Source organism: Lonchura striata, chromosome 7 (genome assembly GCF_050655825.1).
Source record: "Lonchura striata isolate lonStrDom1 chromosome 7, ASM5065582v1, whole genome shotgun sequence".
NCBI lineage: Eukaryota > Metazoa > Chordata > Aves > Passeriformes > Estrildidae > Lonchura > Lonchura striata.
Genome location: NC_140709.1, coordinates 37,985,284 through 38,129,462, shown reverse-complemented (window position 1 = coordinate 38,129,462; position 144,179 = coordinate 37,985,284). Strand labels below are relative to the sequence as shown.

Sequence of the window (144,179 nt, the reverse complement as noted above, 5' to 3'; positions counted from 1 at the left end):
CAGCGTCAGCAGCCTCAGGGAAGCCCCAGGCCTGCTCTCTGTCCAGCTCTGTCCTGTCCAGTCTGGAACAGACACACGATGAGGAAGAGAGCAGGGAGAAGCAGCCTCCCACTGCAGGGCAGGAAAGATTCTCATGCTACAGGCAGCTCCAGAAAACCAGAATCCTCCTCTGCACAAGGATGGAGTGAGCCAGAGGTGCTCTGAGATGAGGAAGCTGCTCAGGGGGTAGGACAGCCAGCGCTAGAGAAACTGTGGCAGAAAAAAAGCTGACCTCATAAAAGTGGAGAAAAAAGGAAGAGAAGTACATGGAGAGGCTGCCAGGGCAATCACAGCCCATCCTAGGGCAAGGCTCCTGCTTCCCCTAGCCTAGCCTAAATCACTAAACCAAGCAATAAAAGAGAAATCACAACTCAGGACTTCCCTTCCTCCTCCACAGCACCCACCTGTTAGTTCAGAGGTTGATGAGATATATTTTTATTGTAAAAAAACACTCAGGCATTGGTTTCCATTTCTGCTGCAGCTCCAAAGCTGCATTTTCAGCTTCAGCACCACAGGAGTAAGGACCAAATTGAAGAGGAAGGTTTTCCAGCATAAAGTTAAACTTCTTGGGCTGTCACAGGCCTCCAGCATCTGCGGTTTGAGGCAGCACACACTGAAAGCTTAGTGAAAAGCTGCCCAGAGGGATCTGTTTTCCAGGCCCTGTCCAGCACAGGGACACTGCCATCAGCTCTCGCCTCCTGACAAGTGATGGTGAGCAGCTCTGATTCAGAGAGACAACTCAAAGCACACAGTGCTTCACATGGCCTTCTTCAGCTGGGCCACCCAGGCTTTTAACCATTCTCAGTCTTTGTCCACCCAAAGACAGAATCACGGAGTCATTTAGGATGGAAAATGCTTCTGAGATCATCGAGTCCAACCTGTGACCGATCCCCACCTTGTCACCCAGAGCACTGAGTGCAACATCCAAGCATTCCTTGGACAGTCCCAGGGATGAAGGAGAGAGACACAACAGGAGAAAGGTTTAAGGTCCCATCCACCTGCATGGCAGGGTATTTTCTGTCAATCCCAGCAAGCTTTCCCAAAGCCAAGCAATAATACGGCAACAGCTCCAGCAGGATCTAGAGGAAAAGGCTGGCAGAACAATCAATTTGCTATTTTCAATGCAATGAGAGGTTTCAGGAGAAATCAATTGGAGGTGGAATTAGGAATATGACCTGTGTAGCCAGTAATTATAGAAGATAAGTCTCCCCTTCACAGTTCATTTCCATCTTACCCTTTCCACTAAATAAAGGTGTTACCCATGGATGTTATTTGCTGCTTCTTAATCTGCTGTCAGAGACATTACTGCCATTTATTTGACAGTGTGCCAGAATGTGACCATGAGGAGGATAACGTCAAACTCTGAGCCAGAAATCCTGCCTGGAGCAGCTAAGCAGGCAGCAGAGAAGATTTCTTCAGAGACACTGATTTTTACATAAACATTATTCCAAAACTTCTCCTGTCCTCACAGTGCACTCTCAAATTAGCAGTGAGACGTGAACATGGCAAGGGTAGGTTTTGACAGGAGCCATGCTATGGAAATCTGCACCAGCAGCAAGTGGCAGGCTGGGGACAGAGAGAGGAAAGCAAGGAGATAGAATTAGGATGATGGGATCCCCTCCCACCTTTGTTTGCTTCCATGGGAAAGAGCCCTGCTGGGTGTAAAACAACTAAATGTTACAGGCCGGTAAGAAATAAAAAATTCATTAAATCATAAATCTTTTGGAAAGGGGATCTACTGGGGAGATTATATTCACTTCTCATGGACATATTAATTCAACGGTGGCATATCATATTGTTCTCTGCAGGGGAAAAAAAAGACATATTGTTTTAAAGTCTGATATTTAGAGCAGTCCTTGAGGAAGGAAAGCAAATATAATCTTGGCAAGGAAAACCGAGTGCATGAGCACCGAGGAAGGGACATTAAACGCAGGGCCCAGGTCCCAGCTGCTGAAAGTCAGCGTGGTTTGACTGCAGTTCTTGGAGCTGAGCCCGTGCATGGGAGCTGAGAGTGAAGGTCACCTCCATTTAGCCACAACTCCTTGAAAATGTTAAGTGAACACAAAGGGCAGTTTTTTACTGTGAACAGTCACTGTTTGCCCACCATCAAACAGGTGAGAAGACAAAGACATTACAGCTGCTTTCATTTGATGTTTGGTTGTAGGGAACTGTCTGGTCAACTCCTTCTGGATTCCTTCTGGCTCAGCAGGTGAAATTGCCAAGCTCTCCTGGCTCTCAGTCCAGCCAGACACTCAGGATTTGAGGAGAACTCAGTAGCCACCTGCAGAACATGGGCTCTCCAAAGACCTGCTCCAGCTTCTTCCCACCCTAGGCTTCCTAGGTGCCTGGTCTCCATTCTCCAGGAGGCTCCAGTGGCACGTGCCAGATGCTCCTGCTGCAGATCCAGCCCCATCTCCTGCCTAAATTGCATCATATGGAGGCAAATAAAGCTCTGCCTCCCTGGAGACACCTTTCCTGGCAGACACCTTGCACACAGCAAGGTCTCCTCATGGAGGCAGCTTCCACAGTGTGGGACTGGCCACAGGCACCCTTCCACAGGTATGGTCACACTCCACATTTGGCTTCCCACCAGTCTCCTGATCACACAAATTTTGTGTTCCTTTGAAAGACGAACATCCCTGCTCTCTTTTTTCCTCCCTGCCTGTCTCCTGGAGTATATCTTTCCTCAGGAGAAACCTGTGGATTGTAAAAAAAACCTCAGGGAATAGCTACAGGAAGATCTTCAGCAGGCACACAACTCAGTGTACAGTAACTGCTTGTGCCCATGGCCTTCCCCTATGCTAACTCACCATCCAAAGGAGTTTGTTCCAGGAGAACAAGGGGAGAGCACAGCTTAAGCTTCCCACACAAGATAACAGGGACCGCTGAGCGGCTGTTGCGCCATAAAACAATCGGTGCCTGTTTTACGCATCACACTCTCAGCCAGCTCAGGCACAGATAACCCAACCTGAGCCATCAGAAAAGATGGGATTTGCTTATCACTCAGACTGCATAGACCACTCTGCCCAGGAGAGCTCACACATACAAGCTCCTGCTGGACTTCCAGCTCTCCTCCTTCCCTTTGCCTGGCTCTCTCACAGACAGCTTTCCCAGCATCCACGCCAACGAGGTGTGAAATTTGAAGCATCACCAAAGTGCACACGGTGCTGTTCCTAGGTAATTACATGAGCAGATAAAGTAAAAAAAGACTAATGAAACATTAACCATGAGCAGGCAGAACAACAAAGGCAGCGCACCTGAACCACAAAGACTCTTAATGCAGCATTAAGTCAGCTGGACCTTAGTTGTGTATTTCCCATGTGGATTCAATACCTCCTTGAGATGCAAAACAGGAATAAGGCCCCATTTTTTTCCACGCCTGGGCCAGGCTCCTAGTTGAAACAGGCAGCTCATACCAGTCAAACACTTGGACATTTAACTTCTGTTGCTGAGGTCCTGAGCAATGGCTTTAGGTTCAAGGCATGCTGGCAGCAGCTCATAGCCCAAAACCATAGGAAGCCAGAGAGTTTTTAACTACTCAAATTATCCAATGTGAGCATGAGAAGGAGGTAATGTGGACTTTAGCTTCTGTCCAGGGCCCCTGGAAACTTAATCCTAGCTGATTACACCATTGCTTTTCTTTTTTTTTTTTTTTCCACAGAAGAAATAAACAGTCTTTTGTACCAAACATAAGGCTGCCTTATTTTGAAGGAAGATTTATCACCCAGCCTAAATCCATGAGTTCATTCTGGTTTTGTCCCAAATCTTCAAAGCAGTGTTTTACACTTCATGACACAGTATCAACTGGTTCTGCCTCTGTGCCAGGCAGTCCCAAAAGACATGCCTTTTTCATTATTAAAAATAATAAGAGAATGCAGACCATCTCATCAGTTGCTTAAAGCCTGCACAGCAAATTCCACAGAGGCATGTTAGAGCCATACAAACACATCCGTAAGGACTGGCTTCCCTGCAGACCACAAACACCAGCAGTGTGTTGGGGCTTGGAGCAACCTGGTCTAGTCAAAGATGTCACTGCTTATGGCAGGGGGGTGGAACAAGATGAGCTTTAAGGTCCCTTCCAGTCCAAATCATCCTGGGGTTCCATGGTGACACTGCTCAGTGAAGGGAGGTGACCGATGGGTGACAAAATCTGCTGAAATAAGGATTGCTCAGTGCCTTCCCTGCACCAACAGGGGCTCTGTTGTACTGAGCTGAAACCTTGAACTCATTACAATGTCACTCTGTCTCTGGATCCCATATCCTGTGGGGGAATCTTCTGGGAATGTATTTTGGTTCAAACTTGGGTCAAGGAGAGTTGACTTGACCTGAAAATAAATCCAGGCGATCTCAAGCTGAAGAGCCATTGACTACTGTTTGCAATACAATAAAGTGAGCAGATCAAACTCGGCTGAAAGCCAGGCTTAACATAAATCCAGGCAAAAAGGGGAACAAGAAGATTCATTCACCACCACGACAAAGGGGACTTTTTTTACATTGGCACAGTTCAGAGCAGTGACTGAAAAGCACTTCCCAGGCAGCATTTTTAGTGTCCCATATGGTGTGTGCTGTTTAGCTGTGCTGGTATCTCCAACAGACTGGCAGCGAGATAAGAGTTACACCACTTGGATGTGTGTGAAAAAGGGGTTGTTGGATTTTTTTTTTATTTTTTTATTTTTTTACCATTTTTAACGTCACTAGCAGGAGTTCCTCTGCTTGCACACAGGGCAGCTTTTGTGAGAGGTATTTTATATGGATCCCCAAGGAAGGTTCTCAGTGGCCAGGCTCTGAGCTCTATTGTGTGCACGTGTGTGTAATAACTCTCTGCAGCTTTTGGTTCGCAGTCCAGGTTGTACTCACTGCAGCTCCAAAATGAAATATTCTCCTGGCTCGCTGTACCACTGCCTTCACTGAAGTTGGCCTCTCTCCTCTTCCAGAAGCTGTCAAAATGTTTGTTGGACAAAGCAAGTTTGATCCAGCTGATAATTCCCAGATCCCTACCCACACTGCAATATATCCTCAGAAAAAGTGGACAGCCCCCAGCTCTCCTCCTTCCCAGGGCTCAGCTCCAGAAGCAGCAGCTCGATCCACCAGCTCTTTGCCCACAGCACAAACCCCACTCAGCAAATTTTCCAGCTCCTCAGCGAGGCTGGTTGTCCAGGAATCACTGAGGAGGATCCTCTGCCCAGCCAACAGCCCAAGCACAGTAATTTGGCCATTCTCCCAAAGTTCTAACTTTACCAGCAAAGCTCTCCCAAAAGGATCTAATGAATACATCATCCAGAACAAGCTGTGGGTGATGACAACATCTAGTGATGCTTGGACATCACATTTTTCTGTCCCTGCTAAGCCTCCTCAGAGCTCTCCGACCCCAAGCTTTTACACATTTCCAACCTAGAGCAGCTGGTTCATCTCTGGATAAATATCAAATGGAGTTTAGTCCTTCTGCTGGCATTCATTATCCACTCCATTTTACAATAAGGAGCTGGTCAAATCCCTGCAGCCTCCCAGACAAAACCAGCCAGGGTAGCTGCTTTCAGGAGATGAAGGCAACCTCTGTGGGAAGACATGGGTGCTGCATTCCTCATCTGAGTGAAACCATTTCTAAACACAGCTCAGGGAAAGCTGCCTATTTATTTTTTTTATTGCATTAAAACCCATTTTATTAACTAACTGGTGCTTTAATGTGGATGATGCCTTTGTTTATAAAATAAATTATGCTGTTTCCTTGCATCTCCCACTGTGATTGTGTGATTCCTGGTCGGATTGTATAATGTTTGATCTAAGAATGTATAAACTCCACTAAACAAAGCTGCAATAGAAAGCTGAATAATATTTTTTTCCCCGAGAGACTCCAACCTCTCTCAGGGAAAAAAAAAAAAAGGTGAGTTTGACAAAGTAACATGCTGAGAGAGCCTGGGAATCTTTCTGATGGAATAAAGTATTTTAAGAGGGGCTGAATATTCCAACTCAGCATTTCCCATCTGCATCTTCTAAAAGCGACAGAAACTTCACCCCTGACTCAAGCAAAATCTTCACAAATTGGGATTTCTTTTACAACTGTGTGAAAATTAACACTTTCACTTGCAATTAGCAGCATCACAGCCCTGCTCACACTTTTGCTGCAGAAACAAGCTGCACATGAATATTCACAGCCAAGCAATGCCATCTCGAAGAAACCAGTGATGGGAAGGACTTTTCTCTCCTTCAGACAGAGGAAAGGCACAGATCAGTCTCTCCACAGGGGCTTTGCAGGTAGTTGCCACTGCTCATCTTGGAGAGCTCTGGGACAATCGTGGAATGGTTGGAAGGGACGTTAAAGCCCATCCAGTGCCACCCCTGCCATTCCAGGGACACCTCCCACTATCCCAGGGTGCTTCAAACCCCATCCAACCTGGCCCTGGACACTTCCAGGGATCCAGGGGCAGCCACAGCTGCTCTGGGCACCCTGTGCCAGGGCCTGCCCACCCTCACAGGGAACAATTCCATCCCAGTATCCCATTTAACCCTGCCCTCTGGCAGTAGGAAGCTGTTCCTCCTGTCCTTGTAAAATCACTTCTCACCTGAGAAGAATTTGCTCTGCTGAGGCAGGTCTAGGCATTATGCATGTGGAAACTCAAGTATTTTTTAATGGACACATCTTTCCTTCACAAAAAATACCCATCACACAGTAGCTGAACTTCTCAACATCTCTGTGTTTGTTTGCAGGACTATCTTAACACTCCTTTTTATAAGTCAGTTCCACTTAGAACAGCAAAAACATGAGCAAAAAACAGCCCTGGAGATTTCCCAGCCATCAGGAGAGGTCCCAGCAAAGAGAAGACCTGCCCAGTCTTTATCCACCACCTACCCCTTCTCTGCTCAGGTGCCAAGTGCATTGCAGTCACAGTATGAGAGTCCTTTCTGCACAGCTCACACCACTAAAACCAGTTGGAAAAGAGGGAGAATTATTGATTTTAATATCATAAGCTTGACATAAAGGGAGTTAAGCAGCTCTATTTAATGTATCAGTTTTCAAAGTAAAGCTGTGGCTATTTCAACTCCATCTTTCCTGGCCAGTACAATAAAGCCTGAAGAAGCACAAGAAATGCAGGAAAGGGAAGGCCCTAAAGAGAAGGAGGTGGGAAAAACTCCAGTACTGCCTCATGGATAGTCCCTTTCTAAGCTTACTCCTTGTGGCCAAGCAGTGAAAGCCAAAAATATGAACTCAGTTACCAACAAGACCTGGAGCAAAAGTTCTGCCTAGAACTTTAAAAATCCAAGTGAAATGTCATTCCTTGGTGGTGTTCCATCCTCAAGCCAGTCTGAAGTCACCCCCAGGATCTGGTGGTTGGCGTTCCATGATGTCCTGAAGAGCCAGAGGCCACCCTGCTCCACCCTTTCCAGGAAGGATGGGCCCATCCTCCTCTTTCTGCAGGACCTTCCCTTTCCAGGGCCTGCTCCAGCACCTTTCAGCTGCACCAAGGCACATAAGATAAAGAAAGTGCCCATTTTCCACTGTCAGAGAGAAAAGGGAGATTCCCTGAGGCTCCTTTCCACTCTCTAAACAGCCAAAAACTTCTCCACCCGAAAAGAAACCTGGAACTGATCTGCAGCCCATCAGTGGAAACTGGTGGAGCCCTTGCTGTCCTCAAGGAAGCCAGGAGAGCGGAAAGCGGAGAACCACACACCTCAGAGCTTAAAATATTTACTTAAAACTGGATGCCAGGAAGGTGAACCAAAATAATGCGTGAAAAGACAGAGTGGCTATTTAAGGGATGGAAAGACAGATTGTAATTGCAGGGTCATGGGATAAATTTAACATGGCTCATCTGAAACAAATTGAGAACCGATTAGGCACCCAAAATGAAACAAACACCTCCAAGTCCTTTATTAACTCTTGCTTGGAGTAGCAGAGGAAATTCAGTTTTAAAAGCAAATGCCTTCTCACTTTGCAGAGAATTTTATAGGGATGAATCAGGTACTAAAGTTCTTGCCAGCAGTTGTTTTGCTTGGCTGCCTTAAAAGTAAACAAATAAACAAATCAAAAACCCCCAAACAACTCCTTGATTGAAACTTCAGGCTAGTCCTGGAAAACTCCCAGCCCACCAGTAGAGCAGGTGGGGAGTGTTCCAACAGGCAGACTTTGGGCAGAATAAAGGTTTTCTGCCAAAGAAAAAGTGGAGTTTCATGGAAATATCATCATGGAAATATTTTCAGTTTTCCAGCAGGATAAAAATTGAAGGAACAACATCTTAATTTTCAAGGTTAAGTCATCATTTGGTCTAGATCAGCTGCTGCTCCCCACCCTTTGTGGGTGAAACTTTTTGCTGGAGTTCCCTTAACATGATTCATCCAGCCCTCTCCCAGGAGAGACATTGCTTCCTTGGCATCCCTCCTGTATCCTGAGAAACAGTCCAGCCAGAGGAGAATGGAGGCAGCTGCTCCAGGCTCTTGCACAGAAACAGGAGGACTTAATCATGCTCTTGACACGAAAAAGAAAAGGATCCATTTGGTTTTGAAGCCAAGCTCAATGATGAGTCAAGCACTGCGCTGTAATCAGCACACACCCACCGCAGGCTCCAGAAGCGAGGGAGGGTAATTTATGGGTTATTACAGGGAACCAGGGGACAGCAGGATTGCCACCAGGCCAGCTGCCACTTCTGCCAGTCCCTCTAAATTCTCTGGATCCCCCAACAAACAATGAATGGCCAGATGGATGAAGGAGAGGGCAAAAGGCACTTCCAACCATTCTGGAAGACCTTCACTGAGCAGCCTGCAGTTGAGCAAGAGGCCCACACATGATGACTGGTCTCGCAAAACAGACATTACACACACTCTCGGGGCTTTCCCAGGCTATCAAGACATTTTGGCTCATCCTTCAGGATCTGGCATGAAGTACTTACCAGCAGACAGGTGTCTGGGTAGCAGGGATGGCCAGCCATGGCAGGGCAAACACCTGGTGCCCATGACCAGTCTCTCCAGAACAGCTCCTCATGCTTTGGACATGCTGGGAAACCAGAGAAAAACCAAGATGGATTTAGGGCAGTCCCTGGGACTTGGCATTGGTCTCACAGTGTGTTTGCACAGAGGAAAAAGTGCTGCTCACTGTGTTTGGGCTGTAACCATCAGTAACTCTCGGGACTGCCCAGGAGTTCAGGGTAGGTCAACACGCCATGAACAATTCCTGTGCTCCAGAGATCAACATTCAGCAGTGACTGGTATTTACTTCATACCCTGAGTCACAGGCCACTGTTAGTTCTGCATCAGCTAATTTAAGCAGACAGGGGTATGCTGATGGCATCTCAACCCCTCAAGACTTGTTTTGTCAAAGGACCCCCACGCCCTGCCTTACCTTTAAGGATTTGCTGGCATTCAGCCTGGAGAAGCAGTGAGCTAGAAATCCCAAAGTGGAGCCAGATATAAATATTCCTCTCTGTTTACTCACTGAACTGCAGTCTATTGGCCTTCCCACTCAAGAAAAACTTATCTTTGTAAGATTTCAACCAGCATTTACATCCCCATAACAAATCCACACAGAACTTGAATGAACCAGATTAAATGGCTACAAGTGTTTTTCAGGTCACTGAAGTCACCAGAGCAAATTTCCTCAAATAATGTAAAACAAAGCCATTTATTTACTCTCAAAAGGTATCTGGGATGACATAAGCCTGCTTTCACCAGCAAGAGGCAAGTGGGGCTTGTAATCCCTTGCATACATTTGGTCATTGTGGTCTTCTCTGAGTTACAAGTGGAACTTCACACTCTGGGACAGCTGCTTTTGGAATCCTTTAGGACATGATGCTGCTACCAGCTCAGCATCAGCCTATCAAGTACTTAAACTAAAACAACACTGCTGAGAATGAAGAGGATTCAAGAAACAAAACTACCACGTGTAAAACCTTTTCAGGAATTTCAAACTCACCACATAGGTTCAGGAAATTCTGAAGCTCATTCCTACCTTCTTTTTTTCCTTCCTGCAAGTGATATGGGGGTTTTCATGTGAGTCTGATACATGTCAGTGCCATCTGTAAGGACCCTCATTCCTGGATATTCACCAATGTTTTATTGCACAGCTGAAAAATGTGAGAAGGAATAAATTATGAAGCATCTTGAGCAATCACACATTCCTATGAGGCACTTCAGATACTTTTAGGAAAAGTGTACAACTACATTACAAAGCCCCTTGTTCTTCAATGTGATGCTGATGCTGCAGAAAATGATAAATCATTACTGCAGAGGGCTTTCAAAACTGCTTGTTCCTTAGGGTTTATGAGGGGCTATGATGTCCAAGTAAAACGTAGGGGTTGCATGCCTCCAAACCTATGTTCTTGCCTTCTGTGGGCTTTAGGCTGTCAAATCAAATGCAGAAATAGCTTCAAAAAGGGTTCAGAAGATGTAGGCGCACCCCAAGAAGCTGAGACATTGTGCCTGCTCTTACAGACACAAAGCCATCTGAAGTACTGAGGGGCAGCAAAGCTTTGACACACGGAGAGTCACAAGCTGCTGGTGACACGGAGCTATTGGCAGCTGCCCAGCTCATTATGCCCAGCCATCCTTTGAAGGCTATCGTTCTGTGGAACAGAAATCAATACCCCACACACTGCTGAGCCCGGGGGCTGGGACATTGGATCACCGGGAAAGCAAGGAAGGGGAACGCTGGGGGCAGGATAACACACAGGGAGCAAGCACAGCCTTGCCTCATCCTGAAATATGGAGTGAAAAAGGGGAGCCAGGAATATAAAACTTCCAGGTTGCTGCTGCAAGGAGCCTGGCTTGTGGTCCCTCCACACAAAGGCAGGTGCTGCTGATGGGTCCTTGCCATCACCCTGTGTGGCCAGGCTGATGTCATCAGCCCTGTGTCAGACTGAGGGTTCTTACAAACACTGCCTCCGCTCCAAAGCAACCACCACCTCATACAAAAGCACTCCTTTATCTTCACAACATCGTCCCAAATTGCACAGGAAACACACCTTCCAGGGAAGCATTTTAATATTGATCACCCCCGGGGATCTGTGTCAGCAATGGATGAAGAAAGGCTTTAAGCACATCCGACAGGATCACTGTTGTCCAAGGCTTTGGATCTCTTTGTTGCCCTATCAAGACACTGCTCCGACCCGCTGGGCTCATACCCCTCAATGCCAGGGGCTGGCTCCAGCTGCTTTTCATCGCTGTCTAAGAAATTATCACAGGAGACTTCATGCAATTAGGCCTCAAAAATGGGGATGTCAGTCCTCCAGGGGAACTGAGCCTGCTTCATGAAAGCCACTTCAGCCTTTGCTTTCGCTGCACAAGGTGTTTTTTTTACCCTGAGGATTTCTATCAAAGCGAGACACTAGTCAAGACACAGCAAGCCACTGTAGTTTTTACCTCTTTGTAGCTTATCAAGGTGAATGTCAGTGATGGGAAAAAAAAAATCTCAGAGGTGACCAGGCACAGAGATGGCCATCTAAAGTTACATACTTTGGTACAAGAAAAATAAAAACCCACCCCTCTGTTTTTAGTAAAAGCAAACCTGGTCTGTCGCAGCGCCAGGACTCCGTTCAGAAATCGGTGACAGGAGTGTAATGAGCTGCACAAAGGCAGCCCTGTCACACCTCGCTGCTCCTCCCTGCAGACTGAAACCTCTCTCAGGATCCTCAGCCTGGCTGAAGGCACCTTCCAGCCCCCACTCCCAGTGTCCTGGTGCCTGGCCTGGGGAAGGATGTGTTTCAAGGCCATGCTTCTCAGGGTAGCTGCAGCATCTTGCAGGATTCAAGGCATGGGCTGCAAGCTGCTGATCCTGCACACAAGGAATAGCAGGGGGAGGATGAATAAGGATGATATTTGTTCTGAATGTATGTGCTGCAAGAGCCTGCTTCAAACACAGCTGTGCAAACAGGGAAAGCAAGGAGAGGTATCTCTGGTGAAGGCCAGCTCTGTATGGCAGGTGGATGAGGGAAATTCAAGGCTCTGGAAAGCACATTCCTTTTTCCACCTTCATCCATTCCCAACCCTCCCTGACCTCTGCAGCCTCTCAGCTTGAAGACAAACATGGGGCGTCCCCAGAATTAAAAGCTTGCCGTGTTATGGCTGCTTTGACTAATCCCTGCTGAAGCCAGGCTGCTACATAGATGTAGCCTGTTCCACCCACCTGGACTGGAGCTCCAAATCAAGGTGATGCTCCCATCTCAGCAGCCCGTGTTGAAATCCCAAGGCTGACAGGATTAAGCAGAGGAGACAGGAGTTGTCACTTCACCACTTCCCTCAGCATCTTCCTCTGAAGAGCTTAAGGCTTCTTACATGGTCGAAACGTCTCCTGCATTTTCTCTGGTTGTGAAAAGCAACAACAAATTGAGACAAGACGAAGAACTAAAGCTTTCAAAAGTTGCAGCTGACATTCTCACTGGAGAGATCCAAGCTATTCCCAAAAGGGAAACAGTTCCATTTTGAGGAAAAAATGGAACATCTTGCATTTTGGCTGGACTGGACTCCTACAACATTTATTTTCACAGGCAATTTTTGCCTATGCACCACCTGCTCACCCAGACCATCCATCACTCTCCTGCTACCCAGGCATTCCAGAAAATAAATTGGATAAATGTGGTCCAATCCTTCCTTTTTTTTCCTCCTGGATATGACACTTAATTCTACACTGAAAACAAAGAAAAGCTGAATATCTTTCAGTGTGAATGACTGCAGGATTTCACTGCAGATGTTTCATCCAAAATATTTCTTAAACATCTTCACTCAGGAAACAAGGACTGAGCTTGTAACTTCTTATTGTGTTTTACATTTTTATTGTGTCTCTGAAATGAAGACATCATGAAACAAGTTACTCTCAATCCCTTTTTTTCCCTAACTCTGTGTTCAGGGGAAGCAACAGAAATAAACTAAAATTTATAAACAAATTTACATATAAAATTCATATTTAGCTCTATGGAGGGATAAAGCTCTTAATTGCTGGGCATTTTGACAGAGATATTTCCTTATGGTGGCTATGGTGGCTGATCCAATCTGCAAAATTTTCTTTCATTTTCAGTCTGGGTATCAAATGCCAATGATCCAGGGGACAGAAATATTTGTAAAATGTCCTTTTTTTTTTTCTGGCCCTCACCAACACACTGGAATTGTCAGAAAACAAGATAGAAGATGAATAATTGATTCTTGGCTGAGCTACAATTAAGTTGTAGCTTTCCTTTCACTTCCAGAGCTTTATTGGGTAGATTTTATTTGATGAAATCAATTATACGGCACGCTGGAGATAAGTTAGGGAATTAGCTTTGCTTATGCTAATGCCTATCACTCCGGGGTGGTTTTGCCTGGGAAGAAGGTGTGGAATTTAATGTGATTTATTTAGGAACAGGCCTCATTATTCCAAGATGGCTGAAGAGAGGAAAGGTGAGGGCAGAGCTCCTCAGGAGCATCACCTGTGGCATCTGCTCCTTTCCTACCATATTGTTCCCCCAACACACAGAAGTCTTGTGGACATTTTGAACACTGGGATGGGCAGGGAGATGTCAAGGCCTTCTGGAGCTTTTTGCTGGGGTGGTTTCACCCCTTGCTGGACTAACCCTTGTCTTCCTTATTTCCAGTTCTATTAATATAATACCAGCACTAGAATACTGCAAAAGGGCCTGACAGAGCCTGTGCCAGTGGGGAGAAATTGCTTTCCTCTCTTCTAAAAATGGGGCACCCACCTTAATCCAGCACCAAGTGCTAAGGACACAGATTTTCTCTGTTGCTGTTAACCTATCTCATCTTGAGATCCTTTGGAATTAAGCACCTCTGGAGAGGAGGGAAAGCCTTTCAGTACCCATTTGGCATTGGACAAAATCAAAGGCAAGTCCAAAGGCTTCACCTGATTCCAGAAGGGGACAATTATCTGCTAATGATGGTGCCTGCAAGGCACCTGATGACACTGAGCTGGATACAAAGCTTAGGAAGCACAGCTGGTGTCAGTGCCACCTCTCCTTCCAACTGCATCACTCAGACTGGTAATAAACTGGAGACACTGGTGGTAGGAGGACCCTTCCTCAGCTGGCTGGATTTGACACAGAAATCTCTCAAAAACTGCTCAATCCTCTTGCAAACCAAGTTTTCAGAGGCTTCCAGCACTTCTTGATAAAACAACACATTTCCAGAAAAGGCAAAACCAAACGAGCAAAGTCAAATGTGAGGCTTTGTTTGCTTTACAGCACAGGAACCAGCTCCCAGAAATGAAACCTTATCTGGTGCCTCTAACAGGCTGGATCCCTGTCTTTGCCTTGCTCCCAGATTTTCTTCCACACAGGCTGGCTTCTGAAGAGTCCTCCTGTGGCCACATGAAAGGCTTTTCACACCCCTGCATGGCACCAGCCTTTAATGCAGCCCAAAAGTCAGACCTACTTTTAGATCCCTTCTTGCTGGATCAGAGCTCAGGCTGCTCAGCCTGGAGTCTCCAACATGGAGCCTAAATGTACCATGAAAAAATCTGGAAGTAGAGGCACTTAGGCTTTTAATAAATGGAGATTTACTTAGTTTGAAGCTCAACAACAGATTTCTGCTGTACTTAAAGTAAATACCATCCATTAATGAAGAAAACATGGGTTGTGTTTTTTTTACAAAAATAAACCCACAAGAAATTTAAAAGTTACAGCTTGTAGCTTTCTAAGGATTGCTTTTAATAAACTGTACATGTACCCCCTTTCAAGCATGGAAATGCATTTGACTGGGGAAAAAAGTCTGTTCCAGAGCTTTTTGTCCAATTTGATAGAAATGCTGCCAAGTTCAGACTGCCCAAAGTGAGACACATCAGGGATATCCCTACAGCTTGGCACTGCGTGGGTCCCTGCTGGGGACACATGGAACCACACGGACTAAGCAGAGAGTGGGGAGCAAAGCTGAGAAGGTGTGGAAATCTTTAAAAAAGGGAAGGAAAAAACACCAACCAAAGCTTCCTGATGGCTTTCCCAGCTGATAACAAATACCAGCACCAGCTGGTTGCTGGTGGATAGACTCCACACCAAAGTGAGGGGTCTGGTTTCTGTCAGCCACAACAACAGGGAATGGGCTGAGCCCCACAAAAGGGCTGCAGCAGTTTTTGGGGAAAGCATTCCCAAGGAAAGCAGACTCTCCTTCCCACATGCCAGGGACACCTGTTTATCACCAGCACTTCTGTGGTGACCAAGTATGGCATGTGAAGACACACAGTGCCAGGGGCTGGTGACCACAGAAGGGGAGCAGGCACTCCCGTGTCTCCAGCAGCAGAAAGTAACACAAATCCCCATGGACTGAACCCATTTACAAGTGTTTTAACCTCATTTCCACCACTGCATTCCCCTTCCCAGGCTTCTCCACCAAGCACAACAGCAATTCTCCCAGCTCCCATCTCCGTGACCTTTCTGTTGTCCTGCTCCCCCACCTCTACACATGAACGTCACCTGTAAAATCCAGTCCCAGTCAGCTCTCCCTGACCTCTGTACCACACAAAAATTCCTCCTGCTAACATCAGACATGCTTGAATTAGCAAGGAAATGAAAACAAGCCACAGGAAAGGAGCGGGCTGGGGGAAAGGTGGGGATGGAATGCTAAGCAATCATGTCAAGTCACGGCTGGCCACATCCCGTTAGCCATGTCTGAGGGGTCCTTGTGTCAAAACAGCCCAGGAGCAATCCTGCACAGCCAATCCTGCAGCACCTTGGGCTCTTTTTTGGGACAAGGGCTCCTTCGAGGCATTGGCACCCAGTGGCTGTACAGCCCAGAGCTCCCCTGCTTTACACCAGGAGAACCCAGAAACCACCCAAGGCTCAGCCCTACAAAATCACCACCACTTTAGGAGATGCTTTGCAAAATTACTGTGCAGCTGGGGGAGAGGAGCTTGGAGAGGAATTAGTGAATTTTACTTAGTATTATTAATTTGCAAAGTTCTGATTAAAGTCATGAAAATTGAAAAAAAACCCCAACAACAGAAAAATAGTATTGTTATTTCCAAAACAAGCTTGTTTTCCCTATTGCTTATTCTAACACAAACACCAGAGATTCCAGCAAAGGAAAAAATCCAGCACTGGCACAAGAAACTCTTTAATCCACCTCATAAAAAATGCCTGAAAGTGAGAAAATAAATTAATTTTCTTTTCAGCCAATATCTCCTCAGCCTCCTTTTTGCTTGAGCATCCCAGGAAACAGAGCAGAGATAGACAACCCTTTCAAGGTTGACCAAATTGAGGCATTGAACAGTTTCTTTAATTTACCCAAGCAGAACCATAATCCAAACATATTTGCATATGAAAAACTGTCTCCCAAATTAATCTAGCTATGATTGTGTGTGGGGTAAGGGGAGACTGTCATATTGATATATCTTTATTTTTTCTAGTTTAAGGAGGTATAAAACTATTTCCAACGCTCATTATGCCTTTTTCATTAGTGTATTTTAAATGCTGTGATGTATTTTTCTCATTGATAATGCTCTTAGAAGCCCGTTTCCTCCAAGCATCTCTTTAGAAGAACATGAGCTGCAGAAGCAACAACCACAGCCAGAACTGGAATCCTGAACACTCAGGTTGGGCTGCAATAGCAAATAAAAAGAGAAAACCAGCAATGTCTGGCTCTTGGTAGGTTGATTAAGTGAGAAATGAGGAGGATTTGCTTCCCAGGACAGACTATTTGCTCCCCACCACATAAACTAAAAAAGTCTTTATAGAGGGGAATATTTATCAGCTCTTTCTGAGCTCTCCAGATCTGATCACATTGCAATACTCCAGTCTTCAATGTGATATGGACAGAAATAAAGTTATATGGAAAGAAATTAAGTGACCACCTTTAAAACAGCTCCACAGGTTATAACCCTGGGAGAAGACAGTCCAGGAACATTAAAGATCTGACCTAAATCCAACAACTCTAATGAAATTGTGTAGCTGCAGATGTGACTCCCTCCTTAACAGACTGGACCAAATTCAACTCTGCTCCAACGCACCCAGCCCAGCCATGGCTCCCATCTCCAGCCTTAATGAAAGCTTGTCCATGGTTTGAACCCAGCAACAATTAACCTTGACAGGGGGAGATAAGATTCAAGTTTCAAAGCACAGAGGGTTTGCTGGGGTTTTGTGCGCTTTCATGAGGCTCTGATTATTATTTTAATGCAGTTGTTTGTGGTTTAGTTTCCTTTCCTTTCCTCTTTTTTTTTCAACTCCCCTTAATGGTAACACTGAAAAGATAAAAGTTTATGCACTCATGGCAGAAGCCAAAGGATGGCCCAAGTCCAACCTACCTCCACCCCACCACACTCCTCGGATACACTTCCAGACAAGGGGAATCAGACAAAGAGGTGCTGTGGAGACTTTCGTACTGACTGGCCTCAGACTTTTTGGAAAAGGGAGAAGAACTCATTAGGTTAAAGGGAAAGCCAAAAGAGTTGGGAGAGCGCTTTTTTAGGGGCCTGAAGTAAGAAGCCAACAGACCTCCACATACTTCCCCAGCAGGAAGCCTACAGTCATCCCCAGCACTGCTGATAGCCCCCTGTGCTTGGCAAGGTTCCACCCAACCATCTGGAGCTCATCCACCAAGGTGCAGCTCTGGGGGAGGAGACAGAGAGCCTGGCAGAGGTGTTCAGAGAGGAGGGGGTCAGGAGGGGAACAAGGGCTTTGGCTCCTGAGCCTCAGTGGGGTTTCACTTGGCAGCAACTGAGGTTCCACTTCTTCTGCAGATGGTGCAGCTGCCACCATCTGGGCATGGGCAGCCCTAGGAGAACTTTAGAATAACCAGCAGTCAGTGCTGGCAGCAGCTGGAAACCCTCCCAAGAGCTGGGCCTGCTGCACTTTTATCGGTGCCATCGCCACTCACACCTGGCGTGTCCAGGAGCCACGGCAGCTCCAGAACCTGCATCCCTTCTGTTCTCCCCAGATCCTGCTGGTGCCTTCAGCAGAACTCCATCCCACTGGGGGCCAGGAGCTGGCTCGGCACCTCGGCGCCGCCTTTGAAGGCAGCAGCGATGCTCACCCTCCCCGAGGGCTGCTAATGAGAGCTTGTTCTCTGCTGAGGTGGAAGTACAGCTCTGAAGCCTCCACCAGAGCTCTCCAGACAATGCAGCCACGGGAGGTCTTTCAGCAAGAGGAGAGAATCAAAGCTGGGGAGCGACCTGGTCAAAGCAGCTGGGGAAGGAGATGCAGGGGGGAGGTGGGAGAGAGCAGGCACACTGCAAGTGTTGCAGTTTTCTTCCCGTGGCCATTGGGCAGCAAAGAGCAGTGGCAGGAGAGTTCCCAGGGCCTCTCAATACGGGCAGACACCACCTGGAAGGGTTGGCCACCTGTGGGGCTAGCAAATGTGCCATCAGCATAAGAGAAAAGCAAACTAGAGTGAAATATATGGTATTTATTTCTGGTGTTTCCAGACACACCTATGCACACTTGTGTCCCCCCCCTGCTCTGCATTCATGCTGCCTGCACTGAAACCACTCATTAGGTTGAATACATGGACTTTCCTTCTCTCACCCTAAACCTGACCTAGAGGACACCTTGCTGCAGGTGAGGGGAGCGGGGAAAAGGAAAACAAAAGCAGAGGAAAGAGAAAAGGATAGGCCTTTTGCCATGAGACCACCAGTAGATCACATAACCACCACCCACTGCAGCAATGAAAATACAGCCCAGGCTGAACTTTTCCTTCCCAACACACACCTCCATGTTAAAGTGAAGCTGCCACATCCTCCCCATGGAAGCTTTTAAAGATGCAACTCACTCACCTTTCTCCCAGAGCAACTCCTCAAGCCTCATCCCAGTATTCCCAGATATTTTGTTCTTTTTTGGCATGCTGTAAGCAAACCAATTTGTCTCCTTAAAACTCCTGCAGCTCTCTGACCTTGTGCTTGGAGTGACCACTTACTATCTGATGACCACCCCTTGAGCCAGAAACCTGGGAAGCTCTTTTTCCAAGGGCTGTTTGGAGCCCAGGAATGGCTTTTAAAGCATGTTGCTCCCACTGAAACCCAAAGTTAAGGCACAGCTTTTTTTCTAAAGAGCAATCCCACAAGGTTCTGTCACGAGGAGAGAAGAGATTGCAAGGCAAGGGGCTGAGAAGGGCAAGAGCCAGGGATGCTCCTGGACAAGCTCTGCAGAAAAGATGCACCTGCAGGTAGAAGTCAGGCTCCTCCCAGAGCCCAAACCAGCACCAAACCCACAGCCGAATCGTGTGTTTTCTTTCAGATTTTCAGCCTCTAGATCAAAGGACAAAACCACAAGGGCACAGTCATCTGTCTGACCTGTCCCAGAGTTTTTGAATTACCCTAGAAAGCTACTTTAGGCCAAAAAAAAAAAAAAAAATCTCCTGATAACACAAGCCACGTTTTAATATTGTGTGCATCATGGTGTGGCTCACAGTAGGGCACCAGCCTTGCACAAAACCTAGTTCAGGGGGGAAAGTCTTTCTAGTAGCCCAGGAGACTCTAAAAAGGGGGGAAATGGGGCATCACACATCCAGAAAAACAAGACACACTGACAAACTGACTGCTCACAGCTTCCAAGCAATAAACGAGCCATGAGCAGCCTTGATTTTTAACAAGACATCACTGATGTCTTTCCAAACGTAAAGAACAGCTCCTGGAGCCAAACCACCAAACCAGGGCTGCTTAAAAATCCCACAGCTTGTGAGACCTTGCAGAGCAGTGCTCCGAGGTGCTGCTGAGCACGGGATGATTCAGCCTTTGCCACATCCTTCCCTGCACGGCTTTCAAGTGCCAGGCGAGCACAGCGTTTTTCCTGCTGCTGGGTGATTTCAGATCCTTGACCTGCTAATGGTATCACATCTGCTAACTATTATCAGAGGGGGAGAAAGGCTCTCCCTTCCTCACTTCCCTGCTCCTACCCCGCGCAGCACCTTGTTGTGTCTGCGAGAGCTGAAAGCAGCCGAGCTGTAATTCAAACAAATCAGATCTAATCACCCTTATCAGAAAGGTGATAAAATCAGCGAAGCTGAGAGGCTGCAAAAACACGAGGCTAAGAGGTATTTCTTGATGGGCACGGAAAGCCAACACCTCTGAAGAGCTGTTTTCCCCGCAGAGACATCGGATCACAGCGGGGCATTGCTGAAGAGAAGTGTCTGTGCCGGTTCCCTGCCATCTTTTGCAGACCTAAAAAAATGTTATTTCTCAAACTCTGCTGCTGAGGAGGGCTCTGAGACACAGAGGGCTGCACTCCACAGTTCCCCATAGCTCCTAAAATTTGGACAAAGCAGCCACAATCCCTATAGATGGGCTGACACCGTGCCAGCCAGATGCTAAAGAGGTGCAGTGATGGTCCAAACAAAACTTAGAGACAGATCCAGGTGCTGTGGACGTGACCACAAGCTTTACTTTGTTACCACAGCTGCCCAGCCCAGAGCTGAAGATGAGGGCTTCCTGCGTGTCAGACCCCCTTTTGGAGGACAGCACAGCCCTGGATGCTCAGAGAAGCACAGTGGGGCTCTAAGGGTCAACATGCACACAGCAGGTTCTCTGCCTGGTCAGCGAGCCACTGCCACTCCTAATCCCAAAGTGACCATCTCAGTGGCCCTGTACCACAGCAACAACAGTCCTTGGCAGGTTTCCTGCCTCAGGCTGCCCAGACTTTGTGAACAGGGGTTGTGATGAGATTCTTCTGGTTAAGCTCAGCTCCAGAGGAACCACCTGGAGCTCTTGGCCAGCACCAGGAGAGCCTCTGCCTTGCTCTGACTCACCTTCCCATGGCAGAGGAGCTTGAGAAGCATCCAGGAGAAGAGCCCTGAGCAGGATGAGGTGTGCATGGGTGTGCAGACACAGGGAACTTCCTGACACACAGCCCTGACCTCACTCCAGCCAGTGTGACACAAAACAAAGCTCCATTTACCCACTAGCAGGGGATGTCACGCAGGAATGGAAAAATGAGGGCTGGAAGAGACCTCAGGAGGTCACCTAGTCCAGCCCTGTGCCACACTGGAAGAGTATTATCTGTATTATCCCCATCAGGCACACATCTAACCTATTCTGAAAAGCCTCTGGTAACAAAAGCAACATATTCCAGGCTTTTGCTATTTATATCCTGATTTCGAGCACTGCTTGAAGAATGGAGGGCACAGAGGGGAATTGCTGCATAATAGCTGGGAATAGCTGCATAATAGCTGAACACTGCATTACTGAAATGTTGCAGGACCCTGGGGGAAGCTGCTGAATAGGTAGGTACATCTCAGTACAAAATATAAGGGCAGGGCCACCAGCAAGGTGACAAGTGCACATTGCACTGCCCCAATCAGCCTGGCCAGGCCACCTGGCGGGGTTGTGACATCTGGCAGAGCTACCCAGGGTGGTCATGGAGTCTCATTCTCTGGAGACATCCAAACACACCTGGATGCGTTCCTGTGTCACCTGCTCCGGGTGAGCCAGGGGGTTGGACTGGAGGATCTCCAGAGGTCCCATCCAACTCCGGTTATCCTGACCCTCCTTCAAAGTGCAAGGTGATCTCAAAGCTGCCTGGGTCCTGCAACCTTTGCCTCCCACAGAAGCTGTCCTGACATCCTTCCCAGGGATTAAAAAAATGGTCAAATAAAGAAATAAAGAGGTGTTTTCAGCTGCATGGAAGAGGGTGTCTCTGGAAGATGGGGGTCTGGGTTATATTGACACAAACACACAGACTTTTGAAAAGAAGAGTGGAAACGCTTAGCACAAAATCCCATTAGCAAATAACGGGATTTCTGGGAGCACCATCTGTGCACCACATTGAACACCCGCCCCAGAGCACGGAGACTGAGGCACGTTGCATGTGGAAAGCCAGACAAAAGAATATACAATCATACACAAAGGCAAGGAAAACACATATAGCACAGGGAAGAAGCCAGAAGAGACTTTTTCCTCCCCATCCTCACAATACTCAAAATCCCATTCCCTTCACAGCCTTCCCACCGTGGCTTGAGGCACCTCACGTCCCTTTTTGCCCACTGTGAGGCCCCCGATGCTGCCACAGGAGGGGAGAAAGAGCTTTGACGTGAATGAGAATCAGCTGACAAACCAAAGCTGTTGAGTGTGAGGTGACACAGAGGTTTAGCCTTAGAGATGGTTTTTTTTTCCCCCTCAGGTGTTCTCCAGGGAAGTCTCCCAGATTTCTAAGGGAAGAGATTACCTGGAAAAGGCTCTGTCTCATCCGTGAGCCTCTTCAGCTCCACTGCAGCAGAAAAGTCCAGAAGTAGCCATGCTGGGGTAACTCTGAAACAAAGCAAGAGAGGATTTGGTGTGAGTAGGTTTTAGAGAGCAAAACAAACCCCACTTTACAAGTTGGCAACTTGAAGGAGCCTCTCGAGTGACACTTAAGCACCCTTTCTCCTCTGCACTTCCAAACGTCTCCGTCTCCATCTTTGTCCTCTCTCCCAAGGGCTCTTCAACAGCCTCCTCCAAAACAGCTATTACAGCAATTACTGCAATTAATTGATTTGCATATCCCCAAAGCCCCATCATTAGTGCAACACAGCCAAGCGTGTTAGTGTTTAATAATATCAATCAACAATTATTCATAACATCCCGCCCCGGCAGACCTAAATATAGAGACAAGCATTCATGCGAAAACAAAAAGGAGTGAAGAAAAGCCCCCAGCAGCTAAACAAAAGAATTAATTTAGAGCAGAATTAGGATCACAGAAACAAGACAGACAAGAGACAAGGTCAGATGTCTCGCTCCCAGCTGATGTGAGACTCTCCCAACCTGCCTGCTCTCAGTTACTGAGTGAGCAGCAAGTAAATGAAGTGATTTTCTCCTTGTAGTGAACAGCCAGAGAGCTGAGATGAGCACCAACACAGTGGGGTAGAGGCAACAAGAGGTGACTTCCACAGTCTGCTGGCCCTGCTCAGAACAGCACTTCAGCTAAAGCTCAAGAGGGTCCCCATTCAACACAACACTTTTAAGCACATGCTGAAATTTAGGTACGTGCTTAAATCCTGCTCCTCCCCGGGCCAGGCACAAGTTAAAGGGAAAGGCTGCTCTTCAGTCTTCCAGGCTTTTTTAGCAATGCAAACTGCATCTCTTAGGGACTGTATGCCCTTTGCCAGCCTCTGGATTTGGAACCACATGGGGATATAAGGCCAGTGTGAGACCAGCACCACCAGGATATCAGATAGCTGACACATCTTTACCATCTACGGTGTTTTCCAGGGCTTGGATGCCCAGATTCTCCCAGCCACCCTCTGATCCCACATGTGCTGCTCTGCTGCTCTCTTCAGGGAGGGTTTCCACCACCTTCAGCAGCAGGAGGATGATTTTGCAAAAGCCCAGGTCAGATTACCTTAATGTAATTAACAGATATGTTGATCAAGCAAGAAGAGCAGATATTGCCCTGAAACAGTGCCAAGAAAACTCAGGCACTCAGCTCCTCCAATGGCGTTGGAACCAAAAACAACAAGTTTTTTATACTGCTGGAGGAACTGGCAAGACCATGGTGGTACAAAGCCACGGCCTTGCTGCAAGCCCTAGCTTTTCACCAAGCCGGTGGAGTCCTGCTCGGGCAGTATCCTATTTATTGAAGGAATTAGGCCAGGAGAGACTCAGGAGGTGCTTCCCACTCTCACGGACGCAGCCAGAGCTGGGCAGAAATGTCCTTAACCCTCATCACTCAGGACATCCCAACCATGCAGCAATGTCAAAGCCATCCTAAGCTTCCTTCATCCCCACCAGTGCATCCCAAGGTTCCTCAGACAGCTCTGCCAGCATGTGGCAAACAGTCCAGATATCACAGAGGGTGGCAGGAAGAATGGACCCAGCCATGAGGAGAAATGTGGCTGCAGGGAAGGAGCTATCCTTGCTTCCCACCCTTTGGCACTGAGACAAGCTCTCCAGAACACTTTTCCTTCTGCTTTGGCTCTGTCAATCCCATAGTCAGATCCCAACCCTGTAAATCACATCAGCCTTAGCAGAGGACACCCAACTTCCCAGCTCTGGGCCCAGAGCTCCTGCAGACTACTGACTGCAGACTAAACAAAGCTCTTTTTTTACCCTGCCCACAGTCTGGACTCCTAACTGGAGACTCATCCAGCATGAAATCTATTCCCATTCCTTCCCTACCCCTTCCTGCCTCCATCAGTGCTGATGCCGGGGGAGGCATTGTGCCTCGATGGTAGGAAGGAATAAAATGCAATGTCTCGCGCGCAGCACTCTAAATAGAAAAAGAAATAAGATTTTTAGAGCCCCCTTGCCTTTTGTTGGCCTTCCAACTTCCCCCAGCGCCTGTAGCCACACACAACGAGCTGGGAGGTGTGCCCAAAGCAGGAGCAGGAAGCAAAGCAAACTACAATTGCAGTAAACCACTTCAAAAAGGCTTCGGTTTCGCTCAGAGTTGCTTGAAAGGAAACTCGACGCCTCATTCTTCATCTTTCACACGTTTGAAAAGAAACATTAGTCTGATTGTCTGGGTTTTTCTTGGGAAAAAATGCATTTCTGGAAGTCAGAGTTTAAAAGCAAAACATAAATAGGAAATATAAATGCTTCCTTAAACCCATATTCGGGTTGTTTGTGAAAATCTCCAGCAGCTTTCACTGCCTCTCAACAGCAACTGAGAGATTTTAGAGGAAAAGCAAGACATTAGAGGCCACACTGCTCTTTTCCAGGAGAACGTGGAAGGGGAAATCCAAAACAACTCAGAGCACAATGCTGAGGACCTTAGAGAGAAGTTTGCCTGGGGCAAACATCTCCTAACTGCCGTAATTACTGTGAAAGGTCATCAAGGACACCTCCCTGTGCATGCTACAAAAATTAATGTGAGCATTTTGTGTGGTCAGTGCAGCTTTTCCAGTGAATGGGAGCAGAGCTCTGACACTGAGCCTCAAGAGATGACATCAGCAAACAGGCATTCCCTTTGGAAAGAGCTGAGGACATGGAGCACCTTCCAGCTCCTTCCTCTCTTGATTTTAAACACAGCCATTAACAAATCTGAAGCAACCAAAATATGGGGATAAGAAGCGAAGGCTGCACACGCATTGGCAGCAGTGAGGACAAAAGAGCTCAGTCTGCAAATATAATTGGATTTAAGAGCCAAATTTCTCCCGGGAGCTGGCTGCTGGGAGGTTCTCCTGTGCCACCACCAGTTCCCCATGTGTCCCATGATCCAGCAGGAGCTGGCTCGTGCCCACGGTGCCTATGGGGTGGCAGCCAGGTCCCGGCACGCGGCAGCTCCGCAGCTCCCCTCGCACGCCGACATCCACGCGCGGCTCTAGGGGAGCCTTAATGAAAGGCAGATGCAGAGGGAGGCTTGCAGGATGTTTATCTGGAGGTGATTCCCTCCCCGGGTCCCCACTGAGAAGGGAGAGCCAGAGGATGGGCTGCTGAGGAGAGAGGTCCCTCCACAGCTTCATCCCGCAGCCAGAGTGGTGTCTCCTCTCTAGGACACCCCAGGGACACTCCGAGCGAGGAATCCTTCAAACCCTGTCCTCCTGTCTGCACATCTGGGACTGGCCACATCTGGCTACCTGGTTTCACCTGTCTCAGGCAGAATGATCATTTTAGGGCTGGACCGCTTCCTTCAGAGCCCCACATCTCACTTTCAGAGGTGGAGGAGAAAGCCTTTGACGTGCTGTGGGCCTTTGTGAGGACTTGCTGTTGGCATCTGCTTCTCTTGGCAGGGTGAGTGTACAGTCATTTAGGCTGGAAGGGATCCTCACAGCCCCATCTGCTCCAAATCTCTGCTCAAAGCAGCGGGAAACAAACCCAGCACGTCCCTTCTGCTGCTGCAGCCAAAGGCACAGGTGGGGGACACGTGAGGAGCAGGGAAGGATGCAAGAGATCTCAACGCAAGAAAAATCCTGCTCTGAGCACTGTGGAGAACAAATCTCCTGGGCAAGAAGAGGCTGCTGAAACACAAACAGTCCTGGCTGAACACCTCAACTCTAACCTCTCGCACCAGACACAAAAAACCCTCCCAAAAAGCAGGTTTTAGCCCTCAAGTCCCATCCAAAGAAACACTCTGGCAAAGAACTGATCTTTATCTGCAAAAACAAGTATCCCTGATGCTTTTTTCCCTAAACTTTACCCTTTCATCCCGGACCTGGTGGCCCTGCTGTGCACCTCAAAAAGCAGACCTATCCCAGCAAGGGCCCACCTGCTTCATTTACCCCACATAACAAACTGGGAATAGCTGGAACTGCTACCTCAAAGGTGTCCCACCACCACACACAGGTTTTAAATAAATATTGTTTGACTGAGCAAATTCACCTGTTTTGTACTCTGTGATACAGGAAGCAGCAAAACCCCTTCTCCAACTCAGACCAAACCTTTCCCTGTACTCATTCCCAGTGACAACACTGCAGCACTTATGAGTTGTTCCTTCTCTGGCCTTTTTATTTCATTCCATAACACCAAAAGCAGAGCCAGGCCTGGAAATTAAACTGCACCCACTAGTTTCATTCATAAATTTGGCTGCACAACCACCAAGTCAGCTACTGTTGTTATTTCTCACAGTTTACCGCCTCCAAGCCAAGAAGCATTGTTTTTATTGCTATTGTGAGAACAAGAGCAGGGGGAAAAAATAATCCTAGGCTTCCCTTCCCCTCCCAATCAAATATAATAGAGAAAAAAACCACAAAAAACTCAACAGGGCGGATGTTGTATCCTCAAGGATTTTTATTTTTTTTTTGAGCTATCTACAGGAGCTCAGCCTGGTGCTGCAGGTTTCTAAGTCTGAATTTTTATCAATGGGCTGCACTGGGTCCATTTGAAAAGCCAGCAGGTGTTCGAACAATGAAGCAGAGCTGCCTCTACATCTGGGCCACAAAAGTCATCACCGTGTTTACAAGAAACAGGATAAGCAAGAAAACATCCTGCCACAGGCACCTAAAAAGCTGCAGCCCCTTGTTATTCTTTTTTTTTTTTTTCTCACACTGGGCTGTTTATTTATAGCACGAGAAGTTGAACCAGGAGGAGGAAAAAAGAAGTGAGAGGTTTCTCACTCACTTCCACGCAGGAGTGACGCACGTGCGACGTGGCAGGCACTGGGCTTAGATTGTCCCTTCAGCTCTGGGATCTCATTAACCCCTCAGCTCTGGCTGCAATTAATTAATGATCAGGGCACAACCTGCTGGGTTTGCTTCATTGATGCAACACTGTCAGTTAAACCTGACTCATTCTGGGACACCCTGGAGGGAAACTGAGTCACCACATACTGGAAATAATGTCCCCAAAGCCTAAACTTACAGACATTATGGGGGAGGGATGAGGGAAATTCCTCATCCTCAGCACTTAAGGTGGGATCCTGAGGGCCAACAGAGCAAGGGGCTCTTCCACAACTCAGAGAGGACACAGAGGGGCCCCTCTGGAGGAATGTCTTCCCTTGGACAGTGGACCAAGCACATCTGCAGAACCAAGGGCTGTCACCAAATTTCAGCTGCTGATGGCTTGTGGCCCCCTACTGAATCACTGCATTCTGTGAGCTCTTTCTCATGACATTTTGCTCTGTTTGCTTTCAACCTTTAAGTTTCAAACAAAGCAGGACACTTCCAATTTAGTAACAACATCAGGTTTTTAAAATAAAATTCATTCAAATTCATTGAAGATGCACCAAAATTAAACCTCTGAAATGTTTCTCACCATCCTTAAGAACAACTCATGAAGTTCCAAGGTATCTCTACATTCCAGACTAACATTTTGTGACTCAAGTCATTCTTATGTCCAGCAAAATTAAATATTCCCTCACCTCATGTCCTCCCTTTAATAGTTTCACTTCTGGAAGCTTTCAAAACACACTCGTTAGAGGCCCCCCCTCAGAAACCTGGGGAAATGAGAGCTGAGCTGCTCAGCCTCTCATGGAGTTTGACTTCCTTGCTTTTGAGCTGAGTCAAAGAGGATTAACTCAACAGGTGTTTTAGTGAAGAGTGGGAGGGAAAACAAAACAAAACACAATGAAACAACTGCCTACGTGCACGAACAGCAGATGAAATCCTCCTCCTTTTCTGAGGAATGAACTGCTAAAGCAGATGGTAAACATCCCCTTCTCCAGCACCGAGTCACTCTTAGTTCTGGCTTTAAACACTTCAAGTCCCAGAGCTCAAATTCTTCCCCCTCAGTCAGGTCTGGAAAGGGATCTTCCTGATGCAGACTTTACCTCTGAAGGGTTGAGCTGCTTCCACTGTCCCTGACTCGTGGTCTTCTGCACCCTGCTCATGCTCAGAGACACCAGCTGGAGTACAAAGGACTTTCCAGCAGCCTCTGTGCCCTGTGCATGGAGTAGGATGTCTGAAGCCCAGACTACTGCTCTGTAAATTCATGGTAGCACCTCACAGCTCTTTTTTCGTGAGCAGGAAGATCATCAAACGGCACAGGAATAAACAGGGACCAGCATCTTCCTCCACTTTGGGCCACGGAAAGCAAATTACAAGTTGCTGTTCTGATTTCTCACCAACCCGGGGCTCTCCAGCTGGTCCCACCAAACCTCCTGTTGGCCACAGCATGAGACATGGGGGCTTGGGTCAGCTGAAATCCCACTGCAGCTGGAGGGAGCAGACAGCGGCTGAGGCTGTGTAGTGTTTGCATGAGAATTTCTCAAAGCTTTCAGCGATTAATGTGCACACAAACCAGTGTTAACAGCCAAACTTTGTCATTTTTCCATCAAAATCATGAGAAAAGCACATAAAGCACTTCAGATTGCTAATGGTGAGCCTGTAAAGTGAGGAAGTGGTCAGAGGATCTGTGTATCTTAGCAGAACTGAAAAGGATCTGTCTAAAAGTATCATTCTACATGCCATACTGAATATATCTTCACAAGAAATGCTACTTATTTCCAATACTTGGGTTACAGGATGATATAGAAGTGAACTTTGCCCCTATAAGTGACTAAAGCTTGACAGAGGGTCCTGAGCTGAAGCCAAACATTCAAGCCAACCAATGTCCTAAAACGTCTGCTTACAAATTAGTTGGATAATTGCCAGAAGCCCGAGTCTGATCCCTTTTGCTGTTTCTTTCTCACCCAAAAAACATCTGGTGTGTGTTGCCAGTCTGTATTGACTGCTCTCTTGATGCTGTAGGCATCTTTAGGAACAGCATCCTATATAATTAAATAGCTGAGTGCTGACGAACTGTTGTCAAGACAGAATAAAATCAATCCACTCCCTGTTGGGTCATAATGATACAGAGCTGGTACTATTTGAACCAGCTTCTTTGGAAAGCTTTAATTTTATCAAACAACACTCTTTCAGGAAAGATGATTTGGGGTTTTACTTTTTAACAAAGAGAGAAGTGGAGTGCAGCACACAGCACTTAATATCTGGCTGAGATTTAAAACGCATGCTCCTTATGAAGTGTGACATTTTATCCCTGAAGCCACAGGAACATTTCCCACATTTAAGTCATAGAGGGAAAATTCTTCAAATTAGATTTGAACTTTATACCTTCTAATTCTGCTGCAATCCTCCTCCTCCATGTACCACGCTTGGACCTGATGAACACACTGTTATATCAAAGTCTAACAGACCTGAGTGCTGACAAATCCCCTTCACTTAGCCTGGAAGTAAGCAGCAAACCCCCTGGAGATCCAGGAGTCAATGTTAACTGGAAAAAATAGCCAAATCACAAGGCTAAATGAAGTGGTCAGTGCAGCCCAGCTGGCAGAGCCACACTTTCTGGGTGCTACCGTGAGCTGGAAGCCAGCACCTGAGGCCACAAAGCTGACCCCAGTCCCCAGGGTTTGCGAGGGGCCACCCAGAGCTCCTTCAAACATTTCCACCCATTTAAAGGAAAGCAAAACACCCACCTGCAAAGGAAGGCGTGGTCAGAGGGAGGGAGCACTCCTCTTACAAAGATGGGCTGTGAGAGCTGGGGGTGTTTACCTGAAAAAGCTCCAGGGAGACCTCAGAGCCCTAAAGAAGCTCCAAGCGATCTAAATATGGACATTGGAGAAGGGCCTGAAGTGCCAGGACACAAGGGAATGGTTTTAAACTGAAAGAGGGCAGGATTAGGTGGGATAAGAGGAAGGAATTGTTCCTGTGAGGGTGGGCAGGCCCTGGCACAGGGTGCCCAGAGAAGCTGTGGCTGCCCCTGGATCCCTGGAAGTGTCCAAGGCCAGACTGGATGGGGCTTGGAGCACCCTGGGCTAGTGCAAGGTGTCCCTGCAATAGCAGGGGGTGGGATGGGATGATGTTTGAGCTCCCTTCCAACCCAAACCATTCTGGGATTCTGTGAAGCCCTGAGCAGCAACTCCCCAGGCTTGCCCATCACAAGGTCCTACTTCTCATTTTCCAGACTCGGAGGTTTTCTGTGCAACTCAGCTGCAACCAGGTCCCCATTTGGGGACAGCTGTCCAGCTGTAACTGCTGTCCTTCAGGATGAGAAGAACCTACAAGGATTGTCAGGTCCAACTCCTGGCCCTTGACACCTCAAAAATCCTACCCTGTGCCCAAGAGCCCCTTCAGAGAAAGCTGCAGACCTCGGTGGGGTCTGACCTCTGTCTCCTCTAGGCTGAACAAGCCAAGTGCCCTCAGCTACTCCTTGTACAGCCCCTCCAGACCCTTCACCATCATCTGTCCCTCCTTTGGACACTCTGCCAGCTTTAGACCTTTCTTATCTAAAACTGCCCCCAGCACTGGAGGTGAGGCTGCCCCAGCCCAGAGCAGAGCAGGACAATCCCCTCCCTGGCCTGGCTGGCACTGCTGGGGTGATCCCCCAGGACAGGGATGTCCCTCCTGCTCCAGGGACTGCTGACTCAGATCCAACTGGCCATCGACCAGGACTTGCAGATCCCTGCTGCTCTGCAGGCTCTCATTCCCCTGTGTGCCTGTGCATCCAGGGCTGCCCTATTCCAGGTGCAGAATCCAGCACTTTGTTAAGTTTCACACAGTTGGTGACTGCCCAGCCTCAAGGAGCACATGCCACACTGCACCCCAGGCTGTCACACCTGTCCCTGTGGCCACACAGCAAACAGAATGCTGGACTCCCAGGTGGTGGCACAAAGCCCCAGCTCACCACGGATGGAGGAGGAAGCCCTGACCCACAGCTTCTCCCTTTGCATCTCTCTGGGCCAGCAACACTCAGGAAAAACCCACTCCACCTCCCACCCTGTGCCTCGAGGGACAGTCCAGACCTCTGGAAGTGCTTTGAAATACAAGTTGCAAAGGCAGAACATTATTCCCTTATTATGTTCTTGCTTTCCCTAAGCCCTACTCAATAACAGACAGGTGCACTAAGCTCTTTGCCAGGGACACACGTTGAGAGGAACAAGACCCTCCAGTTTTATGTTTTACACCCTTTGTAAGCTCACAATCACCTCTTAAGCTTGTAATAAAAGATTTTTTTTAAAAAAAATGATGGCACCTAGTTTCCAAGGCAGCAGGACTTTTAAGCCCATGTTTGCAAGAGCCTGAGGAATTAGGGATGCCAAAAGGCACAGGCTGTATAAAACCCATCCCCTGTTCCTGCTGGACAGATCAAATAACACACTTGGAGTTTTTAATGCAACACGAGCTGGATGAGGAAGTGTCCAGTGATGCTGTACAAAAATGTACAATGAGTGGGATAACAACTACAAATCCCTTTAATCTCTGGTCTTACCTCGACATCTCAGACTGTTTGGAGCCTACAGGGATTATTGGAGATGCATGATTCCAGAATGGAAAGAGGGAAATGCTTTGTGGTGTTCACTGACCATGAGTGGTCTGCTGGACCTCAGCTGCAGTTCAGCCTGCAGTGATCACAGAATCACAGGATCATTTTGGTTGTTAAAGACCTCCAAGATCATCAAGTCCAGCCTGTGACCAATCCCCACCTTGTCACCCAACCCTGAGCACTGAGTGCCATGTCCAGGAGATCCTTGGACACCTCCAGGGATGGGGACCCACCAACACCTGGGCAGCCCCTTCCAAGGCCTGACCACCCTTTCCATGGAGAAATTCCTGCTGATGTCCAACCTAAACCTCCCTTGGCACAGCTTGAGCCCACTTCCCTCCATCCTGTCCCTGCTCCCTGGAGCAGAACACGACCCCCCCAGCTGTCCCCTCCTGTCAGGAGCTGTGCAGAGCCACAAGGTCCCCCTGAGCCTCCTTTTCTCCAGGCTGAGCTGCGGGGACATCACAGCCCAGGCAGACCTGTGGACTCTCACTTCAAATTACTGAAAAGCTCAAGGACTCAACTGGAAACCTGTTGGAAACCAGAACGTCTCCCACTTCCCGCTTTCCCCGTTCATAAATGTCTATTTTCTTAGGCTAAACAATTACTTACTCTCAGTCATACACAGCTCCCATTTCAGCTCAAAAACAGGCTCCTTTCCCATGGAAAAAAAAAGATAAAATTCAACCCCTACTCATTTTGTAATTAATTTTCTGCATGACTTTTCCCAGCAACACAACTCATTTTTTTCCCAAGTTCTCTATGAACTGATGAAAATAAAAATCCCCTCAGCCTCCCTGCATGCTCTCATGTACATCACTTCTTTGTAGCTTAATTTCCCATTTTTAAAAGGAAGACGTTTGCTTTCCTCCAACTTTTTTTTGGGGGGGAAGGGTGGAGAAGGAAGGTGGGGAAGTAAGCAATGAGTACTATTTCATCATTAATACAGCTTCCAGCACAATAAAGACAATCTTGTGCACTGTGACACTGAGGTGCTAACACAGGGCAATAAATTCAGATTAATAATTAAGACCCACATCATATCAAGCCATCTTGGTGCTCTCCTTTCAATTGCTTCAGAAATCTTCTTACTTTTTTATTGCAAACACATGCAATAGGTCGATCAGTCCTTAAAACCACACACGCTGATGGAGACAGCACTGCTGGGACTCTGCAGGTAAAACTTCTGGCTGAAAAGACACAGTTTGGCATCAAAAGTGGTGTACAGATGCCAGCATCAATGGAAATAAAAATGCAAGGTTCCTATTTGGGTTGCAGAGACTGAAATATTTTATTTAAAAAGGAACAAAAATAGAAGTTGCTTACTGCTTTTGAGACCATTCTGACCTGCACATGGATGAGGATCAGGCACTGGAAGGAAGCAGACAAATTTCCCATGTTAAATTTCAGCGTGAAGAACCACTTTGATATTAACATTGAAAATTACAAGCTGATTTTACTGCATTTTCCAACCTCATCATGAAGAAAATGCAACAAGTTCTCCTAAACCCCCCCCCACTGATCCAATACACTTAAAGAAATGATGCAGTGGGCACAGTCATCATATGGTTTGAAAAATAATATCCTTAGAAGCTTTTATTATGGTCTTCAAGATTCATGTTTTCAAGCTTTTCCTCCAAAACCGGGGGGGGCTAGAAACTTTATTTCAAAAACTTGATAGCCAAGAGTCTCACCTAATTATGTGAGCTGGGGCTTCAATGGGGAAAAAAGGGGAAAAAAAAGAATGGAAAAACAAAGGAAAGAAATGCAGGCATACAGAAATTAGTGCCAAAAAAGTACAATCACTGGCAAAACAGTCATTGTCCCAAACTTCTTGGTTTTTTCCTTCTCGCTGGCTCTGTGGATTATGCATTTTCCCCTCAAAATCTATGCTGAAATCATGTTCTCTAAACTGGTTTTTTAAGTGTTAAGGGAATGGAAGACCACTAGAAAGTTGCCTCAATATGTGCCTGAGGAAAGAAATAAGGAGAAGAAATTTAAAAAAAAAAAAAAATAGGAAAAATGTGAATGCAACAGGGACAAACCCTTGGTGGGGGAAGGAAATAACAGGGAGGAGAGAAAGTAAAAAAAATGATGAAAGAAAAAAATACAGGAAAGAGGAAGAAAATAGGGGAAAGTGTAGGAAAGGGATAGGAACATATAGGAAAGGGGAGCAAAGGGGGAAAAGGGAAATATAGGAAAGGGGAGAGAACAAAAAATACATGAAGGGGGGGAAGGAAAATAAAGGAAAAGGTGAGAAGGGGGGGAAGGAAGATGTAAGAAAGGAAGAAAAAAGGAAAATAAAGAGAGGCAAAGAAAGGGGGGGGAAGGAAACTAATGTGGGGAGTGAAAATAATAGGGGCTGGGAAGGAAACTTGGGGCAAAAAAACAAAACTAAAGGGGTGGGCGGTGAGATAGCAACATGGGACTGTTTTAAAGTGAAAAAGGAGATATTTAGATCAGATACACAGAAAATAATCCTTGCCTGTGAGGTTGGGCAGGCTTTGGCACAGAGCAGCCGTGATCCCTGGCAGTGCCCAAGGCCAGCCTGGGACAGCGGAAGGTGTCCCTGCCACGGCAGGGCGACACTGGACGGGCTCTGAGTCCCCATGCAGCACAAACCACCCGTGATGCTGCGGGCAGAAAAGAAGGCGGAAAGCGCTGCCCTCGCTCGGAGGAGAAGCCGCGGGCAGGGCTCGGCCCCCGGGCCGTGTCCACGGCAACGCTCGGGCCGGGCCCGCGGCCCTGTCGGCCCGGCGGGGCTCCAGGGACGTACCCGTGTTGGTGTCGATGTCGGTGCCGGTGTCGGGCTCGGTGCCGGAGCGGCTCCCGGTGCCCAGCATGTCCCAGGCGTGAGTAGCCCGGGGAGCGGCGCCCCTCAGAGGGGGAGACCCAGCGCGGGGCGCGGCGGGCGGGTGCACCCCCACAAAGCCACCGCGTCCTCTCAGGAGAACCGTGCAAATATTATTATTATTATTGTTATTATTATTATTATTATTATTATTATTATTATTATTATTATTCCCTCAGACCCTCTGCGCAAAAGGCTCCTCTCTCTTAGAGCCCAGGCTCCGCGAAAATCCCCTCAGACCGGGCAGGCGCAGCCCGGGGGGAGGCGGGCGCACCCCGCAAAGCGACCACGTCGCCTCAGGAAAACCAGGCAAATATTAATGTTATTCACTCAGACGCTTTATGCGAAAGGTTCCTTGCTCTTACAGCCCACGTAGTGTCGTGTTTCCCCCCAGTAATTTTAGCACAGTGCAAAACTTTACAAGTTCTTTTGCAAAAAACAGACAGCAATGACAGCATTGAATCAAAGCGCCTGCAAGGAGCTGTGCTCACTCCCCCAGAAACATGACTCCAAGCCCAGCTATTATTATTATTATTATTATTATTATTATTATTATTACTATTATTACTATTATTACTATTATTATTATTGCTGCTGTTACAGTGCTGGGAGCTAAATTGTGAGCATCTTCCATAATATTATCCCTCAGTGCTGCTTGCTGCTTCCAGCTCCAGCAGCCCAGCCCAGTTTGTGGAGGCTCTTTTTCCCCAGTTCCAAGCTGGGCATGGCTTATTCAAGTTCAATAAATAATAGCGCATTAGAAAAAAAAATTGAGAAAACACCTCGGGGTGGTTTTGCTGCCTCCTTCTGATCCTTTCCTTCACGCTCAAACCTGACCATATCCAAACTGCTGTCCCAGCAGGTTGTGAGCAAAGCCTTTCCTGGCACCTGTGCTGGAAATAATTTCATCTTCCCCATGGTCTCCCTCCTCTTGCATCAGTGGTACTCAAAGCCCACTGCTTCTTTTGCCCATTTCCAAACTCACAGTTTTTTGCCAGATAAAACTCCCTCAGATTCTAAAACATCCTTCCAAATTCAGAACCAGAGCAGCCCTTCTTGTCACCAACACCTTGGGTATCATAGAGCTATTAAGGTTGGACAAAACCTGCAAAATCACCTAGTCTAACCTTCAGCTGAAATATCATTAAATGCCCTATCTGCTTCCAGGGATGGTGACTCCACTGTTCCCTTCAGCAGCCTGTTCCAATGCTTAATTACTCTTTTCAGTGAAAAATGTTTTCCTAATAACCAATCTAAGCCATCTTGGCTTAACTTGAGGCCGTTTCCTCTTATCCTAGTGTTTGTTGCCTTTGAAAAGAGGCTGAGCCCCAGCTGACCACAACCCCCTTTGAGGCAGCTGCAGAGAGCAATAAGGTTTCCCCTGAGATTGTTTTCTCTAGCCTTCTTTTCTCCTCTCCTGCCTCCACACATGGGCGGCCCCAGCCAGATACCAGTGAAAACTCTACTCCTTACCAGCCAGGCAGCTCCTTGGTTCAGGAGAGGAAGGTGAGAGGAATGAAGAACAACATCCCCAAGGGCAGGGCAGAGACTGTCTGGGGTCTGTGGCCAAGGACAGACCCAGCTCAGCCTCCAAGCTCAGCTTGGTTAGATAGATCCATGGTGGATCCAAGGCAGGGCTTATATAAATCATGCCTAACACTCTTCATGGAATCAGTTCAGTGAAGTTCACAAGGTAGTGGAGAGTTATCTGAATTGTGCTCTTTAAAAGAAAAAAAAAAAAAAAAAGAGAGAGATAAAGGAAGAAAGAAAAAACCCCACAAAGTAGTATTTGACCTCTTCAGAGTTATCTCAGAATCTGTCATTTCTACCCAATCTCTGAATCATGGCTGCAGTTATTTGAGCCAGATTAACACCAAAGGAGTTAAGATGAGCATAGCTGGGAAAATATTTGTGCTCCAATTGGTTTGGCTCAGTTTACTTTTAACAGAGACAGGGCTTTTTAGCATTTCCTTTGGCATTGCCAGCACTGAACAACAAATCCATATAAACACATGCCTACACCACATGACAAAAACACACATCCACACATCCACTCCTGTTTCTGAGCAAGGTGCTGCTGAGGGACTCTCAATTTGGTGTTGAAGCTCCTTGGCTCAGGTTGCTGTAATGACATTGTAGCTATGCACAGGACAGGATTTACAGCTCTTCCTAAACACAAGCCAGACTTGGGTTCAAAGGCTGCTGGTAATGTGGTTGGTGGTAGTGAGTTATGCTGGCTGTGTACCATAAATCAGAGTTGTTTAGGTTGGAAAAGCCTCTGAGATCATCAAGTCCAACCCTTTACCCAACTCTGCCAAGGCCACCACTAACCAAAGTCCCCAGGTGTCACATCCAAATGGCTTTTAAATCCGTTCAGGAATGGGCACTCTACCACCTTCTTCTTTCCATGGAGAAATTTTTGCTAATATCCATCGTGTGTCCTCCCAGTAGCTAAACAGGGTTGACAAGAAGGCCAGAGAGGGACATTTCACACAGGGATGAAGTAATAGAACAAAGGGGAATGGCCTTTAGCAGGAGGGCAGGTAAAGATTGGAGATGTTGAGGAGAAATTCTGCCCTGGGAGGGTGGCAAGGCCCTGGCACAGGTTGCCCAGAGCAGCTGTGGCTGCCCCTGGATCCCTGGAAGTGTCCAAGGCCAGGTTGGACAGGGCTTGGAGCAGCCTGGGCTAGTGGAAGGTGTCCCTGCCCATGGCAGGGGGTGGGATGTTCTTTAAGCTCCCTTCCAACCCAAACCATTCCATGATTCTGTTACTTTATAAACCTTCCCTGGTGCAACTTGAGGCCGTATCCAAGGTATTTTAAATGCCATGTGACAAAAATGACTTATAACAACCTGCCTTACCTGAAGGCAGTGAGGCAAAGAGACAATAATGAAAGAGGGTTATGAGAAAGAACTTTGGCTCCTCAGAAATAGAAATGTTACACCGCTTTCCTGGAGCTAACCCTTGGGTTCTGAGGCATGTTCACCATCCTCCAGGTCCTGTGATTCTAGGAGGTGTGGGCTAAAGCAGAAGATTTAATTCCACTGCCTCAGAGGAAGCTCTGTGGCAGGGCAGAGAGGATGCTCAGAGCGCAGCAATGTTCTCTCTTAGGGTCACTAAGTCCAGCAGCCAGCCAAGGGAGAAGTCAGCATGTCCAGACATGCCTGGTATTTTCTAGGGACAGTCTCAGCCCTCGGGAGGGAACAGAGCCATTAAGTGTAGGGTGATTAAAAAGTGCTGGGGTATCTCACTTCCCAAAGCACTCAGCCCCAGCATTTGCATGCAGATGTACCTTCTGTTCCAGACACTGGAGATTCATAGAGATGCTGCTGTATTTATGTTTTCCTGCTGTTTCCTCCTCTTTTATGGATTTGTTTACCCTCTCCTTGACCCGGGGGATCCTGACCAGTGATTTCTTACCTTGCCTCTGGCAGCCCTAGTCCAGACACGTTCAAAGCCAAGTCTTGGCACTGCTACCACTCCTGCCAGGTTTTAATCAGCTACAAGACATTTGCCACTGCCACCAAGGAGCTTTAAACAATCAAAGCGCTTTAAAATTTAATCTCGTGTCACAAATAGAATTTATATTAATTCACTGGTCAAATATTGATCTAAGACAAGATCCTGAGCATTTCCCTTCCTGCTTCCAACAGAAACAACCAAAGCAGAGCTCTCTGTTTTATATCACATCCCAAAGGCTCAGCTGAAGAAAATTAAGGTTGCAACACCCAAATGTGAAAAAATGTCAGTGCAACTTCTAATCCCCTCCCCTCTCCCTCCTCATGTTCTGTGGCTGCATTACGATGCAGTTTCTGATGCTGCGATCACATCCTATTCTCTTCCCACGGGGCCCCAGCCTCATTCAGCCATTGGCCCGTTGTTGAATATTTCTTTTTATCCCCTCATTCAGCGTCTGGCCCCAGGCCATATTCTTCAAATTCCAACCAAACGCCACAATTATTAGCTTCCTCCTGGGCATTCTTTGCATGTTCTCTCTCATACATCTCCCAAGCAGTCACAGATTCATCTTTGCCCCTCTTTCCACCCCTGGTGAGCATTAGCACATCATCTTGCTTATGTTAAAGCAGGAAATCAGAGACAGGATCAAATTGATCACAGCTAAGACTCAAAGCTGCAGCTCCCTCCTGTGCCTCCCTTCATCCTTAATGAGCAGGTAGGGAAAGATCTTGTGTATTACTCGTTCAGTGTCTCCTCTGGGGAAAAGCATTGTCAGTGGAAATATCCCAGCAGCACTTGTGCTGGAAAATAAAGAAAAGGCCCCAGTCTTCAAGAAACTGAGTAGGTGGTGTCAGCTTTGAGCCTAAAGCCTCCTGCTCCTAGCTTGGGTAGAGCAGCGCCCAGACACAGCCCTTTATGCATGGAATTGTAGGCAGCTTGATGGGTAATTGCCCTTTCCTGTCCTAAGGAAGAGAGGGGTAAAAAGAAAAATATGGCATAGGATGGTTAAAGCTGAAATAAACTTTGTTTTCAGAAGCAGTGAAGTGTGTTATAGGCAAATACTGCTTGCAAGGAAAAAGTCTGCTTGCAAAGGAGAGAGGAGGCTGCTGTTCATATAACACAGAATAATTTGGGTGGGGAAGGGACCTTAAAGCTCATCTTCCATGGGCAGGGACACCTCCCACTGTCCCAGGCTGCTCCAAGCCCTGTCCAACCTGGCCTTGGACACTTCCAGGGATCCAGGGGCAGACACAGCTTCTCTGGGCACCCTGTGTCAGGGCCTCATCATCACATAGGGAATAACTCCTTCCCAATATTCCATCCATCCCTACCCTCTGGCAGTGGGAAGACATTCCCCCTTGTCCTGGCACTCCAGGACCTTGTCAGTAATCTTTTCTCAATTCATCTTGCAGGTTCCTTTCAGGTACTGGAAAGCCACAGTTAGGTCACCCCAAAGCTTCTCTTCTCCAGCATTCCCAATTCTTCCAGCCTTTCACCAAGATGATCAGAGGGATGGAGCTGCCCCATCCCTCTGCTCATCCTGGTGCCTCCTCTGGACTCTCCAGCAGCTCCAGGTCCTTGCTGTGCTGTGCCCCAGGGCTGGGGCCGCTCTGCAGGTGGGAGTCTCATCTGAGCAGGACAGAGGGGAAGAATTCCCCCTTTCCTGCTGCCCACATTGTGGGATCAGCCCAGGGCACGGCCCAGGCAGGAGCTGCAGCCTGAGGGACAGGAGGGCAACCTCCGGAGCATTTGACAGCTCAAAATAGCTTTTCCCACACCTTAATTGCTTTGCCTTTTAGGAAAATGGGGTTTTATCAGAAAACTAGAAGAAAACACTTCTTTTTCCTGCCAGCCTTGTGAGTTTGGCTGGAGCAGGTGCTTGAGACCTGCTGCGGTGTGTTGCTGCTGCTGCTGCTCCATGAAGCTGCTTCCTCACCTTCCCTGTGGTTTCCCATTACATTTCTGCCATACAAATCTTTTATTCCCCCCTTCACTTTCTGTCATAGTACCCAGGACTGAAATTGGAGATGACAGAAGCACAGAGCTGTTCACATTAACAATGCCAGCAGGCTGTGTGTTTTCTTCTCTTGTCACAACCAAACCCTACTGAGGTTTATCCTTTATTTTCCCCCAAATGCTTCCAACTCTGCAGAACATCGTGGCTGGAGCAAGCCTGCTTAAAAAGTCATCTGGCAGAGTCACATTCACCACCAGCTGACAAGTTTGGCATAATTGTGAGACTAATCTTATTTTAGAAGCAGGGCAGGCTTAAACAGGCTCATGAGCCTGAACTGCTCCAGACTGCAGGCTAAAGGCTTTGAAATCAGCAATTAATTCTGACAACGTTTCAGTCAATTCAGTTCAGAGAATCAGTGCTGAGTTGGAAGGAACCCACCAGGGTCATCGATCCAACTGCTGGCCCTGCATAGGACATCCCAAGAACCCCACCCTGTGTCTGAAAGCATTGTCTAAACACTTGTTGAATTCAGACAGGTTGTGTAGTAAGGGCTCTCCAACACAAAAAATGTTTGCATGTAATAGGATAAAAGAGAAAAGGGGGGGCTACTCCTGTAATGTAATCACCACACAACACCTATGAGGGAACAGGTAACTGCTGACCTGAATCAGCCAGCAGTCATCCTAAACCTGGTGATTTTTAGAAAGAGGGAAAAAAAAAAAAAAAGCAAAAGCAGCATTAAAAACCCTTTTTTCCTCTCAGGGCCTCACTTTCCCCTCCCAACCTTTGTCTCTTGTTTCTTTATTTTCCAGAGGCTGCAGGGCAGGGTTTCCCTCCCCCGTGTTTGCCCAGGGCTTAGCATAATGCCTGACCTGTCAGGCTCCCAGTGTGGCTAGGGGACCCCGAGCAGTGGCCCCTGCGTGCACTTCTTGTCACCAGCCCTGCATCTCGGTCCCCTCTGCTCCGTCACAGCTGCCTGTGTGTCCTGTGCCAGGCTCCTTGAGCCCTGCTCCACATCCCCTTGGTGTCTCAAACCCTGGGGCACTTTCTCCAGCCTCCAGCACAACCCGGCCTCATTTCTGAGAAAGAAACACAAGGCGGGTTTGCAGTGGCAGCAGAGGTTCCTTCAACAGGGTTTTAACACACACGATTTAGCACTGGTTTAATCACACAGGAGTTTCCAAATGAGGTGAGGAAAGCTGGAGTCAGACTCAAATGTTTTCCCTTCCACCTCCTTCCATCCATCAGGATAAACCAGGAAGACCCAGGCAGCACTGCACTACTGCAGCTTTAACATGGGAAAGCAGGAGATATTCCTGAGGGCAGCCCAGAAAAACCAGGCATCAAAGAAGCCAGGGTTCAGCCCATGCACAAATCCAGAGACAAACTGTGCCATGTCCTGGAATAATAGGAATAATGTTCCCTTTGGCAGTGAGTAAAACACAGAGACGCTCTGGGGGGAAGAAGAAAAGCCACACAAAGGTGACCCCACTGATGCCAGATTCTTCTCCTGGCTCAGGAGTGGCCTGAGGGACAGTTTGCATGCTCAGCACAAACCCTTCCAAGAAGGGCATGCTTCAGCCTTAAAACCAGTCCAACACCAGTAAGCAGGCTCACCTCAGCTGGACCCAAAACCAACAAGCTTTTCCCAGTGTTAGCAGAGATGGGTCAAGCAAACATGCAGAGTTGGAGGGCCCTACAATACTAAAACAAGGCATGAACAATTTGGCAGGATTTTAAACATCTCTTTATAACCTCAGCAGGAAAAAACCCTATGTTGTTAAGCTTCACTCTAAGTAAGGAGAGCAGGCTTTATTTTGAGCAATAAAAGTGAGATTTGAACTGGCAATCAGGCTATGGGCAAAACAAATTCTTAAGCCCATAGTCTCTGTTTCTACTTTGTGGGAGTGAAGAGAAAGGATGTCAGCGAGGAGTTAAAGCTCTGACCTTCCCTCCAAGCTGTGAGCTGCCAGAAATCACTCTGGGGACTCTGGAGTTCAGTCACTTGATGTGCTTCTTCCTCATCCCATTACAGCATTGCTTATTTTCCCCATAACACCCCTATTTGGGAGTTGCTATGACAATTTGTAGCATTACTTACAGTGCTATATGCACAGAGAGATCAAGAGACAGCTTTCTTTCCCAGGATTTGATTTTATTAAGCCTTGAATAAGAAAGTTAGGCTCATTACCTGCACTAATAGGTGAGTTAGATGCTCTAATCCAGCCTAAATCTGGTGGAATATCTTTGGGCACAGATACAGCCCAGAGCAGAACAGAGCCTACAAGGTGGACTAGTAACAGTAAATACAAACCCAGTGCATTCAAGGCTACACTGTCCTCCCCCTGCAGCGTGTGGAAGCAATTTTGAGGGAGTTCACAACTTAATGCAAAAGGACACTGAGCAAATAGGCAAAAATTCCAATAGGGACTTAGAGATCACACGGTGTCTGATTCACAGGCAGTGCTCTCCTTTGCTTTTAAAGCCTAACCTTGAAGTTACTCCTCCTGACTACCCCTGAGCACGTTTGTCTCTAAAGCTGAAGGGCTCTTCTACTTCACAGCAGCTCTGCCAAGTCCCCAAAAAGGAGCTCTAAACACCAGGCACAGCTCATCCTTCAAACTAGTCCAGAAGGTCTCTCATTTGGGCACCAGTAAAACCTGGAGTAACCATTTTAATCCCATTTTGGGGATGTGTACCCTCTAGTTTTTAATCAGGGTGAAGCAGTGCAACACTCAAATCAGATTTCTGCTTGCCCTGTCCTGTTACCCAGTGTCTGATGTCCCCATCCCATACCTAAGAAACTTGGGGGGTCAGGTCCCCAAGGTGTCAGTGACCCTGAACACAGCAGGTACTAGGGCTGTCAGCTACAAATTTATCACATTCACCTTCTCCTTCAGCACTTCCGTTTTCCAGTGTCCTTTCTCTTGCCCTCATGTACCCGGAACGCTGCTGTTGCAAAAGCCACAATCATCCCATAATATCCATAGTCTTAACATCTGACCTGCAGCAACTGTGCCTGCAATCATCCCAGTGCTTATCTGATAAACTAATGCTTTATGGAAGCAATTATGTCCTATCTGCAGTGCCTCATGGTAACGTCCTCCGAAGGGCTGCAGCGCTCCAGCCCCCTCCTCTCCTCCCTCCACGAGCCGTTCCCAATATAAAAAGAAACTGGATATTAGCTGGCTCAGCAGGAGGAACCACTTGACATTCCTCAGTCAGAGGAGGCAGAGAGGGAGATTATTGTACATCGGTCGCTTCTCAGCGCGGCGTCTCCGTGCAGTAACCTGCACTGGAAAGGCCCCAGCCCCAGCAACCCCACGGCTCATAAATCAGCAGGATGGCTGTGGGGACACCCCACAGGGCTGGGCTTCCTCAAAGGTTGACAACCTCTCCACTTTCCGTGAGAAATCACACGAAGTACGCACGGCACCGCGCCGTTTCCTCCTGCGCTGGAAAACCCATGTGCCTCACATCCTTCCGTGTCCTGGCTCCAGCTCGTGCTGGCCTTGCTTGTCCCCATCTTCTCCCCTCTGCCGGGTTTATTCTGTTTATTCTCCTGCACCTGGGTTAATTGCTGCAATTGACTGATACGGGTGGTGCAATGGGATGTAAATGAAGTAGGAAAAAAAGAGAAGGGGAAAGACCTGGGTGGGCTGCAGAAGCATGAGGAAAAGCAAGGCCAGCTGCATCCTGCAGAAAGCCAGGTCAGCTGAAGAGTATAATACGCCCTTTAAAACGTTAATGGTGCAAATTCAATAGCAGGGTTTGGGTTTGTTGCTGTTTGTGCTGACTGCTGGGGGGAATCTCTCAGCCCTATCACCACCCAGGGCATGCAGGGCACCCCACGTTCGGGGCACTCAAGGGCTGGAGTTTGTCCTGTCCCATCCCACACGTCCCTCTCGCAGCACAAGCCTTGGGTCACTCTGACCTCCAGGACTGGGAATGATAAGATCAGCTCACAGAGCTCCAACATTTATTGTCATGCACAAACAATGCTAACATCTGTCCAGCTTTCTGGTCAGGATAAATAAACCAACACTCCCTCAATACAAGGTCTGCTCTCAAAGCTCATCTAACAAAGGCAGGGCCTTTTGCTGTTCTCATCCCTCTTTGAGGAGCTCTAGGAACAGCAACTTGGTTCAGCAAGGATGGGTCTAGATTGCACCATTGAGGCTTTCATTCCTAGGATTAAGGAGCAAGTCAGCTGTCCCTGTTTCCATAGCCACTGTTTTCCCCTCAGCAGGACAATGTGAATGAACTGGTTTTCTCCCAACACAACCAAGTCTCAGTGCAGAAGGAATTTCCTTGTTCTGTTCCTAGAGAGGCATTTTCAAAGATGTAGAATTTTTTAACACTTATAACTGCCAAGAGTCTCCATCTGGCAAAGAAGAACAGGACCTAAAAATGTCTTCACTGCCACAGGTGTTATTAATGCCTTTCCATGACAAACCTGCTGTTTGAGCCTTTCTCTGAATAAAAACCTCATGGCTCGTTTCTTCCTCCTTTAGGCTCATCCCCCAGGACATTCTGATCTGCTTTTCCCATGAAAAGCCACTGACAGCCAGTCCATGCTCATATCAAAACTCCACTTATTCCTACCAAAACTACCAAGTGAGCAGCATTATTGCTCATGGAAATAGAGATGGCCTGAGGTGACAGCACCCATGCCACATAATCCCACAGCCACCAGACCAGATGTTTAGCAATTCCTTGGAGTGCAACAATTACTACCACGGAAATAAATCAAATTATTTTCCTCGCCTCACATTTGAATTAGGCCTACAGTTTCACTCCAGCATTGGCACCAACCCCACCCTTACCCTGCAGTTAACTCCAAGCAACCACTTCAGAAAGGCAGAACAGCTTTGGAAACATTAATTGGTCCTCATCCCAAAAATGCAGAGCCTCAAATAGTTCTTCCCCTATTAAAAGGCATTGGAGGGAGATACCTTTTCAATTAAACCATCTTCTCAATTAGCACAGCTGAATAAAACTCCTGCCACTGTTGGGGTTTGTAACTTCAAGCGCTTGAGGGATGCTTCAAGCCTTTTAGAATAAAGCTGAAAAGCTTTAAACTTTTAAGCTTGTTTTAATAAAACTAACCCAGAAACTCCTGCTAATGGTTTCCAAAATAGTTTGTAGTTAAAAACCTCCTTAGAAATGTAATGGCTGACACTTCCAGGCTTGCTTTGTGAGTAATCCACACCCACAGAGCCCTGGCGTTGCCGTGTGCTCACTCCTGCCTTCATGTCAGGTTGACACGAAATTCTCCTCTTTCCAACCAGCACTTACATCAAGATGTGGGCAGACACCCAGAGAGAGCTGGACACCATGCTCCAGAGAGAGAGAGAGGAGTTACTCCAGCCACAGGAGGACCGTGGGAAAGTGATGAAGATGTTGGCCACTGCCTACATCCAATACCTGGAAATCTTCCGGAAGCTGGAGGAGGCCCACGACCACCTCATCCACCAGCAGAAGCGGGCGGCGGTTCGGCAGGTGCTGGACGGGGTCATGGGCCGCATCCTGGAGATCAAGAAAGAGATGGTGGCCCTGGAGAACTCCGAGTGTCACTCCATGGATGGCATCCTGATGGAGCTACAGCGTGTCCCGGTAGAGCTACCTCCATTATGAGCTGATTCGTGGGAAAGATGGGTTTTGTCTGTAGCTGTTTTATTTGTAACCCAGTCTGTAGGTGTTTTATTTGCTGCCTCTCTGGGGTCACCAGGAAATTTCCAAATGTTTCACACCCAATGGACATGATCTTGCATGCAGAGAGCAGGGAAAGGGTAACACACAGTCTGAGGGTGATCACAAATGATTTCAGGGTTCTGGGACATTTAGTAAGGGATCTGGGGCACGAATTATTTTCTCCTGATACTTCCAGTTGAAACCAGCGATATTGAAAGGAACAGATGGCTCCCCAGCTGGTGTCACCACCATAATTTTGAGGGGTTTGACAGTGGAATGGCTTGTGCAGTGCCAGGAGTGCTGGCATCAGATGGCACTCACCTTTCTGAGCAAGGGAGGGGTGTCTTTGCCTGGGAGCAGGGAGGTGGGACCAGATGACCATTTGTGGTTTCTTTCAACTTGACCTATTCCATGATTCCATATTAACAACATGAATTTGTACTCACAGAATCCCAGAATGGCTTGGGGTAGAAAGGACCTCAAAGCCCATCCAGTCACACCCCCTGCCATGGGCAGGGACACCTTCCACTAGCCCAGGTTGCTCCAAGCCCCATCCATCCTGGCCTTTGACACTTCCAGGGATCCAGGGGCAGCCACAGCTGCTCTGGGCTGTGCCAGGGCCTGCCACCTTCACAGGGAGGAATTCCTTCCCAATATCCCATCTAGACCTACTTTCTGTCAGTAATAACTTCACAGCTTTGCTGTTAAGTGTCAGGAGCTTGACTTGGCCAGATTTTAATGTGGGGTGAGATAGAAAATGGGCCACTGATAAGTAAAGTGGAGTCCACTGCAGCCTGCCCTTCATGGCACGGTGAAATCAGCACCGTGAATATGACAATGAGGCCAAGTGTGGAAGCTGTGCTTTAAAAGGCGCAGGAAAAAATGAGCTGGCAAAGAGGGTTACTTCTCTCGCAGACAGCTCCATCTATTGTCACATTCCGGTACCGCTGCTTTGCTAAAACCACATGAAATTCCTGCTTTTTGTAGCATGGCAGCTCCGAGATAAATCGCCCGGTATCATTCTAGCATCACTCCGAGATCTGCATCGTGTTTCTGTTTGCACATCTGCAAATTTAGGAGAGGATTTGCCAGGAATTTCCACCAGCCCTTTATTGTCAACATTAATCACTATTTTAAGCCATTTTAAACTGAGAGTGTAAGTACATCTCCAGGGAAAACAATCCTTCAAATCATATTTTGAAATCCTTAGCACTGCTGTTTTCATGACTCAGCAGTAAATCCATCTGCAGCAAAAAGTTGGCAAGTCTGAGGAGTCATGCCTGACATCTCTTCAAAAACAAGCATAAATTCAAATTCCTGCACCACACCTTAATTTTAAGAAGGCATAACATACCTACCTACCACAAAAGAAATCAATCACTGAGGAGATTTTAGGTTTTTTCAAAGAAAACATTTTCCATACTAGATAAGAATAAAGATTTATGGAGTGTTCTTTTTAACAAAATATTAAAATATTCTTAGTAACAGAACAAAATTACTGGACAAATAACTCCTGTTTCTCAAAGGATCTGCCCAGAAAGGATATCTCCAGTCATTCCTTTCCCTTTATTATCAGTGCTAAAATCCTGCAGGATTGAAGGCAGAGGACACAACACTTTATATCTAATGTGATGATATTGCCTATTTTGTACTGTGTCACTGCAAGGCCAAACTTTACTATTTCTCCAGTTCTGTACTTTGTGTTTTTGTGCAGTTGCCTTCCAGCATCCAGTCGCTCCATTTCCTGGGGTAATTGTGAAGGTATTTGGATCCATAAATCCCATGTGGAGCTGGGAGTGGCTAAAAAGCCACAAATTTGACTCAAGGTTAAACATCCCAATCCTGACTTTTCAGTGCAGGGCCCAAAAAAAGAGATTATGAAGAGAAGCAGGCTCCCCACCCCTTCCAGCACTGGCACTGGGGTTTTGATCTCCTTTTTCCAGTCAGTAAAAGTCATAATCCAGAATCACTTGGAATTAAAGGCCAGGTGAGACATTGGAGATTCTCCTACACTGACTCTGCTCCCTGGCAGTCTGAAAATCCTCTCATCCTACAGGAGGGTGTCCATACAAACCCTTGATTTCTTATACCTCCAGATTTTAATCCACCTAGAGTGATTTGCACTCAGAATACAGCATATGATCTTTTCCATCAACCACCAAGGGTTGTTGGAAGGTGCAAACAGGGAGCTTAGCAAGACAAATATTTAGAAACTTTATCAGACCAGACCTCTGCACTGATAAAATCATCAGGGATAAGCACAGCCCAACTCAGAAGCTTTCTTGTGGTGTCATGGTAGGGATGTCTCTGCAGCTGAGGGAATGGGGAATGAAATTGGGAGAAATGTAAATCAGTTACATCTTTTTAATTACAGAAATTAGTAAAGACAGGCACTTCTGGTCATGTCTAATTTTAAGAAGTGTCTGATACACTACAGTCACAGGCAGACAGTTTGTCTACAGCTCAAAATACCTATAAAAACTTTAGAATTATGCTTTGGTTCCTCATAATGGTAAAAAAAAATGGCAAGAGAACAGATCTATTTTTCATGTTGATTAAAACAAGAAGTGGGATGATCACACAACCAAAGGTATTCAGCTCGGTGAAAATAATGTTTAAATTTCTAGCAACCCAGCCAAATATTTTAGCAATTTGATAATATAATTGAGCCATTATAAGAAGAAAGATTTCTGGGCTCACATGGTTCACAAACTGGATTGATTTATTTGTTTTTATTGAATTAGGCCTAAAGTAATTGAAAAATAACAGCAGCTGTTACAAAGGTCAAATTCCCCAATACTCAAAAAAAATTCAACAACCTCTGTCCTTATTTTATTGCATTGTAGAGGTGTTCAATTAATCAGTAATGTGATTTAAATACAGTCCTAAAAAGCATCTTGTGACTTTCTTCCTCCAGGAAGACATAGAAATTCCCATCCCAAAGTATTTCATTAAAGAAAACCTGGGAATCCTGCAGGACAGGGAGAAATACCTGTATGAGACTTTGCTGAATGCTGGTTTGCTGGAACAGGTAAATGGAACCCATACCTATATATCGTGTTTGATTTGTTTAGTTCACAGCCACATGTGTCTGAATGTGAGAATGCTTCTACAGCAGTGAGGAAGTAAAATTGTGTTTACAGATAAGGCACAAGCAGAAAGAAACCCTAGATTTCCCTGTCAAACAATATCCAGTCACATCTCAAGGCTTGGTAAGACTGAAATGATTCTACTCTGCTTTCTGTGTGTGAGTGTCAGAGAGAGCAGCACTATGGCCAAGTCAGTGCTTTATTTGTCTAACTAACCCTCATCATGTAATTAGTCCTCCTAATGCCTTGAGAAGGCTGACCTAGAACAGAGACTAGATGGAGTTAAATATTAATAGAATGAATAAAGTAGGGACTTATTAGAAGGCCTCAGTGGATCCACCTTGGGCAGCACAAGAGCCCAGCCAGGGCCACTCCCAAAATGAACCAAAATGGTCACAAAATGGACAACTGGTCATGGGGTCTCTCACTTTTATAAGTTCTGCTCCATTTGCACATTGGAGTTCATTGTCCAATTCCAGCTTTAGGTTATGAAGTCCCATCCTTCTTGTTTTTCTCTCTTCAGTCCACGTTGTTTGTGCTCTTGGCCTGAGATTTGGATCATTTGTCCTTGGTCCCTAGCCAGAGAAGAAATTGTTTTGTCTCCCTACTCTGTGAAGAGAGCTCACCATCTCCAAATAGGAAACTCAGAAGTGCACACTAAAGCAGCACAGAATCTGAAAAATAGAAAAGCTAAAACCTGAGACATCACTACTGAAACCAAGTTGTCCTGGCCCAGGATTCCTCACTGGAGCAGGCAGAACTTGGGTCAGCACAACTGTTGGCATTCACTTGTTTATGACCTTGGAACAGTGAGTGCAGCTTCCCCTGTGCAGCTACAGAGCTGCAGCTGCTGGGAGGAGCAGACAACTGAGTTTTGGTAGAGCAAAAGTGATTACAGACAAGTACACAAGTGCTGCAGTGAAGACTGCTCTGGATTTGATACACTTTTGACCTTTCGGGAAAGGCATGTTGACCCCTGAAGTAAACAACTGTGCCTACATGCCTGGATAACTTGGATTTATGGATGTTGTAGCCATAAGAGACAGTGCTGATGGCCCACTCAGTCACACTGCTGCCCTGAATTCTCCAGCAGTGATTGTGCCTGTTGATCCCACAAAATACCAGAGGGAAAGTCCCCAGGTATGGGAACAGCCCCAGGCAGACTGCAGAGACAGAGCACAGGCTTCCCCACTGGAGGCTTTCCTGGGCAGCTGCAGAGCTCCCCTGTTTGAGTTCTCTGCTCTTCTGCTCATCTGACCTTGCTCTGGGGAGATCCTGTTTCAGCACAGTTTATCCTGAAGCCTTTTTGCTTCCCAGAGTTCTGCTCTTGCCCCTTTCCAGCGTGGCATCCATCAGGGATGAGGTTGTCTAGTGAGCAGCCAGCTCAGCCAGAGCACCAGGCTCTGGCAGGGTCCAGCTGTCCCTTGCCAGGCTGCTACAGGGAGCCAGGGGATTCAATAAACAGCAATAAAATCACCTCACCCAGTGTAAATCCAGTGTCCTGTGCTGCACTTCTAGCTCACTCACCACTGGGATTGCTGCAGGGCTGTCAGCACTTCTGCACCTCATCCTCTCAGGAAATCCTGGCTGCTGTGTAACCAGCTAGAGCTCTCCAGTGTCTGTGGCACTGCTGTTAGGAGCACTCCAAGATAAATCAAAACCAGTGGAGCTCATCTCAGGAATCTGCTCTGCACATGGTTTATGTGATTCTGTTCAGGAAATCTATTCTGTATAAATGTGTCCTAGAAAGCCCTGCTGAAAGTAAGTGCCAGGCAATATAACTATAATAATTAAATATGAGCTGCCTCCAGTTGGGAGATAAACATCAAGAAAGAACACCAATTCAGCTTTTCCATGGGTTCTCAGGAGTGGGAAGGGGGAGTCCCTTCTGTTCTGATCCATTTTTCCCCTCTGACTCAGAACAGCCCTCCTTCCATTTTCATTGAAAGAACTGTGATCCCAGCAGCACCTCCAGAACCCTTCCCTTCAGAAAGGAAAGGAAAACATTCCACAGCCTAAGAAATTCTCCTTTTAGAAGGACAAAGCCCCATGGCTGTGTCTTTCTGCTCAGTTGGATCAAGTTCAGCAGGACTGCATGAGCCACTGTGACTTCCCAGCAAAACAGGTTTTCCACATATATCAACAGGAGTCTCTGCTCTTTGTTTCCTAAGATACCATTTTCTAACTGAGGCAGGCAATTTAAAAAACATAACTTTCCTTTGTTGATTCCTTTTTTTGGCTGTGCTGTTGAAGGAACCTGTCACGGCCATGACACTTGAGGAAGCCATTAAAGTGATCCAGGTGGCAGAACGGGCTCGCCAGGGCCGCGCTCGAGCAGCGTTCATGAAGAGAATTTACCTTGAAGAGAAAAGACAAAGTAAAAAAGAGGAGAAAGAGACAGGTAAAAGTCCAGATGATGCTGCCACTTGCATTCAAAAGGTGAGTTTCTTGTGTAGCAACAATTCTTGCAAAGCCAAATGACAGTGTCTTGGTCAGGAGAGCAGCTGTAGACAGAAACACAGCTCACACAATGGGAAACTTTCTGAAATTATCCTTTTTAGGGTATCCAGCAAGGTGAAATGCATAATTTAAACCACTTTAAAAAATGAGACAGGACCCTAGACGTAAGATCAATGGAACCAGTCCTGCACTGGCAATGCAGGATGACTTTAACTTACACGTTGTTTTTCCATTCTGATTTTTATAACCTCAGTTGCTCTTTCTGGCCTCCCCTTGGAATTCAGTGCATCTCTGAATTCATGCCTTTTTCTGTGATCTCCAGGGGAAGAGTTCATTCCATATCTAGAAAAAAGGACAGAGGAAGGTCAGTGCTAAATTCCACAAAGAGTTCTTGCATGTGAATAATTCAGACAATTCAGTCTGATGAAGCAGTAGCTCAGCCTAAATCTTATGTCTGAACTTCATGAAGCAGTGACAGTTTTTAGAAGCCTCCCAGAGCAGCATGAGGGGATAAACTTCAGAATTTGTTAAAAAAAAAAAAAAAAAAAAAGAATACCAGATGGCAACCTGTTAAAAAGCAATAGTTTCAACTCTATATTGTGCCTTTCCTTCCTCTATTTGTTTTTTCCTGTGTCTGCCTCAGAAAAGGAAGCTGTACCAAGGCCCATTTATCTCATCAGGGTTTTGTTTACAATCCAGGTCTGGCGTGGGCACAGCCAGCGCAAGAAAACAGAGAAGCTGAGAGAGGAGGAAATGATATTTCTGGGCATGGTAAGTGGGGCTGTGCCTCCAGAACAGAAAATGCCACACTCTGTTTGTTCTTCAGGCTTTTATAATTCAGCCCAAGAGGAGAAATTAATTTCTATGATTCCTCCTATTTTAAAAGGAGTCTCCAAGGAATACAGAACTCAACTGAAATGATAAATGGCACAGGAGTAGCACAATTTGTCTTCTGCTGAACGGGTTTGTGCTGTCCATACATTCTCCAATGTGTGTGGCAGATGTGGAAACTGCCTGTGGAATATTTGCCCTGGGTTCCAGGGAATTTGACCCAGGCATGATCAGCAAGGAAATTTTATTAATCAACTTTTCAGTCATGATTTCAAGACTGGTGAGTGCCTTATGTCTGGAGTAGAATTCATGAAGGCTGGAAAAACCCTCTAAAATCAACAAGTCCAAGCATTAACCCAGCTCTTCCAAGCCTACCCCTAACCTAGGTCCCCAAGTGCCATATCCACAAAATTTTTGAGCACTTGCAGGGACGGTGACTCTACCACTTAAGTGGGCAGCCTGTTCCAATGCTTGACAGCCCTTACAGTGAGCTAAAATAATTTTTTCCTAATAATTAAAGGAGCAAAATCCTCTTCTCCCACCCCTTTGCAAGCCACTGCCTGTGTATGTCAAGAGCAGGGAAGGGAAACCTAAGAACTGGCATGTTAATCCATCCATATTTCTCTAAGTCCATATAAAAATAATCAAAATATTCCTCACATCACACTGCAGGGGCAGAGGGAAGTGAACAGCTGCCCATGGTCAGTTAAATTGCACAGGGGTGAAAGAAAAAAAGTAAAGCACCCTTTCCACAAGGAATCTGTTCCTCTCACCTCCTTCCTTGCAACAAACACCCAAAAAATAAATTTTTTACTGTTGACCTTTTTTTTTGTCCTCCTCCAAGTTTCTGGAGGCACTAACAGGTGTCAAGCCTCATGCAAGTCCAGCTGCAGTAGCCCTGTTGGATTAAGTTTTTAGTTTTTTTTTTTTTATTTAGAGATGGGGTAACTGAGAGCTGTTTTAAAAACTTTTTTTTTTTTTTTAGTTTTATGTGAAGGGTGAGATAATGCAGATGTTATAATTTATTTTATAACTATTAGAAGCTAATTATTTCTTAATTATAATGCATTATAATTGTATTCTATCAAATTTTAAACATTTTCTACAAATCCATTTTTCACATAGCACAGCCCTGGTACCAAGCTCTAGTAAAGTTCTAGTAAAGCAGCAGCACATTACAGAAACATTCAGCACTACTCTTCATTTGTTAAGTTTATTTACGTTTCCATGTTCTACAGTTCTTAAGTGATTAATTTATAAACTAATAATTTAGTTTTGATTTAAAGCTTTCTGCTTTTCCCAGGCAGCCTGGGGGATTTTCTTGCCCAGCAGTGGAATTGCCCTTAGCTGCTTTATAAGGTTCTGAAAACTGACTGTGCCTAGAGATCACATCTCACAATAGTTAAAAATAACATTAATACCTTACCTTTAGGAAGAAAAATGTACATTTACCTAAGCTTTCCCATGTTAAATACAGGTAACACCTTAGGGATTACTGCCTTTAGGATCTGCTGGTCTAACAGCTAAAACAGAACCTTGAGTGCCAATTCTGCCCCTGTTTAAGACAAAATTCCCAGAGATTTTAACTAGTGCAGCCCTAAATACTCGGGATGTACTGAAGATGAGTTAGAAATGGCACCTTTTGCAGAACAAGGGATTGTTTCCTGTCAAATCCCATGACATTTCTGTCAAGTCCTTAGGAAGGAAATCTAAATCTGGCATCAGTTATCTGAGGGTTCACAGCCAAGCCCTCATTTCATGGTGGCCAGTGTGGGAGGAACTGGAAACTAGGATGGGAACAGCCTGGTTTATGGGGAGCATAATGTAATCTATATTATCAGAGGGATGAAGGGAATTAAAACCAAACACATTGAGTGCATTCAGTTCCTGACCTCCATTTAAAAGCAAGAGAATTGATGTTTGCTCCTCTGCACTCTGACTCATTGCTCTTTATCAAGTTTATAATCAAAGCATGTGGGGGGAAAGAATTGATAACTCTAAATAAAATTTTTAAAAATCTGTTCTTCTTTCCAGGGTTTTTATATTCCCTTTTCCTTTCCATTCTGCATTCCCTTCCCTGGTCTCCAAAGGAAGCAGACATTGGTTCCCACTGATAGATAGGCAGGGAGCTCCAAAGGTCAAGTCCCTTTGATGTATGATCACGTCAGCCCTCTAAAAAATGACCACAGATCTTCATGTGTAAATATGTTGAATTTGCTTTTCTAATGCTGCACGACTTAGATAAATTAGAAGACTCAACCATCCATTACTCCAAGTCCATCCCAAAGGAGACTCGACTTTTGTTGCAATAAATATAAATTCTCTTATAATTAGGGCTTTTTTAAAAAAATGTCTGTGTTACTTTCAGACAAAGACTGCTTTGCACAAAGAGCTGATCTATCTGAAGTCCTGTGTAAAAGATTCCTGGGAAAATTCAATTCTGTTGGCCTAAAAAATAGGAAAATAAGTGTCAAACCCACAAATTGTCCAGTCTTTTGCTTAACTCAGTGTTATTTTCCTTACTCTCTACTTGCTTCACAAAAAATTTATGTATCTTTTCTGGAATTTGATTCTATTTCATCTTTTGCTTGATGATGGAGAACAAGCCTATGGTAGAGAGATTTTTCTTGGCTCAAAAGTAAAGCCTCAATATTATTATTATTATTTATTAAAGCCTAATTGCAGAAACAGCATGATCCCCTCAGCACACATTCTCCAAAGCCCCGATAAATCACAATTTGCAGTCCCAGTTTAATTTGTGAAGAGAAGCAAGCCTCCTAAAAGCACATATATCTTGATAACTGTATCCTGAGCTGCTTCCTGATCTTCCTCACATTACTGCCACAGGGCTGTTTACTGCCAGCTCTGACACAACCACCAGAACCACTGCTCCAGGCACAGGGTTGTGTTTAAACCACACTGATGTGGCAAGAAAACACATTGAGCTGTCTGAAAACACAGACATGCTGTCTGAGCAAACCTGCCTTTCCTTGCTCTGTTTTACCATCCCAGCTCAATTTCACTCACCAAGTTTTTAAACTGCTCTGTTCTTCTGGCATTTATAGATTCCCTGTCACTAAAAGCCCTGTTCAGAGGTTATGATTGTTGAATTTTGCTGCAGAGCTCAGTGCAGCTGGCTGTGTGACCTGGCTTTTGGCAGCTGCTGTGTCTCAGGGTAGTGCAGAACAGCCCGAGCCTGGTCCTGGATCCCCTCTCAGCACTCTCCTGCAGGAAGTTACACTTTTAATCTCAGAGCACAGGCTACTGGAAAGAGGAAAGGCTGGGTTTAACCTAAAACATTAGGATAAACAGTTTGCCATCAGACTGATTTATGAGAGGGTAGGAGGGTGTTGGGGACTGGAGTAAGAGCTGGCTTAAAGCAATTAAGTGGGAAAAATGCAAAACCAGCATGAGCCCAGGTGGCCAAGGGCACCTGAGCTAATGTGACCAGCAAGAGCAGGGAGGGGAAGCCTCGCTGTGCTGGGCACTGGTGAGGCTGCAACAAGTGCTGTGTCCAGTTCTACCGTCTTCTTCTCCAAATATTCTGGAAGCCAGACCAAAAAATTCCAGTCAACACTTTGGTAAGTCCCCTGCTGATCTAGATGAGTTAAAGTTTGCCACGTACCTTACTTTGTCAGGATGTTCCAACATTGGCAAGTAAAAGTTGTTATTAGACCTCCTGAGAATTTTGTTGTTTCTGCACTACCCAGAGTAAATGAAACTACCTTCCCTAAACCTGCTGAGCAGGAATTATAGGAGTCCAGGAAAAAGCAATACAGCAAGACAAGTCCCTCTCTCCACCTGCAGTGCTCTGATACATTTCCCCCAGGCCTCTTCTCCGTGGGCTGGGCTGACTCAGAACAGCCCCTCCTTCCATTTTCACCAGAAGAACTGTAATCCCAGCAGCACATCCAGAAAGCCATCCCTTCAGAAAAGGTTAAGGAATTCTCATTTTTGTGGGACAAAGCTTCATGGTTCTTTCGGTCTTTTTTTCTCATAGATACAGTTCAGCAGGATGCATGAGTCGTGTGGAGCCACTATGGTTCCCACCAGAGCATCAGTTTTCCTCACCACACCAGATCCAGCTTCTCTTAAAGGTCCACAGAAAAACACATCTCCCAGAATATCAGACTTCCAAGACATTGCAGGACAAGGCAAACCCCAGTTCAGGGTCTCACAGCTGTGAATTTACGCTTACACAGCTCTATCCTGAAATTCCAGCCCTTCCCAAAGAGTTAGTTGTGCAACACCTGCTGCTCTGTGATTCTCTTACATGGTATTTCCAATATCTTTCTCTCACAGCTGTGAATTTACACTCACACAGCTCTAACCTGAAATTGCAGCCCTTCCTAAAGAGTTAGTACTGCAACACCTGCTGCTCTGTTATTCTCTTACATGGTATTTCCAGCATCCTTCCTTCCTCCATATCCAAGGCCAGTCTGGATGGGGCTTGGAGCACCCTGGGCTAGTGGAAGGTGTCCCTGCTCTGGCAGGGGATGAAACAAGATGAGCTTTAAGATCCCTTTCAACCCAAACCATTCCATGATCCTTTTCACATGAAAGGAGCTGTGTGGTGTTAAATAAAATGCTGTTCTCTCCTTCTTACCTCTTTTAAACATACCCAAATTTAGGCATGTCGTCTTGGTTGATGCTTTATTTTTATCTGAGAAAACAGTCTGCCAAACATTCCTCCTTTTCTGAATTCCTGATAAATATAATTCATTTCATCCAGTCAGAAAAAAAAAAATCAGCATTTCCCAGAATAGCTTTCTGTGTAAACATTATAGACTATGGCTAAATAAATATCACACAGGATTTAACAAACTACAAACTCCATCAAATGAAATTTAAAATACTTCATCAGCTCTTGAGATTGGGCAGCTACAGCAGTGGTGTAAATCAGGCCTAGTTTTGCCAAGTTTAAGATTAAAATGACTTTTGCTTGCCTGGGTGTTAGCACAAAGTCCTCTGTTATTTCACATCTCAGCAACGATAACTAATCCGTCCTGTTTTCAATAGAAATTTTAAGCCTGCTCAGTTTTGAAACAGAAAGACTCTGGGAAGAAAGAATGCTAAATACTTTGGCTTTCATTGGCTGCAGTCATACTAACAATGAAATCACTGCCTTTCAGAGCCCAAAACATGCTTGCCTTGTTTAGTCAAGTTTTAACAGCGTGCCCAGGTATAATATCAGAAATAAACAAAACCAAGATTATGTAAGCTCATCTGGCTCTGCATGTAAACCTTTTGTCCACTTCAAATGTTCTTTATCTTCCTAAAAGGTGTTACATATAAATATATTTCTAAATATGTATGATATGAATTTCTAAACCAACCATTTTCAGTATCTTTTTAGCAAGGCCTCCTACTACAAATGCTTTGTTTGAACGCATATGACAATTACTTTAATTGGCAAAGCCATTGGAGTGAGTCATAGAGTAGGGAAGCTTTAATGAATGCAATATATTTTGCTTACTTGTCCCTTTTTTTTTGTGCCTAATTTAGGAATTCAGCCATATAATTGATGTGGCTATCACCATTTGTGTACCGTGGAACCTCTATTAATGCAATTTTCATTTGCGGGGTTGGAACTGGATGGGCTTTAAGGTGCTTCCAACCCAAACCATTCCATGATTTTATGATTCACAAGATAAGAGACCTCTTTAAAAATCTATTATTCCCTCTGCCAGAAAAATTATATTGAGGAAATAAAGCAAAGACATAGCTCAATCATATAGCAGACTTTTAAGTGCAGTTTGGATCACAGTTCAAAATGCAGCAGAATCATATCACAGATTCACAGAATTATTTGGGCTGGAAGAGACCTTAAAGATTATCTCATTCCACCCCTTGCCATGTGCAGGGGCACTTTCCACCTGAAGAATAATAGCTGTAAATAAAGAACAAGACCTCAGCTGCTCTGATAGTAAATTATTTTAGTCTACATTCCTGTGAAATCCAAATGTATAAAAAAAAGAATTTCACTTTTCACTATTGGTTAAAATAAGTGACTGTTACAACTACTTATTTTAAAAATATTTGGAAATAAAGCTTCTCCCCCAGAGAAGCAAACTGTAAATGTACTGAAAAAAAAATGCTACACAACTGGTCCATCTTTTAAAATCTTACCATTAGGGGCAATGCTGGCTGTGGCAGAACATTTCCTGAAGCCCCATAAAACCACAGAGCATGTGCTTCAGCTCTGCTGTTCCAGGCCTACGACAAGAAGCTGTCCTAAATTAAGTACCCAGTAATAAAAGCTGCAGTAAATCTACCTCTCAGGCATAATAGGGACGTTGGCCTTCCAATGTGGAGTGAAATGAAATGTATTTATTTCACTGCCACCGAGCCTCTTGCCCTCCTAATGGAACAACTGAGGAGCAGTTAGTTCCACAGCAGGGCCTTGTCCTCCTCCTCCTCTGTGAGGAAGGGCAGCCCCAAGTATGCTCAGCCAGCCTGCACACCTCCAAGTGCTTGACAGGGAACAGGAAAGGATCTGCTGAGGAACTGACTCCAGCCAGGAAAGGGATCTGAGCAAGCAAAGCCCCGAGGTGGGACAGGAAGGGAAGACAGACACAGTTCTGGTTGAAATGGACCTTCAAGCCCATCCAGTGCCACCCCTGCCATGGGCAGGGACACCTTCAACTAGCCCAGGGTGCTCCAAGCCCTGTCCAGCCTGGTGTTTCAGGATCCAGGAGTGGCCACAGCTTCTCTGGGCACCCTGTGCCAGAGCCTGCCCACTCTCACAGGGAGGAATTTCTTCCCAATATCCCATTTAAACCCCCTCTATGTCAGTTTCAACACATTCCCCCTTGTCCTGTCACTCCTTGTTCCTTCAGATACAGGAAGGTGCTCTGAGCTTTCCACACAACCTTCTCTTCTCCAGGCTGAACATCCCCAATTCCCTTCACCCCGTCTCCAAATGGGAGGTTCTCCAGTCCCCTTATCACCCACTTGGTCCTTTGTCCCACTGACTCACCTGGGAGCTGTAAGAAATATCTTCTCCCTTCTACTGGTGCATCATCCCCTTCCCTAAAATCTAAATTCTTTTGGGGAACGAGTAAAGAGCAGAACAGAAGAATCATAGCAGCACACTCGTGACTGATGAGTTGGAATAAAATTCTCTTTTAGACAAATGTCCATTTTGCCTTATTAATTTAAACAGGGATTTTAAAGACAAAGCCCATCAAACATTAGATAAGCCTTTTAAGTTAATGGACCATGTAGTCCTATTTTCCCACAAACTCAGGAATCTTCATAATATGTCCTATTTTTACAGCAACATCAATTATTAATATGTATACTTTTGCTGACAGAGGACCACACTAAAAATGTGAGTTTCGTTATCCAGTTCTGGGTCATTAACTGTGAAAAGCTTGTAAATATAATGGTTTATTCACATGGGAAGCCTTCATTAAGATGCATTATTCTACAACTGATGTGGCAGCATTGCATTATCAAGTTCACTGTCTCCATCTAATATTTCTAATTTGTTTCTAAATGAGTTGCTGTTTGTACGGCAAGTTAACAAATTTGAATTTCACATGGCCAGAGAAATTTCTTAAAGATGGGAAAATGCTTCTTCCCCCAAGGAAAAGCTATTTATTAGCATCTTCCTGGAGAATGCCTCCCTTTGATTCAGAAGCAGGAACATTAGAGGCGCTGAGAGAGGGATGTTAGAAATAAATTGGCTTTGTCTTCCTTCCATGCACATTAGAGGGCTGTGGAAGCACACTCAGGATAACTTCAGAGCTCCACAAGAGCCATGTGGAAACATGGAAAGCTCTTCCATGATGCTGCAAGGCACAGATCACAGGCTGGCCAGCAGGGATTCCAGCATTCCTGCTAGAGCTGTTGGAATTCATCTCTTGGCACTCTCCAGCCATTTCACTTCCTATTCCCTCTTGCATCTTCAGATGACCAAAGCTTTTTCAGACTTGTTTTCTTCTGAGTTCTACTCATTGGCAAGAGAACAGAACCTCTAGCAGGGCTGTTGAGAGATTCTGTCTCCTTCTGAAGGCCCAAGAGCACCTGAAGATGAACACAAGGCCCCAGGTTGTGCAGCTGGCTCCTCATTCCTGAGACAGGGTTAGGAATGTGTTAAACTCTGAAGCTGGTGAGGCTTAGCATGACACATACTTCTGTGATTAGGTCAAGAACACTGTGGACAAAATAAAACAAGTTTAACAGAGCAGCTTTCTTCAGCTGCAAAGCTGGAAGGCATCACCTATGCTATTCATAGCTTATTTTCTTTTTTTCAAGGGTTTTAATATTCCAAAACATTTTATATCATCATTTATTTGACAGAAGAACAGCATTTTCTATGAAAATTCTTTACAGATGGTAGAGAACTGACCATTCCATCCTCTGGACATCTTGCTACATCTTTTCAGCAGCTCCTGCTGCCCCAGTGTCTATATTAGGTTATGTTGCTAAATTCCCTTCCACATTTAGTTTTGTCTAGTTCCTCTTCTTATTGCCTCCCTCCTTTATCAAATAGTTCACTTCCTTGAGCATCCACATGCTTGGACCAGTTCTTATAGTCCAAAGAAGCTGTTTTTAGGGTAGTCCCCATTTCACTTAGCTCACGTACACATAAATTCTTCTGATGTCTCCTCATCCTTGTTTTCTTCAAGTCCATTCGTTTTTTGTTTACATGACTCCATTGATTTCAAAGTGACAGAACAGAAAGCCAAGCCAGCTGTACATTCACCTGTGCTGTTTTATTTAAAAATCACATGCCTATGGCATGATGTCCTCACTGCCAGTCAGTGCTTTCCTCCTCGTTCTCCTCTCCCAGAGCAGGAGCCAGCCTTACGTTCCTGACACGTGCTGGCCTCCTGCTCTTCTCTCGTGGACAGGGCACACTGTGTGAGTTCCACATCAGCCAGCCCTGAGTCCTTCAGGCCTCATTGCTCACAGCCAGCTGTGCTCTTCATGGCCTGCTCCCATCACAGCTGGAGCCAAACAAGAAATCAGGAGGATTGAGGGAAAAGAGGAGAATACAGCCTTATCAATTTGCCGTGTTCTCTTTCATGCCTTTCTTTAGGGAAATACTGAAGGTGAATGGCTGGGGAGGCTTGTTCTAGAAGTAATTCTTATTTCTTCTGTTTTCTTGTATTAAAACAGAAAAAAATAAAACTTTTCATAAGCTGTCCTGCAGGTTTGTCTGTACTTCAGCCGTGGTGCTGAGTACAGCTGATAAACTCCTGTTGGCAGATGTACTGATAACTGACTGGTGCTCAGACAGGGAGCTGCACAAATATTTACCCAGGGCTCGGCTGGCTTTTGCCAACCAGAACATATCCCATGGCCTTGTTATCAGCATCTGAGCCAGCTGGTTCAGAGCTACCTGGGCTGTGTCCACAGCAGCTTCATGACTCTGGGCTCAAGTGTAGATATGGGCTGTAGCAATGAGATAAGAATTTCCTCCTGCTGATCTCACATTGGCACCTCCAGTTTGCCACTTCAAACAGCTCTTGCCTCGTCTGGCTGTGGGACAGCTGAAAGGGAGGCTGAATGAATTCACAGTGGGACAAGCTGCTCACGCAAGGCTCCCTCAAGATGCAGTGAAGAGCAGCTCAGAGGAGCTGCAAAGGTTCTAGGATGGCAGGGAGGAGCTCTGCTGCCTGTGCTGCTGCTCCCCATGTTGGTCTGGTCCCACTGACCACCACTTCCCTTGCTGTGGCACTGTCCTTCATCTGCTCCTTGGCTAGCTGGTCCACCTTGTTATAGTGGGAAATGAGTAACTTGAGGAGGTGGGAGGAGAGGAAAAGACAAAAGGGATTATTTTCTACTTTTTAGGGAGCTGAGCTGGTTCACTGCAGGGTCAGGTGAGTGCAAGAGCCTGAGCAGGAGAAGGGAGGGATCATGCACCCAGCAGTTCAGGTGGTGCATGATCTGACCCTTCCCTGCTCACCTGGTGGCATTTCACCTTTAAATGTTCAGGCTGTGCTGGAGAGGAGCCTGTCTCTCTCCATCAGCCACAGATGAGCCTCCCTAAAGCTGCAGGCACCCTCATGCCCATCTGCTGGGAATTTCTAAGGAATCCCCTGAGGATTGCTGTAGGGAGACAAATAGAGGAGTTGGTTTTGGATCTCAGTCTGGAAAACATGCCTTGTGGGGGCGCCTCTGGTTTCCAAAGGAGCCCCTGAGAGAGCAGCATCGCATCTGGCTGTCCTGGGCTTTGTTTAACATCAGCAAGGCAGACAGTGGTGAAATACAAATAAACACTGTCAATAGTAGCTGTATAATACTCATAAATAGGTGCTGGGGAAGATTGGAAACACTTGACTTCCCTGAAGACTGGGAATTGAGCAAAGGTAACATCTCAGGGTAAAAGGCAGCACTTGGGGTCACATATTCAAGGAGGGAACATGTGCAGCCACCTTTCAGAAGCACACTGCTGTTCTTATTTCCTCCTGAATATTTTCTCCCTGGTGGCCTTGCCCCATTCCCGGAGCACAGTGCGAGTCACACATCCCAGATGCAGTAAATTGCTTTCCTGAATGAGGCCTGTGTGTTTGCTTTGGACACTGTGGGATCCCTCTGGGTGCTCGCTGAAACCAAAGTTGCTTGGCACTTATTAGTGATTTTTGGAATCTGGTGGAAGCATGGAAAACCAGGGAATAACAGATCTTAAATATGAGGTGGCCAAAGCTTGGCACTTATTAGTGATTTTTGGAATCTGGTGGAAGCATGGAAAACCAGGGAATAACAGATCTTAAATATGAGGTGGCCAAAGCTTTGACAGAGCTTTTTGTCTTCACGGGAGGCCTCAGGAATCGGGACTTGGAGCACACCAGAAAATACATCACCAAAGCAAGAAGAATTCATTACTGAATCAATCTGAGATGTGCCAGTTAAGGACAAATTCTATATGCTCTGAAGTTAAAAGGCCAGAGCAAAATTATATTGTTTTTTTTCATCCAAACCAAGCTTTTGTTCACATATGCTGCCACCTATGTCAGTCACTAACTTTGAAAAGAAATAAAATTGTACTACAAAACCAGATTGTCATATTTTCTCCTCTTTTCCCTTCTTAAATTTGCCACACACATAGGACAATATGATTTATCATTCCCAAGTATACAAAAAACCCATTTTGTTCCAGAATTAAGAAAATCTAAAACCACAAAGCCAGTTCACAAGTTAATTTTTAAAATAGATTTTTTTTCTCTACACTTAAAAAGTAGCAATAGCTCATAAGACATTGGGAACATCTTAATTTTCTCAATGATTGCAAGCTGAAATACGCAGTTTCAGCCCACCCACACAGATGTGTTTTTTCATGCTTCTGTATTTGAATACCAGAAAGACTTTCATTTTTCTCCTTCACACTACATGTGTAAAATCAATCACAGAGCAGAAATTATTGTAAGACTTGAAACTGGCTGAGAAGCCCTTCTTTCCAAGGTTATCAAATCATGGGAAACTTGGGGACCTGTGATTTTTGTTGTAGTGTTTCAGGAGGGTTGTTTATTCCTTTTTGTTGTTGTTTTTCCTCAGGGGAAGTTGATTTCCTAAAGGAGTCTGACCAGCTGCAACAAAATACCAGGAAATCACTGACCAAGCAGTGTGCATATAAAAATTACAGTGCACAAATTAAAAACAATACTGGCTAATTAAAAAGCACCAGTAGGAAGTCCAGACATTTGAAAATTCAATTAAAAAATTCTCTGGCACCCTTCTGACATGGATAAAGCTGGCATTTGCAGAACAGTAGCTTTCTCACCTGTCTCATTGAGATCCAAGATCCCACGCTGCAAAGGTTGTTTTTGTGCATTGCAATGTTATTAATTAATGCTGAAATATTAACAATAGACCATTGTGTGCATCCAGGCACTCTTTATGAGCACAGAGTTGTTTTTGGTTTGGTTTTTTTTTTTCCTGACTTTCTGCAAGTAAAGTAAGGCTTAAGCTCAGATTCACTGTCAACCTGGCATTCCGGTAAAAATTATTAAGTTTCTTTTCATTCATACCTTTTATTTTCTCCTCTCGTTTTCAGAGTCTGCCTCCTGACTTGGAGGCAATGAGCATTTTGCAGAAAGAAAATGTCCTGCAAGGTGAAGCCCAGGAAAGAGAAGACTTCTCCTTCAGGCATGAGCTGAAGATAACAGAGGGGCCCCACATCAAGGAAACCCTCCAGGACCAGATCACCCAGTGCTTCCTTGAGTGCAGGTGAGCAGAAACACTTACCCCTTAATCAGTCCCTTTGCCCCAAAAAGCCTGATTTTGAGTTTCTACAAACTGCAAAATCCATCTTTAAGGCAGTGGTGCCAGTGCCAGATGAGGAGTTAGTTCTGCACCAGCTGCAAAGCCCAAATCCTGAGCTGGAGGATTCCTGACTGGGGAGACCAGAGTTCCTGGCAGGGGTCAGAGGTGCTCCTTCAGTCACTGGCTGTGGTACAGGGACACATTCACTTTGCACATTACCTTGGACTCAGTCTTTGGAATTATAAGCAGCACACTCTAAACTTCAGGACCAGTGGCTTTTCTCCCTGTGTGAATACATAAGGTTTAAGAGAGGGAACTCCCTCTCCCATCAGATGGAAGTGCCATTATTTGCCATAGCAAACCACATCACGTCACTGGCAGTGCCATCCTGCTGCTGGTATTAGCCATGAATCTGAAGCACTTTTGTTCTTGAGGCCTGACCTTCGAGCCACTCCCCCAGATGGAACTTTACTCTGCTGAGCTCAGTGAAACTTCACGTCTCAGTAGAGTTAAGCACATACTTACACAGTTTTAAACCCTGTGCTGACACCTCTGCTTCTCTCAGGAAGTTTACTTCAGCCAAAGAAGTTTTGAGACTGACAATTCTGACACTGGAAACTCTCGTCCTAAGGAATATGGGCTGGTTTTATAATTTTATGGGATTTACCCCATCCAGAGGATTAGTGTGTGAAAGTAAATTGGGAAGCAGCAACCAAAACTTCCAGGATTTGGCAGCAAGGTTTCATTTGCTCTGCATAAAGCTGCTCTGCAAACTGGTTTTGTGTCTTGAGCTGCTCAGTGATATTACAGGGCTTGTATTTGTCTTGTGGACCAGTGTCATGTCCATTAATCATTCAGTGTTTGCTCAGGGGACTGGACTTGCCTGCAGCATGCAGCTTCCAGTTGGAAACACAAATGCATCCTGATGAAATCCTGCCCTGTTTGTTCCTTGACTCCTTCAGTCAGGTTTGGGCAGCTGTGCTACAGTGAAGTGTTTGTCAAAAAAGAAAGAATTATCAAAAACAGCACTCTCACAGTCTGCCACAACCTATTTCTCTTCTTTCTTGCACTTTTGCCTCTTATAGACTCTCAAGACTCCAGTGTATTTTTACTCTCCTTTGGAAAGAGCTGCTAGTTTTACAAACCTCAGTTATTGCAAAGCACTTTCCCATTCCTTAAATCGACCCTCTCCCAGGGCCTGCTCTGCACACTCCTTGAGCTGCCATTTCCTGCCATTCCCCACAGCTCCCAGCATGTTCTGAGCTACAGAAAGATCTTTTTCCCTTTTCTTAATATTCCTCACCTAATAGTCATTCTCTACCATAGGTCAATCATGTCCAATTAACTTGGCTGTGGAGATGGGGGAGAACTCCCTGAAATACTGCAGGAACCAATGGCAATGTTTCTGTAGCAGATTAGCAGGGAACAGGCAATCTCCCAGAGAGCCAGGCTGAGCCATAAACCTCTTTAAAGACATTACGAGACACTATTAAAAGTTAAATCTGGTCCACAGAGACACTTAACAGCAGAGCCAACCAGCAGCCTAACCCATCCAAAGGATCATTTGAGGAAGCTGAAACCACGGTTCAGTGGAGGGAGGTGGAGAGGGATGGCTGAGAGGGCAGTTCATCAAAACTCCTGCTGCCTAATTCAGGGGAGCCCTCAGTCTCATGTACCTGTCTAAGGTGGAAAGTAAAGTGCTGAGCTTTCTTTTTGTAGCCCTTACAAGCAGAATGGGACTTCCTTGGTAGGTTTATATCTCAACTGCAGGTGAGACTCAAGGCTAGAGGCACAGCATCAGTAGCCCAGCATATTAAACAAGCTACAAGGGTTCCTTAGCTACCCTTTTTGTGGTCTGCCTAGTCAAGTTCGGTAGTCTTGAATCTCATTTAGATTTGAAAATTAACAAAGATTAAAGCAGAATATAAGCACTGATCTTGGATAGCTTTATGGATAATCCTGAGCAAGGGACTAAGATACACCCACAGGAAGCTTAGAGACAAACCTCAAGTCAGGCTTGCTCTGCTGCATTTGAGACAGGGTGAGAGAACAGCTTCCTTCCAACCTTGAACAATAACCCACCCATCTGAAATAATATCATATTTTAACAACTAACCATTCTCTATCAAAATGGTCTGATTAGGCTTAAGACTGCTTTTTGGCTGAAGATGTGCAGTTCTGTGGCCTGCCTGAGAGCAGGGTCATTGCTGGTGGCAGAGGGACAGTGACACACTTATTGCAGTCAGTGTATGATCAGAGAAGCCCAGAGTGGTTTGGGCTGGAAGGGAACTTAAAGCTCATCTCATTCCACCCCTGCCATGGGCAGGGACACTTTCCACCAGGCCAGATTGCTCCAAGTTCCATCATATGCCCAATTATTCTCTCCTTTCAAATGAACTTTCTGTCATGACCCCTAAAAATCATTAGTGCATGATTCAGCCAAAACCAGACAGCTCTCATAGATAAAAACTCTTTGGTGATTTAGCAGATGAAATTCTGCCTTGGTGAAGGCAGTGGGAGAGCTGCCAGCAGCTGCAGCACAGGCTGGACATGGCCCAGTGCTGGAGCTCATTTGACTCTGGCTGAGTGAGGCAGTGATTTACAGAGCTGAGAGGAATCAGAGCAAGCTGCCTGAGTCCTGCTCTTCTCAGCAGGCCTCTAAGTGACCACAATCACTTTCCCCTCAGACACATTTGCTGGCATCCAAAATAAGTTTAAAAACAACAACAACAAAAAAAAAAATCAGCATATTTCTCCACAAGGGGAGTGTGTGTATCCTGCAGAGCCAGGCTTTCCTGGCAGAGAACTGTGAGCTGTGTCCTGCTCAACAGAGGGCCAGGCCTGAAGTGTCAAGGTTTGCATTAATTATTACCTGCCAGGATATATTTTGGCTCTCCCCTAAGCCAGTTTGAGAGATCAACAGCTAAATGTAGCTTATAAATTATTCTTCAACTATGCTTTTTGACTGAGTTTACCATTTTTTATAGTCTATTAAATAAACAGATAAAGGGGAACAAAGACTCTTTTGAATAAATTTTGCTGTATGGAGTAGAAAACAAACCCAAACTTGCATATTTTATCCTTCACTCTGAAAAGACTGTGATAAAAAATACAATTAGCAGGTATTGTCTTTCAGCACAGTTACTCTTAGATTACAAAAGAAATAAGTATATATTAAATTTCTCAGCTTGTAATAACTGCTGTAAATATTTATCACTTTCATTGCACAAGGGAACAACTTTAGTCATTTCAAGACCCAAAGCAGCTTCTTAGGAAGAGAGGGTCTAAAAAAGCCAAGGAAAGCAAAACCCAAAGGAATAGACTAAATGAAATTGTTCCAGTTGCTTATATCAAGCCTACTGCAGAGAAGATAAAATAATTTTGATATAACATTGCGTTTTTCAGCCTTACCATCCATCTTTCAACTTACCTGGATTGACTTCTGTGGAGCTGCTCTTTTTTGGCTTGCAAATTTTTCACATAAAGCCTTCCAGATTTCCATGTTGCCTTGTCCAGCCATACTAGAAAAGAAAGATAATTGTTTATGAAAGCTTCATAAACATCATGCAGTTTACCTACAGACCTGCCCTTCTTTTATTTTTTTTACAATAGCAGGAGTACAAATGATCCAAAATTAGCAGTTGCAAGGATTATATAGATCTGAGTCTGGATGGTAGTCACTTGAGTCCCACACATTCCATCCATTCAATTAATAACAGAGTTTCATATAAAGATATAGCAGAGATGAGGTTTTAGCAGCAGAGATGAGGTTTTAGCTCCGATTTCCTTTCCAAACCCATTTTTCTGTAATTTCACATTTAGGGTTTTGTGCTGAATATGCAAAGCCAGTCATCATCTTCTCAAGTCTTTACCCACTGTGAATAAACCAGTTCCCAAATAACGAGTCTTGTTAGAGTCATCCCTAAAATGAATTTCAAAAAGGGATGGGCAGAAAAGGGGACAATGATCCCTTTATTATCCAGATAAATACAGCAGCATCTTTCTCTAAGACAAGTCTTTTCTGACAGAAATCAATACAAAGGATGAGAAATCAAGATGAGGTTTTTATTACCAGAGATGGCCTCCAGAATCACAGGGGAGAGCCTCATGCACGGGCTCTTCTGTGCCTCATGCCCTCGAGCTGTAACAAATTACTCCATGAATTTCTGGCAGGATTTATCCGCCACTGCTCAGAGCTCTGGGGAGCATTTAATCAGTGCCATTGCTGACCTAATAATGGGGGATCTAAGTACTAGCAACTTTTATGGAGGCTGTGTGTTATTCCCACAGATTTGGGGATTGGTTTTTGGGAGGGAGGAGGCAGCAAGGGGTAAATGTGCTTTCATAATAGGTTTACACTTTACTGATTAGCTTTGAATGATCTTCTTGCTCTGCCTGCTGACTCGAGTACTGTCAGACAAGGAATTGGCCAAGCTTCATGGTGAGTGAATTAGATACCTCCTGAAGCAGGGGGAGGTTCTTGTGCTTTATTTATTCATTTTGAACATTCCTGACAGCCAGCCTGGGCTTTGATGCAGAGGGAAGAGAAAGAAATAGGAAGTGATGGTGTTTTGTTTCGCTTTTTTCCCCAGCCTGTTTTGTGGAGCTGAGTTTACTGCCAATAGTCCTGTCCCTGGGTCTCCCTGAGCAGCAGGGGGTGGGGAAGGGGGAGGCAGGAGGGAGATGAATGGAGAGAGAGATTTTTGCACTGAAACCTCACAGAATAGGGAAAGTGTTCATTCATGTTGATGCATGGTGAAGGCTGACCTAGAACAGAGACTAGACAGAGTTAAAGAATAAAGCAGGGATTTATTAGGAGGCCTCAATGGATACACCTTGGGCAGCACAAGAAACTAGCCAGGGCTACACTCCAGAAGAATCCAAAATGGTCACAAAGTGCCCCACCAGTCACAGGGTCTCTCACTTTTATAAGTTCTGCTGTATTTGCATATTGGAGTTTATTGTCCAATTAGCTCCAGCCCATGCAGTCCCATCCTTCTTGTTTTTCTCTCTTCAGTCCACATTGTTTATGCTCTTGGGCCTGAGATTTGGATCGTTTGTCCTTGGTCCCGAGCTAGAGAAGGAATTGTTTTGTCTCCCTATTCTGTGAAGAGAGCTTACCATATGAAGCTCAGACCCACACATTAAAGCAGCACAGAATCTGAAAAATAGAAATGGTAAAGCCTCTGGTATCAGTGTCAGGCACTGCCTGTACCGCATTTCCCACTCCTTCCACTTTTATGGAGTTGGGTGAAGCTGCCAGGCGTCCAACAGCAGGGCAGCCTGGCCAACAGGACAGCGAGGGCTGGCAGCCAGCAGTGCCAACAGCAGCACCCTCCGCTCTGCCCCCGAGGAACCGCGGCTCCCAACCCATCCAGGCTCTCCTTGATTTCCACTCCCGTCTGGCTCCCCTCAACTGCCAGCAGTGCTTTCCAAGCAGCCCAGGAGCACGGATTGCAGCCTCCACACAATATGGCAGCCACTCCTGGAACAGCTGATGGGAAAATTGTTTAAAAAACAGGTTTGGTGCCACGAGCCACTCCAGCAGACAGTTGCCCAAGAGCAAGTGCCAGCATGAAGATCCTTGGAACACAACCAGAGACATCACCAGCCCCTTGATCACAGGCCTCTTTCCATGCAATGCCCTGTTAGTCTGGAAAAACCATTCTCTTCTTCTCTGCCACTCCTGCAGGGACATTCCTGCTATAGGAACTCCTGCAGGAATTCCTGCTGTAATTTTTATTTACATACAAATACATACTATATAAACCTTTTATCAGACTTTTAAAATTCTCTACAAATCCATTTCCACACTGCAGGGGCATTCCTGCTGTAGGAACCTACCCAAAAAATGCCTCCTTGGTATTTGGCACTTGATATTCAGCACAGAAAGGAGTTGCTGCCCACAAGAGCCACCTGTAGATGGGTGAAGAACCATTCTCTTTTCACCTAATAAAAATTTTCATTACTTGTTTTTCCTGTCATTGTTAAAGGATTCTCACATACTCACAAACCACTTGCACGTGACATTGCACCCAGGAGCAGAAGTTACCAGCTAGGAGCAGCTGTGAGCTCATGGTAAAATTCAGGATAAGGGGATAAATAAGAGGTTGTCTGCTAATTCCACCAGATGAGGATGAGCTGAACTAAATTAGAAAGAGATCTATTTCTTCACCATATTTTCTCCTGTTCTCACCTGGAGTTGGATACATCTTTACCTGCCCTCTTTGTACTTTGTGCAGTTTACACAAACCAAGTTCTTCTGGGAATAGAACAGAACAAGGAGATTCTCCTTCTGAATTCCTCTGCAGGGTCGTGTCTCTTATCCAAATCTTCTGGTTTTCCTCAAGAGAGTGAACACAAGCTCTGAATTATGGAAATGAAGCTCTGAAAGAAGATGGCACAATCTGGGGTGTCTTCTGCCCAAACACTTGGTCTTCCTGCAAAAGTAAAGAAACGTTATTAGAAGAGGCAATGTCTGGAGGGGGGGGTTTCTATCAGTCGTTTCACTTCTGTTTTCTGACAGAGCCAGCAATCCCAGGTTTTGCCAAGGCAGTAATCCCTGTATCCCAGCAATTAGGGCTGGTGCTCTCTGAGTGCCTCTCTCCCCAGCCAAAAGGCATTTCTGCAGGGACAGCTGTCATTAAGCATCCCTCTCCCTGACCAAGGCTCAGCGTGCTCCCAGATGCTGGGAGTTTCAAAATCCAGTAGGAACAACACAGCAAAGGCTGTTCAGGACCCAGCACAAATATCCTGGCAGGCAGAGCATTCTGAGCTCCCTGCTGCAAGCAGCCATGGCAGTGACTTAAAGAACATCTGTGGGAACTGAAATCCTGCCTCTGGGCTCCCGGCTGAGACAGCCTCCAACACTGATTAATTAACATAATTAGGAGCTGTAAACATTAATGGGCAATGTTTAAGCCTTTCCTAACATGTTCTTAAAAGCTTCCACTGTGTAGTTATCTGTTGACTAATTTTGGCAGGCATCTTTAGGGCTGGAGGGAGTGAGGGAATGGAATACAAATGCACCACTGGCTCACGGGAGGAGTGAACCAATGCAAATAACACACCAGGTTTCTTTAATAGAGGGAAAATAAGTTATCAGAAACAAGATAATTGTTTGTTTATGGTGGGGAGAGTGGAGCCAGCAGCTCTGCAACCTGTTTTCCCATAGATTGGAATCAACTACTTAACCAGAAAGCCATTTAAAACAAAAGAACAACAAGAAACCCCTTCAGGCCTTTCTTGCTTATAGGAACACCATGCTGTCATCTTTCTAGAAGTGTGAACCCCTTTAATTCCAAAGGAGGGACAGCTGTTATAAAGTCCACCTGCAGTTAATCTACTTTACTGGGTGTCCATGGATTTACAGGAGGCAGGGGACACCTCTGGAAGCTTCTGTGCAGTGGCAGAAGTTGCCTCCTTCAGTGCAAGCGTGGGATTTATGAGTGTGCTGACATTAATGGAGGCAGCTCCATGGCTCCGGGGGGCACCAGCAGGAAGCCCCTGGATTCATCTATTTCCCTCACACATATGAATCTTGGCTGCATGTATCTGAAACCACAAGGTCACTTGAACCCTGGTGTCACACCTCCAGAGAGGCATTGATAAGATCACCAATTCTGCTTTCTAAATCACCACAAACTCTGTATTTCCAGTTTGACACTTGGATTTATGATTGCCACCTCTGTGCAGTGATTGAAAACACATGCAAAGGGTCCTTTGCAATCCTGGATTTTGCTCATTCAGCTATCCAAATTTCTAAGGAATAAAAAGAAGGTTCTTTAAGCAGCACAGGTGCAAATAGAGCTCCCCAAGGAGTTTTCAACACAAGTCATGCTGTCATGCTCCTGAACTCTTATTTAATCACCACGTGCACCAATGCTGCATATAAGCACATCTTCATCAGCTTTCCAAACACTGTGATTCCTTTCCAGATAGACACTCAGGTATCTCAGATCACAAAGCTCTTATGGATCTTCCCTGATTCATCTCTCCTTCCCCTGAGATGTTTTGCATTCACTGGGAAGAGGGTCAGGTCTGATGTTATTTAATCGTCCTCATTCTAAGCAGACTCCCATCGACTGCCACAGGGATTCACAGAACAAGACATTGTTGGTTTTGAGCCTTGTTCAAGGCTCTTACAGCCAGGCAGAATCTGGCTGTCAGTCTTGTTCTCCAAGCAGTTCACCAATGCAAAACCAGGGAAAAAAAAAACATTTCAGTGCCGTGGCAATTTGGGCTTTCTGCCTGTGATGGGGTTTTTCCTCAGCACCTTTTGCAGAAATGCTCAGAACTTCCAGCATTTGGGAGCTGATATTCACCTCTCCATCAGGCAGGATTTGCACTGCACACCTCTTACCACATTTGCATACAGATTATACATAAGCAACATGAAAAGCTAATTCAGATCTCAACAGCCTCACTTAGCAAAGGCAGAACGAGCACGGTTCTTCTACAGACCAGGCTCTCCTCAACCTGCTTGCTCCCAAATCACTTTGCCCAAAAAGGCCTTACCTTTTCCCCACCCGACTTCTGCCCTAGTTTCTGTCTCTGTAGTTTTCAGCTGTAGACCAAAAGCAAGATTGCCCTCAGCCTGTGTGAATTTTTACAGGGATAGCAGAGACATTTCTGTTCCAAAAGGCACAAGGACCAAAGAGAAAGGTAAAATTTCTTTGTTCTAAATCCTGTGAGCAAAAAGATGGGTCCAATTAGACATTTTCATTTATTTAGCATAATTATTGTGCCTTTAACTATATTGATCCATTCTCACAAACCTGCCCACCCTGACCACTGCTCTGTAAGATAACTCCAGGCTACAGAAGCAAAACTGACCATTACAACAAACTGAGGCTAGATTCCCTTTTCTACCTTCTTCAAATGGCTGCAAGTGACCCACAGATACCCACAGTCCACTGACCTTGAGGCTAAGCCTCCTGCCTGGAATTAAATCTCCTAAAATTATTCCCTCCTTTATACATCTAAAAGTCTGGAATCAACTAAAGTAAATAGCATTAGTCTGAGCTGGCTCATTTGCACACGAGAAAAATACAATCTGGTAACTAATTAGTTCATTTTCCTAAAGCACTTCATACTCATCTCCATAATACTTAGAAATTAAAAGTCTGAAAATGTAAAGTGTTCCAGACCTAATGCAGCAGCACCCCCCCCCCCCCCCAACTGAGATTCCCAAGGACACTTCCCAAACATTTGGTTTATTTGTTGTCATAGATACTCACACAGACACAAACATCAGCAGCACCCAGGGACTCACACTTGCCAGCAGCTTGTTATAATACAGTTCTACTTGTCTGAAAGGCAGGATTGGGCTTTTTTTTTTAACTGGATAATCCTGCAGGCTGTGCCCGTTCAGTGGGTGTGTTAAGTTGCTGTCCTCATCTATTCCTTTCTCAAGCAGAGTCCTAACACAGGAAAACACAGCAGGCTGGATTTCTGAAGGCAGGAACAGAGCAGTGGGGTGTTTAAAACTGATAACTGGGGCCTGATGTTCACCTTGGAGCTGGTTTCTCTTTCAGGAATCCAGCTAGATACCTACTAGGCTTGGCCCAGGGGAGCCTGCTCTGCCATCTGATCTGCTCTTAGTTTAACCAGCAGAGCCTGGTCCTAATCAATGAGAAAGAAAGAAAGAAGGGAATGAATCCCAAGGGAAAGGGGAAGAAACCCAGCCCAGCTATTATTTCACTCTACTGTGACAGGGAGAGGTGTCCTCTCCAGCAAGTTAATATAGAGCACGAGGAAGAAGCAATTTTCCCCACTTCCCCATTTCCAACAAGCAAAGATCTGCTGGAATACCGAAACAAGAAACAGGCAAAGAAAAAAGAGGCAGGAGTCCCACTGGTGCCTGGTAGAAGCACTGAAGAGCCAGTGGCTGGCAGAGGAGAGGTGTTTAATGGATATTCTGGGAAGAGAAAGACTAAGAGAGAAGCTCAGAACTAGGAAGAATAAAAATGAGCATGAAGCACAGAGCAGTGGCTCCCAAGCTACAGCCCTTGCTCCACAGATGGATCTCTTTGGAGAAGGAAGCAGAGGAGCTGGAAAAGGCATTTTCAGCCTTGGCTCTGTAGAATGCAAAGAAGAAAGGAGGCAAGTGGGGTAAAAAAGAACCGTGGCATGGACTGACACAAGCAGAGCAAAGGGATAGCAGAAGCAGCCATGAGGAGCTGGAGAGGCAGAATCAGAAGAGGAGGGATGAAAGAGGCATAAAACTGGGAAAAAAAACCCTATGAGCTACCATTTTGATAAATAGGCACAGTTAGGACCAAAGACTAACAGAAAATAAGTGTTTCCAAGGCAAAGACAAAAGAGCAGCTCCCAAATGTCTGTGGCAGGTGAATATATTAAAAAAGACTTGATTGCCAAGAGGCCAAACTTGGAGAAGATGAAGGAATCAAGTTATGGCTGGGAATGTGGCTGTGGATGACAATCTGTTATTCTTTCCCCCAAGAGAAGAAGGATATGTTTAATTCTGAAATCCAGTTGTTTCCCTGTTTTCACTGGCAGGGGCTTTCTCCAAGTTTGCACCCTGGGGATCACAGCAGGGGAATGTCTGGTGGAACATGAGGCTGATTCAGGGCACCGTGGCTCCAGTGTGCCAACAGGATTATTTAACAGGCTGCTGACAAGTTCCTGAAGTGCTGAATTCCAAGTGAATTCCACACCCAGGAGGCTTGCACCATCCAGCAGAGAAAATTCCAGGCTTACACTGGACATCCAACAAGGAGGAGCTGAGGGGGAAGGAGGACACAGGCAACAGGAGGAGGTTATCCCCTAAACTTCAAGATCTCCATGGTGGAATAGCTGGAACAGGCTCTAGGTGACAGCAGAACACTGGCTGCAATCCCAGGGCTGGGTAATATGGCAAGGGCACCTGAGACAAAGCTTTTTTATTATTATTTTATTATTTCCCTGGAGACTACCAGGCTGCTCCTTTGTTAGCTGGACAGTGTGGGTTGGTGAGCACCTAGGGAAGCTCTTCCCAGGGCAAAATCCACATTACTGCCACTCTATCCAAATCCTGTTCTCGGATTCAAGGCTGAAAAGGTTTGATGACAGTATTTCTGTGGGCAGAGCAAGAACTTGCCTGAAACCTGAGTCATATCCATTCTTTCCAGTGCCAATGTGTTTCAGTTTTACTGGGAATTTCAGCATGGAGGAGATTAGTCAGACTCCATCAAGCAGGTTGTTTTTATTATCCAGGTCAGAGTCCAGGGCTTTTAAGTCATGCTGCATTTCAGCCCTGTGCAGAGACAACAGAAATTCTAATTATTTATAGTCATTTACTCTAAAAACGCCCAGCTATTATGGTTTGTGTGCTGTGTCAGACAGGCTTAGGATCATCCTAGGCTGAATAAAAGACATTTAATAGCATATAAGGGAGTTTTTAGGTGGGTCTTCTTCGGCTCTACTTGTACAAAATAATTATATCCACAGTAATAATAACTAAATCAGTAAGATCTTGTGCCAAATACAAATATGTTTGAATTTCCCCATCCCTGGAAGTGTCAAAGGCCAGGCTGGACAGGGCTTGGAACAACCTGGGAAATTGGAAGGTGTCCCTGCCCAGGGTATGGAATGAGATAAACTTTAAGGTCCCTCCAACCCAAACTATCTCTTGATTCCATGACTTGAGCAAAGGGTGTAGAAGCATAAAAGAGCTGGTTCTGTATTTCCTGAGACATTTATGGAATAGGAGGAAACTGCCTGGCCCTGAAATCTGTTCAAATACTCCCCTGTCTCTTCCCAGAGCCCCTTACTGCCTCAGTAATCCTTTGGTGGCTTGGAAAGGAAATTTACTCTCTTGCTTTGCATTCACCATCACACAGGGAAAGCAGCTCTTCCCAGATTTTTTTTTTTCCCCTTCTTTTTTGGAAAGCATCTCTAATCCAGCAACCAGTTCTGAGGATGCTGGTTTAAAGCATGGCTGTGAGCTAAAGGCTGCATTCTTTGTAGCTGCAGGACTCCTCAAAGCATTCCAAGTCAAAACACAATTGTTCCGAGGGAGCCAATTCCAGAACCAGAGCTGTGCCATGTGCTAACATGTGCTTCCCATCACAGGCTCTGCTCTCAGGGCTGCTGCAGAGGGGGTAACTCCATGCCCAAAACATCCTTCCACCTCCATCCCCTGCTGGGAAAGCACATTTCACACGTGGGTTTGTCCCTGTCTGTTGCAAGGTTGGCAGTTTGGGAAGCCTGGGAAGGAAGGTGGGAGCGGCTGATTGCGGCCTCTCCCACGTGTGTGCCTGCATTCCCTTCCTTCCAAATCTCCCCATCCTTTGCCCCAGGGAGCTCTGCTATCCTGAAATCAGGCCATCCCAGACAACTGATCCTCTGGAGAGACCTGGGAAGCAACACAGTCACATCTCCAGGCCTGGAAAAGAGCACAAAAGATTGAGCAAAGCTGCCCTGCAGGGCTCACCTCCCAGCTGCACTTCCCATCCCACCTTGCCTGTTCCACCACTTTGGGGAAATTACCTGAGCTCTCTGCTTCTTCCAAGAGCAAGCTGCAGTTCCAAATTCCCAGAGAAAATCCCCTGTATCACTGATTCTCCAGCCTCTTTGCCACCTTGCCAGCACCTCTCAGCAGCACTGACCCCGTCTACCAAAGAAATTACTTAAAAGCACATTATTAAGCCATCATTTAAATTAACAATAATAAAAAAGCTGGACTTTGTGCTTATTTTTGATTAAATCTGAGTGTATCCCACTGAGTAACGTGCAGAAGGAATCAATCATTTGGAGAGGCAAAAGGTATTCAACTCCATCAGTCTGCACAATTCCAGCCAGTTTTGGGAGATTACAGGTCACGTATCAAAGCCACACCAAACAGATACAGGACCAGAACACTCCAATTTTTCTCTCCCAAAACTGAAAAGGTGAGAGTTAAGGAACTTGGCACCTCCAGGCATTACAATGTGTTTCTTGGACTGCAGAGATGACTGGGGTTTTGAGCTAAAACTCCTGATAAATGGCTGCTCTTGATACCATGCCTGGCTTAGAGCTGAGCTCATCTGGAATGCTTCTGCTTGTCTTTTCCCACACTTTTTAAATGCCAAAGTAGAGGTTCTAAATTGTTTTTCTTTCTAGTAAGCTCTTTGGTTATTAGCATTGACCAGGAGTGTAAACATCTCTAATTTTGTAGATGTATTCTTCAATATTCTTCCTTTTCCCCTAGTTTTACACTCTGCATACACTTGATGGGGATTTATTCCAATAAGGCTGCACAGGCCACTTGGGATGAATATGGAAAAATCAAGCACTGAGACTGCTTTCATATGCATGAAATTGCCTCAGAATTATCATTAAATAGTTCATTTATGCTTTCTCATAAACCACAGAGAACCAGATCTCTTGAAGTGGACAAGGAGCTGTCCCTGTGCCATGAGTGTTCCTTAAGGCACAAGAAGGAATGGGATCCCGGGGTGCATCAGGAAGAGCATTCCCAGCAGGTCAGGGGGGGATCCTGCCCCTCTGCTCAGCCCTGGGAGATACCTCTGGAGTGCTGTGTCCAGGTCTGGGCTCCTCAGGACAAGAGAGGCAGAGGTCCTGGAGGGGGTCCAGCAGAGGCTGGAGGTGATGAAGGGATTGGAGCATCTCTGAGGAGGAAAGGCTGAGGGAGCTGGGGTTCCTCAAGAGGAGCCACAGCTGAGGGGACCTCTGTAATGTGTGTAAATATCCAAAGGGTGGATATTTCTATATCTGGATATTCCAGAGCATGGACCAGGCTCTGCTCCACGAGGCCCAGCAGTAGGACACGAGGAACAGGCAGATGCTGATACCCAGGAGTTCCACCTGAGCAGGAGGCAGAAATTCTTCCCTGGGCAGTGACCAAGCAGTGGACAGTGTCCAGGGAGGCCTTGGAGTCTCCCTCACTGGGGATATTCCAGAGCCATCCAGACACAATCCTGTGCCCTGTGCTCTGGGATGACCCTGCTGGAACAGGGAGGTTGGACCAGACCTTCACTGTGGTCCCTTTCCAACCTGACCCATTCTGGGATTCTGGGCAGTGAAAGAGAAAGCAGTGTCTGGTTACATCCTTAAAAACTTTGGAATGCACCATTTTCAGCTTCTCCTTTCCCACTGATGTTTTCCTGCTGCATCACAAGTGCTTCTCAGGGCAGTTCAGTCTTAGGGGCAAATAGTGATTCCAGTTTTAAATGAATTCTCAAGCCACTCCCCCAAGCAGTAATGCAATGCTTGATGAACCTGATCACACTCTGTCCTCAGGTTAAATCAGGGGCATGCTGGGACAGCCATGACACAGTGGCTGGACAGCATTTTAATCCAGAGAGGCAAAAAATGAGTTGTGCCAGCCTGGGCTGGATTTCTGCAATGACACCACAGACATAAGGCAGAGATAGAAATACTGAAATGTCTCCTTTGCCACCTTTGATTCCACCTCGGATCCATCCATCTTCATCACACTGGAAAAATTACACCAATGAAAATCATATCATTTACCCACAAGCAGGGTTGTCTAATCACCATATCACTCCTACATGTTCTACTTGTTGGAATATTAGGTATCTAGTCTTGAAAAAAAGGGTGGATCAAAGCACAGAGCTTCTATGCTCCTTCCAGGCTCCCATTCCCAGTTTTCCAGGCATATATAAAGGGTGTCCCTGCTGCACAGAACGTGCAAGGAGGCTGACATACCCAAAGAGCACTGCATTATCTTCAGTTTTCAGTGATGGGCCATGGCAAAGCAGTGTGAAGCAGCCAGGTTAGAGCATCAGGTTAGAGGTTCTTCCCCTCCTGGAGAGATGCATTTTGGTCCACACCTTGACTTCTGAGAAGCAAAAACAATTTCTCAAATTTCTCACAAACAAATCCCATAAAACAAAATGCTCTCTTATACTCCATTTCATTCCAAGTCCCAAAGAAACTTGTGATGTTGGAGGGCAAGTTATTTCTTTTGGCTGGCCTTGCTAGAAAAAAATGGCATGCTTTATTTTCCTCTTTACAGGATTCATATTGTGTTAATAAAGTACTCTTGATTCCCTCTGGCTGACTCTGCAGGAAAACTATTCTTGCAAAGCTCCTAGTCTGGGTTAAAGTAATCTTGCTTAAAACTGCCCATAATTGTTTCAGTCTCTTAAATTGAATGCTGAGCACTGGAAATTCTGCCAAATTTGAGCCAGGATTGGGTGTTCTACACTGGCAGGATAAGCTGGCCAAAGGTAAGGAATTCAGTAAATGCAGAGGGAATTTGACCTGGCGTTCCTTTGAGCCAGCTTCTGTATTTCTGACCTTGCTCTGAAGGGAGTGGAAAGACATGAGAAAATCAAACCAGATGAGAGTTTAATGGGAGCTATTTCTTCAAGTCCCCCAGCCCTGGAGCAGCCCCTGAGGGCAGTTCTTCTCAGCAAGGGCTGCTCACCCTGCTCTCCTCTAAAGGCTGGAGACAGGCACCAGGAAGCTGACACTGGAAACGAGCCTGGGGACAGCCAGACTGGGAAAGAGGGGGAGCAGCCCTTCATCCTTGGAGAAATCCCACGAGGAATGCAGCTCTGGCAAACACAGGGTGCTCAACAACTCCCAAAGAGAAGGAAACTCAAGGAACTTCAGAGCTAGAAAACCAAGCATGGGGGGCAGTGCTGGATGTCAGTTTTCCCTCCAGGGGCAGGGATGGGACATGCCAGTGTCCTCAGATCCATCAGGAGATGCTTTCAGTGTTATTCCACATCTTGCATCAGGTTTATCAGCAGCTCTGCCCAAGGCTGTTCTGCACTGCTGGAGTCAAGCCAAAAACCCTAAATAACCTTCCAGGGATCTGCTTTCCAGCCCCTCCAATCTTCCCATTTCCACACTTGGTGGGTACATTCAGTGTCCTCTAGGTTTGTCTAAGGCTTCAGCACAGCACAGTTGGTATCAGCTCTTGCCAAGCAGCTCAGTTATATCAGCCAGGGTGTGATTTCTCCCAATCCTCAGTTAATTCAAATCTGAGCTCTGAGAAAACTTTGACCAACATTTTTTGATTGTGTGGAGGGACATGCAAAATCAGAGCACCAGAAGGTTTCGTCAGTGTGAATATTAGAGCTTTTCTTCTGATTGTAGCAGGTTTTCTTTTAACTTAAGCTAATATTGGAAGAATAAGCGGCCTTGGTTTTCCTTGGGATTATTCATGCCCAAACTGCCTTTTATTCCCATTCAAAAACTTAGGAGCCATTTGCAGTGCTATCATCCATGTCTCCAATTATCTCAAGGTGAAAAACCTATTGACTTTTTAAAGCAGGAATGATTTGTCAGAATTTTGAAGAGAAAAAAATAAAAAATTAGAAATCCTTTTCCCCTTGGATTTTACAGCAGGAATCAGGATAACCAGGAGTCCTGCCAGAGAAAGGTCATGCCCCAGCTCACCTGAAGGGGAACAGAGATTCCCATTTTTCCATTGCACTAATTACTTATTGCTATTCCAAAAAGACTAGAAGGATCCTTGGAAAGGTAATAATTTTATGACAAAGCAGAACAGATTCTTGCTGTAAGAACTCAAGCAGCTTATGAACAACTGCACTGGGTCAGCCAAAGGCCTACCTTTCCTGGCCAGTAACACCACATGTAGTAAAACTATCAGGGAGAATTACCACATTCCTCATTTAGGTCTGTCCCCTGCAACAACTGTTCCCAACTATTACTTGGCTTTGAAGTTGCCTTCTCCCATTTCAGATCTAAGGCATGCACTGGGGACCCAAAAGACCATTCTAATTATGATAGTTACTATAATAAAGGATATCACCTTTCCCCACAAACCTTGTGTCCTCATTCCTCCATGGGAATATTTTTCCTTGCACATTGTTGGCCTCACAACACTTGATCTTCAATTTTCAAAGCTGAATATTTATGCAGAACAATAAAGTTTCTGATCCTCCAATTACTCTGCACTGAAATGCTTCCATGCATAACAACCACACATACAAGCAAACACTGGGAGGATCAGGACCTGAGATAAAACATCAGTTGTAATGTGTCTGTGTCCAAACTCATTAAAGATGATAAGAAGCCCATGGAAATCAATCTCACTTTATAAGTAATTCTGTATTTGCCCAGGTTATTTTTTCTGGAAGTAATTTTCAAAGAGCTAAAAGAGCGCACACACAAAAGAAAAAAAAGCACCACAGCAAAGACACCTAAAATAAACCAGCACTGCTATTTAAGCAGTCTGAGAAAGTCCATATCAGGTGGGATTACAGAAACAGGCAAGAACTACACAGCTGAGGAGGTTTTTATTTCTTTAAAGAGCTCTCCCCTCTTAGTTTGTGTCCCTTTTCTGCACAGAACCCCTCAGTCCCTCCACTCAGAGCCTTCACCATCATTCATGCCTCCTCTTCTGCACACAGCCCACATCCTTTCTTCCCCTGAGCAGACTTAAACACTCTTGTTCCTCCAAAGAGCAATTTATTTTTCCTGACAAGGCCTTTTATGCAATTAGCTGGAGAAGCCATAGCCAAAAAGAAAGAATAACACATGTAAAACCACGCCAGAGAACAGAGGAGGTAGGAACTTGTTGAGTCTATTACCAGACAAAATGTTTAAATCAATGATGTGTTCTCATAAATCAAAAGCCATATTTAGCCCTAACTATTACCATTCCTGAGCAATGTGGAATAGAGAGAAAACACTTAAAAAAAAAAAAAGTGAAGCTCCTAAACAGGGAAGGGAGGAAGCAGCAGGTGAGACAAGCACAATGTAGGGTCATCTCCCAGAGAAAGAATGTATTTTACAGGTGAAAATGGAGGTGCCACAGCATTCAGGGCTGAGCAGAGCCTGCCAATCACCCCAACTTGTCCCAGTCTGGTGGTGATTTGGAGACATTACAGAACCATTTGAACCTAGTTAAAACTTGGACATTTATGTGGGGTTTGTGCTGTACAAATATTGAGCCCAGAAGAGCCAGAACTCTTTGCTACAGATCAGAGACAAAAGGATTTGCACTGCAGACCATAAAAGATCATTCTTTTTCAATTACACTTGACAGGTCTGAGTTATTGTAAGAGGAATAGGTTTGGAGCAGTAACAGTGAACCAGAGAACATAATGTAATTTGAGAAACAGCACAAAAAGCCCATCACATCCATTTCTTTTTCAGCTGGGAGTGCAAGATTGTATCTTTTCACCCCTCCATCCTTGTTCATCCCTTTACTCTTCCACTTGAGCTGCTTTGATTCAGATTTAGGGCCCCCATTCATCCCAATTAGATGGCTTTTCTGTAAAGCTGCTTTCCAACCCTTGTTCTGCTTCTATTGACAGGATTTCACTGCTTTCCAGAAAACTAATGGATTTCTCACATATCACAATTTCTAAAGGTCCCTTCTTCAACAGCATTCTCCTCAGCACAGAAACCTTGAGCAGTTGTGTTAAAGCAGTGGCTGTGACCCAAAGAAGGATCTTTTTGCCTGCTGTGAGCTCCAACATATTTATTTGCAGCAGTGCAAGCACGGCTCCCAAGCAGAGGCTGCTGCTCGGTGCCTGGGAACAGAAAACGAGGAGCAGGTCACCCACAGGAGCCATCCTCAGCTGCCTGCCTGCAGGGTTTGGGCTCCTTAGGGCCTTCCCAGGCTGCTGCTGGGGTTTGTCTCAAAAGGTGGAGGTTTCTTCCTAGCCCTGTCCTTCCATCTCCCCTTATTTACTCTGTTCAGCCACCGAGTCCAGTCCCACCATAGGATTTTATAAACTTCATTTGTTCCTTTAGGCAATTGGTTTTACTGGAACTGCATCCTCCCTAAGAAATCCAAGACAATTTGCTTCTGCTTTTGCTTGCAGTGCTTAGCACATTGTCAGCACTCCCACTGAAGCAATCACACTGAAAATAAGAGTTGCTCCTTCCAGTTCTGGCATTTACACATTTTTATGAGACGCTGGAAAAGTACAGTTGGATTTTTCCCCCTTGCAAATGCTGAGACAGTAATAAGTAACAGATTCACAGAGTTCTGACTTGGATCTAGGTGTCTCTGACATGTACCATGTCTTTCAAATATATTACACACTCTAATGCTCCTGTTATCAAGAGCTTAAAATTTTACATTCTCCTCTCCCCATCAGCAGTGGAACCAGGGAGGATTCCCACCACAAAGCTCCCCTCCACACTTCCCACAAAACAAAGCAGCCTGCTGGGGCTCCAGTTGGGAGCAACTTCTTGCATCATCTGGGATCATTTTCTTACCCTATTATCACCTCTAATCACCAATACTTCAGTGTTTCTAAGAAGTTTCAAAAGGGGAAGGCGTTTAAAAATAATTTGAACAAATAATATTGTGAATCAAGCTCAGAATCACTCCACAATGTTTGGGACCTCCTTCTAGTCCAAGAGCTGTTCACGGGACACGCCTGGTGGGACCCTCTTCAGCCATAGATAAAGTGTAGCTTCTCTGATGGCACAAAGATACAGGAATTGAAAATGATAGAGTAGCTTGGGTAAGAAGGGACTTTGAAGATCATTTAGTCCCCACCCCACACTTTCCACTAGCCCAGGTTGCTCCAAGCCCCATCCAACCTGACCTGGGACACTTCCAGGGATGGGGGGCAGCCACAGCTTCTCTGGCTGCTCATTTTATCCTGGTGTTTCCAACTGCAAACCAAAGAATTTAGGTCCAGTTGAATCCAAATTAACATCCTAAGATAAATGCATGAGCCAACCCATCGTGATGGCTTTGACTAGAACGCTGCCAGAAAGTGAAGAGGGAATGAAAATTGAGATTCATTATGTTTAAAGTGGACTTTTGACCAGGAAGATGAATGGCTGCATTTTTCTGGGCAGATTTACAGGCCAAATGAATCCCTGGTTTAACCTCTGAACTCGGAGGGTTTCGTAAAGGGAGGAATTTGCCTATCGGGGTCACGCATGGGAATTCCCAGGCATTACAAGATTGAAGTTGTGGTCATTTCAACCTAGAAGAGAAAGAGGAAAACCCACAAGAGGGTGGGTATGGAAATAAGGTTTAAAAGTGCTCCTTCCAGACCATCAGACAGCAATGGATATGCTTACAAAAAAAGCAGATGCCCTGGAAGCATCAGAACATCAAAATGTTTGGTACTCTCTGCTCTCAGATCACTGATGACCATGGAAAATCACATCCTGCAGTGCCCTCAACTAGAAAATCCCAGCCATCCCTGACTGCTTAGTAAATGCCTGACCCTCTTCCATGGAAAGATGGTCACTGTCTTCTCTTCACCTCATTTTTTGACATAAGCACCTACTGAAATTGCTGCCAAAAAAGGTGAGAGGAGCCACATCACCCCAAACAACTGCACCAGCTCAGAGGAGGAGAATCACACAGATAATACAGATTATAAACCAGAAAACCCTTCCCAATTTCACAATATGGTAGAATTTCTACAGCACTCAGATATTCTCATCATACATACTCAAAGGTAAGTATCACAGAGTGGTTTTGGTTGGAGGGAACCTTAAAAATGATTTTACTCCAATCCCCCACCATCTCCAAGAGCTGTAAATTATTTAAAAGTGAAAAAGGGAGTACAAATACCAAATGTAACATGAATAAATATTGGAATCTGATCCTGGTATCATGTTCAGTGGCTCCCAGCTGATTCTTCACCCCAGTGCCTTTCCTTCCTCCCAGCTGGCACTGAAGTAGCAACAGCCTCAATTACAGATTTTGGGAAGTTTTTTACTGTTACCAGACTTGTAGCAGCATTTAAGGCTGCACTTAACATAAAACTGAGCTATTTTCTGGCTGTCTGTAAAAAATGGAACACAAGCTAACATTAAATAATAGATCAGGCATGGTTTTGAGGCCAAAATCCCATTATTAGTGGATTTTTAAAAACACACTAACAGGGACAGCCCTTTGTTGGTGTAGGCTGGTTTCTGGGACTGCAGTGACCAAGGATTTGCATCTGTTTGCATATAGAACTTGTAACTGTTGAACAAGCCAGAGCTCCCAAGCACAGATGAATGTTTGTTGATTCTGTCCTAATTGGTGTTGCATTAATACCAGCAAGAGATCCCAACCCTGCACGTGGTGCTACAGAAACAGAACAGATGCTCTGTTCCAAAGATCTCAGCTTAAAACTGAGCCTGCAGATTAACACCAGCCTAGCAAAGTCCCTTAAGGTACCAGTTGTTTAAAAAAAAAATGAAAACATTTTTAGGAATAGTGTTGACCTTTCTGAGGTCTTTTCTTCTCCAGGGAAATTTAATTTCATTTATAGGAAATATAACCGTGCTATTTGAAAGTAGCACGAGGGTTTTTCTGCACTGCTAAAATTTTCTTTGGAACAGAAAAATTTTCCTGATTTTACCAAACAGACAGAAAATCTTACAGATATATTCCACCAAGCAACAAAAGGGAGAGAAGTTAAAGGGTTTTATCAGTATAAATTACCTTGGGGCTGAAGTTATTTTCTGTATCTTTTAATCCCTTTCTGAAAGGTCTGGAAGCTCCCTGTGTTACCCATGAAACATTCCCACAAAGTCATCAATCACCCCTTCCCAGCTTCCATCACCATGAAGTCCACTGGAAATTTAGGAGTGGTAATCCTGACATGGAAACACAGTCTGGAACTTAGAGATTAAATTCTGATTTAAGCAAAATAAATCTTCTCTTAAAAAAAAAAAAAGAATTAGATGTTGAAAGCAGAGAGTTGTGCTGTGAACATAAAATAATGTAAAATAACATAATAACCATTCCCAGAATGGTTTGGGTTGGAAAAGACCTTAAAGCTCATCCCATCCCACCCCCTGCCATAGCAGAGACACCTTCCATTATCCCAGGTTGCTCCCAGCCCTGTCCAGCCTGGTCCTGGACACTTCTAGGTATAAACACTTTAACCTACATCTCTCAGCTAGGAAGGAATCTGCAGTCCTAGGAATTTCCCTGGGAATTTGCAGTTTTTGTTGGGCCGTGGGATAAGAGACATGGATTGGTAACTATCTTAATTAACTTACAGGACAGAAAACACTGCCATAAGAAGCTTCCCTGCTATCTAACATCTTTATCAACTAGGTGAAAAATGATGAATTCTAATTCCTCTTCCACATTTGTTTCTCCCACAGGCATATCACGGGCAGGTTTCCTGACTATCCGCCTGAGAAGACAGGTGGTTCCCAAGCTATTTTTATTGAAAAACATCCAGAGCAGGTACTGTCCCTCTTTTAATGAAAAAAAATTCATGATGTTAGAGAAAGATTTGCCACAAAACATGTCTGTTTATTTAAGTAGCAATTTTCCCTAACAGTGGCTCTAGTTCTCCAAGAACCTCATGGTTAAAAACTTTTGGTTGCAAACAAAAGAATGAGGTTTATTTCCCAGGCTGTTTCCAGTCAGGTACCAAAATCTGTTCCCTTTCAGGCTGTGCTGCCACTTAATTACGACTGAAGGTGCTCAGGTGATGGAAGAGAAGTAGAGAACAGCAGAGGAGAGCATCCAATGCAGGCAGGGCTAAGCCTTGATTTACTGCCAAGGCTAATTAAGCAAATTTAACATCACAGAGAAGGAAGTATCTCAGTTTATCTTGTGTGTTGTAGGTTGTTTTTCCTGGTAAATCACCCTCCTGATTTCTCTGGCTAATGGAAGTGGCTGATAATCTCTTCCTCTGATCACTGAGTGTCACACAGGGAAAGTGATGAAGCCCAGCTGAAGGCATTGCTGGGCACTTGGAGCCCTTCCCACCCATCCCGAGCAGCCAAGGGGGCAATGGGTCTGTTGGGGGAGAACAGGAAGCAGGATTTGGCCCCTGAGCAAACCACTGTGCAGGGCTAGCAAAATTAAGAGGGCAAAACCTGAATTCTGTGGTCCTGAAAGCCTCACCCCTGAGACTATTGCATGATTTTTCTGCAGTTGGTGCTCTAACACAGGTATGGTAAAAGAGGATTTTTATAGAAGGGATGTAAAAATCATCTCATTGCAGCTACCCTGACACCTTCCACTAGTCCAGGTTGCTCAGAGCCCCATCCAGCCAGGCCTCAAATGCTTCCAGGGATGAGGAATTTTGGATCCAGTCCTCCCTGGGATCCCAGGGAGGGTTTGGGGGTTTGGGGGGATGTAAGGACAGCACGGAGCACAGCACTAACCATCAGCTAACTTTGCTAAAAACACAGGAAAACTGCTGCAAACAGCTCCCTGTGCCCCACTAAAACTCAGTTTGGGGCATGCTCCTGGTTTTAGCCAAGTTCAGGGGCTAAACCCTGCTGGGCTCTGCTCTGCTGTTCAGGCAGGCAGAGGGAAGGAGACTCTCAGTGAAGTTTTCAGCCTCCAAAGCAGAAACACGTGCCAGAGTCCAGAAGGCTTTGTTGAGAGCCACCCAGCAAGTGGGGCTGATTGCTGGGCAAGGGTTTGGGGAATGTGATGCCAAAGAGACCTGCCAGCATCAAGGATTAACACAGCTGGGGAAGAAAACATGACAAGGAATTATTCTGTGCAACACTGGATATGGAGGTAGATTCTGGAGAAATGGGTTTAACCTTCCTGTCATGCTCCCAGCTTGCAATTCCCACGTTCAGCTGTTTTGTTGGCTTTCCTGAGCATCTGCTTTTTCTTTGCATGGAAAAAAATGGAAGCCAAAAGTCTGGAGAAGTAGTTTTACTGCTTATTTTCCCTGCTGCACCCTGGAAAAAAGCCTTCCTCTATTTTCCTAACAAATTTTCACTAGCAATTATCTGATTTTCACCAATTTTGAGGTCTGTTTTTTTCTCCCTTTTTAGCCAGCAGAATGTGTGTCACAGCCTTAAGAGATTCCACAATGCAGCTGGCCAGGGAAGGTTCAGTGCAGTCATGATTTTACCTGAATGTCAGACAAGTTAAACATTTTTTGTTCCACTGAGTCAGCTGCATATTAAAAAAATCCTTGAGGCCACCAGGTTTATTCCACACACTGGTCTACTGGGCAACGTAGGAAAGGAAATCCTGGCCCCATGGAAGCTGATGGGAGTTTTGTCCTTGACTCCAGGGGGGACAGGAGTTCACCTCTTGTCTGTATGAGCTCCTGTATGAGCAGGGGTTGGTTACTCTAAAGTCAAACTCCATGAAAAATCAAGACTGAGCTGTATTTAAAAAGTGAGCATTTTATAAGGCTTCAGTAAAGACACTTTGGGGAAAATAAAATACAAATTAATCACTTCACAAACCATTGCCGCATTATTATACATTCTATATTTCTTGATCCTTTGACAACCCTGACCTTACTTGACTTTGTTATGTAGCTGGCTTTCTGCATAAACTGCTTCCATGACATTTTATAAATACCTTCCCAAAGACATCCCAATACAGAGTACTTGGTGCTTCAGTCAGAAAAAGAAATCACTTCTTTTCCCTTGACTGAAAAGAAGCTTTTTCACTACTTACTCTTCAAGAGAAATTTAACATTCCAGGACATTGCTGTAATCTCCCTGCATCTGCTCCAGATTTCTATCCCTAATGGTTTTTTATGTTTTGCTCCACAGATAATCATCAGTTGTGACAATTTTTAGCTTTGCCCTTATCCTGCTGCCAACAAAATTATGATCTTTTCCTGTAGTTCATTAAGTCTCATCACCATGAAAAAAAGCCAAGAGAGTTGCCATTTCACAGGCATTTCCCCCTCTCCCAGCTCCTCATTTCCAATATTAAATAACATTAAAAAAAAAAAAAAAAAAAAAGAAAGGTGTCATAGAAGAACTAAAAGCCTGAAAATATTCTGAATATTTCAAATTAACCATGAAGGAGGAGGGAAACTAGGGAAACTCTACTTGGCCTCTGTTAAATTACCCAACACTTAAAATATTCACCTACAGACAGCAATCCAAAAAAACGCCAAAAAAAATCCCCAAAAAACCACACCAAAAATCCTCCACGAAGAAGAAACATTTCCTAGATTTCAATAAAACTTCTTTCTGTAGAGTTAATATTCCAAGAGAGGAATTTTTCCTCCAGGAACACTGGTCTGTGTCCCTGTAAAGTGTTAAAGCCAGGCTCTGAGGCTGCTCTCACCTGCCACAGGTGGAGATCCAGCATTCCCGAACTCACTCTAGCCCTGCTTTTCTTTTGTGCCCACAACTATAAGGCAAGAAGTTTCAGGTAAAGTTTTCTTTCAAGGAATAAGGGAAGGTTTTAGTCCTGAAGAACTTTTACCTGAGCCAACACCAAAACTTCCTGTGTCTGAGGACAGCAGAACAAGTGAATCCTGCTGGCAGCTGGAAGTTTTCTTATGCTTGGATCATATAAACCAGCATTAGACATTTTAATTCATAGGCTACACTCTGGTTTAGTGCCCAGTTCTTCCCCCAACAAAAACAAAAAAAATGGAGATTTGCACTGCAAGATTTTAAAAACATGGTTGAACTGATACAAGAATACAAAAGTCTATTTAACTTTTATGGAGCACCAGTTTTAAACGAAAATGTCTTTTCAGCCACTGAAGAAAATGTTACTGGAGAAAAATCATCACTGGCACAATAGGAGTTCTAGGAAAGACTGGGAAAAAATACAAAGAGGCTAAAATTCATCTGCTCCTATTGAAACACAGTCTCTTCCTCTTGTATTAAGAGTTTGCTAACTACTTTCTGTATCATTTCAAAAACAGACAACCTAGCAAAGAAAAGGGAAGTCCAAAACAACTTCCGAAGACATCTACTTCTCTTTCCACTATGAAGTTTTCTCCAGGAAAAAAAAAAAAAAAAAAAAAACAAAACAAAAAAAACCACCAAAAACTACATTAAAATGTTGGTGAATTGCCTACTAATCTCAAACTAACCTTTGCTTGCCATTCCATTTCTTCCCTCCTGTTTTGCCAGATTGTTCAGGCATCTCCTTGCAGCTGGAGGGGAAGTGGTTCTGTATAAAAGAGCAGAAGCCACCCAAGGTTAGACACAGCTCCCCCCAGCTCTGCAATCCTGGAGCTGCTTGGAGCAGAGCTGGAGGAGCTGCAGCAAGGACAGGCAGAGGGACAAGGACATTTCAGCTGCTCAGTGCCATCACAGCAGGTTCATGAGAACACAAACTCTGTCTCACCCCTTCCAGTATCATTCATCTGTGCAGAAATATGAAAGCAGATCACTGCACTCAGGGTCTGGATGCACTGAAATACTGCCTGCAGAATGGTTCTGCTGCAAATTGGAACCTTTTGTCAATCACTTGTGTGTTTGCAGGTGTCCTACTGGACAAAGCCACCCCTGAGATGCTGGGACTGGTTCTGGTTCCCCTTTGCAGGCAGAGCAGAGCAGAGCAGAGCAGAGCAGAGCAGAGCAGAGCAGAGCAGAGGTGACAAGGTTGGGTTTCTGGCTGTGTAGGAGCACTGCAATAAAGGATACACTCAGAGTAGCTCTGTTGGTTTTGGATCCAAGAGGCCTGCTGGGACACTAAAAACCTATTCTAAACTCCAGTCAGTCTGGTAATCTATCCCAGGGAATGAAATGCTTCGCTGCTTATCACCACAAGATGTGACTGAGCAGTGCTCAGGGCTTGAATTACCATATTTAATTAAATGTAAGGTACTGAAATGCTTGGGGAGAGCCACTAATGGAACTGCTCTGGCTGCATAGCACAGCCCTTGTCATTGTCCCCTTCCAGCATCCAGTGCTCAGTACATTAAAAGGTATACTTGAGAAAGCAAATATTTTCACTGTTACAGGAAACACATCTTACAGTTGGAAATGTTTTATTTTCTGTTCTTTCGCAGTACTGCCAGTGTTAGTGGTCCATTAATAAACTTCAATGGATTTTCTGATTTAGACTCATTAGTAAATGATCTTAGAATTCCTCTCAGGGACAAGAAAGCTGCCTAGAAACAAGAGAATGGTGGAAGCAGCAAATTTTCACTCTGTGCCTTTTTCAGATAATAAAGTATAATTGGCCAGGAACTAAAGATATGGGAATTGATGGAGCTGTACTCAGTTATCAGCTGCTGCTTGCTTGCAGGGATAAAGATGCTGAGCTATCCCTGTGTATCTGTCAGGGTTTGCCACAATATCTCCATCCAATCTCCCTCAGCCACTAGAACAATTTCAGTCTTTAGCCATATATTGAAATTAGACACACCTCAGGGCAGCCTTTTAAAATCCATCCCTATAAAAATCAATCTGCCTTACAAACACCAGGACAAATTAATCATCTGGGTCTGAGATAATTCATTATGAATTCATCATCTGGGTCTGAGCCCAGAGGGAACTTTGAGTTGTGTGTCATTAGAATATTCAGCTTCTGGACAGCTTCAGGAACTGGTCCTTCTCCATAAAAGCCCCCATGAGATAGGACAGAAATCAGCCTTTCCCTAATGATAAATTGGGATATTCAGCACCTGTGTTGGAGTTGGTCAGCACAAAGAGGCTTCTCTGTGGTGGTGTGGAATTCAGAGAGTGCAGCCTTTTGGATATGGTGTTTTCCCAATCACATTCCTCCCTGCCTCTTTCAGGTCCTTGAAGAGCTGGCTGCCAAAAAGGCAGAGGCAGAGAAAAAAGAAAAGGAGAAGAACGAGAAAAAAGACAAGGAAACTGCCAAAGTGAAAAAGCCACCAAAAGTCGGGAAGCCGGTAAGGAACGACAGCAGGTTGTGAAGCCTCAGGTGTGGGCAGATGCCATGAAGTGACATTAAAGTGGTCACCAAAGCTCCAGGCTCAGGTTCAGGAGACAAAGAATTGTCTGAGGTTGGTCTCTCTCAGCCTTTCCATGACCTCAATGATTCTGGGGAACTTTTTACCTCTCATATTTTAGGAATGGCCATGACTGAGCTCAGTGGGAAGAGCTGATGGAGGTGCAGACTGTCAGGGACATAAATGAGAGCAAAAATCCACTCTGGGGCTTTGAGATCATTGCCAGGACAATCAGACAGGGAACAAAGTGGTAACCAAGCATTCCTGCTGTTAATGTGGGTACAGAGGAGTTCATCACTGCCACCCCTTGCAGAATTAGGAATTAAGAGCCTCAGAGCTTGTGTGGATTTCAATCTAATTTTAAAACCTCATCAACCATGCATAAATAAAGTCATGCATTTTCTATGTTCTTAGAGTGGGAACTAGTTTTGTTTCAAATGTCAATAGACACCACTAAATGTACAATATACCCCCTGAAATCTTTGAGGTAAAGGTCTGCTTTCACAAAAGACACTTCCAAATTATTTCAGGAGCAGCTTCACAGACCAAACCACCTGTGAAACAGAGCAGTGACCAAAGGGCATCTTCAAAAGCAAGCTGTGCAACAAAAATTGTCAGCTTTTGCTGAAGCAGCAGCTTTTGTCTCTCATTTACTTCCACAGTATAAATAAAATTTTAAACAATATATATTTTTTTAATAAGGGTCATTAATCTCCCACTAAATATGTGGAGGAGAAGGGTGAGTTTTCTAGGGCAAAGCTTACTCTTCGCTGCAAGTTTTACACAAATTAATTTGAAGGCCTAACCCTAGAACAAATATAGTCCAAAAAAAAACGATGCTTTTCTTGGACTACATCCATTAGCCTGGCCAAAGCTCTGAGAACATCTAGCCAGGAACCTAAATGACATGAATTTAGGGAGCATCAGTCAATTTAATTGGAAGGTAGATACCTAAATGTTAACTTGTAAATTAGCATCTTGAAAACACTGTTTGGGGGGTTGGGGTGTTGGTTTTTTTTTCCCTTTGTAAATGAAAATACACAGCAGGCTGAAGGAACAAATACATGAATGTTTTTCAAGGTCTTTAAGCCCAATTGCTTAACTTTGGTAACTAGGAAGGGTTGTGGCTGCTCCTGTGTGAACAGGAGGTGTTTTTAAGTTCTGGTCACACATGTCTTCAGCCAATCACTTGTTACAGTGACCAGTTTGTTGGGTGACACTGTCACAGCCCTGGTGAAGCTCCTGAAACTGGATGGCACCTCATCCATCCGCTTTAAGACCTGACTTTTACAGGACAAAATTTGATTCCTTCCTGGTTTTACACATTTCTGAAGATAAGAACCAACAGCAAAAATGTGTCTCAGTCCCCTGGCAGCCTCTGCGAGGCTGTTTTGAATTGGGGTGAAGTAACAGCATGGAGCTCTGGAGTTTTATAACTTCATGTCATTCCCATCTCCTCAGCCATCACAACTCCTGTCAAGTAAAATTCTGAGCCATTATATCAGGTTCTCTATGGTTCACTGAGAAACAACAAAGGGAACATTCTCTCCAAGGTTATAGCACTGACAGGGGAAAAAAAAAAGAGTATCTTAGACCAGTTGAGAAGTATTTGGAAAAGTTCTAACAGCAGGACTCTTATTAAAATAAGTGTAGGCTATAAGTCATAGGGATGCAGGCAGAAAAAACCTTGCTCCCAACTTCAGCTCTTAAAGAAAACAAAAGTTGGATCCCAGAAGGAAATTTAAGCATTTCTGAAAAGCCTGATAGCAATCTTTACAAAGAGTATTTGATATCAAAGGAACTTCACTTTCTTTTCTCTGCAAGGTGCTGATTTGATTTCCCTGAGGAAAAAAACAACCCATGGCTCCATTCCCCCAAAAAATCCCTCTTTCCAAAAGCAGCAGCAGTCTGGGCTGCCTCACCCTGCAACCTGCTGGAGCTTGTCCCACTGAATGTGAGCAAGGCTGTGCATCCCTGAATTTCACCCAGAAATGCCAAACACTGGGGCACACTCCCATCCCTAGTGAAACCTCTTAGGAAAATCTCCAAAGGAAATGTGCACAGTGGAGCCAATTCAGTTTTCCCTGCTGTCCAGTGGGAATCACCTGGTGTGGAGCTGGCTTTGGAAAGCCTCAGAAATAGACTGAGACACTTATTTCTACATTTCTGCTTAAATTCAAATATATATTGCTGGTTCAAGGGGTCTTAACACATTTAAAACAGAACAAGCATAGGCTCAATGCACTGAAAATCAAAAAATATATGAACTGGTTTCAAAGGAAAAGCTCTTTTTATTATGTTGACTCTTAGGCTATTAATTGAGGCAAGAGAAAACAGAACTGCAACTGTCCTTAAGACACAAGAGAGTGGGTTTGATTAAAATCAATTAAATTGACACAATGATTTCATTGACATCAGTCTATAAAATCAGTGAAGCAAGTAACTAAAACAATTCACTGGCTTATTTATAACAATAAAATGTTGATGTGTCCTGTGGTATTGAGAGGCTAAAAATGAAAAACCCATTTTTAGGCTGGTTTGGGGGGAATTAATTTGTTGGGGTTTTTAATAGTTGACACATTTCCTCTCAGAACATCATGGATTAATCATTTTCTATAAAATACCATGGAAAAATGGTAAAAGGATTCTGCTCACTTCAAATGATCCAAGAATGAACCTCAAAGTGCCACACCCTGTGAAACTGGGAATACATTGGAGTAACTGGGGATTTGAGCTCAAATCCCCCAACTTTTTTTTTGCACTTTAAACAAAGTTCTAAAACAAAACAGTTCTTGATGTTCAGACAAGAACCTCCCAAGTCTTTTTCAAATCCATCTATAGGGTAGAAGTGACAAATGTATTTAGATTATTCCTGTCCTTCTGGGCCCAAACTGGAATTACTGTAATTAAAACCAGATATTTGATACTTTAATTAAAACCAGATATTTGATAACTCCCATAATGGGGCTGCAGCTGTACCTGCAGGTAGTAGATATTTCCATAATTATAAGGCTTTTTTGGGGGGGATTTAGTTTTAACCATCCCAGGAGCTGCAATTTTATAACAAGTGGTTTGTAGGTTATTTAGCAAAATCCTGATCCTGTCTGGTATAAATTCACATTCAATTCCTCCCCAAACAGTGATCTAATCTCTCTTTTTTAACTATTACCTTACTCACATCTTGATACTTACGACTGATACAAGATGAAGAAACTTTGATAATTTTCTGGGAGGTTTTTCCCTCAGAAATACTGGTTCAGTGAAATAGAACTGTTTCAGGAATATGACAATAGCAGCAAAAATAACTGAAAAAAGGCATTTAAATTAAATTCCACTTTAATATTGCAAGTCTTCTACCTAAATTACCTTTTCAAACAAGCTGGAGTATAATTATTGTTTAATTTGGTGACTTCAGCTGATAAAATGACAGCCCTTCTCTCATGGAGCAACCTGGGCTAGTAGAAGGTGTCCAGGGGCTGGAATGAGGTCTTTCAGGCCTTTTCCACCCCATTCCATAATTCTGTGAAACAATGCTCTCAGCAATTCCTCTCTTCACTTTCCCCCCAATCTAGGTAGTGGATGAACGCTGGAAAATAGGTCCAAGCAATTTCCTTTTGATGCTGGAGGAAGGAAGCTCTCAGTACCGAGGTCAGTAGAAAAAGGTAACAATTCCAGCTGGAATGTTCTCCCAGATCAGCTTAATGGGAATGTCATTCCTATAAGGTCAAGTGGGCAGCTGCCCAAAATATGGAACATTATAAAAATTAAGATGTTAGATTTTAAAATGGAATTTAGGAAGGGAGGCTCTCAGGACCTTAATTCTTCCAAGGAATCTGTCAAAACCATTGAGCTAATCATATAGGAAGGGACATTTCTGTGGGTGAAAGTGAACAAACTCGCAGCAAAGTGCTTCAAGAAGCAAAAAAAAGACATTTTAGGATTTTCTGAGGGCAATGAGGATGACATCAGAATAGCCAATAATTCAAAAGCACCATACTGTACATCAGGTTTAAGCATCAGTGTTTCCATATTTCTGTAACTCTACCTGTCCTGTCTCCTCCAAGAGTGAGAACTCATGGAAGAGTCCATGGATTCCTTCACAGCTACTCCAATTATTTTTTATGATATCTTTGAATAGGAGTAGCATTTTCTCAAGCAGAGGCTCAAAACTGTGCATGTACTTGTTTCACGCCAAGTGTGTGAAACTAAAACATAACCCAGACTTTCAGCAAGGGGCCTGGCTGGTTTTTCAACTTGAGAAAGCACCAAAAAGCAGGGATTTCTTAATAAAAATCATGAAAGGGCATATTGTTCATTTCCAGATCTCTTCTGTCTTCTCTGCTTTTGTTACTTCTGTTTATCTCCTCAACACTTGTCCTCGGTGCTCAGCCTGATTCACAAGTGAATTAGGAAGTCTTGCACTTGTCTGAAGTGGAAAATGGGGTTATTTTTGCTGCATTTCTGCAGATTCTGTTCTGATACATTGTGGAAAAATATCTTTTCTGCTCTCCACCCTTCAGAGCTAGTGCCTTGCTAAAATTCCTCATATGAAAAGTCTCCATTATTCCCTCCTGCTGACAAATTACTGGTGTCAAGTTTTCTGCCTGATTTGAGCTGGCTGGAGAGAAAGAAGTGAACTTAAACTTGCTAAATGTGTATCAGTAGTTTGGCCTGACCTCTGACTTGTAACAATTAGGATTTTCTTACACCTTATAAATCACAGAGCAACTTTCTGGCTAAAAAAGGGAGCTTTGCATCCCATCTGCCATGTCAGAACCCTGCTGAAGGCAGCAGGAGCTCTAGATAAGCATAAAATCCATCCAAACTTCTTTCCTTAGCTAGCCTAGGATGAAATGGCACCAGGAACTCAAAACCAGGCATGGCAAGAGTGGGGCTCCCATCCAGCCAGTGCCCAGGGCAGGGCAGCAGCAGCAGAAGGGAGGCAGGAGGGCTTTGCCCTGGAGGAAAACTGCTTGATTGTAACCTCAGCAGAGCAGGGGAGGAATAAAAACAGAGTGAGGAATAAAAACACCACAGTGGTGACTTTGCCAGCAATGGAGACTCCCAAATTTCACAACTACCTCATGTGATAAGCCAGGGGCTTTATGAGGAGATGGGGGATTTGTCACCCAAACTATCTGAACACCAGCTCTGCCATTCCCAGCAGGACAACTGCTCTGAGCCCTGCAAACACAGAATTTTTGGGGTTATTCCCACAGTGTGAGTGCCTCTGTGATTCCCATTTCCCAGTTACACACCCACACATCTCTAGCCCATCCTGCTGGAGCTGCCAGCTGCTCTCCAGCTCTGAAGGCACATGAGAAGGAGCCCTTTTCTGCACAGAGCACAAGCAGGAACCCTCAGAGTGGGAAAGCTCTCTTGCAGGCTTCAAAGAATACCTGCAGTTCTGGCTTAGGCACAGGAGGAGTCTGTAGCTGTGCAGTTCAACTTCAGATGGGTTTTTTTTTCCTCCTTTTCTCCCAGTGAACCAGGTCTATTTGACACCACATGTATTTTTAGTAAACAGCTGTTAATTCCTCCTTGCAGCACAATCCTCCTGCAGCATTTTGGGCTTTTCATTGCAGGGCACTCACACAATACTACCTGGGGGTTGTCCAAAATGGTTTTATTTTTAATCTAACCATGGATTCTTTGAATCAAATTCTCTCATCAGGATCTAATCTGCAACAACATCCACCCAGAACAGCACCAGCAGTCTCTTGTATTTTTTTATTTTAAGCTGCTTTCCTCTCAGTCACAGAATTATGCAGGAAAAAATAGATCTGAGTTTGGACTTTCTATTGAGAACATTTTTTTCCCTAATCTTATTTGAAATAGGTCACTTGCTATCATCATTTGCACAGAAGTTCAGATTTATTAGTGCAGAAATCTTGAAAACATGATTGAAGCAACAGAGCTTTATTAAGAAATTTTTTTATCAGGAGTAATTCAAAGCCCCTTATAAGTGTGTCTAAAGTTCAACTAAATGACAGCTGACCAAACAACAAACATCTTTGTTTTTTCACAGCCCCCAACACTTAATTTTAAAAAAGTCTTCCCATCCCACGAAACTGTTGCTTTTTACATAGCTTACTTAAATATTTTTAAAAATATAAATCAGTTTTGACAAAAATCTAAACACTTCACTTACAAATTTCTTCACCCTGTGTTTTTAAGTCCTCTCCCAAACTAGAGCTGCTGCCTAAACTTCGCTGGAATTCATGAAGCCTTTTATCCCCCTAGAGCTGTATCTGGCCTTTTTTCTAGTTGCTAAACTCCACTTGCCAAGTCCTAAAGCACTTATTTTAAATGATGTGCTTAGAAACAGCCACTTTGTGTGGCATCTCCTTTCACACTGCAATAGCCAGAGTTTACATGGGGCAAATGTAAGGCTGAGCCTTTACCTCCCTCTGTACTTTTGCAGTGTATTTTTGCAGTGTGAGGCAGCAATGTGCTATTTTCCCCAATTCTACAGCTGACCAGTTGATATTTATGACTTGCTCAGCATCACAGAGGATATTGGAGATCAAATACTCCATGGTGTGTCCAAATACTCCTTGAAGGTGTGGTAATATTCTGTATTTTTAACCAGCCTTCAAGAGATTCAAATCCTTTTGCCAGGAGGTTCAAAGTGGCCATTTCAAGAGAAGCTTCATGATTCAAATAAATCTTCTATAATTGTTAGTTGGCTGTTCTGTGAAATTCTGGGATATTGGAGTTCCCTACTGGCCTGCAGAGCTGGGATGCTGATTTAGGAGTGGTCTGGGCTGCCTTTGAGCCCCGAGCTAGCTCTGCATATAAAACAATCCCAAAATAAGCATATACTATTTTAGAAAAGGTGACATAAATTTCACTACATACACACAGGCACAGAAATAGCTCCTGGAGCTGGTTGACCCTGCCTGTAACAAAATACCAGACTCTGCTGACCAGCCGGTGAAAACATAACATCCTTAGCCTCCTGACCTCCCTTTAAAATTGACTTTGAAACATTCTGTTGATCTATAAAAGAATAACAGAGCATGTAACACCTATGAGTTATTGATCTCTCTACTAAAATTAGACCCCTCTAACCCAGTGGTTAATATAACTCAGATAACTCATTGCCAGGTAATACCAGAGTCTGGGGGGAGCCTCCCTGGTTTGCCTGCAGTGGGTATTAAACACTAATCAATCTACAAAATGACAATAAACAATTATGAAAAAAAAACAGAATAGAAAAACCTGCAGATCCCTCTATGAAAAATAAATCTCTAAAGCTTGGTACTCCTGTGAAAACATAGCACTTGCAACCTGTTGACCCAGTCAGGAAAGTGTTTAAAAATTCACATAACTCCTATGTAATGTCCCCTTTCCCCAAGGCTGGAATTCCAGGCTGGAGGAGCTACCTCATAACTTGGGCAAATCAGCTTTTCCTCCTGAAATATTACATGACATCTGCCATGCCCTCTGATGACCCACAAGTAATTTAAAGAAATTAAATGTCTGTACTTTGGAGTTTCTTCCATTACCAAAATATCCCCTGTCCTCCTCCATCCCCACCATTCGCAGCGGTGAAATTAAGATTACTCACCTGCAAGAACTATTCCCTCTATAAACTTTGTAAGACTACAAATCCTCTGCCTGGATTGGGCCCTGAAATTCTTTTGGGGCATGGAAAGAGCATCCAGTCTTGGATGAACTAAAACTTGGATGTTAAAACCTTTCTGAATTTGCACGGTGCCTTCAGCAGGCAAGGGGTGCAGGGGAGAATATCAAATATAATATCTGTACAAATAGAATGTCTGTACAAAACTGACTCATAGAGGAGCCAACGTCTGAAAGTGGAAAACTGTCATTTCAAATCACTGGGAAATTGAATTAGCACATACAGCTGGAGATTAGCTGTCATTTAGGAAGATACAATCAGGGTCTGAAAGGCAAGATATGAATTGTCTTCCTTCAAATTACCTCAAGAAGTGTAGGAAAAAAAGAGGTATTTCCATTAAAATCAGGCACTTGGAGAACTCAGATATGCACCGAGCTCGTCAGACTTCATTTAGTTTTCTTTCTAAAAAGCAAATTGCAGTTTGCCTCAACAAAAATAATGAGCTGCACCTCAGGATCATTAGGTACTTTATCATAAATAGTTTTTTTTCATCACCAGTTTCACAAATTCGCTGTGACTGGGTGTTAGGTCTGCTTATTACTGCTTCTTTGCACAGCACTTCAAAACAGAGGGGCTGGATCAGGTAGGTCTCATCTCTTTGGGGCTTAACTGCTTTAAATTTCTGTATTGAGCTTAAAATCCCCCAAAAGTGGAGCCTTTGTGTGGCCATGCATCCCTTGTAGTCAGCTGCAGGTTACTGTTTTGTCACCTTCACTGTCCCCTCCCTCTCTCCCACTTCCACGTGCTCAGTGCTGGTTTCATTCCTGTTCCAGTGCCCCTCTTCCCATATTTCAGCTTCCTGGCAATTACTACAAAGGCCAGCTCCCCAGGATGCAGCAGCTTTGACTGAGCCATGGGGAGTACAGGGAAATTTGTGGTTTGAATTAACCCCCTTCCTTTGGTCCCCAAGCCAAGTGTCACTTGTGGAGAGCACATCCTTCAGGGCAGGAGCCACCCCTGTGCCTTCTTCATGGAAAAGACTGAAGCCCTGTGCTGTGAAATAAAAAAAATAATGCCAACTTCAGGCATGGGACTGGGCTCGTGGCTCGCAGCTTTGCAACCTCCAAATGACAACCTCACTATCCCATTATCCTCCTGAATTCTGATACCATTCTGCAACCCAAGGCAAGAGAAGAAATCCCTTACAACCTCAAGATTTGCAGATCCTAACACAACAGGGCTCTGAACTTGGTAAGGGTCCCTAGAGCCTGCTGCTTTCATACATCTCATCATTTAATAAAAGCTCCCTACAACCACCCTTTCTTTTGCCTCCAGAAGCAGTTGGAGAAACCAATGGCTTCTGTAACTTTTTCCCCTTTTTTCTTTCTTTTGGCTAACAGTCTTTTGGGAGAACAGAGATAACAGATTGGATTTTCTCCAGGATCATGACCCAGAGCTGATCAAAGGAGAGGAACGGAAAGAAGTGGAGGAAGAGATCAGAGTGCAGGTGTGCTTACAATAGCAAGAGGACATTGATCACATGCATTGCCTGGGTATATTTTTCTCCAGCTGTAAGAACTGGCCCTGGCATAGACCTTCCCTCCTTCCAGAGTCCCTACTACCTGTTCTTTGCTTGTTCAGCTGAACAATTGTCTGGGGTGAGGTGGCAGAGCCAAAAATTGAGGAAGATTCCTCTGTTTGTCTTGAGCAGGTGGATGAAGTGATGCGGGAGAAGCTGCTGAGAGTCAAACAGGCTGTGGATGGAGAGACAGGTCCTCAGGGCAAAGCTGGGAAAGACAAGGTAACAGCAGCAAGGTGGGAGATTTGAGGGGCAGTTTCAATTCCATCAGTGCAAACCTCAGGTACAAACATCAAAATGTGCCCCCTAAACATTTACTGAATCTCAAGTTAGGAACATCTGAAAAATCTCTTCACTTGTGAGTAATTCCAGGGCCTTCGCCATTAGCTCCTGCTCTTTAAGTTGTATAAATATTGCTTAGGACAAGTTAAGCTATTCCAGAGATAAATCACTACAAGATATTTCAGATTTTCACCCTCCTGAAATCCTTGGATGCAGTCAAACAGCAAAATGGAATCAATCCCTCTCTTTAGGCTGACCAGTTCACATTAATAGTTTTCCAAGGAAAACAGGGATCTGGAGGCCAGTGAGTTTTCCAGCTGCTGGCTGTTTTCCTCCTAAATAAGGACTGGTTATTATGTTTCAAGACCATACACCAAAAAATTCCCTCTGAATGTTTTGATGTAACCTTTCATTTGTCTGTAACACCACATAGATCACACACAGCCAGGTACTCATTAAGTTACTACATCCTATTGAAGGGTTTGGGAATTTGCAATTAAACCATGTTTATTTAGGCATAAAAAAATAGGTTAAACCCACCCCCCCCCCCAAAAAAAAGCATAGCACATGTCATGTTCACATCTAGTTTTACAGTATTATCATATGAAGAATTCCACAGCTTGTGGTTCTCTAAAACTCCTTACCAAAGCATTTAAATTAGAGATCATGTCAGTGCAAAATAACTCAAAGCTTACACCCCACCACTTAATCAGCAGATCCACTTAAAACCCTCAGGGCAAATAGCCAACCCTAATCTCATGCTGTATTTCATTTCTGTAATACCTTTTAGCATGCAAATACTTGCTGTTGCTCTACTTCTACTTAAATTATCTTTAAAAATGCTCTTTCACCTGACAAACCTCCAGGGACAATCTAATAAGAAAAGACTGGGGCAGCTCTGAAAGCTGATCCCAATTGGATTCCTAAATCTGTTTCAAAAATAGGGGGGGAGGCCTTAAGACATACAGACAAAATATTGCAACAATCTCCCCCAGGTTTTCATGGGCAGACACATTTAGATCAGCTGGTCAGTGCCCTGCTGCAAAATGCCACACTGGAATTATAGAGCTTTATGTTAGGGGCTGGGTTGGGGTTTTTTTCCCTTCAATGTAGTGTTGAAATAGCTTAGGGTGGAGGGAGATTATTTAACTTTTATCTTCCCAAGTTGTGCCAGTAGCCTGAGAGAATGAGGCAGGAAAAGGAGTACTAATTAGATAATAGAAATTCCTTAAAGATTTCATCTGAAAAAATCCCACCCAAGCCAAAACAGTTCTATTTGAGGAATGGAGAACAAAAGCAAAGAAGCAGTGTTAGTCAAAACACATCTTCCCTGTGCAAAGCCATTTAAAATGTCCCTTCAGCATTGGCAAAGGCTTTTTCCTATTATATTTGCATAAATATCTCAGTCATAAACCAAACCAGTGCATACCTGTGCACACAGACTGCAGATCTGCTTTAGGATAGCCTGCTCTAGATAATAAGAATAATATGAGCTGGAAAGTTTTGGAAATAGCTCATTAATTTATTATTCAGCAAAAAAAAAAAAAAAAAACCCTCTAGTTTTTCAAGCCACATCTGAGGTCCCATATGTCTCCCCTCAGCTATGTAGCATGAAATAACAGGTTCAGGTTCTCATTGGAGCCAGGAGTGTGTCTGCAGTTCAGTGTGAAACATCCCCCTGCCAAAAAACAAAAGCAGATATTCTGCATTTTCAAGAGAATTCAACATTCTTCAGAGAAATCAGAAAGTCTCCTGCATTCTGGCAGTGGGCAAGGGGAAATGAAAGGGTGATTTCTTCAGGAGAACTTTTACAGGTGGAATTTTGTGTCTAGGGACCATCATCCCAAATTCCTGATGCCACATTTGGCCATTCCTTCTGGTTTAGGGAGGGATTTCTTCTGCTCTCTTTGTCAGGGAATGTCCCTACCAGAGGTAGGTGTTCTGTGCTTTTCCAAGCCTTAAGATGAGTAGTTCACAACTCAGAAAATTTCTGTCAAATCCATATTCAAAACAAAACATCTGCCTGACCCACAGGAATGAATCTGACTTTTAAAGTCTCTTTTGTGAGAATTACAGCAAGGATATATTTTGGAACTGGACTCTAAAGGGAAATTTCTCCCTGCCAGTCAGTGTTCCAGACATCTCAGGTCTTAGATATAAGAAAAACAATATATAACATCTCCAGACCTACCCAGAGCCACCCCTTTATTTCCGTAAGTACTTTATCACTGATTCCCAAACCTTCAAATACCACTTACTGCTAAAAGCTGACACTTAACCCTACCAAGAGCTGCTCTTAGAGCTCCTGAAGATAAGAATCCCATTTGCCAGATTTGTGGAAGAATGAACTTGGGTGAAAAAATTGTTCTTCTCATGACGAGTTGGTATCCAGAGCAGTAGGCTGATCTGGAAAATGCAAAACTAATTAGATTGCACCTAATACTCAATAAAGCACAGTGCTATTACTGGAGTCACAGATCCTGTGCTTCTTTCCAAGCTGGAAGCTCCCCACACCCAGACTTTGGTCCCACCTTTATGGCCCACCATTGACAGGGGACAGAGCAGAGTGTCTTGTTTGAGACACACTTTGCTGGCCTCTGATTCTTCCAGAGAGCTCCTGGTCCCATGACTGTCACTGGAAAGGGGATGAGGATATAACAGAAACAGGAATGTGGGTCAGCTCTGCTGTAAATTGCATTTCCCTTCAGTTTGCACAGTGGCAGCTCATCCCCTGCCCAGCCAGGGATCACCAACCTGGGACTGGGAGCACTGGGAAAGGACTGGCTGAGGAAGGGCTGGGAGGGAGATGTCCTCTGAGTGAGAAACGTGGCAGTCACTGATCTGGAAGTTACATTTAAGAGCTTATCAGAGCTCTTTCTCTCAAGCCCATTGTGCTGCTTTTCCTGCTCTGTTCCCCCAAGGATTTATTTCTGATCCCCACTGCAGGTAAAGCAATGCATTGGAAATGAACACACCCACACATACACAAAGGCATGGCCAGAATTCAGAGGGAAAAAAGAAAAAAAGACACAGAAAACCCAGGAAAGGGGGACAAGAGAACCTAACTGTGGAAAACTTGCTTCTGGGCTAGGCGTCAACACAGATCTGGAGATCTCTTTTTGGTGGAACTCGGCAGAAGCAAAGAAAACCACAAATGGCTGTGACAAATATCAATAAGAGATACAACTATAACAACTATAACTATAACCAAGGAGGCCAAGAGAGAAGCTGAGTGAGAACAGAGGAAAGGCTGCATTTGAGGGCTCTGATTCCCAAGCCCTGCTGGATTTCCTCTAACTGCTGCACCCAGAGCCCTCAGCCAGCTGTGGGAGCTGTCATCTCTTTAGTTCCTAAATCCAACAGGGGTGGCAGAGCAGAGTCTTTCATTCAGCAAGTTTATGAATCAGTGAGAACATCTTTGTCTGAGCACTTTTTCTGTGTCAGAAGCTGCTTGTTTTATCTCAACAGTGCCAGAACAGACTTCTCAATCCAGGCCCAGTGCAAAGCTGCATTTGTCCAGCCTGCCATCTTTAGCATCTCACATGATCCAATGAATCCCCCAAAAAACTGCAGCAGCTGCTGCTGGTTTCCCTTAAACCACAGGAGCACTTTTCTCCTGTTACAGTTCCCCAAGGGAACCTACAAGAAACATGGAGAGGGACTTGTTAAAACAGCACTTAGGGACAAGGAGGAATGGCTTCAAACTGGCAGTGGGTTTAAATGGAATATTGGGAAGGAATTCCTCCCTGTGAGGGTGGGAAGACCCTGTAGAAGGTGTCCAGAGCAGCTGTGGCTGCCCCTGGATCCCTGGCAGTGCCCAAGGCCAGGTTGGACAGGGCTTGGAGCACCCTGGGACAGTGGAAGGTGTCCCTGCCCATGGCAGGGGTGGCACTGGATGATCTTCCAACCCAGCCATTCCATGACTCCTTGACCTGTGGTGGCTGTAGCTGCAGCCAGGGCTTGTGAGATCACAGCCAAAGGGTGCCCCAGATCCTCCAGTTTCAACACTTCTCTCAGGGAGACATTTGGATACCCTCTCCCTCCTGGTGCCATCCCAGCAGCAGCCAGTGCTCTGGAATTCGGTCTGAAATCAGGTTCTTGTCTGCTCCAACCTCTGGGCTTCCCAAAACATTTTGCTGAGCCCACACAGCAGAGCACAGCCCTGTGTCCCTGCCAGCTGCCACCTGAGGCAGAGCTCACCCGGTGGGAGTCAGCAGAGCAGGAAATCACCCAGTCAAAGGATGCCTACACAGGAGCTCAGCTGGCATTTCAGGGAGAGCAGCAAGGAGATCTCCATTATAAATGAGCAGCGTGTTCACATTCATTAAACATTATCATTTCCTAAATAAAAGTGGTTCCCAGTAAGACATTTTGGAGACAAGCCATTGTCTACAATTCATATTTGCCCTTATCACATCTCAGCCTGTGCCAAATTCCCCACAAATGCTGTTGTTAATTAGGAAAACACATTTTTCCTCCACACAGCTCATTTTTGTTTTGCTCTGGAGTTACTTTATTGGTGAAGCTGCCTTGAGGACAATACCAGTTGGCCAATAAATTCAACATATGCTTAGTGTCTTTACATAGGTTGAAACAAGCTTTTCTTCCCAGTCAGACACAAATATATGTAATTTCTGGCTTGTTGGAAGAGAAGTTAAAAAGACAAAACAGAAGGAACAGCAAAAATAAACCAGTGACAGCTTTAATATTTCCACAGTTGTTAAAACAGCATGGCATGTGCTTTCTTCTTCCCATTCCTTTTCTTCAAAACAAAACCCCCCTGGCACATTTGGATGAATATTTGCTGCCAAACTTATTTATGTAAAGAAACCTGAGGTATAGTTCTCCAAATACAGAGTTGTTTGTTTTATCCTAACCCAAAACATCTCCTTTTCCCAGCAGCTGATCCATGTAGTGCTGGATTTAGGCTGTAGTTTCATCTGCATTATCTTTGTGGTATCACAAACAGGAACAGGTGATTGAACCACGGGTTCCTTACATTGTGTCTTCCCTTGAAAACCTGAAATGGATGTATTCCTGAAGGCTACTGATCTATTCTGTGAAAAAGCCCAGCATTTTCCAGATAATTGGATAGGATTTTTTTAACTCAACAACACAGCCTCCAGAGCTCTGCAGAAGTATTCACTCCTACAAAAAAAGCAAAGTAAATGACTGTATTCCCAGGAAAGTGAACATAAACTTTTGGAAAGAATAAGCTGTCTTGTTCAACTAAGCATTTAAGCACGTGCTTAAATTTAAGCTGTTGGAGAAATCCCCTGGTGCACCAAGGTTTCTGCGTAAACAGTTCCACTGGAGCAATCCTGAGGTGCTTTGCAGGACTGGAGCTCAGACACCAGTGGTGGGCACTAACATGGATTAATGATGCCCTCTCCACACTACTAATTATCCCTAACCATATGTATGGCTCCTGAGCTGTAATTAATGGAGGGGCTTGACAAGCCTGAGTCACATCTTCCTTATTTATGTTTGCCAGGAGGTTTTTTTGTAAGGTGCAAAGAAATGAGGCACACAAGTCAAAATCTTTCTGTGGTGAAATTGTGGTGAAAAGATGAAAAGAGCAGGTTGTGTTTTTCTGACCTCTTCCAGCTTCTTCCCTGAGGCATTAGAAAAGAGAAGGATGTCCAGTGTTTAGGAGGGTCACCAGAGTCTCAGGAGCTTTTCCCCTCAGGGAAGCTGCTTATATATTTTACTTCACTATATATCTATTTTTTAAAAAGGTATAAACAGTCTCTGGAGAAGCTACTTGAACCCCACACCCTTTTCCTTCCTGCTTCCTTCTTGAGCAAGGGCCATATCCCCCCTCACCCAGAGAACTGGGTACCAGAAAAATCATGGTATAAGAATCATACAATTGGAAAAGGTCTCTGAGAGATCATTGAGTCATCGAGTCCAGCCCTTAACCTGCACTGCCAAGGCCACCACTAAACCATGTCTCCAAGTGCCACCTTTTAAATCCCTTCAGGGCTGGGGATTCCACCACTGTCCTGGGCAGCTGTGCCAATAAGAAAAAAATTTAAAAAAAAAAAAAAAATCTAATATCCAAGCAAAAGGAAGGAGAGAAGCTTCTTCCCTTGCAGCAAAATGACCCTGGGATGCTTTCCTATGTAGCAGTGGCACTGCTGGTTAAGGATGTGGTTTTTCCCTTTGGGCTACATTCAAACACTGAAACATTGGCTTTTCTGGCCCTCACTTTGCTTCATTACATTCAAAAATATTTATCTGTGCTAAAGTCACTAATTTGTGGTTGCTTGTGTGGTCCTCAGGGAGGCAAGACACCCGCGAAGAAAAAAATATCCGAGCTGGAGAGAGATCTGACACCTGAGAGGTAAGGAGAACCTCTCTGAATTAGATCTCCAGTATCAGCCTTGGTTTTCCTCATCTTCACCGCTAAACACGAATTAAAATCCCCATTCTGCTGCCACACGCCAGTCCCATCACCTGCAGGCAGGTGAATTGCAGTTTGCAGAGCCAAGCACACGTAGCATTTCAGCAGGAGATTGGCCCGTGTGCCCCTTTCCCCCTCTCTGCAGGTGCAGAAGCACCGGGCTGGTTTGCTGACTGCCAGATTTTCCATCCCAGCAGGGGAGGCTGCAGAGAGGCCCCTGCACTCCCCAAATCCCCTTCATGGCTGAGCTGTGGTGTGCATGCCACAAATCAGTCTCAGGGATCAATAAGGTCCTGGCAAACCTGGCCACTTCTTGTGGACCCTTTGAAGTGCTCTTATTTTATTTGGAGGATCTGAGAGGATTTCTTCTTCTGCCCTGCCATTTTCAGCGACAGTGATGTGTTCCCTGATAATCCATCTGTTTTTCACACAACACAGAGACATCACCACAGGGAGCAGCTGATCCAGGAGCAGGGCTGGAGACCAGCACAATTCCAAACACACAATCAGTGAAATTCACCCCACAAACACATTTGTGCAAGAATAGCCAGACCTGGACTCCATCATTTGGGTGCTGGCACCACACAATCAGCCAATGATCTCTTTACCTGCTTTAAAATATATTAAAAAAAAAAAAATTAAAAACACCTCCAAGCAAATATTTTTAAAAATCCATGTCTCGTGGATTATAACAGAGCAGGACCTCTCCTACAGAACAATGTCAAAGATTATATATTCTTTGCTTTTAAAACTGCTCTTGCACATACCTCCTTCTTTAGATATAAACTTACCATGCAGCCAGCTGAAAAACATGAACATTTTAGTAGCTGGCTTTTTATCTGGCATTTTGGTTCCCTGCTTTGTTCCTCCCTGCTGAGCATTTCAGAAATAACCCAGAGAGGGGCTGAATAACTGAGATTCATAATCTCCCTTTTGGCCCAGTGAAAGGGCACAGGGGCCTTCAGTCAGCAAAGACTGGTCACATCATCCTCCCTTGGAGGGGACATGCATCGTTTAACTGGCACAGTAAAAATAATAAACCAGAAAAAGTAGAAGTCTTGTTCCCACTAGAGCTGCTGGGTTAGTCCCATTCCACCTTCTGCCTGTTTTATGATGCATTCCCAACATAAAACCACTGAGGATGAAAGCAAGAGTCAGAGCAGCAAAATCAACCTTGTTGAAGGTGCATTAAATTTTGGATTTGCTTATTGCTACTCCTACATTAATTGTGACACTAAGACTGCATAAACATAAAACTCAGCTGAAATGGAAAAAAGGCTGCAGACCTCAAATTATACCTGTAGGTTTATTAGCCAGCTGAGAGGCACTATTAAATATATTTATTGTAGCCAGACCAGGACATCCCAATTAAGATAGGTGAGAAAGACAGAATAATTGAGAGGAAAGAATGTGAAAAGTGTGGAAAAACACTGAGAGATCTAAAAAGACTAAAATCAATACTGTTTACGCTGGTAATACACTAGAATTTCTGACAGGTTTATTCAGTTTACACATCATCCTGGAAGCAGTATTACTCTATAAAACCAAGGGCCAGAAATGTCATTGAAATTCATACTTAGAATTCCAAAAGAGACTGTAGAGAAGATCCACATCAATAGAAAACCAGACACGAATTTAAGTGTTTTAACTCCTTCATTATTGGGAACTACTTCCAGCCACTAATGGAGATAGGGAGAAACTTCCACTGGGGAAGTTTTGCGCATTTGATGGAATCCCAAACTGGTTTGGGTTGGAAGAGACCTTAAAGCCCATCCTGTGCCACCCCTGCCGTGGGCAGGGACAGCTTCCACTAGCCCAGGTTGCTCCAAGCCCCATCCAGTCTGGCCTTGGACACTGCCAGGGATGGGGCAACACTTCCACTGGACATTTTTGCCCCAATCCCCCTCTGACCACAACCCTGCAGGTGTTGGATCTGAGTGAGGCATTCCCAGTGTGTTCCCAGAGAGATGAGGCTGTCTGTTGCCAACACAATAAATTCCAAGAAGAATTAATGAATTAGTACTAATTGGAGAGCTGGGTGAACAGGTATAGTAGTGTTAGGATTGCCATTATTGTGTAATTTAAAAATAATTTCCCAGTAATTGATATTAATGAATGAGTCCATTACACAAGTCATAACTGATCTGGCGTCACCTGGAAATGGGTAAATGGAGCCAGCAGGAGAGGGGAACTCAGTGTGTGAGGGAGGGAAAAAGATTCCTCAGCACAAGACAGAAACTGTGCTTATTGATTTCACACTGATGACAATAATCATGCTACCTCTGAGCCACAAAAGCCATTTATAAAGCTGGGCATACGAGTAACTCTCAGGCTGGCTCAGCTCTGAGAGCACTGAGCTTTTCCTGACCATTTCTGAGTGATGTCTCTTGCCTGTAGGACCATTGATTCCCTGTACCAGGAACTTGCAGAAGAAGGATTGCTCATGCAAGTCAAGAATGTGAATCTCTCTGACTACATTGGTAAAGTATCCCTTTTAGAGCAAACATGGTGTTTGATCAAGCCCCCAGCCATTCCACCTTCACTGACCCTACTTCCAGTCGAGACTGAGTTCAAGAGTCACTGCACTTTGAATCTCTAAAGCCAGGTATGCAAATCAAGGCTGCTCAGGAGCTTTCACTTCTGCTACTGAAGCCAGGACGTGTTTGCAGAGCTGGTGTTTAACTCCAGGCAGCAACACCAGCAGCCTTCAATGGTTGTGGATCTCACAACCACTCTGAGGTGGAACCAGAACACCCTTTAAGGAGCCCTTGCCAGGCAGTGGCAAGACACTGCAAGTCTAACAGAGCAGGGCTCATCATCCATGCAGAATATTTCCCAGAGAGCAGCAAAAATTGCACCTCCAGCTTTTGTTTTCTTTTGCAAAGACTCAGCCCCTTCCCTGCACCTCCCTGACTGCCCATGAACTTTGAGCAGTGCTTTGAGGCATATCCGGCCCTTCATTTGAGTAAGATGTGTCTCTGCCTAGTTCTGCATTTCACACTCCTCTTGTCTGGTTTCTGTTAGCTGCAACTGCTAAGCCAGACCTGCTTGTCTATGCTCTACAGAGGAAAAAAAAGGGTAAAAAAACCCCAAAACCCACATTTTCAGACTTTAGAGAAGTCTAACACCATGTCCACAAACATTTGGTCACACACAGTGAAATCACAGAATCTTAACAGCAAAAAAAAAAACCCAGGATTGAGGTATTTCGAAGGCCATGGTTTGAATTTGCAGCTATCCAGAAGTAGAAGTGCTACAGGCTGATAGTACAAGGCCAAGGCAGAAAAGAAATGCTCTCCTATCACCCCCAAATGCCATGTTTATACAAACTCTTAGAAGCACCAGTTCAGCCTCCAGACCCTCTGCCCATTCCTCTGAAGAGCTGTCAATTCTCTGAATTACGTGTCCCATCCCTTTCATGCTCATTAAAGACCACCAAGTAAAGGAAGATTTTCATTCTTCTTCTGTTCTCCCAACCTATCAAGGTCACTTTTGTCCAACAAACATTCCCCCACTACAAATGTTTTTAAAACAGCACATCTCCAACCATTTTTTGAAATCCAAGAAAACTCTCTTGAAGTGTCCAAGGACACAGTCAAAGCCTGCAGGGCAAGAAGCCTTCATCTGCTCAGCCTTCCAGGCTGGAGCCGAAGGAAGGTCACTTCCAGTTCCTGGGGAAAGGACAAAGAGTGGAACTGTGCTACACAGCCAGTACAGGCAACGAAATGTCCCCCCTCTATGACAAACTGACATCACTGAACTAATTTTCTTGGTGACCTTATCTAAATTAGTCAGAGAATATCCACTGTGATTTATGTGCAGTTGCAATTAAACCCTTTGATGCCTTCTAATTAAATCTGTGAAGATTAATTCCTATCCCGTTCTTTTGATTTCTCCTTAAATAAAAGATAAAACCTGAAATTAATTTTATTCTTCAGAAGGGAGGGGGCAGTTGCACCAGGGCTTCTCTGCCTTTTTGCCCCCAAATTATCTCCACTTTTGCTCTTAACCACTGCTAATTTACCTCTGCTCCAGAGATCTCTTGCTCTCTGCCTTTTTATCTCTAGTAAAACATAACATATTATTATTTTCCAATAATAATCACCATAATGACATGTAATTTATGCTAAAAAAAATCACTGACTATATCACAACTGGTTTTCCTGCTTGTGGCCCAAACTCTTGTATCTTTGTTCTTCAACATTGCTTGGATGTGGACTTTGACAGGGCAAGCAATGTGATTATAGCTCTGCAACCAGAGCCAAGGCAAGATTGAATCGTTTCAGTTCATGTCAGGGATTTTTCGTTTTCTTGGGTTGTTTTGTGGAGGTTTTTTTGAACAAAAGGGGAAAAAAATAAAAAAGAGGTGAACTGCAAAGCAGAGAGCCCCACCAAATGAGGTGACACACTTACATGTCTAACACAGCAAGGAGCCGAGATGGGACCCAGCCAGGGAAAAGCTTGTTAAAATAGCTTTTCCCCCTTTTTGAAATCCTTCTGAGAGCTCATGGTTCACTGGGATTCTAGCCCTGCAAAATCCCAAATCCAGGAATCCTTTGCCAGCAGCGTGATTTATGGCGCTGCTAATGATTCTTCTCCACAAAGTTTCTTTAAAAGGTTACTCGAAACCGTCTGGTCTCTGCTGAACAACCTCCACAGCCTGTTCAGCTTCAATTTCCCTTTGCACTTCACCTTTCTCAGGGCCACATTGCACCAGAATACTGCCCAGCTTGAGTCCCTGAGCCTGGCTTTGCTGGGCGTGTGTCACAGCCCTGTGCTGAGGCACACACTCATTCCCTGAGTTATGCTTTCTACAACAACAGTGTCACCTTTGCTGAGCTCCTGCTTCCTCCTCACAGGCTACTACGACTGTCTAAGGAACGTCCTTCGTGAGACAGGTGCCCAGCCCATGCCCTCCATCCCAGAAGTCAGACAGCTCGTGGCACTCTATGGAATATTGCCCTTGGGTAAGAGCACACCAGAGGGCTTTGCTTCTGTCAGAAACCTGCATTTTACTGGCTTTGACAGGGTTGATTAGTGGTAATCTGAAGCATTTTGCAGTCTTAATTGTTTTTCAATGAAGCCTTCAGAGTGAGGGCTGGATCACTTTAGCAGTGCAGAGAGGCAGGCATCCCCTCCCCAGCCCATCTCTGTTTGCATGGCAACAGTTTGTGAATGGCAGCACATAAAGGGAATCCACTTGGGAAAGATAATAGCTAAAACAAGCTCCAGTGATCAAAATTAATCAAGTTAAGGGAAGGGCTAAGGTTGCAATTTACCTTTTACAAGCTGGCTAACATTACTCAGTGCTGCACAATGCAATTGTTGGAGGAATTAGTCTGTATACATTTTGTACATGGCAGAGAACACTTGTAAATGCCCTTGCAGTTTTAATGCCAGGCTTAGCCAATAGCTAGCAAGGCTTTGCTAGGTCAGGTTGTTTGCCTTTTGTGTAAAATCCATCCCATATTTCACTTGGGAATGGCATTATGCCAAACTCCAGTGATTGCAAGAAGTGCCTGTCCTCGGGGGCCTTTACTCAAAACCCCATTTGATTCCCTTTACACTCCTGATTGGATTTTCCAGCCTCAATACTTCACTTGCATCCTTTTCCATTCCTGAGTGGATCTCAGGGAGATTTTAACTCCTCCAGGCTGTGCCAGTGTCTGCTCATCTGCTTGAGAGGGCAAAAACACCAACATCTCCCTGCCTCCCACTCTGGAACACAAGCAAAGCTGACACAGAACTTCTGGTTTTCCCTCCTTCCAAAGTGCTCACGTTATTCTCTCTTCAGCCTGGATGGGGCTCTTCCCACCTGGAACAACACTCTCAGGTGGTTTGGGGTAAGCCCTCAGGGGCTGGCTGAAGTCTGACTGCAGTCAGCTGAGTTAGTCAGCAGTTATCCATGTCTGCAAAATGTATTTCACATATCCCCAAATGCCTCCAAAGCTGTGTTTTGACACCATCTGATCTGAAATGAAGCCCTGAGACACCCCTTAATCAAGAGAACCCATAAGTTTTCTGTCATTTATAGTATTGGCAAAAATTCTAGGGAGAGGAGACCCCTGGACTAGTTAAACAAACAAAAGGTGCTTGCAAGAGCAGCTTGAAAAATGCCTTTGAGTAACAAAAGATATTACATGAGCCAAAAAAAAAAAAGGTACAGGAATGGTTTCACCTATGCGGTGATCTGTTACAGATGACATTTCACTTAATTGGTCTCCAAACTAGTTCATCATGAGATAATTGTGTATCACAGAAATGAAAGTTTTTCTCAAAATAGCCACCTATGGCAAGGAAAACCCCAGCTTAAATGGCATTAAGAAAATTACAAGCAGCTGAAAGGAGAAAGAATAGTAGAAGCTATACTTCATCTTTAATACAGAGGAGTCTGCTGCTCCCCTCCTAATAAATCTTTGTGCAATAGTAATGGATTGCTATGGAATGACCAAATATTAATAAAGCCTGGGTGGCTGACAACTTCCTACACCCTGCACCACGCTGGAATAATGGCATTTGTCTCCGTGCTCAGTTCCCTGTCATTTATTTGGGATGTTAAACCATTAGGACACAGATAACCACCCTGATTGCATTTGTTTTAAACAGCAGCCATCCCCATTAACCCAGAGGGTTTCTCCAGCCTCAGGCAAAAGCTCCCTCTGCAGCCCATCAGTTCTGGAGCCACTTTCACTGCCACAATCTGATGGACACCAGGCTGAGGGACCTCCAGATGTAGTGGATGCTCACAGAGGTTTTTCAAACACATATAAAAACCACCACTATTGACACAGCACATCTTTAGGCATCGAGGCAAAGTGGGCATGGACAAAACATTTGACATTTCCTGCTACTTCCACCTCTGGAGTGCAAGTAGCATTCCACCTATCCCCGATTCATGTGGTGGTAGCTGCAGGGAAGACGAGTTCCATCCCCATCAACCACCTAAACCTGACTGTGCCTGTGTTTTCCCAGTGGTGAGGCTTTCCCAGGTGATGGATCATATTTGTCACAGCCCAGGATGAATTTACCTGTAGCAGCCATGGAGGCAGAGTGGGAATGCTGAGCAGTCACAGCAAAGGAAGCACAGCAAGCCTGGCACTCGCATTTCCTCTAGTCTCAAAATCATTCTTTTAGCTCACATGGGTTTAAAAGTGAAGTTTTCCCATCAGACAAGGGTGGATGAGTCTTGTTCCAAACAGAGATGTTAAATCTGCTGGATTCTCACTATCTCTGGTTATACAGAATTGAACTCAAGAGCACTCATGCCATAGGAAAGAAACAATTAATTCACATTATCAATTATTTATGGTGAATAAAAAAGGAGGAATCATTCCATTACCTTTATGGCAGATTTAAATGAAAGCAATAATAGTGCCTTATGACTTTTTACAGGTTCCCAAACTGTCCATGAGAATGCTCCTCTGGTGAAATCCCTGTTGCTGGCAGGACCTGCTGGTGTTGGAAAGAAAATGTTGGTCCATGCCATCTGCACAGAAACAGGAGCCAACCTCTTCAGCCTCACTCCTTCCAACGTTGGGAAGTATCCAGGCAGGGATGGCCTGATAATGATGCTTCACATGATTCTCAAGGTGTGGTTCTTGGGGAATTGATTCTTGAATTCAAGAATTGGTTCTTGGAGCTTGGGCAAAGCTGCTCAACCCAATTTGGAGTTCCTTCCCTGCCTTCAAGTGTTCAGGAGGAATTTCTTTGTGGAAAGGGCTGCCAGCTCTTGGCAGGGGCTACCTAGGGAGTGGTGGGTCCCCATTCCTGGGGGTGTCCAGAGAGCAACTGGATGTGGCACTCAGTGCTCTGGACTCATTGAAAAGTGGTGATAAGTCAAAGGTTGGACTTGAGCTTAGAGGTCTTTTCCAACCAAAATTATTCTGTGATTCTGTGAAACCACTTGTTGACAGCCAGTTGTGCAGCTCTGCAGAGGATTTAATGCCCCTGGAGAAATCACTGGGAGCAGCCATATTTTTCACATTAAGATTTATGGGAGCTTTGTGTTACCTTGAATATGAAAAGCAGCACAGATAAAGAAAATTCTGTTCTCTGTTTATGTGCACATCAGCCAGGAATGCTTGCCATGCAGCATTTAATCAAATGCTAGGCTGGGGGTGGTCAGAAATTTCCTCTCTGGGGCTGTTGCTGGACAAGAGCTCTCTCCCCTATATTGCTCTCTGTTTACCTATCAGCAAGTTCTTCAAAAGAAGGAATCCTGGTTCAGGATTACAGGAACAGAAATGTATGAGAAGTCTGGAAATGAAAGCAGGCATATGAACTGTGAAGAACACAGCCCAAACCCTCCTAAAAAAAAAAAAAAATTTAAAAATACACTATCCTGGCAAGATTTCTTCCAGATTCTAAGTCCTCAGCATTTCTGTTCTGGATGGGAGCTGGTAAACATTTCCAGACAGGGAAAAAAAAAAAAAAAAGGTAGGAAAAAGCCAAAGATAATCTTTTTCCACTGCCAGTGGTCTACTAAAATTGGCTTTGCTGGGGATTTATCAGCTGTATTTTATGGAATGTGGTGTTAGAGCAGGTTTTGTGACAGGTGCCTCCATTCCCAGAACAGCCACGAGCAAAGAGGCACTGCCAGAGGAGGGGTGGCAGTGCTGTGATCAGACCCCTTTGATGCTGTGCCACTGACACTGGGCCTGGCACTCCCTGGCACGATTTAGAGCCATTATCCTGAGCTAACAGTCCCTCCTCTCTGCACAGGTCACCTCTCTGCACTTCATTTCTCTGCCCTCGTCCATGGCAGAGCTCAGCTCTGGCTGCAGGCTCGGCACACACTGTCCCTGCTCTCACTGAGTCCCAGCTAGAGCACAAGGGCTTTGAGCACAGGTGAAATGAGGGAAGCCTTTGTACTCCTGAACAAGGTTCCAGCTGAAGATTGCAAGGGTTTTTTTTTTGTATACTTGCACATAAATAATATGAACAGTAAGAGGAGTGTCCATAAAATGTGTATTTATACATGTGAATAAGCATATATACACACATCATGTATATGTGTGCCTACAGGTACATACAAACCCCTACATTTTTCCACATTAATTAAAAATAACTTCCTCAAAATCATGGGGAGCAGTCCAAGCTTATTTCTCTCTACTTAACCTCTTGGAAAAGACAGTGACACTTCAGTGAAGCCCCGTGAGTTACTGGGATGGAGTTGCTCATAATCCCATGGAATCAGGGCTGTCCAGGGCTGTTGTATTTTCCCAGTGGTGAGGCTTTCCCAGGTGATGGATCATATTTGTCACAGCCCAGGATTAATTTACCTGTAGCAGCCATGGAGGCAGAGTGGGAATGCTGAGCAGTCACTGCTGCAGGCACAGCAAAGGAGTCACAGCAACCCTGCTTACCTAAAGGTGACTTGTTCCAACTGCAGCAGCAGCACTGCTTCAAACTCTGCTGGTCTCACAGCACAGCCAATGGCACAGCACAGGGTTTCTCTTTCTTGGCTGTTCTATCCCTCCCTGTGAGGGCCCTGAAACCCTGGCAAGGGGTGCCCAGAGCAGTTGTGGCTGCCCCTGATCCCTGGAAGTGTCCAAGGCCAGGTTGGACAGGGCTTGGAGCAGCCTGGGACAGTGTAAAGTGTCCCTGCCCGTGGCAGGGGTGGCACTGGATGGGCTTTAAGGCCCCTTCACCCCAAACCAGTTTATGACCCTGTGACCCAACACTGGCCTGGCCTTGCAGCATTCAAATTCACAGTGTTCCATTTTCATTCCCAGTTCCTGTGGTTGTTTCACCTCTCCCATCACCTTCTGTCCCCATGGCTGAGTCACCAGCACATCCCCATCTGCTGAGATTTCAGCTCAGTTCCTGTAGGTTCTCAGAGCCAGGCTAGAAACAATCCTGCCCCCAGACAGGCTCTCACCTCTGCAGTGAAATTCCACCTCTTTATTCCTGACAATGCCGAATGTGCCTCATTCCCCCTCTTTCTGCTCAAGTCCATGCAGAACTAACTCAGCCCAATACTTTCCTGTACCAGCAAGAATATAGCAAACACCTTAAAATAATCAATTATTCCCTGTTATTGGGCACTTATGAGACCACAACTGGACGTTGTATCCAGTATTGGGCTGCCCCGTTCGAACAGACCTTGACAAGCAGCTCCAGAGGAGAGCTGTGGAGATAAGGGGCTGGAGTGTGATACACATCTGGACAAATCCAGCTGTTTGGGGCTAAAATAAAACTGGAGTGAGAGGGAGTTTAGCTGCTGTTTTCAGGGTTTTCATGGGATAACACAGATAATAGAGTCTGACTTTACCCAGAGGTGCACAGAGAGGAGACAAAAAGAAACTGGCACAAGTAGCAACAAAGAAAATTGTGTATTAAGGAGAAAGTTTAATGAGGAATCAGAGGACAAGGAATCTCCTCTATCCTGCAGGAATTTACTGCTACCCAAGCTGAAGAAAACAACACACATTCAAGACAAATTCCTTGACAAGAGAAAAGCTGAACAGTGGTAACTATGCTCCCCAAAAAGTTCATTTTTTCATCATGGTACAAAAAGCTGGTTATTTGAATTACTGCAAGACTGCACTGGACAGTGGCACATGTGGCAGACAAACCACGGATGTAGTTGGTAGCTTGCAGCTGACATTTTATATTTAATATTCCCAGCTCTCAGTCTTACCTGACTCAGCACAGTAACACTCATCTGAGGGCCCTGTGTGCAGAGATCACTGAAAATGCCACAAATCTCCATAATCAGACACTTCTGGGCAGGTTTTTTGGAAACAGCAACCATTGTCAAGCCAGCTTTGTACTCCAGCTTCCCAGAAGTGCCTTTATGGAGAGTTAGTCAAGCAAAAGACAGACCTGCCACTGCAAGTTGTGAGTGAATGACAGGAAACGTGACAGTTCTTTGCCTCTTATCTTCTGATCCACACAACCACTCTTAAACACCAGGATTTAGTAAATAAGGATTAATGGTGCTCCGTGATAAAGGTGAAGTCACCTCACACTTTTGATTACCTGTCCTATGTGCAAACAAAAGAGTTTCTGTAATGAAAGGAAACTCTGGAGAGCAGAAAATGACCATTAGGAAACTTTCCTTCCATAACTGAAGCGTTGGCTGCTGGCAGTTGTTTCGTGGGAGACGCCCTAAACAAGTGAATAGGACTGGGGAAAAAAATGAAACTTTAATTTGTTTCAGATGCAAAAGCCAAGTTCTTTCCCCCCCGTCCCCTCCCTTTTCAGGGAGACACAGCAGCCCCGATCCAAGAGAGGCTTGAGTGTTACTCCAGGCAGGCATTTTTATGTCATTCAGAGGAAATGACTTCTCATAACAGAGCAGGAAAACACCAACATTTCAATCTGCCTATTCAGAGGAGATGTAAGGGAGATTGATATTGAATAGGAAAACTATTGAAAGAGGCTGCAAACACCAAGCTTGAGCACTTGTGTTCTCCAAAGAGCAAATCCTGCCAAGTCAGCTCTGCTTCAGAGCAAAAAGGGGAGGATCTGTCTCCAGCAGAGAAGCACTTCCCAGAAATCCCCCCCTAAAACAAAACTCACCCTTGAAGTGTGACCCAGAATATTCCACATTGAAATATTATTTATTTCAATAAAACATTGAAATATTATTTCAATATAATATCATGTAACAATTTAAATGTAACAAAATATTATTTAATATTTTTATATTAATTGAAATTAAATAATATTAATTTAAAATGTGAAAATATTGAAATTTCAACATTAATTGAAATATTCCACACCGGAAGCCCCATTTCTCAGACTGAGCTGCCAGCTTGTGCCAAGCAGTCTTTTGGCTCTACTGCGTCCCCATAAAATACAGGAAAGATGCAAGGAAGGGCAGGGAAGGAGGCATGGAAGCAAAATCAGATCCAGACAGGACGGTGGGGAGAGGGGAGAATGCACAGCTCAGTGCCACAAAAGCCCAGGTAGTTCAGAGGTTTAGCTGCAGGGCAATAAAAATGACAATCACGGGGCAGCCAGGGGGTTAATGACTAGCAGAGGGACACAGCCCCTCGCAGGGCTCATCCCCTCTCCAGGGCCACAGAGCACACAGAGAGCACATTGTGCCCCGAGCCACACGTGGGAAACCTTATTAGTGCAGCCCTGGCCAGGCTAAAAGGTTGGGAGAGAGGTGGCCAGGAGGAAATGCCAGCAGGGAAGCTGTGTGTGTGTGTGTGTGTGTGTGTGTGTGTGTCACAGCTCACTGTGTGCTGTGCAGGGCCACTGAGAAAAATATTGGCCAGAAATATTTCAACACCACCACTGCTGGGGGACTCTTATCAGCCTCTTTGGGACTGCTCTTCAGCAGCTCAGAGGTGACTATACAAAGGTTACACCCAAAAAAGAGATCTGATGGAGTTTATTTTGATTAAATTATACAACCCCAGCATTTAGAGGCCACAGAATTTTAAAGCCTGCCATTAATTTAATTTTTTCCCACTGATTCGTGTTCATTTGTTCATAACTGCTGCTGTATTGTCCCTTCAGCCATGCCATTGTTCTGGCAGGTTGAGGAGTTTGTCCTGGTACGATGACAGAATTCTGTGTGTGATTAGCATTTCCATGCCACCAGACTCTCCCACCTCAGCTAAAATTTGGGAACAGTACAGTGAATCTTTCTTCCAGCATCCAAAACAATTCTGCCCTTACTGCAGCTCAGCCTGCTGGAACTCTGAGATCCTTGAAGTGTAAAGTATCAACAGGACTCAAATATGCAGTTATTTCTATGAGAAAGCAGCCTGAACCTGTGCTACCCTAAGGTTAAAAATTAAATTTATCCTGCTGCAAGCCATTTTCTGCCTCACAAACCAGAATACAGTGGCATCATCACTCGCACAGGAATATTTACCTGGTGATGATAAGGTCTAATACACTGATAAGGTCTAATCACAGGTTTCAGTGCAGCTTTTCTGGGTGTATAAACTACAGATCATTAAGCAATATTCAGCAATAACTTCAGCTTCCAAAAAATCTTGGGTCTTTAAAAAAAATTTAAAAATCCATCAAATCCTTCAAGTGCTGGGCAAGAATCAAATTCCTGCATTTTCAAGTGTAACAATTTAACTGTTAAACTCTGGCTCCCAGGTTTGAAAAGTTGAACCCAAGGCTTTCCAAAGTGCTGTTTGATCTTTGATGACTCTTGACAGCAGGATGAGAGGGATTTTTTTTTTCCATAATGGTTTTCCCAAAGAGCAAATCTCACTCAGTGTGGTATTAGAAGGGTTAAGGGGCCATCTGCTGGCAGCTCCAACAAATTGTAGAATTGCAGCAAGGCTAATAAAATTTCAATTACAAATTAATTACGTACAGTGCATTTAATTATCCATGGATTCAAACTGTCCGTGGATAATTCAAATGGAGCACTTTCACAGGGGGATATACAGGCAGCTACAGATCTGCCAACAATTTAAATTAGATGTCAATGGATTCTGGGAGTCTCATCTGGATTTCCAGGAAGAAACAGCCAGACTCAAACACAGTGTGTTGAATTGGGTTATATTAATGTCTATTAACACCTGAAAAATCATGGAATAATGGAATGGTTTGTGTTGGAAGGAATTTAATGCTCATCCCATCCCACCCCTGCCATGGCAGGGACACCTTACACTGTCCCAGGCTGCTCCAATCCCCAGTGTCCAACCTGGCCTTGGACACTTCCAGGGATGGAACATCCACAGCTTCTCTGGGCAATAAACACAGGCAGGCCATTTTCTACATTTAGCTCTTTGCCTCAAAACAGAAAACACAGCACATTCTCTCTTTAGGAGCCAAAATTGAGATTATTCATTATATTTCCACTTAGTAGGGAAACAAAGGGGGCAAAGAAGATGAAAGGTGTGCCAACAGTGAGCGTTCTCCTGTAAGAGCTAAAATGAAGGTATAACCTGATTTCAGACCTCAGGCTGCATTTCAGGGGGGCTGCTCACCACAGAAACCACAGAAACCATCTCCAAAGCAAACAAGGAATATCCCCTCCTCCCAGCCTGTGATGACCCCACCAAAAGGACAAAGAGACACCAGAAGTGTTCAGCCTCTTCCAACAGCTTTTGTAGCCTCTGTAACCTTCCCCCACCCTTATTTCCCTATCACATCCCACTCCAGCATCAGGCACAGGCACTGAACAGGCCCCTCAGGGATCTGATACCTTTTCTAATATGTTGCTTTTATTTTTCTTTTTTTCGATCTTCACTATTAACACTAAATATTTGAGTTCCTGCCACCCACCAAAGCAAAATGCTCAGGAAGGACACTGACCTGTTGGAGTGAGACCACCCATCTGATTAGTGGGATGGAGCATCTCTCCTAAAAGAAAAGGCTGAGACAATTGGGATTGTTCAGCCTAGAAAAGAGAAAGGCTTTGGGGTCACCTTAGAGCCCCTCCTGATATCTTGTGAAGGCTGACCTAGAACAGAGGCTGGACAGTTAAAGAATAAAGCAGGGATTTATTAGAAGACCTTAATGGTTACACCTTGGGCAGCACAAGAGCCCAGCCAGGGCCACACCCAAAATGAACCAAAATGGCCACAGAATGGACAACTGGTCACAGGGTCTCTCACTTTGATAACTTCTGCTCTATTTGCATATTGGAGTTCATTGTCCAATTCCAGCTTTAGCCCATGCAGTCCCAACCTTCTTGTTTTTCTCTCTTCAGTCCACATTGTTTGTGCTCTTGGCCTGAGATTTGGATCATTTGTCCTTGGTCCCCAGCCACAGAAGGAATTGTTTTGTCTCCCTGCTCTGTGAAGAGAGCTCACCATCCCATAACAGGATACCCAGACCCACACATTAAAGCAGCACAGAATCTGAAAACTAGAAAAGCTAAAACCTGAGACATCATTTCCAGTGCCTGAAAGGGTTACAAGAAAAATTGAGAGAGGCTATTGACAGGGGCCAGCAGGGACAGGACAAGGGGGAATGGGTTTAAACTGACAGAGAATGGGTTTAGATGGGATCTTGGGAAGGAGTTCTTCCCTGTGAGGGTGGGCAGGCCCTGGCACAGGGTGCCCAGAGCAGCTGTGGCTGCCCCTGGATCCCTGGCAGAGCCCAAGGCCAGGTTGGACAAGGCCTGGAACAGCTTGGGACCTTCCACAGAAGGTGTCCTGCCCATGGCAGGGAGTGGGATGGGATGAGCTTAAAGGTCCCTTCCAATCCAAATGATTCCAGGACTCTCCAATCCAACTGTTCTGGACTTGGAGCTATCACCTGATATATTCTGGGACTGACCAGTTGCCAGCCATAAAAATGTCACACGCTGAAGGTGGCATTGCTTCCACACCACCCCATCAGCAGCACAGCAAACAAAGTGACCAGCCCTTGTGTCCTGTGCTCTTCCCCATCCCCAGCCCACCCCTCCTGCACACACACAACCATGAAAATCAGCTGCAGTGCTGCGAGCAACCATGCTCACAAATTCATTCTTCCTGCCTGGCTGTCAATCAGACAGGAGCCTGTGATGTACACAGCCCGTGGGTTTTGTAAGCTGCCTTCCTGGAAGCAGCAGTTTCAACTAGGGGGAATTAAAGGGAAAAAAAAGAAAAAGGCAGGATGGAAGGATGCTGTGCCTCTCTCTCTCTCGTTACCGCTGACTCCTCGAGCCGTCACTTTTTGTTGCTGAGCAAACTCTGAGAGCCACTGGAAAGTGATTAAAATTTGGCAGCAGAATGTCTAAACCTCTGGAATGGCTCAACCTCTGGTGTTTCTATAGCAATGGGGAAGAGTGCAAGATGTGGAAAAAGCCTGTAGCATTGCTGCCATCCTGCTGTGAACCAGGGGTATCGTGCCTCTGATTTTGGAGCAGGAAAACCCACTTTTGGGCAATGCCCCCCCCCCCCCCCCCTTCAAATTTAATTCTTGGGCTTGCTGCAAATTAAATGCTGGAGTTTCAACCAAAAGATTGACAATCTGCTTTGCTTAACGATAAGTGCCTTCCCTCTCATGCAACAGCCATGCTTTGCCTGTCTCCCCATCCAGAAAACCAGGGTGAGATCCCAGCCTCAGCCTAAAGCTGCTCTTGGACCACGACTTTCCATTGAACACCAAATCCAAGCTTCCTTTTGCAGGAACACAACTGAATTTGCGCTGAGAAATTAAAGATAAGCATAGCAGACAAAATGATCCAGTTTGGGGTGGGCTCTTAATGCTCAGTGCCTAAATAGAAAGAGCTGGATTTGCCAAGGCTGCTGAGCAGTGCTATCCATGATTGCTGAACATTCCCAGGGATAAAAAATAAGCCAGGCTAATTGAGCTGCTGAAATCTGGATTCAGAAGCACAGTGACATGCTCCCAAGTATGAAATTGCAGCTGTTTTAATCAGCTCCTTGCCTTTTCTCCCCCATTTTCTCCTAGGTGGGCAAGGAATTGCAGCCTTCAGTCGTGTGGATTGGAGACACAGAGAGAGTATTTTCCAAAGGGGCACCGAAGGGAGAAGAAGAGGTGAATTCTTCTTTATTTCAGTGCAGATAATTTCTCCTGTTGCACTAGAGCCCACACAAAGGATCATGTGTATTCCTTAGCTTAGCACATACCACTATGACCAGACCTGCCAAAGCTTGCTTGATAATAGCTTCTCACTAACTTTTTTTTTTTTTTAGCTTTTAAGAGAGTCTTGTGACTTCTTAAGAGCCCCCAAGAGGTCACATTTCTCTCTTGCACCTATCCTTGCTTTATTTAAAAATAGTCCAGTCACCGCTCATCAGTGCACTAGAAAGTAAAAGGGAATAATGGAGAATTTCAAAATATGAGGCAAGAAGCTAAAAGTTGAGATGAGCTTAAATTGTTCAGCTCTATTAATTTGAGAAATTGGATGGAGCCAAAGTGAACAATAAAGTAACAAGGATAAATTTCCACTGCAAAAACAAGGAGCCTGTGTTAAATAGTTACAATGACAGATTATTTTCTTTGGGCTCCCAGGAGTTCTAATGCCATTCCTTCCTCTCCTGTGTGGCTTGGAAAGAGAATTAAAATACTGCCCCATACTCACAGCATGAAGCAATTCACCCCACTTCCTCTTGCCTGCAAAATATTTTGCTTTTCGAGCTTTATGTGAAAAATTAAACGTTTTATCTTAGAATGTCTGTGAGGTGGTCACAAGCCTGTATTTTGGAAAGGCAACACAAGGCAACCCAACCTTGGCTGGGGCTGTTCCTTCTGCCAGGGCTGGGTGAGGTGATGGATGTGCAGTGATCCTCAGAGGTGGTGCCTCAGGTTTTAGCTTTTCTATTTTTCAGATTCTGTGCTGCTTTAGTGTGCACTTCTGAGCTTCAGATTAGGGGATGGTGAGCTCTCTGCAGAGTAGGGAGACAAAACAATTCCTTTTCTAGCTGGGGACCAAGGACAAATGATCCAAATCTCAGGCCCAAGAGCATAAACAATGGTGAATTGAAGAGAGAAAAACAAGAAGGGTGGAACTTCATAAACCTAAAGTTGTAATTGGACAATGGACTCCAATATGCAAATGAACCAGAACTCATAAAAGTGAGAGACCCCATGACCAGTTGTTCATTTTGGGACCATTTTGGTTCATCTTGGGTGCAGCCCTGGCTGGGCTCTTGTGCTGCCCAAGGTGGATCCATGGAGGAGATCCTTTTAATAAATCCCTGCTTTATTCTGTAACTCTGCCTGGCCTCTGTTCTAGGGCAGCCTTCACAAAGCATCAGAGGGACCCTCAGTGATCCCCACAACAAGAGGGAACCTTTCTCTTGGGTTCAAACCCTGACAGAAGATGCAGATGGGGATTAAAATTGAGATTAGGTGCCCAAAATGGGCTGGATTATTCATGATCCTTGCTTGCTTTGCCATCAGTGTGCAAAATTTTCTTGTCCTGCCCACTTCAGAGTCAAGGGTATCTCCTCTGCCCCTTGTACCCATCCCAAGACCTTCCCTTGATGGGAGTGTTGGCTTCAGGCTTGGAATCCACACATCCCAAACTGTTCACAGCACATCCAACACTTAGAGGAGAGAGCATGAACCTGGAAGAACAGGCAGAAGTCCCTTGGGAGTGCTGGAATTTTGGAGAATCATGGAATGGTTTGGGTTGAAAGGGGACTTAAAGGTCATCTTGTTCCACCTCCTGGCAGGGGCGGGGATATGTTCTACTAGACCAAGCTACTCTCAGCCCCAGCCTAAAAGATGAGCTAAGCTCAGCCTTCAGAAGCCAAAGCAAGTATCAGGCACTGTGCTAATGCCAGGGTGACATTTGTGCCACCAGGACTGAGGGACAGTTCATCCAGGAGCAAAACTATGGGCTGGCCATGTCACCCTGGCTGTGCCCCAAAGGGGGCCCTCAGCCCTGGGGCTAAGACATGCTCAACTCATTATCTTGATTAAGTAATTGGCACACTTGGAACATTTGGAAACTTGGAAAATTGGCATGACCATGAGAAGAAAATGATCCACCAGATGCATTGTGTTAAGCTTATTTAGGGAAAAAAAAAAAAAGTGCTACTCTACCCCAAAACTTGTGGGAAAGCTTATTGATTAACAGTAATGACACCACAGCAATCTGATTAGGCTTCTCCAGCCAATATTCACTTGAACATTATCAAATATAACCCTCCAATAAAAGGTTCTGCTCAATACTCATCTGTTCTGTAAGTAGTAGTTAAATATGTGTTACAAAGTCAAGTAGTAAATTATTGCAAAGAAATGAACTCTGAGCTCCCAGAACCTTTGTTCTCAGAGCCTCAGCAAGTTAGAAAGCATAGAAAAAAATAGGGAGTGTAGTTTTCACACTTAGAAGTCAAGAAAATCATAACCTCCAAGAGCTGGGAGGATTCCAAACTAGGCTACAATTTTCTACCGTCGAGGTTCATCAGGTGTGCAGGTCCTTGCAATATTTCTCCTTGAGCTGGAAGCAAAGATTTCCTTCTTTAAATTAGTTGCTCCCTTCCTGCCTTTGAATAACTAGACCAGTAAATTCAGTAGTGAAAGGCACTGGCACGAACCCACAAAGCAGAAATCAAGTGTTTACCTGAATTTGAGGAGGCAGAATCTTCCTACTTGTGCTGATATCTCATCAGCTCATACCAAATACAAGCAGAGCACTAAAAAAAAACCCAAAATCCTGTTGCAGGCAGCAGGTACAGCTCCAGCTCATTAACTCGGAGCTGTCAGCATTGTTAACAAGTCTCTCCTCTTGTTTCCACGTGCTGCAGGTGAACTTCAAACGCCTGGCAAAGCTCCTGCCCCAGTTCCTGAGGGCTCTGAAACCCAAGGACAGGGTTCTGCTGGTGGGCACCTCCAGCAGGCCCTTCAATGCCAATCTGGGACCTTTCTGCAAAGTTTACCAGAAAATCATTCTCATCCCGAAGCCTGACTACCTGACGAGATTTGGCAAGTATTTCAGTCATCCTCGTGGTTAATCCTACTGTTTAAAATTCCTGCTTGTTGCCTGGTTATGCTCAGAACTGCCCTTCAGCTCAAGTCATGCCCCTGGTGTGTCTCAAGTCCTGAAAATGTAGGTTAAATCATAACAGTCTGCTCCAAAGGCCAAATAATAAAAGTGGAAGCTGGGAGAAGAGTTTAAAATACTTTTCGCCAGCAACTCACATTTTTCCATGAGTTTAGTGTGCACCAAGCTCAGCCTGAGCTGTTTTTTCCCTATTTCAGCACACATTTTATATTTTAAGCTTTTCTTTTTTTAACACAGGGATTCTGAATTTCTGGTTTCTGTTTGCAGTTCTGAATTTCCAGTCTCCGTACTCCCATGCTCTAAACACCACAACGTCTCAGCCTCTCCAAAACCAAACCATGTCAAAAGGACTACATTTTCTCTCTTACAAATTCCACTTTGTGTGCTTGCAGATCACAAGAGAAATTGTACAGGCATCCATGATTTTGCACGTCTAGTCTATCAAATGTTTACAGTGATAGATAGGCCCTCCCAAATTCTGATAAAATCATTGAATATTCCATGTACTGAGACTCAAAGCTTCTAAGGAAAACATTTTTTTTAAATAAAACAAACCTCCAATGTTTTGAGGTTTTAAGCGTCCTGAAGTCTGCAATAAACATCAATAAAAGAAAATAGATTTGGCTCAGGGGCCTTGCCACACAGGTACTCTTTCCTGTGTCCAGTGTCACCTTGTTACAAAACTCTTACAAACACATTGTGCAGTCCAGTTTCACCCTGCATCCCTCAGAGGCAGCCCAGGTAGCCAGGTGATGCACATTTGGGTGGGCCCAGGACAGAGTTTTGCTGCCTAGCACATCGTAAACCTCTCCCACATTCCATCATTTTCCTGCTGTGGATGGGAAATGGTCACCAAGCAAGGGAACATGTGTTTCATGTTGGGTTACAGCTCTGAGGAATTGCTGAGAGATAAGGAGACAGAGCAAAACCTAGAGAAAGGAGGTGACAGCAGCTGAATTTAGCTGTGCTCACTTCTGGGGGTTGAACTGTCACATTCTGGGACTCTCACCACTAACTTGGAGTCCTAAAAAATAGCCAGCTCGAGGAATTTCAACTGCACACTTCCAAATGCCAAAAAAAGTTAACTTGTGGCATTTTAAAGCAGAATAAATGTGTAGCTTTAATTCTTTGTGTTGCCCCATTTCAGACAGTGCCTGGCTTGTTCTTCAGCTCCAGCCTTCCCTGAAGTTCTATGGAAATAGGCTCTTCACCTCCCCATCCTGTCAGTTTTCAGTGACACCCCATTTGAGAAAGACAGAAACTTGTTTTGACAGAAAAATAACGAGATAACAAATACTTGTAATACACAGTGCACAGCTACCTGTCTGCTGCAGCCCTCCCTCTGGTTACAGACCAGAGTATTCCAATCTGTGCTCAGTGGAAACAGTAAATATACAATGGAAATCATTGCATATATTGAAGAGTCACAATCCCATACCGATTTCTTGCCATTAATCACCCAGCAAGGCAGTGCCCTGTGTTACACACCTGCACCAGGAGCTGCAGCACACAATATCTGACTGTGTGCATCAATTCCTCCTTTATGAATTAGTGATTCAGCCAATATTTATTGAGCACAGGCACGATTCAAGTGAGAGACCACAAATTGCTGGAGTGAGAAATGCAGTGCAGAGCTGTCGATAGTTATGGGCTCAGCCCGTGGTATCGACGTCCAAGGAGGAGCAAGGCAGCTTTTCCAGCAGCACCAACCTCCACCCAACATCTTCATGCTACATCTGAGCATTCAAGCACAGCAGACTCAAAATGTCTCATTCAAGAAACTTTTTAACCTCTTACCCATAATCCTCCCAATCTTTTCCAAATATTTCTATATTATGCTTTAAAGCAAAGCCTGAGGAGGCAATATCAAAGTTCTCCTAAATTTCTCTGAAACAGAGCCTTACTTAACATAAAACAGACCAAAAGATTGGTATTATTCCTGTTATTTGGAAGCAAAATCTCAGCCACTTCACAACCCCAAAGAAACCAATCAGGTCACAGAAGTTTACAGCTAAAAGACACAGCCAAGTTCACCTTTCAAGTAACCAGCAAAACCCCAATCACAGAAAATTTGCACCTTGCAACACGTGCCTGATAGCTGGAAGCCTTTGGGACATGGAGTCACCCCAGCAGCCCTCAGCTCAGCAGGAATAAGGTGTGATGAAGGTCAGAGAAATAAAAGCAGGCTGTTGGTAAAGGTACTTAACTCTGCACATCCAAATGGGAACACTGGACAGGTTCTGTGTGCACACACAAGTAGTTCTTTCCATTTTTACACACATACCCACCCCACTCTAACTGCCCTTAATGACTTGCTGAGAAGTACTGACTGGTGGCCAAAAATTATCTGTAAGGGCTTAAAAGCACACATGCCTATGCTGCAAATCTGAAGAGGAAAGAGAACACACAAAAAAAATTTTGAATTTCCTGATCGATAGTCCTTATTTTCTTTTTCCAGTATCAAAATAGATAATAAATATATTTATCCTGCTTTCCTTGAATTGCTGTGTTTACATTGTCTCTTTTCCATGTCCTGATGCTCAGCACTGTGGAAGCACTACATCCTGCAGCACGGTGGGACCCTCACCAGGCTGGTGAACCTCAACTGCCTGGCCCAGGTGTCGGATGGCTTCACCCAGGGCCACGTTGTGGACGTGGTGCACACGGTGCTGACTGAGCTGAGGCTGCTGCAGATGGCCAGGAAGCCACTGAGGACTGCTGAGTTTGTCACTTCTCTGGCCAGACACGACCCGGTGTACAAAGAGGAGGAAGAAGCGTTCCAGGTGACTTCCAGAGCTCTCTTGCATGTCTTTTAGCATTCCCTGCCACGTCCAGCCACAGTTGATGTAGGGACCTGCCCACTGTGCTGGTGGGTTGGCACCTCACTATTTGAATTATGATTTAGGGCTCAACAGCACCAAAACCCATGTCCCCCAATCTGGGATGTGCCAAACCAGTGCTTATTTTGACAGGACAGCTGGCAGAGTGCTTTGGTGAACCTGCTGCTGCTCAAGTTGAGCAGAGTGACCTCCACATGCATGGATAAAACACACAGGGGCCATTAATTCCATGCATTTCTCCTTTTCCTTCCAGAGCTGAGGTGCTCAGCAAGCCTGGATAGATCACCTTGAGAAGGCAAAACACCTGGCCATTCAATGTCCAAGATCTAAGCCCTTCTCCTAAATAATTTCAAACAATAATTTCTTCAAAAGTTCCCCTTCCAGGCTTTAAAATAAATTAGTTTCTGCCTCAAGCTCCACCCCTCAGGGCTATAAAATCCTGAGGGTAAAACTGAGAGCATTTAAAGTATATTTTATTCACTGGCACAGGATGCCCAGGGAAGCTGTTGCTGCTCCTGAAGTGTCCAAGGCCAGGTTGGATGGGGCTTGGAGCAACCTGGGCTAGTGGAAGGTGTCCCTGCCTGTGGCAGGGGGTGGGATGGGATGAGTTTTTAGGTCCCTCCCAAACCAGTCTGTGGTTCTGTGATTCCACACATGCCTCAAATACCCCTGGATCACTTTCAAGCCTGGTAAATGCTACCAAGTCCTTGGGCACTGGGCAGAGCCCTGCTGTGCCCCAGGGAGCTGCAGGCATCCCACACAGGGGCTCCCAATGAGGCAAGACCTCTGTGCTGCTCCAGGAGACACCAAAAGAGCTTCCTCCATCCCATAGCCCCAATAATTCCTACTGCTTCTAAACCCCCACTTTTCCTGGCTGGAAGGTTTCCTTGTTGTCCTGCTCCTCCAACATCCCAGCACCTCCACCACAAGCAGGATGCTGATTCTCACAGCTTTCTCCAAGGCTTCTCCCACTGCTGACCCAAGGATAGTGCATATTTCTCCCAGCCCTGCTGAGTACTTCCCAATTTCCATTTAGAGCCATTTGGCTCGCTCAACACAGGCAGCATTTGTGATATTTGGCAAATTACTCTTTTTTTTTTTTTCCCCTCATGTTTCCTCACTAAACCAATATCTCTCCTCAGGGAAAGGCTAATGGTTCAGTGCTACAGCAAAAGGGAAAAAAAATACTCCATCATTCCTAGCTCCAAGTAGTAATCCATTTTGTACCCTGAAACATGCAAGTATTTAGTGTAAGTTTGACTTGAAAACATTATCCCTGTCACTATAAAATGTGCCTGTTCTGTACAGCACAAAGTGGCCAGGCAGCCTTTCATTTGGAACACAGCTCAAATGATCCTGTCCTCAGCATCCCATGGCAATCATCTTCTTGCATTAATTACAGCCCTTAAGAAAGTATTTCCTTTCATCTGTTGAAATTTTGTTTCCCTTAAATGTCATGGAGCCTTGCTGCAGCACCTGTGACATGGCACAGGGGAGGAGGATTGTCAAAATAGCCTTGTGCATTAATTAACTCCAGTAATCCCCATCTCTCCTCACACAGAAGCCCCTCTTCCCAAGCTTCCAATCACTGCCATTTCTGGACCTTTCCCTTGCTTTGCCTTGTCCCTTGTGGAAGTGGGGTAGCTAAACCCCTGTGTTCCAAGTGAACATTAGCCCCGTGATGAATCTTTGATGTTTCATCCCTGAAAGCATGAATCTCCCAGTCTGACATTTATATTCTGCCAGTGTTGCAAAATTAATATAAATAATGCAAAATTGGTGACAATGTGATTTCTCCTTTCCATTTACTCAAATTTCTGCCCCAATTACACATTCACATTTTTTGAAATTATAAATTGGTGCACCAGGGTCGTTGATACAAATCCTTACACAGAAAGGATTTCTGGAGAGGTAAAGCCAGATCACCACACCAGTTCTGACTGGACCAAAATCATGGAATGGTTTGGGTTGGAAGAGACCTTAAGACTCACCTTGTTCCACCCCATTCCATGGGCAGGGACACCTTCCACTGGACCAGGTTGCTCCAAACCCCATCCAGCCTGGTCTTGAGCACTTCCAGGGATGTGGCAGCCACAGAGATACCTAAGAAAACTCATTCCAAAGCCTGTGGACATCATTCCTCCAAAACCCAAATATTTTAACATTGATAAGTCACTGCTGCCAGGAACTTCCATTCCCAGTTCAGATGCTGGTGATAAACAGGATTTTATTTTAGCTGTGTCTGAGGAGTTGACTTCATTCATTTCATGGAACAGTTACACCAGTTAAAGAAACAAAGTTACTGTTGTGCAGTGAAATATTTGCACAAATAATTGGGAAGAGAACAAAAAGAGACATCCCAGATCTCTTGGCTTCTCCTGCCAAATGCCTCGAGTCCTTTGCCATTGACCCAGAGCTGGCAGGGAGATGATCACCCCACCAAACAGCTCTTTCACCCTACCAAGCTCCCAGAAAGTTCTTGGCAAGCTTTCCTACTCTCTCCACCTCCCACTTAAGGTCTGGAGGATGTTACACCCAGAACACAAAACTGAGGGGGAAATAAAATCCCTGTGGCCTCGTGGAGTCTCATCCAGGGCCAGAGACGTCTTGGCTTCCCTCAGCTACTGCCAGGGAAACGCAATTCCTGCTGGAGCCCAAACTCACAATCACCACCTCATCCCTCTCATGGGAAGGGCCAGAAACAGGAACACATCCCAGCTCTGTGGTTCTCCCAAAAGCAGGAACAGTTTGGCCTGGGACTAAGGCAGAAAATTAAATTTTACTGAGTGCCACAGGGTTCCTGCCCACCACCATCCATGTCCTGCCCAGATGTGGGCACACAGGAGGTTGGAGGATGTTTTTATCAGGCTTTTTGAAGGCAAGGTGCTCAGCTAATTCAGATAATTAAAGCAGAATTGCAGTGTCCAGCAGCCAGCTGGACGTTTGACCCCATCTTGATGAAAAGGTGACGCCAAGAAGGACCATCTGGGGTCAGGAGAGGAACATGCTGAGTTTTCCTTCCAATACCTCTTCTCCCAGCTTCTCTTCCTGTAACACACACTGGGCAACTGGACAAGGCAAATTCTTCAGGGATGCCTTAACAGGCTCAAGCTGGGAGCAGGATTTGGGGTGGAGCAGATGGAAAAGGCAGATTTTGCAGGACGCCACATTGAGAGGGAGCTTGGAGATGACACGGGCAGAGATGTGGCATTAAATAGCAGCCCGTGGTCAGGAAGGAAGGCATTTTATCAATGCCTGGCAGAATCTGCATCTCTGGTTCAGGCAGGACTTTGCTGAGTGAGGTTCTTGTACACACAGGGAAGGAGTAATTCCCACCCAGCGCTGACTTTACAGCCTCCCCTTCTCCTTCACTTCCCATTACTCTCACACAGCCTAGAGCTGCCTCCCTGACACCAGAGCCCAGGAGCTGGGCAAGTCTGCAGAGCAACTGCACCAGAATCATTTACAAGTCACAGGCCTGTGAACAGGCATCTGAAAGCAATAAACAGGTTCTTAATGTTGGGGGTTTGTTTTGCTTCCTAAGCTCCCTCCTGGAAATCAAAGCTGTCTGCATCGATTTGCAGAGGCACGAGAAGGGGATGATTTGTCTGTTGCCAAGTCTGGAGCAGAGGGAGCTCTGACAAGAGCTATATTCTCTGGAAATAGGGTTGATCATGGAATTTAACATTTCCATAACTATAGCAACACAAATGGCCCAGCTAAGTATTGCTGTTAATGAGACTCAGCTCGATCAATTGCTGCACTTCTTGGGATAATAATGTTCTCAAGAGATCTGGGGGTTTCATTTTGGCTTCATCACCAGCCAGCCTGGATTTTAAGAGGTTTGGGTTTTTAAAGGAATGCTCTGTTAGAGTAGTAAAATGTTTAAGTAGTCTGACTTGACCTGTTTTGGTTTTTTTTTTTTAATTTTATTAAATGTTTTTTGGTTCTCCAGGCCTGGTATGCCAAGACCCCGCTGGGGAAAGCATGGAGCACAGCACAGGCAGCAAAGGAAGAAGGAAAAGAAAAAGGAAAGAAAGGAAAAGGGAAAGGGAAAAAGTAACTTCCTCAAGGAATTTTCACCTGGCCAACCACCATACCAGTCACAACTCTATTTCTCTGTGAAGGCATGGCAGGTTAATGTTATAGGTATTCCAGGGAAGAGAATTCCTCTCCAAATGAATTTTTAAAAGTTAAAAGAATTTAAAAAGAAAATCAGATGAGATGTAACATGTAGCTCTCAGAGGATAAAGAGTTAATGACCACTGACTTACTCAAGCATTATTTATTCTAAGAGATTTTAGGGGGCAGAAGGGTTCATTACTCAGGCCTGTAACATGCCATCAACTTTTAGGCCATACTCATTTATTTCAGCAAGTAACTCTACTTAAAAATTGATGTCAATTTAAAGTCTTTCATTACTTTAATATCCTATATGCTTTATAAAACTAACTGCTTTATATATCTGTGGGTCTAAAGCGTTACAGTCCTCAATAAAACTATTACAGCTCTAAAGACTGCTTTTTAATTGGGATAATTTAGGAGGCACTTAGTGCAATCCACCACAAGCTGAATATTTACACAGCTGCAGGAGGAACAGCACTTGCACCTTTTGAGGCCTTAGCACAGACAAATTCATATATGTGGGGATCAGCAGAAAGAAGCCAAGCAGCCAGGTGGTAATTTGGGTGGATATCCAGCAAAATCTGGTTTTAATCTATTTTGCCATAGAAAATAACGCCTAATTAGCTTGTTTGCACAAACAACAACGTGTTTGTTGCTTAATGCACTTTGTTTACTTACAAATCAGCAATTTTGAGGGCAAAGGATTTATAAGGACACGCTAGAGCTTTGGGACACCCTACAGGACACTGATGGAGGCAGCACAGGATCACATTCACCAAGATCTTCTCTAAGTAAGAGCCACAAACACCTGGTTTTCCCTCTGGTCACAGAGTTCCTGTATGGACTTGACAACAGGTACCTGGAAATAGAGAGCCCAGCATCCCCAGGGAGCTGAGGAACCTCTCTGTGCCTGCATCAACAGCCTGGGAGGTGCAAGCTGGGCAGCACTGCTGGGAAGGGGATGGTATTGAGCCCCTTCTGCTCCTAAGAGGCAACCAAATGGAAAAAGGCACTCCTGGGAACAGGAATGCCTGAGAAAAAAAGCCTGGGAGGATTCCTGGGTGTAACAAACTGCACAGAAAATTATTCAAGCAGTTGTGTCACTGTGCACGGTGGAGGGAACTGGATGGGTCTGGCTAATAAAGGGAATTTTCTCCCTATAGGCTGTCCCAGCACATGGGCTAGAGCCATCCCAGTTTGGGATTTCTGTGGTCCTTTCTAGCTATGTTTTACACTCTGGTACAGGGCTCCCCACGATTTCACCCTTCCAACCCCCAGGCTGCACCTCCAGCCCCACCAAGGAGATCCAAGCAATAACAGAGGAAATTCTTGTTCCATCTCCTTGTGCAACCCCTCAGGACATTCCTGATGGACACCAGCCCTTCCCCCAGCAATAATCCAGCTGCTGGAATCCCCACAAAACCCACACTATGGGCTACCAGCCCCTGGGTTCAATTCATGGCAACATGCAACTACAAATGTCAGCTTTCCATCCCTTATTCTTTGGAGCAGGCTGTGGGTACCCAAACTCAGCAGCACACCCCAGTTTTATCAAATAGGGCACTTCTAACTTCATACTTGGAGAGAAAAGCCAGGCTCTCCAAAGAGCTGACAGGGCTGATGTTTAAAAACCCCTCATCTCTGCTCTCATGCACAAGGAAACTAATTTGGGTAATTCTGCCCTCAATCTTGCCGACAGCAGAGCCCTCCTCTCCACACCAGGTCTGACAGCACGGCGTGGTGTGATGAAAGGACCACATTTCAGCAGGATGTAAGCAAGCCCATTAACTCATATTTCAGCAGCCTCCCTGCAATCTCGATAGCAAAGGAAAAGCAGCTGACTGGCACCATCCATCTCCAGGGCACAGTGCCCACCCCAGTGCAGGGAGGATGCTGAACTTCCACAGACCTGCAGGCTTCACCCAATAGGCATCAGTTCATGGGAAAAAAAACAACCAAACAAAACCCCCACAAAACCAAAACCAACCCCCCCCCCAAAAAAAAAACCCCAAAATGACACCACAAAACCCTCCCCCCAAAAAAACCAAACCCTCTCCCCAAAAAACTCCCCAAAGAAAACAACAACAAAGCCCCTCCAAAAAAAAAAAAAAAAAAGCCTAAAAGCAAATAAAACAGGTAATTTCTCCTTTAGGTGCAGCTTGTGCTGGTGGCTGCTTGCATTTCTTTCTTTCTGTGAGGATCTGGAAGCCACAGCTGGTTTAACAAACAGCTCCGTGGGTGCAGGAGGTGACAAAGTGATGGTGAAGTGTCCCAGGCCAGGTTGGACAGGGCTGGGAAGAACATGGGATTCTGGAAGGTGTCCCTGTCCATGGTGCAGGGTGGAACTGGATGAGATTTAGGGTCCCTTCAACCCAAAGCATCCCATAAAACAGAAAAGCTCTGCCCTGGGGGGCTGCCAAGCCCTTGCTCTCCTCTCCCCTTCTTGAGAGGACAGGGAGGGAAGAACAAGGAGCAATTTTAATGCTGTTTATTATTACAGAGAGGACAGCTACTTGAAAAATTAGTTAAGCAGCTGCATCAAGCAGAGCCAAAACACAGAGTAATTTCAGTGTCAGTGGCTGAATTATTCAGTGAGTGGCCCTGGCTGGATCTCCAACTCCCTTCCCACTGGGAGGCTCCCACAGGAACACCTCTAGAGATGCTCCTCCAGCATCTCCACCAGAGCTCGTTCATGGAAAGAGGTAAGAAGGTTGTGGCTTTGCTAAGCCCAGCACAGCTGCATTCTGCTTTCCAGCCATGGCATTCCCACAGTGTGATGGAGGAGGACAATCCTGCCTCCTCCACCCAGCCAAAGGGGAGCTCTGAGGGACAGCAAAGAGGGGCCAGGCTGCTCTGCCTCCTGGTGTGGAGGTGGAAGGCAATCCAGCAGCAGCAAAGTTGAGAGAAGAAGCTGTCATGCTCATTTATATATGGAAGTGATCTAGAGAATTATCAGCTAAATTATTTAAATGTCCCATTACTATTAAATTACTGGGCATTCATTGTAAGAACAGTCATAATACAGTAACTAATTTGGTATTAATGTGAATGTCAGCATTTCATTGCAGTTATTTTGTACTTCATCATCAGATAATTTACCAATAAATTAATTGGCTTAATTGCTTCCTGCAAACCCAGGAGAACTACATATGACATGACTTTTATAAAAGTCTTCGTGCTCACTCCCCCATCCTCCAGTTTGAACCACACCGAGCAGGAACCCCTCTTTGGAACACCTGGAAGGGGGAGCAGAAGAAATAAAGTCTCGGCATTTCCCTGCCCTGTGCATTTTAATGTGCTTTCAGTTTGGACCCCAAGGCCATGCTTGGAGTAGGACAGGACACAGGGAATGGCTTCCCACTGCCAGAGGGCGGGTTGGGTGGATATTGGGGAGGAATTTTTCCCTGGGAGGGTGAGGAGGCCCTGGGACAGAATTCCCAAAGAACCTGCGGCTGCCCCACCCCTGGCAGTGCCCAAGGCCAGGCTGGATGGGGCTTGGAGCAGCCTGGGACAGTGGAGGGTGTCCCTGCCCATGGCAAGGGCAGGAAATAAATGACATGAGCTGCTCTGCCTCCTCACCTGCCCCAAGGCAGGGATGGGAGTGTTGGGGTCATCCCTGCCTGCTGACAGCTCCAGCCCTGGCGCTTCAGCTGCAGCACTAAAACTCTGTTTTAAACAGAGCTCCCACCCTCCTTTCCCCAAAAGCTCACAAAGTTTTCTGCTGTTTCTTCTCCAGGAGATGTGGGGGAAAGACTCCATCTAGAGCACAGTGGGAAAGGACAGCTCTTTCCCCGGTTCTGGCTGTAAATATTTTAAAATAAGTGCTGAGCGCTCTTGCAGAAGGCAGCAGGCTCAGAGCTCCTGCACCACCAGGGGTGGATCAAAGGCACTGCAGAACACGGAGCCTTTCGTGGTGCTGATTTCCCTGCTCCTGTGCAGCTGCAGCTGCAGCAGGGAGCACAAACACATCACAGCATCCCTGAGAGAGTCCCAGCACAGCACCTGCGGCAGCCCGGGACTGAAGCTGCCATCAGAATTTAAAAAATAAGCCTTCGTTTCTCAGCAAAACCCCCCAAATCCGGTAACACAAAGTGAAGCTGACTGTTCTATTAACTCCCATCCTGCATCAGCAATTTTCTAAAGTGTGGAAACATTATAATTGACTTTTCTGCTAGTAGCAAAATGTCATTTTTCCTTAATACTCCCCAAGTCAGTAACACATTTCAAAAGCCTCCGATGCCACTACCACAACAGGACTTACAAATTAGCACATTTTTAGCTTTTCATTAAACACAATGCCAAAAAAAAAAAAAAAAAAAAGAAAGAAAAAAAAAAAAAAAGAAAAAAAAACGAAAGGGAAAAGTCTTCTGGTATTAGGGTTTCTCTCCTCATTATTGAAAGTACTGCGACTTTGGAACTTCTCGCAGCAAATTATAATGCACTCAGCCTGGGGCCATTGTAAATCAGGGCTTCAAAAAAGGTGTCATGTAGTCGGGCCCTCTTCAAGCACTGAAAATATCGGAGTCTATTTGAAAACGCCTTCTGTAGTCTCTCACTAGCCTTGCAAATCAGCACAGCACTGAGTAGAGCTGCCTTTTATTATTTTTTTTTTCTGCTTCATGGCATCAAGCCATTTCTATTCTGACCAGAAAAAGAGGATTATTTCATGCTGGGATTTCAAATTAAAAAAAAACACACCCTGCACCTAAGATAACAAGCTGCATAAAATCCCCAAATCGTTTGGGGCTCTTGTGAGGCTTTGGGAAGTGGTGTGGGGCTGTTACAGCCCTGGGCTGAAATCCCTTTTCTTGGCACAGCAGGGAAAACCCTGAGGATGTGCCAGCATGGAGAGAGCCCCATCCCACCCCAAAGCCCCTGGGGCTGGGCACTGCCAGGCTCTGCACCCACCTGCCCAACAGCCTTAAAGTCAAAAATGGAAATGCCAACCCCAAATCCTTCCCAGCTTTCCACAGTCCTCTGGGAAATGACTGATCCCATCCCTAATCTCCTGTGAGCATCCCCAGGCAAAACCACACAGCTTCCTACAGGTTGGATCCTCTTCTCCTGACAAGTTTGGATGTTTCAGGTTGCTCCTATCAGCAAGAAAATCATCATTAATGACACAACCGACGCAAAGGAGGAGAGAAGCCCAAAATAAAACTTCCTTCCCAGGGCAGCTCCAACCCAGGATTTCCTAACGCCCTTTCCCAGCTTCCTTGCTTTAGGATTGATCCCAAATCAGTTCTCCCAACCAGGAAAAGGCAACCAGGATTGATGGAATCGTGGGAAGGGGGAAGGCAGCCACAGCAGCACAAAACGAGCAACAGCAAATAAGGAACTGGAGCAAGGAGAGCCTGGAGAAGACACCAGGTCCCAGCAACGTGGAAAAACACACTCAGGGAACTCACCTCGTCCTGGAAGGGCCACAGCTTCTGCAAGGATAGAGCTGGTCTGTGGTGAGCTGGAAGAAAAAGGATTTCCAGTGCTGCTTTGGCCACCAGAAACCCACAAAACCCAAGGAACTCTGCTCCAAGGATTTTATCTTCTCCCTCAGAGTGGGTTGGAGGGTTGTTGTAATCTGTGGTATTGATGATTTTGAGATTGTAGAAAGTCTCTGTCTCTCAGCCCCCTGCCAAAGCAGAAGCCATAATTGGTCTGTGCTGGTTTCCAGGTTGTTTATTCTGTTTATCTCTCACATGTTCTGCTGCCCTGCCCAGCTCTGTCCTGCAGGGCAGCGTGTGGGGCTCTGCCCTCAGTGGGATGTGACAAACATTAAATACCAGAAACTCCCTGGGCTGCATTTACAAGAACGTGCCAATATCTGTCACCTACGTTGGACAGTGTGTCCCCAGCCTGAACCAACAGAAAAATGCCAACACCACAGTGAGACATGGAGGGCATGAAGAAGGAGAAAAAGGACAAGGCACACCCAATTTCCTCCAGCTTGTCCCTTTGGACCCCTCATCTAGAATCCTAAAATTTTACTTTTGCACCCATGCCACACTTAATTATTACTGATATCAAACACTCAGAGTTGGTAATTCATCCTGTAAGATTGAAAACTCTTTTCCATGGCCAGAGATCACAGCCAGTGTCTCTGGGGGCTCTGAACAGGGGGGTTCCTGACCCCTGCCAGGGTCCCAGGGCAGCCAGAGCAGCCAGAGGGATGCTCTGGACTCCCACAGAGGGTCACTGGTGTGGGCACACACGGTCCCAAAACCTGCCCAAGCTTCACACGTTTTTTTCTGACCCACCCAGGACCCTAAAGTAGGTTCCTGCCCTGAGCCACCGTGGATCACGTGCAAATGGGAAACCCAAATCACCTGCTGCCCTCACAGGATGGACATTCCCACATTCCCACAGCAATGTTGGTGGGATTCTGGGGAGCAAGGAGAAGCCACTGTGCCTGCCCACCGACGGAGGGGGATGTTGGCTTTCTGAGTAAAAATAACTCAAGCTCGAACTCCAGGAATAAAAAAAACAACCACGCTAAAAACCCCACCCAAGCAAACAAAAAAAAAAATTAAAAAAAATAAAAACACCAGAGGGGAAAGAGAATGGGCTGAAATGATGAAAGAATCCACCTAGAAATTCTGTTTGGGTAGTGAGGGAAATTATCAGCCAATACGACTGGACTGGGCATGGGGGGCTCTAAGCCCCAGTGAAAGTTTGAGGAGAGGTTAAGGCCTGGGTGCAATCCTGTCCTCTCTTTAGGAATAATTGGAGCAGTGAAAGGACTGGGAGATTAGCAGGAGATGGGAATCATGCAAACGAACCATTAGCAGCACTCAGCACAAAGTCTGGGGAGTTACACCCATAATTACCTTAATTACTCACATCTCCATCCTAAATGCCACCACTCCACTCCCAAAAAGCTTCTCAAGGAGGGAGGGGGTGCTGGGCAGGGAAAAATGCTGAAAGGCATCAGGCCTGCCTGGAATTTGGGGGTTTGGTGTCGTTCCCAAGCCTGATGGAAGCCCCACGTCACCCCCACGGGGAGCAGCCCCTCCTCACTGGTGTGGTCCCAAAAGCTGCCCCAGCCTCACAGCGTCATTTCTGACCCTGCCAGGACCCTGAAGTGGGTCCTGCCCCGAGCCACCATTCCATGTTATGTTTGCAAACCCATCCCAGTCCCGGGATGCCGCTGCTGACACCACGTTTCACCCGTCAGGGCCACCCCAAACCCTTGGCCCTCACCGCTCCGTCTCCAGAGCTCCGTTCAGCCCTGCTCAGCTGGGAGGGCAGGGGTGGCAGTGGGGACAATGTGCTGACAGCTCCCTGCCCTGACAGATGATCCCAGCCCCGGCTGCTCTTCCCACCACAGCACAACCTGTAATTTGCAGCCCTTTCCCCACAGGTGCTGGAAGAGGGGGCAGCAATGGGGGCAGGAAGCAGGTGGTTCCCTCCTGAAGCTGCAGGAGGGGTGGGAGCCCTGCTGAGCCTGGCCAAGGCCCCACTAATCAGCACTGACAGCCCAGCTCTGCTGTGTCCAGCGCCGGGGGATAAATCAATCCCCAGGAACGGGTGCGGGCAACAAGGGGTGGCTGCGTTTGTTCTTCTGCACCCCAGAGGGCAAGCAATTATCTCAGGAACTTTCTGCTTAGGGTGTGCTTGGGAAACACATCCTCCAGCCCATAAATAACTCCCACAACTCCCTGGCACTTGCAGGTGTCGATGCTAATTGTGCTCAGGATGACACAAAACCAGCGTGAAGCCAACAAAGGCCTGTCGGAGCTCGTGGTGGCCATCCCGCAGTCATGGCAGTGCTGGAATTCTGCCTGGGGAATGGGGTGAATCTGCTTCAGGGTCCATAAGTTGCGAGGAAGAGGCTGAGATGGGAGTCCTGGAATGCCCAGCGCTGTGTCCTCAGCCTGCAATCCTTTATAAAACCCTTTTTAGGTGGCAGTCTGTGAGGGGTGAGGGTGACGCGAGGCAAATCACAGGCCGGTGTCTCCCATCCCAGGAGGAAATCCCACGTTATGGACCCCACCAGGAACCTCTCTCTAATCCTGAGACTGGGTGAGGGTCAGCCCGAGCTGCTTTTCCAGCCTGGCACACAGGGTGACATTCCACGAGCACATAACTCAGGGGGTAAATAACTGGGAGGGCTCCACCTCTCAAAGAGGATGTGCCCCAGGACTGAATTCCCAGGGGATAATTAACAGCTTTTCAGATGGGAGGTGGGGAGAAGAGAACCCTTGCATTTTTGCTTGAGCTAAGAGCTTTTTTTATTATTATTCCTGTAATTGATGGGAAAAGGGGAGGGGGGGGGAGGAAAATTGTGCAGTTATAACTGGAAAGAGTTTTGGGGGGGATTTATTGAATTATTTACATCTGACAAAGATGAGCCACTATAAACTAACTGCAGTACAAGACTTTTCCATGTTATATAGAGCTGTTAAAGAGAAATGCTTAAATATCATCTAATTTCCAATAAAAACTGCACAAAATCAATGCAGCCTCGGGACAAGTTTATATTTCACCGGGCAGCAGCTTCTAAAGGAGAGCTGAGCAGCAGCAGCAGCATCTGCAAAAGTATTTTTTGGGGGGTTAAAGGCATGACCCCCTCCCCAGGCACAGGGGCAGGGACAGGGATGTGTGTGTTGGCAGGGACAGCTTGACGTAGCTGGGCAGTGCTGTCACATGGAGAGCTGCAAATATAAACGTGGGGACGTGCTGGGGACAGGGTGGCTCTTTGCAAGGTGGCACCTGGCTCCCAGGGGGGCACCGAAGCTCACAGCTCGCTCTGCCCGGACAGGGATGGTGATCAGGGGGATTGAGCGAGCATCACCCACGAGAGTCCCCCTCACATGGCTCCAAGGTAGGCTTGGGGCAGTGGTGGCATTGCCACCCCTCAGTCCCACAGCCACGGGGTGCTGAGGGGACATTGCCACCCCAGGGACCCCGTTTGAGTTATCTGGGGGGGCTAGGAGGGAATGCAAGGTTTAAATCAGCCCCTCTGGAGGAGGCAGCGCTGCGGGCTCCTGCACCACGCTGGAAATTTCCCTGCGAGAATAATAACGACAATAATAATGGCATTGCCTGCTGCCAGAGGGCAGCTGTGAATCAGGGTGCTGGTGCCAGGAGCTCTGCACATCTGGATGTTTTACCACAGCCTCGTGGGGTTTGGCAGCCCCAGAGTGAGGGCTGAGTTATGCGCTGCTGAAGCTGGGGGACAAACTCTCTCCAAACCCTTCTCTGCTGCGTGTTGTGCCCCTCCCTGTGCCAGGAGAGTTTTCCTGGCCATGGGGAGCTGCACAGGCAATTGAAGGCGTTATTAATGGGCACACTCGTTCTGGGGAGGGGAAATGCTGAATGTTCTGCTCAGTGAGGTGCTGGAGATGGATGAGGGCAAGGCTACAGGTGCTCACTCTCACCCTTTTTGGGGGCTCTGGTCTGTGCAGGGGAATCCCTGCTGGAGTAAGGGCACAGCAGGATGATCCCAGGCTTGATTTTTGCAGGATCAGGCACTCATATCCTCAGGGATCACAAAACTGTGGTGGCAAGGGTGTGGGAAGCCCAACCTTGCTCTGGGGTCCCATGTGGTGGTGAAATTTCTCCTCCAGCCCGTGCTTTCAAAGAAAAACTGAGCAGGCTCTTTCTGTTCGGTCTCAAGGCAGTTTATTGTTAGTTATCTAAAAGATTTTCTTCTTGGGCTGCGGCTGCTTGGTCAGCAGCCCGGGCAGAGGCACACACACCCCCTGACATCCTCTCTATCTGCTGTCTTCTTCTTCTCTCCGCCCACCCAGGGCTGCTGCTATCTTTTATATGATATATTACGTATTACATGTTTATAGTTTTCCCCCAATACCCACTACCTATATTACAAAGTGCTTTTCTACTCTAAACCAATCTGTGAGTGCCAACATCACCAAGAACATGGAGGTAAGGAAGAAGAAGGAGGAAGAACAGGATCAGCCCACTTTCCTCCATCTTAGAACTTCTGACCCCCATGTACAAAGTAAAAACCCCCCTGTACAAGTGCTAAACCCCCCCTGTACAATACTAAAAAAATTTCCCCTCTGTTTTGTAACTACTTTTACTATACTATCTAACCCTTTGTGACTGCTTGTTCCACCTCTAAAGTTGGTAACTCATTCCATGGCTCAAACTCGAAATCACAGCTGTTTCCAGCTGCCTGCCAGGGTCTAAAATGCTTCTGACCAAGGCCTGGAACCTCTAAAAATGTCTGAGTGACATTTGGAGTTCCCACAGCAGGTGATGTGCCCAAGGCCCTGCAGCACAGCAGCGCCCCAGGAGACGCTTGTGGCGTTTCCTCCACCACCCAAACTCATTGCCCGAAGGCAACAAGTGCTTTCCAAGCAG

The 144,179-nt window shown here is 45.3% G+C and overlaps 1 protein-coding gene and 1 long non-coding RNA gene across 3 annotated transcripts; one reads left to right on the top strand and one right to left on the bottom strand.

Moving 5' to 3' along the window:
- Positions 1-8,919: 8,919 nt before the first annotated feature.
- Positions 8,920-22,195, bottom strand: LOC146766967 (uncharacterized). The gene is made up of 5 exons (XR_014956836.1): positions 22,092-22,195; positions 12,149-12,324; positions 11,531-11,797; positions 9,977-10,091; positions 8,920-9,025 (listed from the first exon to the last, which is right to left on the bottom strand). It is a non-coding gene; the product is annotated as an uncharacterized LOC146766967 (long non-coding RNA).
- Positions 22,196-34,229: 12,034 nt separating this feature from the next.
- On the top strand, positions 34,230-133,924 carry DRC11 (dynein regulatory complex subunit 11). Of its 2 annotated transcripts, XM_085585542.1 has the most exons (19): positions 34,230-34,389; positions 45,097-45,421; positions 48,417-48,530; positions 50,842-51,027; positions 51,748-51,819; positions 63,887-64,059; positions 86,128-86,212; positions 91,458-91,574; positions 95,207-95,282; positions 100,623-100,729; positions 100,934-101,023; positions 107,368-107,429; positions 109,887-109,969; positions 112,349-112,456; positions 114,882-115,078; positions 123,825-123,911; positions 126,632-126,809; positions 129,433-129,671; positions 133,684-133,924. In XM_085585542.1, the coding sequence occupies exons 1-19, from the start codon at positions 34,328-34,330 to the stop codon at positions 133,789-133,791; spliced, it is 2,469 nt and encodes an 822-aa protein (XP_085441668.1). In that variant the 5' UTR covers positions 34,230-34,327; the 3' UTR covers positions 133,792-133,924. The 2 variants fall into 2 exon arrangements, with proteins under 2 accessions (XP_085441668.1, XP_085441669.1); XM_085585543.1 differs by lacking the exon at positions 123,825-123,911.
- The last annotated feature ends 10,255 nt before the right edge of the window (positions 133,925-144,179 follow it).

Bases quoted from the DNA above. Each gene is read 5' to 3' on its own strand.
- DRC11 (XM_085585542.1), top strand. From the start codon at position 34,328: ATGTCGGTGCCGGTGTCGGGCTCGGTGCCGGAGCGGCTCCCGGTGCCC. The intron at 64,060-86,127 runs GTGAGCAGAAAC...TTTCTCCCACAG, and splicing joins CAGTGCTTCCTTGAGTGCAG to GCATATCACGGGCAGGTTTC. The intron at 91,575-95,206 runs GTAAGGAACGAC...CCCCCAATCTAG, and splicing joins CACCAAAAGTCGGGAAGCCG to GTAGTGGATGAACGCTGGAA.